Source organism: Grus americana, chromosome 22, assembly GCF_028858705.1.
Source record: "Grus americana isolate bGruAme1 chromosome 22, bGruAme1.mat, whole genome shotgun sequence".
Taxonomy (NCBI): domain Eukaryota; kingdom Metazoa; phylum Chordata; class Aves; order Gruiformes; family Gruidae; genus Grus; species Grus americana.
Window position 1 is genome coordinate 2,315,887 of NC_072873.1, and position 115,679 is coordinate 2,431,565.

The window sequence follows — 115,679 nt, forward strand, 5'->3', positions numbered from 1 at the left end:
GTAGTGACAGCATTTTCAGTCCTTCCTTCCCTGTTCCTGGCTGGAGAGGCACAGGCTGGGCTTGGGGAGGGAAAGCAGCTGACCTGGAGAGCAGACCAGGGAAAACTGGTGCTGGCCGGGCACTGGGCATCGGAGCAGAGCCTGTCCTGCTGACACTGGGCTTGCCCGGGGTGAAAACGCACAACCCTGCTCCACGGTGGGTCAGGAGAACCGTCCTGCACCGCTCCATCCCCTGCCCTCCGGGGAGCTCCCCGTGTACCCCCCGAGCTCCCCGGGAGGCTGATGGGGGACGCTCTGTGTTGAAGGAGCAGCCAGACTTTAGGGCTAATACTTGAATCACGTGTATCTGGTCGGCTGTCGCTGTCCTTGGGAGCGCTTCTCCCAACAGCCTGCCGGTGCTTCTGCTGTTACTTGAACCTGGTGCACGGTGGGCGCAGCCCTCCCCACCCTGAGGCCAGCAGCAAGGCTGGGGGGCTCTGTCTGCAGCAGCCGAAACGATGAGGAAACGTTCTCTGGGGTGTTGGATAGGGGATGGTGGGACACCGACGTGTCACGTTGATGTGCTTGGTGCCAGCTGTAGCTGCACAAGACACCCCCCCCATCAATCCGCACCCGCAGGAGCGGTGGGGTTGGTGCTGCCATGAAGGTGGCAGATGCTCTTCAGCCTTCCCGGGGCCCTGCTCCACCTCTCCTTGCTCCGAGCCAGGCAGGGGAGCTGGAGCGTGGGCAGTGCCAGCCCGTGGCTGACCGTGCCGGATAGGATCCCGAGGTTAACTGTAGTTAACAGCCTTCTCTTGAAATCCATTGAAAATAAAGCTGTTCCTAGAGTTCCTTCGCATCTAGGTGTGAGGGGAAGGAGGGATTTGATCTGCTTTTGGGCCTGGAAAAGGGCCAGAGCTTTTGTTTTCACCAAGGCTGGAGGTGAACGGAGCAGCGCGGTCTCTGCCAAGGGGGTGGTGGGGTTCGTGGACACGGGTGACATCCCAGAGGTGGCTCGGTCTGTTCTTGCCAATGAATCCCATCCCTCTTGGGGCAGGAACGCCTAATGTTTATATCCCGCCGGGAATGGTTTTGTAGGTTGGTTCTGGAGGGTGCTGCCATCCAGCTGATGTGGAAAAAAATTTTATAGCCTCCTTTGGCCAACCTTGAATTCTGCAGCGGTTATTGCTGTCCTCCTCCCTCTATCAGGGACCGGAGGCAGGTGAACAACGAAATGGACCATAAAAACCTACCAAAGCGCAGCAAGTACCCCTGGAAAAGCTCCTTTTTCAGCTGGATGGGTGCAGCCTTCAGCCCTGTGTGGTACCTGGTTATCAGGTTGGCAAGATCCCCTGGCACGGTTTGCTCGAGCCAGGCCCCCGCTCCTCTCCCTGCAGCCTGTTTAAAGGTGGGGAATGACCTGGCTCGCTCCTGCAGCTTGAAATTCAGATAAGCCAGAACAGTTTTCTGGCCTGGAACTTTTCAGCTCAGCATCGACCTCCCTGGGGCCAAAAGAAGGGGGGGGGGGGGGAAATAAATTCATTCCTTAGCTTGGTTTGGGTGGGACCTGCTGCGGGCAGGGTGGGAACCACCTGAGCCGCTCATGCGAGAGGGAAGCGATGGTTTTGAAAGCACCAGGCACGTGGTGTTTACATATCTGGCCAGTTTTTAAATGCTAAAAGTGTTTTCAATAGGGACCTGCGTTACCGTGCGTGTGCCGTGGGCACGGGGAGATGCGTGGGGCTGTGCCCCAGCCGGGCAGGCTCTGCTGCGGGTGAGGGTTGGGGCTGAAGTCTTGTCCGGGAGCATTTTTGGGGAGGAAACTGCTGGAAAGCAGGGTTTGCAAAAGGAAGGATCTTCCAGGAGGGGACCTGGCCGTTGTCCTTTGCTCTCGGCAGTGAAGATCTGCCCTTGGGATGATTTTGTTACCCTTAACGTTGACCGTCAGGTCTGAGCCTGCTCGTGGGGGGCCCAGCCACCCACCCAAGCCCCCTCATCTTTCGGGGATGGGGGGATTTATGGGCCCCCGCAGCGCTCCCCTTGCTCCTCATCCAGTGTCTTCCAGGTGAGATGGGGCAGGTGGGACCCCCCCCCCCCCCCCGACATCCCCCCGGGATTAACGGGGTCCCAGCAGCGCTGCCTCCGACCGTGCCTCCAGCTGAAAAAAGCACAACCGGTGCCCAGAAACACAGCGGCCTCCCCGGGACGAGTTCCCCGTGCCCCCCCCCCCACCCTGGGGTGCTCCCCCACCCACCCACCCAGGGCTTTACCCCGAAAATCGCTGGTGGGCAGCGAGTAACACTGGCTCCAGACTTGCCTTTAGAGAAGGAACGAGCAGATAGCGGCAGCTCCGAGTGCAGGACCTCGCGCTGCTCATGGCCAGGACTGCTGAACCACCCCTTGGTAGAAATGCAGCTTTGCTTAATTTTATCTTTTTTTTTTTTTTTTTGGTGTGCTTAATTTATTAAAATAGTTGCTGTATAATTTATTTTCATAAACTATATTAAAAAGTTACTAAATGGTAAAAACAGACTTGCAGGCCAATCTTTCAGAAGAAAAAAAAAAATGGTTTTGATATAAACGTAACAAATGCACTTTTGGGTGTGTTTGGTTATTTTTGGGGGTGGGGAGGGGGAGCCTGGCTGTACCTGTGGGTTTGTCTGTATATATTGTATTAATAGGCATGTTTGGCCTCTCGTGTGGAGACGTTAGTAACTGCTGCAGGTCCTGTGGGGAAGCTGGCGTGAAGTTCCCAGGTTTTTTTGGTTTATTCTGGGTTTTTTTGGTTTTGTTTTGTTTTGTTTTTTTTTTAAAGTCATCAGTGAGGGAGAGCTGACTTCTGTGTTTGTAACTCATTTCTATCGTCGTTTTGACTGATGGGTTTGGTTGGGTTTTGGTTTTGGGGTTTTTTTTGTTGGGGGGGTGGGAAGGGAAGAGAGCGGGGGTTTGAAATAAAATCATTGGAAATTGTTTTATGCGGTGTGTGGTGTCTTGAGTTTGGAGGTGCTGGACCCCCCCAGGCCCTCAGGGTGCTTTGCCCCCCCCCCCCTCCACTTGCAGCATCCCCGTAAGGAGATGGGGACCGAAGGGATGGGGGGGGCTCAAGGGATGGAGACCCCGGGTCCAGCTCCTGCCCCCCGACTTCACTTTGTCCCCTTCCCCGGCTGCGGGAGCCGCGTGCCGTGCTCCCCCCCGGCCCTGCGCTGAGGCGCTTTGAACACCCCCGAGTTTGGCAGATCAAAGACTGCGGAGCGACAGAATGGGGCTGAGGCGGGGGTTGTACGTGGTTCCCCCCCGGCTGCTGTGTGCGTGGGGGGGCTCGCAGCCCTGGGAGGGGGGGGCTGTATCCATCCTCCTCCTCCATCACCGGGTGTGGGGCAGCGAGGGGGTGTTGGGGTGCAGCGGGGCTGGGGACCCCCATTCCTCCCGCCGTGATCCTGGCCCCAGGGTTGGTGAGGAGCCTGCGCCGCGCTCTGCCCCAGTGCCCTGGCTGTGGGCACGGTCCCGGGGGGGGGGGGGGTGTGTGCTCTGCGTGGGGACAAAGGCCCCATTGACGGGGCCAGACGGCCTCTCCAGGCAGGATCCGACATCTGGGGCCTCCTCGTGAATTTTTTTCTCGGCTGGTCCGAGCCGAGATGCCGAGGGCCCCCTCCATCGGAGCCCCGCGGGCAGGATGCTCCCGGCAGAGGAGGGGAGCGGGGAGGTTTTGGGGTTCACCCAGCCCTGAGGAGGGTTATGCTGGGAGGTGCCACGGGCAGGGACGGCTGCACCCCGGGACTCGCCCTCGACAGGGAGGGTGCCCCAGGGCTGCGGGGAGCCACGTGCCCGGGGCAGGGATGGGGCACCCCCTTGGTGCCCCCCGCAGCCCCATAAAGCCCCTTTGTCCGGCCGCCTCCGAGCTGCCCTGGAAAAGCCCCAACATGGCTGCGCTGCGCAGAGCTTATTTTTAACATCTCATTAGCATCAGAAAGCAGCAAATTTCCCCCGGTCCCCGGCGAGGTTCGGAGCCCCCAGACAAAAGCCGCTTTCTTCCCACCCGCGCTCCCTGCTCGCCTCCCCCCCCGGCCCCTGGGGTGCTGCTGCAGTATGGGGGCCCCCGGGACCCCCGTGCACCCCCCAGCCTGGCAGGGTCCCCAGCTGACAGAAGCCCGTTGGGGTGTCACTGCGCGGCTCCCCCACCCCTGCCCCCCCTGCTCGGCCAGCCCTGCCCGAACCATGAGGTTGGACTGACCTGGAAGTGGGGTACGGGGCATCCTGTCACCCCCCAGTGTGGCACCAGCTCTGGGCTGGACCATGTCGAGGGGATGGGGTGGGTGCTGTGCCCATCCTCATCCTCGCTCACCCCGATGCGCTGGGGCAGGCGTGGGAACATGCGAGGGAAACTGAGGCACGGCCTGGGGCCATGTCAGGGAAACTGAGGCACAGAGCAGGGCCATGCAAAGTGAGTCGAGGCAGAGCGTGGGGCCGTGCCCGGGGAGCCGAGGCCGGGCATGGGGCCGGGTGCTCCTGGCCGAAGCACGCAGGGTGCTGGCAGTGCCCCAGCGGGTCACCGGGCCGCGCTGGGCCTGGCACCGGCGCTGCCTCCGAGCTAATATTTACCCAGGCTGGAGGGCTTGGCCGCCGTGCTGGGAAATGCCGCAGCTGGGCCAGGGGCCACGAACCCGCCGCTCACAGGGGGGGTCAGCCAGTGCCACCCACCGGTGCCACCCCACCCTGGGCACAGCCACCAGCCCCGGCACCCGTGGGAACTCTGCAGCCCCCGGGAGGAAGGAGGTGGGTGATGAAGAGGGGGTGGGATGGGGGGGAGGGAGGGTGGACAGACAGGTGGATGGGTAAAGGTTGGGGGGACAGGGGATGGAGGGACGGAGGGACGGAGGGAGGGAGGGATGATATGTGGATGGGCTGGAGAAAGGAAGGATGAATGGGGATGGATGGAAAGATGGAGGGAGGGAGGATGGATGGAGGAGAGGAGAGGAGAGGAGAGGATGCTTGGGGGCTGGATGGAAGGATGAAGGGCCGAGGAGGGGTGGAGGGATGGATGGAGGGAAGGGAGGAGGATGATGTGTGGAAGGGGTGTGAGGGAAAGGTGGGCGGCAGGATGCAGGGGTGTGGTGGAAGGATGGAGGGAGGGAGGGAGGGAGGGGGGATGGAGGGGGATTGGGGTGGAGGGGGAGGCCGGGGGGGGCCGGGCGAAGGGGAGGGCGGCGGGGGGGTCCCGGGTGGGGCCGGGTGCGGCCCCCTCCCGCCGCCGCTCACATGACGCCGCTCCCGGGATGCGCCGGGCGGCGCCGGGCGTGGGCGGCGGCGGCGAGAGGCGGCAGCAGCAGCGGCGGCGGCGGCGGCGGCAGCGGGGCCGCACCGGGGCGCGCCGGGACCGGCACCGGCACCGGGACCGGCACCGGGACCGGCCCATGGCCCGCGGCCCGCCCGCCGCGCCGGCGCCCTGAGCGGCCCCATGGAGCAGGTAGGAGCGGGCGGGACCGGGACCGGGACCGGGGCCGGGGCCGGCACCCACGGGCGCGGCGCCGTTCGGGGACCCGAGGCTGGGGAAAGCCTCTTACCAGGACCCCCGGCCACCCCCCCCCCGGGGGTCGTGCCTGCTGCCGAGGGGACCCATCCTGCCACCCCTGTGCTCCCCACCTGCTGCTCGGGGACCCCTTTTTGCCTTCCCGGGTCCCCACCCACCTTCCCCAGGCCCCCCCGGCTGCTGCCCTGGCATCCCCCCCCCCGGCACCTCCGCATCTCCCACCTGCTTCCCGGGATCGCCTGCGCCCCACCCCAGCATCACCCACCAGCTGCCCTCAGATCACCAACCTGGGACCCCCAGCAGCACCCCAGCTTCAACCAGGACACCCCCCCCCGACACCTGCCCGCTGCTGGGATGCGCAGCCCTGGGGCTGAGCCCCTGCCCGCCCTGGTCCCCTGTGTCCCATCCCTGCCCCACCGACACCAGCGCTCCTACCGGCTGTGGCACGTGTGTGAGCTCCCTGTGTGAGCACCCATGGGTGCTCCCAGGTGCCTGCTACAGGGGTGGTTTCTGGCCCCTCACCCAACACGGAGGGGACGGGTGGCCAGGAGGGGACGGTCCCCGCTCTGCCACAGGTTTCCATCGCAGCCCAAGGTGTGTCTCGCCCCGCTTGCTGCGAGCAGCGTGATTTGGGGAAGGGATTTCTGCTCGGGGAAGGGGCTGAGCAGCTGCAGGGTGTCTGCTGTGGGGTGTGGAAAAAGCTCGGGGGGGAGCCCGTGTCTGTTGGTCTTTCCTCCTTCTCCCCGTCCTGTTATTCACCCACCAACGCTTCCAGAAGCCGTCCTGGCCGCCGTGCCCAGGCTGTCCTGTTCCCACCACCAGCTCCATCCTTCTGGCTCAGCCCAGATCCGAGCATGGGATTTAATGCCTCGTGTGTGCCCCCCCCGGAAGGGGGGTCAGGGTCTGCACCAGGGCCCAGGGCAGAGCCGCTGCTTCGGGCGTGACACGTCCCCAGCACGCGGAGGGGTTTCGCCGCACGTTGGGGGCCGCGTGCTTGCAAAGCCCCCCCCCCCCACCAGCTCGGGGAAGGGCCATGGCTGTGGCAGGGAAGCGTGCGGGCGTGCGCGCAGCGTGGGTGAGCGCACGCCGGTGCCTTCGCCAGCCCCGCCGGACCCCTGGGAGCTCGTGTGCATCCGCCCCGCTGGAGTGGCGAAAGCCAGAGTGGGGGCTGCACGTGACGTGCTGATATCCCCGACCGTGGGCTGCAACCCGGGTACAGCATCCTCCCTGGGGCACCATCCCCTCTGCACCCAAAGCCCCCCTGCCTGCCCGCTGCCTGCTGCTGCCTGGCGTGTCTCGAGGCTTGCTTTCCCACGGGGAAAAATCCCTCCTCGTGCACATCCAGCTGCAATGCAGAGGAGCTCCGGAGCAGCCCGCGCGCCTTCCCCGCCGCCCTGATTGGCGGCGACGCCTTTGGAGGAGCCGTGGTAATTTTAGGCCGTGAGCGGCAGCAGGTTGGCATGTGCCTGCCGGCACCCGGGCAGGGCAGGCAGGATCCGGCAGCGGGGGCAACCCTGGCCAGCCGCCTTCCCGTCTCCCGCTGCTGGCTGCGAAGGGCCACGGCAGCCGGGGATGCACAGAGCGAGCGGTCCCCGGGGTACCCCAATTCCCAGCAGGATTTCAGCCCCTCCCTGATGTGGGATGAGCACGTAAGTCTGCGCCGGCCCCCCGCGCCCCCCCGCCGTGCTGCCCTGCTTTGCTCTGCCTCGCTGCTGGGTTTCCTCGCCGATCCCATCCCGGATCTCCCTGGCCTTGCTCTTGTTTATCCCCAGACCCACTGGCAGGCAGGGGAAGGAGGGGTTGGGGCCGTAACCCTTTCGTCACTCCGCCGCCGGCTCAAAATGGCTTCGCGCCGCGGTGGCTGCCGAGAGGGGAGAGGAGCTCTTGGCTGAAAGGCGTCTGCCTGGGGCTGGGAGGGTGCTGAGCGCCGGGGCACGCACCCGGCTTTGCCACCCGTGCTGCGGGGAGCCGGGTCTGCGTGAGCCCCCACCCCGATGGGGCACCCAACCCCGGCGTCCCTGTCCCCGGCCCCGCTGCCATGGGCAGGGCACGGTCCCGCTCCGGCCTCGGGGAAGGTGCTGCCGCCGTGCCCTGCCCCGATGCCGCTGCCTCTCTGGCCGCGCCAACCCCGCTCCGGTGCCCTGCTTTTGCTTTTCTTAATTTTAATTTGCAGGATTAGGTTAAAACCCATCGCCAGGCGGGATTCCCCTCTCCTTCCCTTTGTCTGCAGCACGGAAGCAGCTCCGCAGGGAGCGGCAGCCCAGGCGGGCGGGGGGCTCGCGCTCCCCCAGCTCCTCTTCTCCGGTGGCTGGGATTTGGGCTGGGGTGGAGGCCGGGGGGGTTGAGCCGTGATGGATCTGCTCTGCTAAACCGGGCAGGGCAGGCAGCGAGGGGGGGCGGCTGCCTTGGCAGCGGGAGCCAGGATGGTGATTTTCGGCTGGATGGTTACGGAATGGGGTGTGGGGTGAGCGGCGATGGCAGCTCCGGGCTCGGGGACGCCCTGCCAGGGCGGTGTGTGCCGCCGTCCCATCCCTGCACGTGGGGACGGAGGAGCTGGGTGTCCCCAGGGGGCTGCAAATGGGGTCTTGGTGCTGGGGTGGGGCCAGGGCAGACAAAGAGGGCTGGGAGGAGGGAGGGAGCATCAGCAGGCTGGGTGCGTGGCAGCACCCTGCTCCTTGGGGACCCCCGTGGAAGAGCTGCCCCAGGCTGGGGCTGGGGTTTGGGGGCTCTCCTTGAGCTCTTCCCCCCAGACCGTGCACCCCAGACTGGGGGTCACCCCTAGCTGAGGGTGGCTGCGTCTCCCTGACCTCGCTCGAGGGTCCATGCCTGTCTCTGTACCTTGCACAGAGCAGGGGTCAGGGCCACCGCGGCCACCTCGGGTCACGTCACCTCCTCCAAGAGGGTGGCACTGGGGAGACCATGGGGGGACCCAGGAGTCCTGGGGTCCGTGACCGCGTCCTGCCGCAGTGACTCTTCTGCACCAGGCTCCTGCCTGGCCCACGGGGGCTGCTGGGGGGGTTGCAGGCAGGACGTGACCGTGCGTCCCTTTGCGAGGGGACGTCACAAGAAGGACACCCAGGAGCGATGCTGCCGGGTGGAGAACGGGAGAAGGTCTCCGCTCCTTCCCGTTGACCGGCCGCCGGGAAAGGCTGGATGTTGGTCGGGTCAGCCCTCGGTGCCAGACCTGGCCAGAGGGGACGTTTCCTGGAAAGTCTCTCTGGAGGGAGGCTGCAGTGGAGCCAGCTGGGCTGGCAGGTCCTGCTGCGGCCAGGCAGGGCGCAGGCAGCCGGGCAGGCAGAGGGCAGCTGTCCAGTGCGTCCCGGCGGGACCTGGAGCTGCTCCGCTCCACCGCAGACGGGAGGTGGCCAATGCAGGGGGGCTGGGGATGGAGGGACCCGCCGGGGGGTGATGAGTGTGGGCGGAGGGCGGCTGGAGACGGGGTGCGGGCGTCCGGCTGCGCCCTCGCAGGGAGGAAATGTCCCGTCACTCACATCCGATTGTTTGTTCCCTCCAGCTGCTGGGACGGTTCCCGGGGCAGGGGACAGCGGTGGTGGCAGCGCTCCCGCGGGTCCCCCTTGGACGTTGGCACCCACATGTTTCCAGAGCACGGGATCCCCCATCCCACCACCCACCCTGTTGCTGTGGGTGCTGTACCCCAGGGTGGTGGGTGCTGTACCCCAGGGCATCCTGGGGTGGCCAACTGTACCACACCTGTGGTTGCGTGTCTGCGGCTGCGTGTGAGGTGTGCGGTGGTGAGCAGCGCTGCGGGAGCTGGCAGCCAGGACATGCCCATAAGCAGGATCAGGCCCCACGGCTTCTCTCCAGCCCCAAGTTCTCGGCGCTTCCGCAGCGGCAGCCGACGGCTGGGTCATTTATTTTTTCTGGTGGTGCTGAGGTTTCTCCAGGCGCCCGGAGGAAGTCGTTGTTGACACAGACTTTCTTAATTGTGTTATGGAAAACTTGTGCTCGGCGGCTGGGTCTGCGTGGCACGGTGCAGGCTGGCATCCCCGGGGTGTGCGGGGCAGCACGGGCAAACCTTGGGTGCGGGCAGGGAAACGGCGGCTCAGGAGGGGCTCGGCGAGCGGGTGGGGGCCAGCACCATCCTGGGCGCAGGGTCGTCGTGTGGATGTGTCGAAGCCCTTGGCACAAGCCCGGGCTGCACCTTTTGTTTGGCGTTGGCCTGGCACGAGCGGGAGGTTGTGTGTCCCCAGCATCCTCCCAGCGCCCCGGGGTGCTCTGCGGATTTACGCCTGCAAGCGGCCAGCCCCCACAGCTCACCCCGCTGCCCGGCCCATGGAGCCCTGTCCCTGCTGGGGACCGGGGCGAGGATGGTGATGCCCACTGGCAGTGGAGGAGCCACCTCAGGGTGCCACAGTGGGAGACTGGGAGACCATCCTGCTGTGCCCCCGGCTCCAGCCCTGGTGCTGCCGCGGCCGTCCATCCTCCCCACCCTGCGTCCCCGTGGGCCGTGGCCGTCATTCCTCCCTGGTTTCCTGCGCCTCCTCCCACTTTCGTGTCGCATGTGGCTCCATTTCCCCTCCAGCGTTGCCCCCCACTGCCCCAGGGCCAGCACTGGGTCCCGGCCGTGCCCGCCCCATGCCGTGTCCCTCGGCCGAGCCCGCGGTGACTCAAGGCTTGTGCCACGGCGTCGTGGCCACCTGCCGCCACCGAAGTGCCTTTGAGGTGCTGTTTTGCACCTCGAGACTTGGGTATGGGAGTTAATTTACTCGGCGGCTGCTTAATGACGCCTTCGGGATGCTCTTCTGTGGTCCAAGAGGTCTGAGCCGGGCCAGGCCCTGTCCGGCTGTCCCCGTCCCTCTGTCCGCCAGGCCAGGCTCCGTCCGGCTGTCCTGCTGTTTCCCGTCTTCGCTGTTTCCTTTCCCCGTGGGTCTGTGTCAGCCTTTGTCCCTCCGTCAGCCCCAACCCGGGTGTTTCCGTCCCCGTGTCTGCCTGTGCCAGTCTCCGTCAGTCCTGTCCCCCCGTCCTGGCGTTTCCTGTCCGTGTGTCCTTCCGTGCTCCTCCTCCCGCATCGCCTGGCCTCAGCCTCGCCCTGTGGGTCCCCGTCCCGCTGTCCCCGTCCCGCTGTCCCTGCGATCCCTCTGCCCACTCCCTCTGTGCCCATCCTGGTCGGTTCTGCTCGTGGCCCGTGTCCTTCTGTCCTGCCTTATCCTGTCCTGGGTGTCCCCTGTCCATCCCTGTCCTGGTCCCTGGCTGTCCCTTGCCTGGTCCTGGCCCCCAGCTGTCCCCTACCATCCCCGGGTGTCCCTTGCCTGGTCCCGGTCCCTGGGTGTCCCCTGCCCATCCCGCTCCCCGGGTGTCCCCCGGTCTGTGCCCGCTCTGGTCCCCGTCCCGCTGCTCCATCGGTGCCAGCTCCAGTCCCGCTGTCCCGGTGCCCGCCCCGCTCCGGTGGCCGCGGTCCCTCCCGCCGTGCCGTGCCGTGCCGTGCCGTGCCGTGCCGTGCCGTGCCGTGCCCCGCCCGCTCCCGCCCGCCGCCGCGGGCGCCCGGAGGAGGCGGAGCCGTAACCGGGGCCGGCCCAGCCCGAACCGAGCCGTGCCGTGCTGAGCCCAGCCGGACGGGATCGTGCCTTACTGAGCTGAGCCAGGCTGGTCCGGGCTAAGCTGAGCCGTGCCGTGCTGAGCTGAGCTTTGCTAAGCCGGGCCGGACCGAGCCGAGCCCGGCCGCCGCGCCCCGATGAATGGGATCGCCTTCTGCCTGGTCGGGATCCCGCCGCCCGCCCCCGCGGTGAGCGGCACTGGGTGGACTGGGGAGGCTGTGGGTGCGGGGACTGGGGGAACTGGGAGATACCCGGGGCGCTGGCAGCGTGGGGCTGTGCGTGGTGCTGGGGTCTGGCAGCGGGGCTGGGTGCTGGGCGATGCCCGGGCTCCTCGGGGCCCATGGGCACCCCTGGGACGGGACCGGGGCAGAGCCGGTGCCCAGGGGTTGGGGGCAGCAGAGCTGGAGGGGTCTGGCCGCCTAGGCAGGGCTGCGTGCCGCGGGCAATGCCGGCTGCGGTGGCTCGTCACCGGTGCCCAGCCAGGGTGACGTCGTGGCAGGGCGGTGGGGTGAAGCGCCTGGATCTGTGGGGTGGAGACCCTGGGGCTGCTGTTCCCCTTCTCCGGGACGAGACCTGCAAACGCCCACGCGTGTTTCCTCCGAAACTCTCGGCTGGGCTGTCTCCTTGTGGGTCCGGCTGCTCCATCCCTGCCAGCTCCATCCCTGCCAGCTCCCGGCACTGTGCAGGCAGCAAACTCCCCCCCCTCAATGTGCCCATAGCCCCTCAAGGTCGTGTCGTGCCCCTACGTCTTGCTCCCCCGGCTCCGAGCAGCCCCCCGGCCTCGAAGCAGCGCGGGTGTTTGCAGCACCGCTGACCCGTGCTGCGGATGCTCCTCCCGTGGCGTGGGCACCGGCAGCGCCGGACTGGAGGGTGCTGGGGCGATTCCTGTCTCCCCTGGGAGCAGCGTGGTGCCAAGGACGGCCAGCCTGGCCGCCAGCTAAACCCCTATTTCCTGCCCATTTTGTGCCAAATCCCAGCGAAGGCTTTGGGTGGGGATGAGGATGGCACTGGGGGACCTGGGGCCGGTTGCGGGGGGCACGCTGGGGTTGTGCCCAGGCAGGGATGCGGGCCACGGTGTCGGACTGGCACAACGCCTGCTAATTTGAGCCGAGGTTGCACGTCCTCACCCCAGAGCTGAATTTGGCCTCTGTTCCTCAGTTCCTGGTTATTTGAACTCGGCTTCCCTGGCCCGGCAATGGGGCTAATAACCAGCCTCAAAGGATTAATTGGGGTGTGCGAAATGGTTCAGATATGAGGAGTGCTGCTCGTTGCAGCGGCTGAGCATTAATCATGGTTTCTCTTAAGATTCCTCCCTGCTTACTCCGTACCGCTGAGTGCTGGCGTTTGGATTTTCGGGGGGGGGGGGGGGGTTCAAGTCTCAAAATCTGCTCCTCTGCTGCATTTTGGAGTGAAATGTGCCCTCCTGGGAGGCAGCACCTGGAGCGTGGGGGCTTTGCTCAGTGCCCACCTCTGCCCCCCGCTCGCTGGGTGACTTGGGGGGGGGGGGGTGGTATTTAACCGCCGCTGCCTCCCCCTGCGCATCCGGGGAGGATGGTGGTGAGGAAGGCGCTTTGCAATCCTCCGGCGAGGATTTTGTGCTGCGTAAGCAGAAATCCCGCCCGACGGCCGCCCCCGGGGCTGCGTGGCAGGGGCTGTGCCCCACCGTCCCCAGGCCTTCGGCCAGCGGCTGCTGCCCTTTGTCCCTGCGTGCCTCTGCCTCCGTCCCTATTTACAGTCGCTGTTCGGCAAATTGAGTTTCTTAATGCCTTTTTTTTTTTTTTTTTCTCCTTTCTTTCTGAACCATGAACTTGAAAGACAGGAAAAGCCTGTGCTCGGGGCTGCTGCCGCAATCCCGCCTTGCAAGCGCGAAACCTGGCACCGGCGCCAGGTCGGGGCACACGGCGTGATGTCGTGCCGGGGTCCGGCTGGTGGCATCAGGGTTTTTGGAGCCGCGGGTCCCTGGCCGCGTGGAGGGCTCTGACCTCACTGCCGCTGTGGTTTTAACCTTGACGTGTATCACGCGCTGTGCCCGGCCGGGAGCTCTGGCACCCGTCTTTCGCGCCGCTGGGGGACTGCTGGGTGATGTGTAGTGTCCTAAACCCCCCCCGGGGCTGGCAGCGCTACCCGGGTGCCGTCACCAGCAGCGTCAAATGCCAAGGAACCACCGCCGGGCATTATTTCAGGCTCGGGGACCGTGGGCTTCAGGGGTTTGATGTTGCAAATCTGGCAGGGGTGACGTGGGGTGACAGCTCTGGGTTTAGGGTCAGAGCGTGGGGGTTGGCTCGCGTGCCCCCCGTGGGGTGTGGGTGCTGTATGACCGGCTCCCGGGAACGCTCGGAGCCGGCGGCCGCGACCTCTCCCCAGTTTGTGCGGAGCTGCTCGCTGGGAGAAAACACGGAGGGATGGGGGTTGTGCTGGGAAGCCACCGAGCCCCAGGGATGGCCCTTTATTCTCATTAAAGGGAAAAAAAAAGATTAGGTTTCAAGTTGGTGCCGTCCCATTAATAAACCAAGTTTGTCTTCAGCAGGCAGCAAGACCTGATTTAAAAAGGAATGGAGATAGATGACCTATTTTAAGCTCTCAAGTTGGAAAATATCGACCTGGCTGCCTCTAGGCCGCGAGCGGCGGGGCCGGCTGTGCGAGCTGTGCCGTGCCGCGCCGCCTGCTCCCAAAACCCGTCCGGCTTTCCAGGAGCCGGCCTGGCTTGGGATGCCGCAGGTTGCAAACCACGGTGGCTGCTTTAAACCTGCCGCCGACCTCCTGGCCACGTCCCAAACGTCTCCGGCACTGGCTCAGAGCACCCGAAGCGGCTGACTCCTTTTCCGCGGCTGCTTATCCCCAGGATTTCATTAAGTCTTCCCTAATTGACTTCTCGGGCCGCGCCGCAGCGTGCACACCTCCGCCGACGCGGCTGCGTGTTGCAAGACCCGCGGCGTCGCGGTCCGGCTGGTCGGTGCCACCGCCTTGGTGGGAATCGGCCGGGTGCCCGGCGGGTTTGGTCTGTGCCGTGCGAAGCCACGGGGTCCCGTGGAGCTGATTTCCCAGGGTGGGAGGATGCCAGGGTGGGGGGTCGGTCCCACTCCCCAGCCACGCTGGGAAAATGGGAGCTAGAGGGCGAAGCTGGAGCTGGGCTCTCCCCGGGGAAAGGAGGTGGAAACCCGGGTCGAGAGTCACTGCAAAGCGGCCGAAAGGAAACGCCGGTGACTGTGAGGACTGATCCTGCTCTTGCCCTGGGACCCAGCGGGGTCCCCTGCCCTGCACCTGCAAGCGCTGCGCTTGCTTGAGACCCCGTTGCAGCAGGAGGGAGCCGGGGCTGCAGGGAGCCGTGCCGGAGCCGGGGTACGGTGTAGGTTCCTGCCCCAACCCCCGAGCCCAGCCGCTGGCGCATCCCGGGGCGGGGGGCCGGGTCTCCCCCAGGATGGGCAGCCAGGCAGGTCCCGGGGCTCTGGGGCTCCCCCCCCACCCTGCCACCCACGGGGCAGAACCGGCTCTGCCTTCAAACATCCACCATCGGTGGCACCCCCAGGGCAGCACCCGCAGACCTGCACCGCACACCCTGGGGTGCCCGCAGCCCCCCCACCCACCCCCCCCAACCGCTCCGATGGCAACAGTGGGTCCCTTGATGGGGCCGAGCACGTGGGGCGGCCCCGGGGCGGGTGGGACGGAGCCCGGTGGCTCCAGGGGACAATCGCGCTATTGTGGCACATAGTGGGCTCTTTTTCTGCCGTGCGAGGCGGGGGGCCGGCCTGCGGTGCCAGCGCTTTCGGGGGGAAGCGTGGTCCCCGCCGGGGCTGGCGGTGACTGGTGTGGCACCGGCAGCGGGACGCTGATGTCCCCGGGTGGGGGACAGCGGTGGGGTGGGGAGGCAATGGAAGGGGAGACGGGCTGGCCGTTTGGCTTACGGGTGCCTGTGGGCTGCGGGAAAAATGTTGTGAAAAGCCATCGGGCGTTGGGGCTGTCCCCAAAGCCGTGTCCCCAAAGCCGCCTCCTGTCCTCGCTGCGGCCAGAGGGAGGCTCAGGACCTTGCTCAGCTTTCTATTTTTACCATCCAGCGAGGGATGCAGGATTTGGCACCTCTGTGCATCCCCTCCCATCCGAGCATCGCCCACCTCTGCACTCCCTCCCGGCCCTCAGGCTGGCCCTTGTCCGTGGGCAGCACCCCATGCAGGTTCCCGGGGGTCCCCGACATGTGCCAGGGGGTCCCCCACGTGCGCGAGGGGTGCACGGCTACGGCCCCCACCCCGGGCCCCCAGCCCTGAGCAGAGCAGGGGCTGGAAGGAGCAGGCAGCCTTCCCCTGACCTCCCCGGGTAGGATTTTCCGCCGTGGAGAAGCGGGAGCAGAGCGCAAGGTGCCTCTCGGAGCCACCGGAGGAAATGGCTCATTGTTAGTCCTGCTGAAAAAAAAGACACCCAAAAAATTGCAATAATGAGGCCAGCTTCTATTTGAGGGTTTCCATGGGAAAAACAGGAAACGGAATCCTGTTACTTTTCTAGGGCTTGCTGCCGATAACGCTGTTTTTAGGACAGGGCAGAGAATGAGGAGGAGGAGCTGGGGATGAAGGCAGCCCCGTCAGCAAGCCCTCATCCCCCCTGCTCGGAGGCTGGATCTCACTTCCTCGTGGGCTGGGAGATAAAACCCCTCCTCGGCGTGTCTCCGCGTTGGTGTTTCCCAGCCTCTCCGGTGCCAGGCACATCCCCACTGAGCGCACTCCTGGTGTGGCTCCGACGTGCGTCCCCAGCCCTTGCGTCCTCCTCGGAGCCACCTTCCCCACCAGCACCGTGTGTTAAGGACCAGCTGCGTGGGCGACCCGCAGCCCCCGGCACGGAGGGGGCTGGCGCGGGGGATGCCCCGGAGGAAGAGGCCACGGGGCTTTGCTGCAGGACGGTGGCACCGTCAGCACCATAGGGAGCCAGAGTTAACGGGGGACGCAGCATCCCCAAAACTGCCTCCGGCTGGCAGAGCTGCCCCGGGATGCGGTCCTGGGAAGCCACGAGCATCCCCTGACCCTGCAGGTCCATCCCCTGCGGGTGCCTCTGCTCCGGGGCCGGAGGTGCTCGGTGGGCTCTCGCAGGCAGACCGTGGCACTGGACGTTCGGGAGGGCCGAGCAAGAGCCGCATCCTGCCCTGGTGTCGTGACGTGGGGCTGTGAGCGGAGGTGGCACGTGAGCCGGCGGCGTGGGCAGGCTCCACGCGTACACGCTCGCATCGTTGCAGTGGCGTCAACCTGCGTCGCGGCTGTGAGTGGGGACGATCCAGCCCCAGGAACTCGACCGGGGATGCCGGCAGCAGTGGGGACCAGCAGAGCCACACAGCCGGAGAGCCACGGTGGGCACTGGGGCTGGCAGGAGGGGTCAGGAAAGGGGACGAGGCTCTCTGGCTGCATTCCCAAATTTCTCTCAATGTGGCATCAGGGACCCCACGGCCGGGCAAGCCAGAGCCCTCCAGAGCTGCCGCTTTGAGACAGGGCAGGAACGAGAGCCCTGCGGAGCCGGGGCTGCCATCCTCGGTGCGGAGGGAGCTCGGTTTGGTCACGGTGCACCCGGGAGGGGATGGAGCCAAGCAGGGACGTGGCACGGGCTGGCGACGAGGCTGCGACGGAGACGCTGTCAAGATAAAAGTTTGCATTGGGAAGGAACAAGGCGATTTCCTTCCCTGCGTTAACACCCAAACTGGAGCGGGAGGAATGTCAGAGAGCCAGTTTGCGGCTCCTCTGGCCTTCTTGCCAGGCCGCTTCTCTTTGGCACTTGGCTTGGTGTCACCTGGGCAGCGTCACCCCCCCGCCCGGCTGCTTCGGGTGATGGGGATGTGGGTGGGGGTCCCTGGCCAGGCAGGTGGCTCCGATGCGGGGTGGGATTTGGCTGCGGGTCAAGCTGTGGCAGTGATGGGTGCAGCCAGCCCAGCTTCTCCCGCAGGACCCCTGTCCTGTGCCGTCCCTGCAACCCCACCCCTGTGCTCAGGCTGTGGGTCCCGGCGGCCGTCTCCGGTTCCCCCTTGAGGTCCGTGGGGTTTGCCTGGGTGCAGCGGTGCTGTGAGCGGCTCGGTGGGTGCTTGGGTGCTGCTGACAGCCGGGCGGTGGGAAGAGAGGAGACTGTTGGGCATCTTAACGGATGCTCAGAGCAAACCCTCCTGTCCTGACAGCCAAAAGCTGTCCCCAGGATTCCCACCCTGCCTACGGATGGTGCATCCATCCCGGTAAGTCCCTGCTGGGGCCGGGACGTGGCACGGGGGCTGCCGGCAGCCCGGGGAGTTACTGGGAGCTGCCTGGGAGGTTTCTCTCCATCACCGAGGTGTTGCTGCCTCCTGTTCCCAGTGCTGGTGCTCCTACGTGGGATGTGTATCCGCTCCCCAGTGGCTCCCAGCCCGCCTCCCTCCCGCTCCGTGGGGGATGCAGCCGTGCCATCATGGGTTAGGGGCATCCCGGGGGCTGGGGGGGCGCGTGCCGGCTGTGTGCCGGTAAGCAAGCACGCCCCCAAATCCCCACTGAGCTGCAAAGCTCCTCAGCCCTGGTTTGGGTTAAAGAGAATTAAAATGCTTTCTCCTGCGGGGCGGTAATCCCGGAGGCTGGGGCATGGCCAGGCGGGCTGCTCCTGGCGTGGTCCCCTGGGTGCTGCCCCCCGTTCTCCTGCCACCGTGTCCCCTGGGCAAGGTCCCGCTGCCGGAGCATCCCCGCTCTGCCTGGGGTGTGCGGGTGGGTGCAGGCAGCCCCTGCCCGCAGGGAGTGTCGGTCTGGGCTCCCTTCGGGGGTGCTGCCTCCCCAAATGCTGCCTGAGCTGACCTGGATCGAGGGGCACGGGTGGGATCCCCGTCACCCCGGTGGGATCCCTGTCACCCCTTCCCTGCTGGGACCCGCCGCAGGTGGGAGCAGGCAGCGGCTTTGCCATATAAGGGCTGGAAATCGGTTATTGTCTCAACATGGCTTTCTCCTCCCCGAAAATCCTATTAAAACCTCATTTTTCTGACCCTAATCTCAGCTCGCTGTTCAGGAGGGATTAGTTTTTGCCCCCCCCGCCCCAGCCCTGCACACTGCCGGCTCCGTGCAGGACAAACCTTCCCGCACAGAAAGTGGTGCCGGAGGAGGGAGGTCGGGGCCGAGCCCAGCACGCCGTGGTGGCGGCAGGACTGGCAGCTGCCTGTCCCTCTGTCCTCTGTTCCTGCCCGAAGCATGACGTGATCCTCGCTGCATGCCAGGGGTTGCAATGGCCCCGCTGGCAGGGACCCACGGCCGCAGCTGGCGGGGTCAGGACATGGCGGGGGGGGTGGGGGGGGTGGCGTGTGTGTCACCCCCCCGACCAGCTGGGACCACCGGGTCCATCCTGGGGGTGTCACCAGGGTGGGAGAGCGCTGGGAGCGGCAGCCATGGGGCAGGTGGGGGGCATCGGTGCAAAACGCAGGCAGCCCCCTGGTAAAGGCAGCGGGGTGCTCCCTGCCGCAAGGGAGGGCAGAGGCAGGCAGGGAGCGGGCAGCGTTGCCTTTGCACGGCTCCTCCGTGCCTCAGTTTCCCAGCAGGTTTGGCTGGGGGTGCAGGCAGGAGGGCGATGCCGGTAGATGGCCCTGCAACCCGCCGGCAGCGTGGGTGCGTGCACGCGTGGGCGCACATCCCCACGCCTGCGCGCCTGCCCCGGCGTGCCGGCAGCGGTGCATGCCGGGAGCGCGCTGCCTTCCCCCTTGCTCCTGTTTGGCCGCGTATTTAGGACACTCCTGTGCAAAACACAAGTATTTTGGAAGGCGTCCAGGCGCGCTCGCATTCCTCGGGGTGGAATCTGCCCCCGCGAACGCCGCCTGACCTTTCCCACTTTGGGCTGCGGGAACAATCCTGGGGCCCGTCCTCCCCTTGATCTCCCTCCCTGGGGGGCCGGAGACCCCTTCCCCAGCCGGCCCCTGCACCCCCAGGCTGCTGGGGCAGCTCCTGCCTGCTGGGACACGCCGGCAGCTCTGCAGGGTGCCTGTCCCCGGGCGCGGGTGCAGGGCTGTCCCCGGGGCAGCTCCCATGGGACACCCCCGGGGAGACGTGGCGCGTGATGTCAGGGTGGCCCGGGGAGGAAGGCGATGACGGGGGTTTGGGTCCCACGTTTCCCCGTCCCAATTTCTCCCTGGGCTGTTGGTGCAGAGGCACTGGGACGGTGTCGTGGGGTGTGCTCGGGGTGTGCAGTCGGGTCCCTGGGGACACAGCTGCCACCAAGTCACTCGAGCCAGCCGCCCGGCAGCGCTCGGGACAGGCGCTGGGGCTGTTACGGGGCAGAGCCGTGGCACCTTGGCCAGGGTAGACACTGGGGCCGTGCTGAACGCCGAAGCACTGCCAGCATGCAGGGGTCCGTGGGGCATGGCATCCCAGGGACCGTCCCTGCACTGTGTCCGGTGCCAGCCCGGCTGATGGCTGGCGGGAAGCGGGTGCATGGCATCGTACCGGCGGGCTGGTCCTGCTGGTGGGGTGCAGGGGGGGCAGAGGAGAGGAGGGGGCTGCAGTGAGCGGGGCAGCCGGCCCCGAGGCTGCGGGCTGCAATCCCAGCAATGCCCGGCATTTCCCCGGCGCGGCCGCACGTGCCTCTCCTCGGCCTCCGGCACGGCAGGAATGCGGTGCGGGACCCCCTCGTGTAGGGATGGGGACAGGCAGCGTGGGGGGAGGCAGGGCAGGGGGACGCTGCCCACCCACAGCCCCTGCCTGGGTCCGGTCTCTGCAGGCACCGGGCTTACCAAGGTGCTGCTGTTTTCCTTAGTCCTCCCATGTTTTGGCCGCCACGGTGGAGGGCGGCTCAGGGGGCACGAAGGGGGTGCGGGGTGGGCTGGGGAAGGGTGATTTGTCCCCCTGGAGCAGCGGAAGCCCCCGGGTACCAGTGAAAAGGGCAGTTTGCCATCCCTGCCTGTGGCCTCGACGCTGGGGAGCTGGGATTAAGCTATGGGGGGCTGGTGGCTCTGTACCTGGGGGACAACAGGGACCCGCCGTGCCTGCAGCCCAGGGCATCCCCCGAAATGGGAGATGGGGCTCGGGGGGGGGCTTTTGGTTTTGCTTCTGGTGGGAAGTGTCCTTGAAGCCACCGCCCTTTGCCACAGGCACTGAGCAGGGGGGTCGGGGGGCTGTGTCGGTCCCTGGGGGGCTGTGCTAGCAGAGCCTGGGGCTGGCTACGTGTCCCCGCTGCGTGGGCTCTGCTGGGCAAGGGGGACAGAGAGGGGACCGCGGGGGTCTCAGAGCCCCCACTGGCTCCCCCCTTGCAGAGCCCCACAGTGGCTCGTCTCCTGGCTGAGCAGGGGTGACACTTGCTGCACCCCCAGGCTGTCCCCCTCCCTGTCCCCGGCATCGCCTGATGCCCTGCGGAGAGCAAGCGGAGGAAGGAAGGAAGGAAGGGGCCGGGAGGAGGGAAAGGAGGAAGCGGGGAGGGTGGGATACTGCCCGGGGTGATGGAGGAAGAAGGGGGCGGATTAAAAAAAAAAAAAGAAAGAAAGAAAGAAAGAAAGAAAGAAAGAAAGAAAGAAAAAAGGGAAAGTCCAGGCAAAGTGACACTGCAGGCAGCGGGGGCTGGCTCGACGCAGGGGACGGTGGGCTGGGCACGCTGATCCCTGCCAGCAGCTGGAGCCCCAGCCTGCCAGCCCAGCCGGGGCGTGTGGCCGCCCGCCCTCCGTCCATCCCACCCGCCCTCCGTCCATCCATCCACCCATCCATCCATCCACCCATCCCACCCTCCGTCCATCCCCGCGCAGCGCGGGTGCCTGGGTGGGGGCCAGCTGCTGCCCGTCACGCCGGGGCTGTGTTGCTCACAGGGGGTGTGAGCGAGCGAGCAAGCGAGCGTGCGAGTGTGTGTGTGTGTGCAGCATCACCGGGCTGGGAGCACCGCACGTTGCCCGAGCCATGCGAGACGTTGCAGCCGGCCCCGCGCCGCCCCCGGCAGCCGCCCCCCACCGCCGTGCTGCCCAGCTCGGGGGCTGCAGCCAGTGACGGAGGCGGTGAGCCCATGGCTGTGCCGGCAGCCAGCTGAGAGCCCGCGCCGCCGCGCCTCGCCTGCCGAAGCCGGGCCTGGACTGCGGCCGCATGGTGGAGGAGAGCGCGGGCAGAGGAGAGCGGGGGTCCCAGTGGGTGCTGCGGGGTCCCCCCCGGCCCCCGCCAGCCCCCAGCCCCGTGACGGTGGTGAGCAAGGGGCTGTGGAGCGTGGAACGAGCCGGCAAGGGCTGGCGTTTGGAGCGCGCCGTCGGGGTGGACTGCAGCTCGCCTGAGCCCCGCTGCATCTGGCTGAGCAGCCTGCGCCGGCACGCTGCCGCCCTGGACCACCGCTGGCCCCCGGCCCCCCGGCACGGCCACACACCCCCCTGCACCGACAAGTGCCACCGGGTGAGAACCGCGTGCCGGAGATGCCGGGTGTCGCTCCTCGTTTGGAGGGTGGGATGTTGTGTGGGGGATGGCAGGGGATGGGGGGCTTCCCCCGGTGCGGGGCGGGGGGGGTGGTCTGGGGCAGTGCTGGGGCTGTCACAGCTCCCGGGCAGCAGTGCGTCCCCTTCGTCCCCTGCCCTGCTCGCCGTGCCCGGGAGGGGGGACGGATCCTGCCCCCCCAGGAGGGCTCTGCGGGATGCAGGGAAAACACTCCTTCGTTCTGCAGGAGTGGGACAGCGGCGGGGGACACTGTCCCATCATGTGCCATCGTGTCCCCATGGGGGGGGGGGCGAGGTGGCACGGTGACATGGGGTACAGGGACCCGGTGACACCTGTGCTGGGGGGCAAGGGACCATCCTCGCTGCCCGCAGCCCCTGTGGGACGGGAGTTTGGGGGAGCCGCGCTAACGAGCAGGATGCAGCTGGTGGGAGCACAGCAGAAACCGCCGGGCTGGGGGTAAAATAAAGCCAAAAAGCCGGGAGGTAACTGACCCCCTGTGGGGAGGGGGGACGGGGAGCTGAGGACAAATGGCTGAGGTGACAAATCAGGTGTCAACCCCACTGCTGGGGGAGCTGGAGCATCTGTGGGGCCGTGAGCCAGCGTGGGGGATGGCCAAGCCCAAAGCTGGGCGCTTTGCAGCCCAAAAAAACTCCAAGCCAGGGTGGGTGAAGAGGGAAACTGAGGCACGGCGGTCCGGGATGGTTTGCTCTGCCCACCCCCCCTTGCAGGGCGCTTTGCAGGGTCTCTGCAGCCGGTGACTTCCCTCCCATCAGGCTTTTGCTCGGCCGAAAGGCCGAATTCAGGTCCGGGGGACCAGCGATGCTGTAATGGGTACACGGCAGCTGGGGACGCGGCCACGGCTCCGGCACACCCGTGACAGGGACACGTCCCCATCCCTGCGGGTCGGTGCTGCCATGGGTGTCTCCAACCGATCCGACCCTCTCCGAGGCTTGTCTGTGCCGGTTAAAATCAGCAGGGCACATTCAGCTGTCAGCTTAAAAATAATCCGGCGAGCCAGCGGCCGACACAATGGAGGGCGCAGATGGGGACAGGCGCCGGGCTGGGATGTTCGTGCCCCTGGGGCGAAGGGATGGGGATCCCCATGGGAGCGTGGGGTGCCCGTTGCCATCTGGTTTTGGGTCACTAGTTGGGGCGCGTGAGGTGCTGGGAGGGCTTGGGGGCTCGTGGGGAGCTTTGGTGCTGGTAATGGGGTTTTCTGGCTCTCCCGTGCCGGGGTTTGGAGTGCCGCAGCTCTCTTTATTTTTTGGGGTATCTGTGGTGTCCGCAAGCACCCGAAGCCCTTGTACCCCCTCCCCGGGTTTGCTCCGGTGGTGACGGAGTGGGTCCGTGGGTGCTGTGCCAGAGCCGGAGCTGTGCCCTCAGCCTGGGGACCCTGTTCCCAGGGGGACGGGACCCCCAGCCCCAGCTGCAGCCAGGCCCCGTGCGGGACGTGCCGGCACAGGGAGCGCAGCCCGGCTCCGCTGAGCTGCCGTCACGTTTCCCCACCGGCAGCGAAAAGGCCCACTCAGCACAGGCACAGACAAAGGCTTTTTGTGCCTCGTCCCTTTGTGTGTCCCTCTCCCTCCCCGCTCCCCGTCCATCGCTTCAACCGAAACGGCGCCTGAATTTTAACACCCTCGCCCCGGGATGGGCTGGCTCCGGCTGCTGCAGCGGGGAAGCAAACGGCACCCGGGCAGGACCCCGGCAGATTCCCACCCCCCCCCGAACCCGGCTGCCGCTGCCCTGCCTGGCCCTACCCACTCCCAGATTACAAATTTCTCCGGTTTTTAGCAGAGCTCAGTGCTGCTGGGGCGTTGGGCAGGGTCCTCTGCTCCCTTTGGCTGCGGGGCTGCTCCCACCTCAGCAGGGCTGGTGGATGCAGCAGATGCCAAATGCGCAGCCAGATGTGCAGCCAGATGTGCAGCCACGGAAAGCAGCAACATCCCTCGGCCGGGGCTGTGCTAAACCCTCCCAAACCCCGCCAAGGTGTCAGGACTCCTGCTGCCCCTCCGAGCTCCCTGCCCGCGTGCCAGGATAGACGCCTGCTCTGGCTCTGCCGCAGCCCCGTTCCCCCTCCTGACACCGGCACCGGGGGCTGCGGGCTGGACCCGCGTTCCTCTTGGCCCGATCTGCTGCTCCAGGCAGCGTCCCCTGCCAGAGCCCAACATGGTGCCGGGTCCCTGCTCTGTCTCGGGAAGCGTCACTCATCCAGCCACCTCCCGGGCAGCTCTTTCCGGCTTGCCCGAGGTTATTACTGCAGCGTCATCGGAAGGGGACCTTTTGTCCCTGACCCCCCCCCAACCCACCCCATCTCTCCTCCTGCTGCGCTGGCTCCTGGGTCCCATCCAGACCCCCAGGCACAGCTCATTTCCACCCACCCCCCCCCGCCCTTTTGGTTTTTTTTTAATCCCTTTCCATGTACTTTCCCCAGAAAAGGTCCCATGCGAGGAGTCTTGGGGGATGCTGGCGGGGTGGTCTGTGGGGGCTGGAATTTCTGCCGTGAGGCCGGGAGTAGGGAGGGGGTTCCTAGGAATGGAGCAGCTTTTTGGGTAGATCTCAGCTCCCCAGTGCAGGGCTTTGGGGGGGCTTTGGGGGGGCTGACTGCCTGTACCACCCCCCCCCCAGAAAGTGACATCTTCCTCCTCGTCCCCAGCAGCCGACGGCGGGCCGGAGAGATGGGGCGTCCCCGAACGCCAATGTGCCCCTGGAGGGGCCCTTCCCCTGGGTGGGCCCGAAGACGGTGGTGCTGCGGAAGAGCTCGCAGGGGGGATTCGGCTTCACCCTCCGGCACTTCATCGTCTACCCCCCGGAGTCGGCGGTGCACTCCACCGCCAAGGTAGGGCTGGGACCTGGGAGGGGGGGGCTGTGCGGACCCCCAGGGCTGCTGAGCGGGGTCCGAGGTGCCGTGGTTGGGTGCAGGGTGCTTGTATATGGGCTGGGGGGTGGGCAGGGGTGTCTGGGGAACCGTGGAGTGAACCATCCGTTGCCTGCCTCGTTGGGGTGCCTGGGCACGTCCCCACCCATGGGCGGCCCTGGGATGGAGGAGCCCACGGAGCTGCTGGGAGACGTGCTCTGAGCCTCCGGAGCTGTCCCCGAGCCTCTCGGTGCGGGACACGGCTGTCTGCAGGAATGGAGAGAATCCCTCGGCTCCGAACGATGGCTCTGGCATTCCCGGGAATGGCAGGAAAAGGCACTTCAGAGCCCCCGAGGCTTGGCACGACGGGACATCGCTCGAGCCAAAGTGAACCGCACACGGCCACTGTGAAGCTGAGCCTGGGAGCGGGCGATTCCAAGGACGCCGTTCAAGCCCTTCATTGCAACCCTCCTCCTCCTCCTCCTCTGACCAGCATCATCAGCTCGTCCCCTCGAAGCGCTGGCAGGTCCTCGCCCAGGGAGGGGCACATGCCCGGCCCCACCAGTGCACCTCCAGTGCAGCAGCTTTACAGCTCCCAGTTGGGCTGTCAGCGGGAGGCTTCGGGCTGGATCTGCCCCGGGACCCAGCAACCGCGATCGCGTCTTGGCTCGGCTGCAGCCCGGACCCTTCCCCCCCGCGCTGCTTTTTGGGGGGGAACCAACCCCCAGGTTGGCCATTGCTTCCTGCACCCTCAGCCATCGAGAAGCCCCGATCTGGGCAGCACTTCCTCCCCTCCGGGATGGAGGGACCCTGCGAAACCACCCGGCAGCTTCCAGCGTGGCCCGTGTCGTCTGCGCCCGAAGGCGATGAGCCAGCTCTCCTGCCGTGCCAGCTCCAAGCCCCCGGGGTTTGAAATCCCCCTCTCGCCCTGTTTTCTGCAGCGGCAGCTTCATGCAGATGAAGGGAGAAGCGTCTGGGAGCTGCACGGTCTGTCGCAGCCCTTTCCCTGCTCCGGGGTGGGCAGACTTGGGTGCTCCCATCACCTCCAGAGCTTTTTAGCTGCCCACAGTCCCACGGCTCTGGCTGCCTCACGGCTCCGGCTGCCCCACGGCTCCGGCTGCCCCACAGCCCGGCGCTCGCTGCCTCCTCCCCACGGGCAGGGAACTGCAGTGGGAAATGAGTCACAGGGTGGGGAGAAGCAACTCACTGGAGTCCCGGCTCAGCATCCTCCGTCACAGCGCTTTTCCCAGGCTCCTTATTCTGCTTCCCCAAATCCTTCCTGCCTGCACTTTCCTGCCTGCACCAGGAACACCGACCTGACCCGTCTCCGCAGCGTGACTCTGCAAAGGAGCTTTCGTCGTGGGGATGATCCGAACCGACCTGCTCGCTTCCACCTCTCCATCCTCCTCCTAAGGCAGCCTCCAAAAGCGAGGGACTGATCCTGCCCCGTGGCACTGGGGACCAGGGCTGAGCCCCGTCAGGGCGGGAGCACACGGTGCCGCGTGGGAAGGAGCCAGATCAGCGCCGGAAGGCGGAGATGTTCTTGGAAAGGGGCTGGGAATAGCTCCCGGCACCCGTCTGAGCCGAAGCCGGCGTTCCTGGGCCGGTGGGGCAGGGTGCAGTGCGGCTGGCTCAGCACCCGTGGGTGCCGGCAGGCAGCCAGGTCCGGGGGCTGAGTTTCGGTGGGGTTGACTCAGCAGGGAGGGTGACGGCAGAGCTGCCTTCACCGCACCGTGCTTTGGCATCGCCGCGCCCAGCCTTGGCCCCAGCCCTGGGAGCGGGGCCGCCGGGCTGCCCTCGGGGCTGGGAAGGGCTCCGGGGTGCTGCAGGGCGAGGAGGGGCAGGGAGACGGGTGAGTCCCTGCCTCCAGGGGCCCTCGGTGGCCCCACGCTCCTGCCGTGGCACCGCGGCGGTCGCTCGGTGCGTGGGCAATGGTGCCGGATGTGTGCCGAGGCCGCGGGACGTGGCTATTCCTTCCCACCGTGCAATGGACGCCATGGAGACATGCCTCCAGCCCCCTCCTCCTCCTCACTGGGAACGTCCCTCCGTCACACTGGGATGGAGACCGGTCCCTTCCCAGCACCCCGGAGGGACCTGCCCACCCTGGGGACGTTGGGGCTGTGTCCCCGCTGCCCTGCACGGGCTGGGGGCTGGGGAGGGAGCTGTGGCTGCTGAAGCCTCTTGGCCGGAGCCGAGCTCGTGCGTCCCCGGGAGACGACAGGATGCGGCACTTGCGGAGTGAGAAATCCCCTTCCAGGTGCCTGGGTCCCTCCACGGGACCCACGTGTGGGGCTGAGCACCCCAGGGTGCCAGGGGATCGGCAGCGTGGGTACCAGCACCCCGTGCCCTGCCGCAGCCTCCCAGGGCTGTCCCCTGCCCGTGGCAGCCCTGGCAACCCGTCCCGTGCAGGAGGCTGCGGAGATGACCCACCCCCGGGGGACACGCTCCCCCCGCCGAATAATTGCAGGGCTAAATATAGCCCCGCTGGCGGCTGGTGCCCCTCTGAGGACGTCTCCGCAAAGCCTTCCCCTTCCCGGGGGTCCCTGCAGTGGGACCTGGGTGCTGCGGTGGCATGGGTGCCAGTGGGCACCTTTGTCTCTCCCCTGGGACCCCACTGCGGGGGCTCGGGCTCTCCCCGGCCAGGCTCGGTGGCCCAGGAGAAGGGTGAGATGCCGCCATGGGGCTGGCTGGGCCCCTTCCCGCTCCCCGGCCCCAAAACCGGCCCCTTCCCCGGCAGCTGGGTACGGGGGGCTGCGGCGGGTCCCGCTCCCTGCCCGCCGGTGGGGCTGCGCGGGCAGCCCGGCCGGATCCGGTGTCAGGAGGTAATTTTAGCCGGGGGTGGCACAGGGCAGAGGGACGCGCAGGTCCTGCGAGGGGCTTCATGGGGCTGGCACCCCTCCGGTCCGCTCCCGGTCCCCCCGCCACCGCGGCTGCCCTGTCCCGGCCACCAAATAAGTGTTTTTCTCTTCTCTCGACAGGAGGAGGAGAACGGGAACCGAGCAGGTGAGCACCGGCGCTGTGCCGCCACGGGGACCCCGGGGATCCCCCGCTCAGGGGGACGTCGCAACCCGGATCGGTGGGCACAGGGGTGCGGGGGGCAGGCGGCTGTCACTGTCACAGTGGGTGTTGCGGCTGGGGGACACAGCCGTCTCCGCTGGCTGGCACCGTGACCCGAAATACCGGCTGGCGGTGAAGCGGCGCGGTGCTTCAGTGGCAGCTCGGTGGCACTCGGTGCGGCAGATGGGCTCGGTGTCCCCAAAGCCTTTGGGAGGTTCACTGGACCTCGTGCCCAGGGGGGTCTGTCTCAAAGCCGGAGGGGCTGCGGTGTGGCCAGCACCGGTCCCTGCAGTGGGTTGCTTGGCCGAGCACGGGGTGTTTGGGGACAGGGACACGGCCCCGCTCTCCTCCCCGAGGCTGACGGTGACGTGAGCGAATGTGAAGGCGTCGGAACGGATCGGCACGCCGGCAGCGTGACGAGGCGCTGGGGCTGCGATCCCCGGGGGCTGGGATGGATGCGGGCGGCAGCAGCCAGACCCGGCACCCAGCGCCAGTCGGGGCTGGGGGGACGCTGGCCTCGCTGCAGGAGGTCCCCGGGGGATTCAGCGTCCCTTGTCGTCACCATCCCTCTGCCATCCTTCCGCCGCCCCCCCCGGCCCACCCGCCCTCTGGTTTCTTGCAGCACCCAACGGCTTTTGCTCTTGCAAAGGACTGTGGCTGCAGCCACACCGGGGAACAGCCGCGGCTGGGGGAGACGGGTGTCAGGGGGTGGGGGGGGGCTGCCCCGAGAGGGGGGGTTTGCCCAGGGCAGGACCTTTGCTCCGCAGGTCCTGGCTACAGGCAGGGCTGGCACGCGTGGGCTGGGGGAGGCGAGGAGGGTACCGCGAGGGGCCAAGCGTGCTTCTTGCCGTGGGACGGGCCCGGCCGTGCCGGCGGCTCCCTGACGCTGTGTCCCTGGGGAGCAGGTCCCCCCCGGAGCCGCCTGGAGCCCATGGACACCATCTTCGTGAAGAACGTGCGGGAGGATGGGCCGGCGCACCAGGCTGGGCTGCGCACCGGTGAGCGGGGGCATGTGGGGCGGACGGGCTGGCGGGGTTCGGAGCCGGAGATGGCTCCAGGCTGCTCGCAGGATGTGTGCGACGCCCTGCCCCCTCTGCTGCGGGCTTTATTACTTGTTTTGCTCTTTTTCTTTCATTCTCTCTTTTTCCCCCCCCTTCTCTCTGCTCCCTGGTGCTGCGGGGGCTCTGCTCTCTCATCCCTGGCCTGGGGTGCTCACAGCAGCATTGGGTTAGGCTGGTTTTGGGGTCCTCACAGCTCCCCTCGCCGCACGGGACCTGGCTCTGCCCCTGGCAGAAGCCGTGGCCATGTTCAAACCTTGCTGTGAGCGACTGTGGGGACAGCCAAGTGCCACCACCGCCGCGCTGACCTGTGGTGACACTGTCTTCTTCCCCTGCTCTGCAGGGGACCGGCTGGTCAAGGTGAACGGGGAGAGCATCATCGGGAAAACCTACTCGCAGGTCATCGCCCTGATCCAGAACAGGTCAGTCCCCTTCCCTGGGGGGGGGACGGGCAGAGCTGGGGGGTGACGGGTAGGGGACACATCGCAGCAGGCACCGTGGGGCTGGCAGGAGCCGTGAGTCACTCGGGCGCCCGCAGGCAGCGATGCTGCAGGGGACCAGGGACAGGCAGCGGCGTGCTGTGACCATCACGTGGGGATGGGGACATTCGTCCTCTCGTGGGGGATTCGGCTGAGCATGAGATTGGTCTCCCTGGGGGCAGGCAGGGACCGATCCTGGCCACCCTGACCCCTCCGTGTCCTGTCCCCGCAGTGACGATGTGCTGGAGCTCTCCATCATGCCCAAGGACGAGGACATCCTCCAGCTGGTGAGTTTGCCGGGCGGGTGCCGGGGACCGGGCTCAGGTTCCCCAGCGTGGCTTTCCCGGGCTGTGCCAGCGTTCCCACCCCACCAAACCTGAGGGGCTGCTCTGTCCCTGCCCACGCTCCTCCTGCATCTTGGGCGGGGGTGGCCAAGTGCCCCTACCTTGCTGGGGACCCTTGGGGACATCCCTGGAGCAGCAGTGGGTGCAGAAACAGAGGTGCCAGGGGGGCCGGGGCAGGAAGGATGGGGGATGTGGCCCCTGGGGGTTTTTTTGGGGGGGGAATCCTCAGGCATAGGTGGAAGGCGAGTTCCTCTGGGTCCTGGGGTCTGGCTTATCCTCGGAGCACCCCAAGTGTCCCTGCTGTTGGTGAGCTGGGGGTCCGGGGGCAGCGGTGGCCCCAGAAGGGTGGCCCAAGCCAACGGGTGTGCGTGGGGCTTTGCCCGGTGCTCCTCTGGTGCCGGCTGCCTCGCGGGGCTCTCCCGGCAGTGCCGCTGGCACCAGCCCCCGGTGTGGCTCTTAGGTGACACCGCAGCTTGGCCCCAGCCTGGGGGATCTGCTCCCATTGGGCTGGGGGGGGGGGTGTCTTACAGCCCTGGCAAGGGGGGGGGATCTCACGTCTGCGCCTGCCCCGGGGCTCCGAGGATCCCCCGGGCGTGAAGTTGGAGGTGCCTGTGAAAAGTGAGAAGGGAGAGCCGGGCCCCGCCAGCCGTGCCGGGGTATTTTGGGAAGGAGGGAAGGGGAAGGGAGGGCGGCCGGGCGGCGGGGGGGGAGCGGAAGGGCTGGTGGTGGTGGCAGCCCCGCTCAGCGCCAGAGGGGCCCCGTGGCAAAGAGGGGCCGGGGGGGGCTGCCCAGCTCGCCCCGACAGGGAGGTTTGCTTGCAGGTTGGGGAGGAGCAGAGAGCACCCCCGAGGCACCCTGCCCGTGGTGGGAGCGGGGTGTTGCAGCCCCCCACCCTGACCCCCCCGTCCCCCCGCAGGCGTATTCGCAGGATGCCTACCTGAAGGGCAACGAGCCGTACTCTGGTGGGGCGCAGAGCATCCCCGAGCCCCCCCCCATCTGTTACCCGCGGAAGACGTACCCCTTCCAGGCGCGGGGTGCCGAGCCCCCCCCTGGCCAGCCGCCGGATGCCCGTGCCCACCACCCCGCCGCCGCGGGCCCCTCGTCCCCGCTCGGCACAACCACGCTCGCCAGCACCTGGAGAGAGGCGGGTGGCAGCCCCGTGCACCGCCCCGACGAGCTGCAGCCTGGGGGTCCCCCCCCACGCCCCACCGCACCCCACGGACACCCCAGCTCCTTCTCCCGCACCGGCTGCCCCAGCAACGTCGCATCCTCTCTGCCTGACCGCTACGGGATGCCCCCCCCCACCCCCTCCTGCTACGGGGTCCCCAAGCACGTCGCGGAGCACCAGACTCACTGCGGCTTCAAGGAGGGCGTCGGGGGGCTGTCGGGGGCCGGGCGGCCCCCCCGGGAGGCAGCGGGCAGCCAGCGTGTCCCCGGCCGGCAGGAGTGCCAGCAGGCTCTGTCCCGCTGGTTTTGCAGCCAGGAGCCACGGCGGAGTGCCTCGGAGGAGCGGCGGCACGCCATGCCGCCCCGCTACCGTAGCGTGTCCCAGGACCGGTTGGGGGGCTCGGCGGCGAACCCCCGGGGCTGGCCGCACAGCGCCTCGCACGACACCCTGCTGCAGCCCTCCCGCGAAGGCTGGGCGCCCCGCGCCCGCTCCGACCACTACCTGGGCAGGTACGGGCGCTCCATGGAGGCGCTGGAGCCCGGCGCCCTGCTCTCCCCTCGCCTCGACCGCTCCGCGTGGCCACCCCAGAGGGTCTGCCGGGCCACCGTCACCACTGCCGCGCAGATCATCCCGCACAGCTCCTTCACGCCTTCCTCCTCCTCCTCCTCCTCACGGGAGCCGGCGCCTGTGCAGAAGCACCCGTCGCAGCCCAACCTGCAGAGCGTGGATGATTCGGGCTACATCGGCTACCGGAGCTACAGCCCATCCTTCCAGCGCCGCACCGGGCTGCTGCACGCTCTCTCCTTCCGCGATCCGGCTTTCGGTGGCCTGCCCACCTTCAGCATCTCGCAGCGGCCGGCCGCCCCGCTCCCGGAGAGGGTGATCCCCGCCATCCCACCGCCCACCGGCCCCCCCCCGATGCCTACCGCACCCAGGGAGCAGCGGCCGGAGAGCAGCCGGGTGCCCGAGCAGCCGGAGGAGCGGAGGGAAGAGGTGGTTTTGCGGCAGAAGCCGCCCACGGGCCGCAAGATGCCACCCCCCCTGCGGCAGATGAACTTTGTCTTCCCCGAGGGGGTGAAGGAGACGGACATTTGTGACCCCCCGCCGGCTGGCAGCAAAGGGGAGAGGCCGGCGGCCGAGCGGCAAGGCCGGCGTGTGGCTCCCTTGGCAGCCCCCGAGGACTCGCTGGCGTCCATCCCCTTCATCGGTGGGTTGGGGCGGCGCGGCGGGGGGGGGGGTGGCTGCCTCCAGGAGGGGGGCGGTTAGCAAGTCCCGTGCTGGGGAGGGCACGTTTTGCTGGGACAGGGCACGGTTTCAGAGCACCCATCCGTGGCTGGTGTGGGGATGGGGGGTTGGGGGTCCGCGGGGTTGCTCTGTGCAAAGCTCTGGGTGCGCCGGTGGCTCCTGGTTTTGCAGGGGGTGGGAGCGTGTCCCCCAGCCCAGCCCGGGCCCCTGCAAACCCACGACCTACCAGAAGCGCCGGGTGGTCCCAGCACGGACTTGCCCACCCCAGTCCTGCCCCGACCCCTCTTGCAATGCCGCCCACCCCTCTCGCAGACGAACCCACCAGCCCCAGCATTGACCTGAAGGCCAAGCACATCCCCGCCTCCTCGGTGGTCTCCAGCGCCATGAACTCCGCACCCGCCGTCGCCACCAGCCCCTCCTCGCCCACCTTCGCCTTTGCGCTGAGCCGGCACTACTCCCAGGACTGCAGTAAGTGCTGCGGGGGCTCTGACCGGGGTCCGGGGTGGGGGTAGGATGGGGAGGAGCAGCCCCCAGCCCCGGAGCTCTGCCCCGCGCCCGCTGGGCTGAGCAGCGTGGGCTTTGTCCTTCTCCCCCGCGCAGGCAGCATCAAGGCCGGCCGCCGCTCGTCCTACCTCCTGGCCATCACCACCGAGCGCTCAAAGTCCTGCGACGATGGTCTGAACGCATTTCGGGACGAGGGGAAGATCCTAAGGTAGGGCTGGATCCCCCCTCCCAATCCCACCACTGCACGGCTCCCGTCCCCTCCCCACCGTCCCGCTCACGGGGGCTGCTCTCCCCCCGCAGGAGGATGCCCAGCCGGGTCCCCAGCCTCCGCATGCTGAGGAGCTTCTTCACCGATGGGGTGAGTGTCGGGTGGTGGCGAGGGCTGGGGGTCCTGGGGATGCCCCCCCGCCCGGGTACCCCTACAGGAGGGTAGCCCGGGGTCGCTCTGCCTGGCTGGCGGAGCAGGAGGTGCCCATGGCATCACCCCAACGGTGCCCGCTGGTCCCCCCCGCAGTCTCTGGACAGCCTTGGCACGTCCGAAGACGCCCGCTCCAAAAGACACTCAACCTCCGACCTCTCGGACGTCCCGTTCAGCGCCGTGAGGAAGGAGGGCTGGCTCCACTGCAAGCAGATCCTCACCAAAAAGGGGAAGGTAGGCGGGTGCCTCCCCGAGCCCAGCCGTCGATGCGGGGGGGACCTACCCCGCCGCGAGCATCCCTGAGGTCCGTGCCCCATCCCTTCTCCCCGCAGAAGGTCGGTGGAGGCATCCGGCAGTGGAAGCGCGTCTTCGCCGTGCTGCGCACCCACTCGCTGTACCTGTGCAAGGACAGGCGGGAGGCGGTGACCTGCGCCCCGGCCCCAGGTGAGGAGGAGCCGCCGATCAGCATCCGAGCGTGCCTGGTGGACATCTCCTACAGCGAGACCAAGAGGAAGCACGTCTTCCGGCTGACGACCGCTGACTTCTGTGAATATCTCTTTCAGGCAGAGGATCGGGAAGACATGCTGGCCTGGATCAAAGTCATCAGGGAGAACAGCAAGGCTGAGGGCGAGGTGAGAGCCACATGGGGCTCCCGGCTGCCTCTGGCTCTCCCGGCACTAACCGCCTCGGCTCTCTCCGGCTCTTTGCCTTGTGCTGCTTCCCCAGGCCACGGCCAGCCCCTGCGGCGTGGGGCTCGCCCGGCCCGCGCCGTGCTCCCAGGGGTGCACGGGGGCTCGCGGGTGCCGCGGCGTCCAAGAAGACCTCGGCCAGGGCAGGGTGCGCCGGGGCGCTCGGCAGAGGCGGCGTGGCTTTCCGCGTGCCGCAGCGGCGCTTCCAGGCAGGGTCGGCGCCGGATCTGCCGGCGGCATTTGGTCGTGCGGTGGGAGAGGAGCGTGCATGGCTCTGCCGTGGTGTGGTGTGTCTCCTTTGGTGGAGAGAGATCTGGCAGGGAGCTCCCTGCCGGCGCTGGGCACGGTGCCCGTGTGGTGCTGCCGACTGCCGGGGCTGGCGCCGGGGTCGGGGCTGTGAGCCCGTTCTGGGCAGCCGTGGTCTGTGCAGCGGGTCGCTCGGGTCTGAGATGGGGAGAGCTGCTCCCCGGGGCCGCGGGCTCCAGTGGAAGATCCGCGGGGCTGGATGTGCCAGCGCTGGGCTGGCTGCGCGCCGTCTCCCCGTGGTGCCGGGATGGCCTCATTTGGTTGCAGCGTTTGTGCCGGGGTCATGGCAGGCTCCGGCCCTCGAGGGTGCGTTGAGCTCGGAGCGGTCTCTGGTTCTCTGCGGCACAGCCCCGTTCCGGAGGGTGCAGGGGGCTCGGCGGCGCCGGCAGTGCCAGCATAGGGAAGGTCCTGCCGGATCGGAGCGTGCAGAGCCGTCTGGGCACCTGCCAGGGCTGTGGTGCTGCCGGGCGGGCGGCATCCCGCAGGGATGGGCGCGCGTCTTTGGATGCCGCGTGGTGCAGCGGGTGCGCCTGGTGCGGGCAGACGGAGGTGTGCGTGCTGCCGAGGGACGCGCCTGTCCCTGAGCCTCTGCGGCAGGCTCGGAGTCCGCGTGCCGCCCCGCGCCGTGGCAAGGAGCGCCGCAGACCTCAGCGGGGCAGCGAGCGCTGGCGGGCACCGGCTGTTTCGGGGCAGCGGGGACCCGGTCCTGCCCTCGCCTGGTCCTGCCTGGCCCCGTGCAGCACCCGGCAGAGCGTGGGCTTGCCTGGGGCCTCCGTCGGCCGCGCTGCTCAAGCTCTCCCTTCCCCTCTTCTCTCTGCCTCTCCAGGACCCCGGTTTTGCCAGCCAAGCGCTTATCAACAAGAAGTTAAACGACTACCGGAAAGTGAGGTACGGACCCGGGAGCGGTGGGCACCGAGACCCCCGAGCGCTTTATTCACCTCAATTTTAAAGTGGTGGAGCAAAGCCAGTGCCTCCCTTGATAGGGCAGCACCAGAGGTGCTGGCTGCACCCCTCTTCTCTCGGGGTGCCGGCGGGGTCCGGTTCAGCCGAACTGGCACCAAGCAAAGGGTTAAAGCGGTTCAGCGCTCCCAGGGGTGCCCGTTACCTCGTGTGGGGTGCAGCCGGGTAGGATGCTGGGCAGCCCGGGAGAGATGCCAGCGTTTGCCAGGAGTGTGCCCCGCCTGAGCCCCCCGCTCTCCCCGCAGCCCCGCAGGTGCCAAGCCCGATTCCTCACCCAAGGGCTCTCGTGGGCTGGGGATCCGAGCCGAGTTCCTGAAGCAGACGGGAACCAGCACGCCCCGGTCCCCCAGGCAGGATGCGGCCGTCACAAAAGGTAGGTCCCACCCCTGCGGCGTGGGGCATCCCGGTACAGCAAACCTGGGGGCTTTGCAAGGACCCGAGCCTGCCGTCATGCTCATCCCCGTGGGGCAGCAGGGATGCTCTTCCCATTTGTCCCGACCCATCAGCAAACAATCCTGTGGGTTTTTCTCCCCAGATGAGAGCGGCTCCCAAAAAGCCCCATGGGGCATCAACATCATGAAGAAGAACAAGAAATCTGTCCCCCGGGCCTTTGGCGTGAGGCTGGAGGACTGCCAGCCTGCCCCGGACAACAAGGTATGGCCGTGCCAGCGGTGCCAGCCCTCGGGGAGCCCGCAGAGCCCTGGCACCTCCATCACCCCCTCCTTGTCCCTGCAGAACGTCCCCCTGATCGTCGAAGCTTGCTGCAAGGTGGTGGAGGACCGAGGGCTGGAGTACATGGGCATCTACCGCGTGCCCGGGAACAACGCGGTGGTGTCCAGCCTGCAGGAACAGCTCAACAAGGGAGCCACCGAGATCAACCTGCAGGACGAGGTGAGGGCAGGGCGGGCTGCGTGTCCCTGTCCCCGTCCTTATCACCGTCCCTGTCCCCGTCCTTATCACCATCCCTGTCCCCATGCCTCTGGGATGCTCTCGGGACTGTTGTCCTGGTCCGTGGCTGTGTCACCATCCCCGTCTCCATCACCATCCCCGTCGTCTCCATCGCCGTGACTGTCCCTGGAGTGGCAGGGCCGCCTGGCGGTTGGTGGCAGCAGTGTCGGTGGCAGCTTGGGGACACGTTTGTCCCCTTGCATCTCATCCCGGCACTGCAGTAGCACAGGGCTTTCCTTGCCAGACGCAGGGTAGGGACAGCCATCCTGCCTTCCTCACAGCCATGGTGGTCCTGGCTCGTGTCCCCCTCGGTGTCGGTGGCCTGGGACTCCCACAGCTTGGGGACTGTGTCCCGCTTGTGCCTGGGTTTGCCCAGCACGGTCCCTCTTCTCTCCCCCGCAGCGGTGGCAGGATCTGAACGTCATTAGCAGTTTGTTGAAATCCTTCTTCCGAAAGCTGCCGGAGCCCCTCTTCACTGACGGTGAGTCGCTGCGCCCCGGCCGTGCGCCTCCCCCGGGGCCATCGGGACCCCCAAAGCGGCCGCAGTGTTGATGGCCGCGTGTCGATGGCCGCGTGTCGATGGCCGATACCGGGCTGACTGGCAGCCCCAGAGCCCGTCCCACCCGTCCCTGTGTTGGGGACAGGTCCCCAGACCCTGGGAGAGCCAGCGCTCACCCAAGGTGGGGGGCTCACCCCCTCCTCACTGAGTCCCCTGGGCCAGCCCTTATCCCTGTCCCTCCCTCCCCCTCTGTGCCCCGTCCCAGCGGGACCCGAGCAGCACCCCCAGCCCCCTCCCCAGCATCTCTAGCCGGCGCATCCAGGGGTCCCTGGCCCTGGGGTGTTCCCTTTCCCCTCCACCCAGCTCTGACCCCCCCACGTCTCGCTTTCAGATAAGTACAACGACTTCATCGAGGCCAACCGGATAGAGGACGCCAGCGAGAGGATGAGGACGCTGCGGAAGCTGGTAGGGAGATGGGGCAGGGGCTGGGGCGAGGGGCACAGCCTGGAGCCCCCCCCGGGGGGGCTGGTGCGGGCAGGAGGGGCAGGGGTGGTGAGCCCAGAGGTCACCCGGTGCCTCCCCGCAGATCCGGGACCTGCCAGGTCACTACTACGAGACACTCAAGTTCCTGGTGGGTCACCTGAAGACCATCGCTGACCACTCGGAGAAGAACAAGGTACCGTCCACCCACCCCGGGCACCGTCCCAGGGCCGGGCAGGCTCTCCCGGACCCCTGTCCCACCTCAAGCCCCCCCCCAGCTTGGGCTGAGCCACGGCTTGTGGCAGGGTGGGAAGGGAGACGGTGCCTGATGGAGCGGCGAACACCGAGGGGCGGCCGCGGGCACGCACTAACCCCGGCTCCGGTTACAGATGGAGCCCCGAAACCTGGCCCTGGTGTTCGGCCCCACGCTGGTGCGGACGTCCGAGGACAACATGACCGACATGGTGACGCACATGCCCGACCGCTACAAAATTGTGGAGACCCTCATCCAGCACGTAAGCGGCGTCGGTGGGCGGGCGGGCGGGCACTGGCGTGGCTGGAGGAGGGGGCTGATCCGCACCCCGGGCATGGGGGAAAGGGCTCCCCGGCTGAACCTAGCTCCCACCGCTCCTCGCCGGTCTGTAACGCCTCTCCCCTCTCCCCCCGCAGTCAGACTGGTTCTTCAGCGACAAGGAGGACAAGGGCGAGAAGGTGAGTCCCACCCCCCGCCTCGGGGGTCTCGCTGGGGGGCAGGAGGGGTGCAGAGCCCCGGTTGGGAACCAGGGTGCTGTCGGCAGCCGCCCGACCGCCGTACCCCCTCCTCTTGCAGACCCCCGTGGATGAGAAGGAGGCTCAGTCCGTGCCCAACATCGAGTACCTGCTCCCCAACATCGGCAGGACCGCGGCGCCCGGCGATGCCGCAGGTGAGGAGCAGTGCCCGCGGCACCGGCCCCTCCAGTCCTGGCACCGAGGCACCCCGGGGCGCCTCTCCAGCTGCTCCCTCCCCCCACGCTCACACCGCCATGGACAGCCAGTCCGGCTCGCCGTGGCCACGGCAAACCCGTGCGTGCCGGAGCGGGACGTCCCGGCACCCTCCTCACCGGCAAGCGGGGACATCTCCCCTGGGGGTGCCGGCAGAGCCCCCTCCCCACCCTCTCCCGTCGCCCTTCTCTCCGGTGGCTGCTCCTCGTCCCTCTGCAAACCCGGCCGGCCACGGCGCCCTGGCAGCCTGCGGGACCCCTGCCCGCGCCCGCTCCCCCACGCCAGCCCACGCTGCCAACACAGAGACCGGGAGACTTTGATGTCCGACTGATTTCTTACATTCTTTCCTTGAACTTCTCTGTGCTGTCCTCTTCCTCCTCCTCCTCCTCTTCCTCCTCCAGCGGACCTCCTCGAGAGCTAGAGCGGGTACAGTGTTGATCCTGGGTGCATTGCTCACGCACTAACTCCTCCGCGTGACCACGAGAGAGTGGGAGCGGGGGGGGGGGCAGTGGGAGGGGAGGGGGCCCTATCCTGCCCAGCCACTGTCCCCAGGGTCCTCAGCATCGCGGGGGGGTGGCCGAGCCCCTGGGGAGCCCCAAATCCTTTAACCCTGCTTCTCCCCCGTCATTGGCCGGTGCCTGCAGTGGCGCGGGGGCTGCGGTTGGCATGCCGTGGCAGGGATGGTGCTGGGTGTCCCGGGACCGGCACACTCAAATGCTGGGGTACGGGGGTCCCGATGCCCCGGGGAGGGTCAGCACCCCCTTTCTGCCTCCCCCTCTCTCGTCGTCAGCAGCTGCTAACCCCATCCCAGGGCGTGCGGGGTGGGGAGAGGGTGTCTGTCGTCTTGTCCTCGTCCTTCACACCGCGGCAGTGGGGCCAGGGCTGCCTGTCACCCCTGTGTCCCCGCCTGTCCCCTACCCCCCCGGGGAGCCAGGACTGACCCATGGCCTGGCACAGCCCCCTCTGGCACAGCCCGTCCCAGACCCCGCTCCAAGGCTGGACGTGGTATCGTGCCCTGTCCTGGTGACGTGGCGATGGCAGCACCGTGCCCAGTCCCGGTCTCCTCTGAGCCCCGTGGCCGTGGGAGGGTTGGGGTCCTGCTGCTGGGGTCCTGGCTGTGTGTCCCGGCTGTGTGTGCCTGTGTGTGTGTGTCCCCCCTTATCCCCACTCCTCACCTTGGGGTTCTGCAGTGGGCGAGCAGTGCCGGGGACCCCTGTGCACCACCGGAGCCCCCCCCAAGCCTCCTGGCATCTTCTGCACCTCCCAACACACAAAACCGCTCGGCGCTGGCATCCCTGCCAGAGGCCAGCTGGTCCGGTGGCCCTGGCATGTCCCCATCCCAGTTTGGGGGGGGGGAAACGGAGCAGCATCCCCCAGCTCTACCCACCGCACCCCCTCCCCAGGACGTGCCCGTTCCCTCGGCACCCGCCTAACCCCCCCCTCTCTGCTCTGCTTTACAGGCTCGACCCGCAGCGGCTCCGCCAAACCGAAGGTAAGAGGGTCCCGGGCTGGGGGCTGGCAGGGAGGGACGCGATGGCTGGGGCACAGAGCCCGTCCCTGACCCCGGCACCACCATCCCTAACCCCGGCGTCACCGTTTTCCCAGGGCACGTGGCCGTCGCGGAAGGCGCCGCCGCACCGGGAGCTCCTCGCCATCCCCTTCGTCTCGGCCGCTGCCCGCAAGAGGAGGAAGAAGAGAGAGGCCGAGGGCGTCGGGAGCAGCACTGACGATGACATGGAGCGCAGGGACACCCCGGGCCGGGAGCGGGAGGTCGAGGGGACCGCGGCCACCCTGCCAGCACCCGGCAAAGCCCCCTGCAGCACCGGCGCCGAGGCGGCGGCCCCCAGCCCGGCCGGGATGGAGCAGGAGAGCTCCCTGGAGCCTGGGGGTGCCGGGTCCGATCTGGCGCCGGACGCCCGCTCCATCGTGTCAGGCTACTCCACCCTGTCCACCATGGACCGCAGCCTGTGCTCCGAGGTGCAGTCGGTGGCCGGGAGCCGCGGGGAGGAGGCGGATGACGAGCGCAGCGAGCTCAGCCACATGGAGACGGACACGGAGAGCCGGGAGGGCGCCCGGCCCCGGCCGGGGCAGGCAGACGGGGGGACCGGGGACGAGGACAAGGAGCCCCCCGGCCGCCCCTCCTTCAACTCCCACCGCCTGATCCAGTGCGACACGCTGGCCCGCAGGAAGCTGGGGCGGCCCCGGCCGGTCGGCGAGACCCCGGCACCCACCACGGAGGACCAAGGCTGGATCCCCCCAGGACGACCCTCGCTGCGGGAGCAGCTCCGGCAGCGCCTGCGAGCCTCGGCTGACGACATGGGGGTCCGCCTGCGCCGAGCCCACTCCCCTGAGACACGCCGCAAGAAGAGCAGCTGGCGTCGGCACACCGTGGTGGTGCCCGGCGGCATCAAGGACCTCAACTTCAACGAGTGGAAGGAGCCGCGGGGGCTGGAGGTGGCCCCGGGACCCTGCCACGACAAGGACTCGGGGCTCAGCAGCCTGGAGTCCACCAAAGCCCGGCCCCCGGCCCCCGCCCCGGCACAGCCCGGCACTGCCGGCGAGGTGCCGGGCACCAAGAGCCCCCCGGGCAGCCCCGGCCCCCCGGCCCCCCTGCGCTTCCCCCAGTGTCTCTGACCTCCCGAGATGCCCCCGCCGTGGCTCCCCCCGCCCCCCAGCCAGCGTTTAATTTAAGGACTCGCCTTTGTTCGTGTATTTAATTGTGCTCTGGACAAGCTGCTGTTATTTAATGAGTCTCCGTGGTCCCCGTGCCACGGGTGGGACAAAGCCAACTTGTCCCCCTCGCCTCGGGGACCGGCGGGGTCCCACGGTGGTCCCGTGCCGCAGCCTGGTGCCCCGGCCCCCGGGCAGTGCCAGGAGGGTTGGAGGGGGCTCATGGGGACTGTCCCCCCTCCCAGGGTGGTGGTGGCCCTGCTGACCCCGGCTGCAGCGGTGTGAAGTGCGGGCGCTTCCCTGGGTGCTGCGGCCACCCACGCCGGACACCACCCTGGGGATCCCTGACCGGGGCCCTTTGCCGGGGTGCGGCTGAGCCGGGGTGGCCCTTGGGGTGACGGACGGGGTCCCCGTGGGCTGGGTGTTCGCGTGGGAGCGGGGGGGGGGGGCTGGCACAGAGGGGCACCCTGCGGGGGGGGGGACGCTGCACCCCCACGAGCCACAGCCACGATCCGGCAGCAGCTTGGGACCCCGGCGTGCGGCGCGGCACGGCACGGCACGGCACGGGACAGCCCCCTGCCCAGCCCCGCTCCCCTTCCTACCCCCCCCAGGCCAGAAGCACTTTAGGAAGGGGGTGCAGTGCGGCCGCCCCGGGGGGGGGACACGTGGCTGGCGGGGGCGCAGGGACCCCCAGCCTCGCCATGCGGGCACACGCGTGCCACGGGCTCGGGCGGCCGCTGCCAGGGCCATGGGGGGGGGGGGATGTCAAGTCACGTCACTGTTTCTCCGTGTCGTTCTCATACGTTATGCAAATATTTGCTGTAAAGTTGTTTTTTTTTTCTTTTTTTTTTTTTTGTGTAAATATTGTCTCTGACTGTGTAACATATTACAAAGGATTTATAAGGATTTTTTTAAGAAGTTTTGCTCAGCTGAAAGGCCACCCCCGACCAGGGGACGTGCTGGACCAGTGTTGACTTTTTAAACCCTCCTGCATGTACCCCCCCCCCCCCCCCACCGGCGTGTTGTACGAGTCGGCTGCTGAGCCGCTATATGCAAAACTGCAAAAAAAACCCAACCAAAAAAAAAAAAACCAAACCCAAAACCAACCAAACCCACCCCGCTTCGGACGCTGCCCCCCCCCCAGTCCCGGTCTATATATTGGAAATAAACTGGTTATTCGAGGAGGTGGTTTCTTGCCGTTATTGCTTCCCCTGCTTGGGGGGGGGGGTCAGTACATGGACCCCCCCCCCGTTTCCCTGTGCCGCAGGTCCTGGAGCACCGGCAGCATCTGGGGAAGGATTTATCCTGGTTTTTCTATCAGCCTGGGGGGAAGGAGATGGAACCCCCCCCACCACCACCCACCCACCGACCCGTCCCCAGGGGACGCAGGACCAGGGCCGGGGATGTCGCAACCCATCAACGCCACAGCGACACAACAAGAGACCAAACCTGGGGGGGAAAAAAGTGCCAGAGAGAAAAAAAAAAAAGTAATTTTATTAAAGCCAGACACTCTGATAGAAAAGAAAAGTAATAAAGGGAAAAGAAAAAAAAAAAAATAAAAAGCAACCCTTTGTCATCGGAGTTTGCAAGTTACAATGGTCACGTTGCGCACAGAACTACCCATGGCATCCACAGCGACACGGGGACAGCGACGGGCACAGGGCGGGGGCGGCGGGGGGCCAGCCCCCCCCCGGCCCCCGCCTCCGCCCTGTGCAAGGCCTTTTTTTTTTTTTTTTTTAAATTATTTTTTTCTTTTAAAACAGTTCACAAGAAAATTCATGCTAAGAGACACACGACGTTGTAGAAATCCCAAAACAGCCTCTAAAGAGTATTAGGAAGTTTTTTTTTCCGTGGGTTTTTTTTTTTTTTTTGCTTTTTGTCCTTTTAAAAGTCGTAGCTTTTTTTAAACAACATCCAGACGAGTAAAGCAGGGTGCGCATGCAGCGGGCGCCTCCGACACATGCACGATGCAGGCAGCGCTTTTTTTTTTTTTTGGGTTGTTTTTGCAACATTTTCCTTTTTTTTGTCCTTTTTTTTTTTTTTCCCGGTTTAAAACCAGAATTAAGGTGGTTTTTTTTGGTTTTTTTTTGTTTTTTTTTTTTCCTCTTGATTCAGTGAAGGCACCAGGGTCGGTGCTCACGGACAGTTTGCATGATGCCATGAAAGGACGGACGCACACGCACGCAGAGACACACGCTCACGGAGAAACCAGCCTGAGGGGTAGGGGGAGGGGGGGTGTGGGGGGGTGTGGGGGGGGTAAGAAATGGGTGCAAGCCAGCACCGTGCACCCCCTCGCCCAGCGCTGTGCACCCCATCGCCCATCACCACCCTCCTGGTCTGGAGGTGGGGGGTGGTCCCACAGTGGCACCCACCAGCGGCGATGCCGGGAGGGGGCTCCCAGGACAAAGCTGGGGTGCAGCAAAGGGAATGGGACCCCCCCCCCCCACCACCACCAGCGACAGCCGGAGCTTGCTTCCAGCGGGATGGGTGTCCCGGCACACCCATGGGTGCCACCAGGATGGGGCTGCACTAACTACAGCCCCCCCCCCGACCCCTTTGCACCCGCGTGTCCGTGTCCCCGGGGGCTGGTGGCACTTGGCCCTGTCAGACCCCCCCAGACAGCAAGGTCGGGTGGGGGGGGGGGGTCTGCGGGTCCCCTCCGTGGGTGCTGGCGGGACGGAGGGTGGCGTGTCCAGCCCCACGGGAGCACCGGGTCAGGTGTGGGTCTGGGGGGAGCTGCGGAGGGGGGGGACGGGGCTGGGGGAGAGGGGAGGACACCCCCCAACCCCCCCATCCCGGCCATACGAAGCTGCGGCTTTGCTACAGTGTTTTACTTTGGTACCAAGAAAAATAATTAAAAATTAACTAAAAACGCATCAAGTGAGTGCTATTGCTGCCGGGAAGTGGGTGCTGTCCCGGCCCCGGGGCCGTCACCCATGGGCGTCAGCGTCCCCGGGGGGGGGGGGGGGGGGGGCACCCGGCCCCTTCTACCCCCTGCTCCGGCGAGGGACGGGAACGGGGCCGGGACAAGCCAGGTGCTGGGCGGAGGATGCGAACTCAGCACGAGGGCTAAGAAGCCGCTAGGAACCGACCCTCTCAAAAATCACAGGGAGCTGTAGTCTAACCAGGGAAGAAAATCCACCCCCTAATATACCAGACGTGAAGAGATTTATTTCTTTTCTTTTCTTTTTAAATATTTATATATATATTTATATTACGTATATTATATATATATAATATGTAAATATATTTTTTAAAACAATATAAAATGTTAAGACACTTCACTTAAATGTAAAGAGTTGCTTTTTGCAATCCAAAGAAATTGCATCATGATTTTTTTTTTTGATTTTTTTTTTTTCTCTTTGTTATTCAAAAAAGGCTCGTTCTTCTGTACAAAAATGATTGATATACAAAAAAAGAGAGGGGGGGAAAAGAAGAAAAATAATTAAAAAAAAAAAAACCCAACCCAAGGACGAACTAGCCAACGAAAGGAGTGATTCGATCTCGGCTGCGCTGGCGGCAGCGTTGGGTACAGGCGCACGCAGCGCACACGCATGCACACACACACGCACACCCTGTGCACACCCGGTGCGCACCCGGCTCGGCCGTCACCTGGCCGCGCGCCCCGGGGATCCCCCCGCCCCAGATCCCCCCCTGGCTTGGTGGGGCTGGGGCTGCTCCCCCAGGCAAGGACGGACCGCGGGGTCACCAGCTGCGGCATGGGGTCCCCAGCCGGCACCTCAGCCGCGGTGGGGGGGGGGGGGCTCAAGGGACCCCTCCAGCCTGCTTGTCCCCAAGGGCGTCTGGCGCTCGGGAAGGGGACAGAGGTCCAGCGGGGTGTCCCCGTGCGGTCGGAGCCCCCCCAGAGCATCACAGCATCCCCCCGCCCCGGCCGCCGCGCCCACCCAGGAGACCTTTAAAGTGCTACGTTAGGAATGGAGGGAGACGGGCAGCCCGACCCGACCCGTTTCCACCCCCCCATGTTACAACCTCAGCCTTCTGCCCGTCCGGCACATCCGGGCACCCCGAGGTGCCGGCTCCCGGCTCCCTCCTCCCCAGCCCTCCCACCGCCCCCCGTCCCCGGGGACAGCCGGGGCTGGCGGCTGGTGGGCAGCCGGTGACGGTGACACCCCCCCCTCGGGACGGCACCGACCCCTCGGCCGGCGAAGGACGCGACCCGGCCGCGGCGCTGCCCGTCACCCACCGCCGAGACCTGGCCGGAGAGCCGAGCATCCTCTCCGGGATCCTGTCCGGGATGCTCGGCGGCAGCGGGGGGGTGAGCGGTGGGGTCGGGGGGTGTACGGGGCGTCTTCGGCAGCCGCTGTTTCCCACCTTTCCGCGGTGGGACGGGTGCCACCCGGGTGGGCAGCGGGGTCGGGGGCTGCCCGGCGTCCTCCTTGCTTGAAGCTGGTGAAACTGGTGGAGCGAAGCTCTGAGAGCTCTTAAATAAACAGAAAACGGCAGGGTGGGGAGAGGGAGGGAGAAAAAAACCAAACCAACAGCAACCCAAAGGAAAAGGAAAAAGAAAAGAAAAAGGGAGGAGAAAGAGAGAAACAGAAAGTGGCTGGTTGGCCATTGCGGAGCGAGATGGGAGACAGAAGTCGGGCCGTGGCGGAGCAGAGGCGAGACACAAGTCGGGCCGTGGCGGAGCAGAGGCGAGACACGAGGTCGGCCACATTGGAGCAAGACATTGAAAAAAAAAAAAAAAAACAAACCAAAAAACCAGAAAGAGAGGGACGGGTGGCGATCCCTCCAGGTGCCTCAGGAAGACAAGTCCCAGGGAGGAGGAGCCCAAGGAAGAGAGAAGCCCGGCCCCAGGAGCAGGAGAGCGGTTGGGTGGAGCTGGCAAGGATGCTCAGAATGAGATGGAGGAGTTCCTTGCCCCAAAGGAAGTCAATACGGGGATGGATGTTCTGCCAGATGCGGGTTTTTCTGAGACCGCGGGGGAAGTCTCACTAGCCTCTTTAGATGGTCTAGCGGCCTAGAAAGAAAAGCAAGATTCAAGGAGGAGGAGGAGAAGGAGGAGAAAAGGGAGGAAAGTCAAACAGTTTCTTAAAAAAAAAGACAAAAGAAAGGCAAAAAGAAAAAAGAAAGAAAAAAAAAAAGGAAAGGGGGGAAAAAAAAAAACCAAAACAACCGAGAACCAAAGAGGACTTTGTTCAGAAGCAGCATTGAGTTAGGCCTGAGGTCAAGCAGCTGGAAAAGGTCCACCACAAACAGAGCACGAGATGAGCCGGTCCCACGCGTTACTGGATGGGAAGGGGACGTCCCCGCGAGGAGGAGGAGGAGGAGAGAGACGAGCGAGAGGCAGACGGACAGACGGACACGTGGACAGACAAGGCACAGACAGAGGCGGGCGGGTGGAGGGGAGAAAGGCGGGAGGGGGGACAAGAAGGGCAGCGTTAGACCGGGCGTGCACGCCGCGCGGCACAGCGCCCAGCTCCGTTGGCCGGCGCCGGGGCTGCCGCGGAGATGTTGTTCAGCCACGCAGGACAGAGCCGCGACAGCCCCACGTCAGCCCCGGCTCCTCCGGGAGGGGACGGTGCCCACCCCAGCCCCCTGCGCTCGCCGCGCTGGTGTGATCACCACCGGCAGCGGCGTGACCCAACCCTGCTCGTGCAAAAGCTGGTCCAAAGGCAGACGGGGCACCAGGGAGGAAGGATGCTCGTAAACCCTCCCGGAATGGGGGGGGGGGGGGGCTCCTCCAGTCCAGCCCCTCCTCGCCCCCGCTGCTGGGTAAGGGGGGGGATGGCCAAATCCTGCACAGGGAGGGCAGCAAGGACAAAAGTGCTGCTGGTCCGGCCACCCCAAGCAGTGACACACCGATGGGTGCCATGGGGTGCCCCGAGGTGGGGGCGAGGAGGAGCACGGTGACAGCCGGGACTGTGCTGGCGTGTGGCCCCCAGGGAAGGGGACGTGGTGGCCTCCCCGGGGTGCCTGGGGCCAGGAGATTCTTCCCGGCCCCTCGGGGCTCCCGGCACAGCCCCTTTGGCCAGCATTTCTCTGCTCCCCAGCCCATGGGGCAGCCCTGGATTGGGGGGGGGCAGAGGGAACCCCCCAGTCTCTCCCCAATTCTGCGGGGGGGTGGGGGGTGAAAACCCACATGCAACTGCATATGCTGGGGGTGGCTGGCACAGAGATCCCGACCTCGAGGACGGATCCTGCCCGGGGACGTCTCGCCACTGCCCTGGGACCGTCGCGGTTGCGGTCACGACAAACAGCACCTGCGCAGCCCCAACCCAGCGACGGAGCAGCGGGGGGGGGGGGCTGGGGAGGGGGGGTTGACCCCTCTTGCCGAAGCTGGGGGGGGGGGAGCAAAGTGCCCGTTTTGCTCATGCGACATTTGCCCAAATTGCATGAACCCCCACACACCCCCAAACCCAGCTCCAGGCAGCTGGGAAAAAACCTTCGGTTTATCCGACAGGGTTTATGGATCCAACAGAATGAGCAAAATCGGGTTTATTGGGTGGTTCGTTAAGGCCGGGCCCAGGGAAGGGGACTGAGACACAGAGCAGGGAGGGGAGCAGGGGGTGAACCCGCTCGTGGTGCTGCTGCCCCCCGCCGCGGGGGCAGGAGGCGGGAGGGGAGGGCTGGGAAGGGGGAGAGGAGAGGCGAGGGAGGGGGAGGGCAGAGAACTGGCTGTGGTTTCCTTGCCCCTGGCCTGAGCAAGCTGGAGAGCCACTGCCAGCACGGGGTGTCAGCAAAAACAGGGCAGTGAGCCCCGCTGCCCGCGGCAGGAACGGTCCCCAGGGATGGGAGAGGGGTGGGTGCCGGGCCGGGGGGGGACACAACACACCATCCCATCCCAAAGCGCTCCTCTTCCAGCTGCTGTGGCCCCCCCCGCACCCTCTCCCCAAGCTGCGGGGTGCCCTGGTACCATCACACTGCCCGCGACACCCCCCCCCCTCCCGGGACGAGCTGCTTCTGTGGACGCGGCGTTGTGGTGCACGGAGGCTCCTGGCTCTCCAAAAGCTCCGGGGATGGGTTCGGTGGCCCCAGCCCTGGGTAAGGGAAGCCCCTCGGAGCCCCTGTGCCGAGCACACGGCTCTGCAGCGCTCATCACCGTGCCCGGGATGCTCTGCGAGGAGGTCTTGGGGTCCCTCAGGGCGAGGGGACCAAGGCTGGGGCTCAGCCCTGTCCGTCAGGGCAGCGGTGGCACACAGGGCTGGGGGACAAGTGACTCCGGCTTCAGCCTCACACCACACTGGTGATGAGTTTGCTGCTCTCAGCAGAAAGTCACGTCCCCGTCCCCAGCAGCCAGCTATGGAAACCACCATGCCAAGCACAGACCGGTGCGAGAACCCCTCCTGCACCCCGACAGCCGGGTCCCTGCACCCCCAGCCCCACCGGGCTGAGCCAAGGCGAAGGGAGGCGCCGAGAGAGCCCAATCCCCAAAAGCAGCACCCGCAGGGTCTCCCCCGTTCCCCTTGCCCACCACCCACACCCTTGCCCTGTACGAGGCAGCGAGGGAGATGCCGGGGCCGTGGGCAGCCTGCGGCTCACCCTGCTGCCAGGAGAGCCGGCCGGGACGGCGCTAGAGATAGACTACCTGCTGCTGGCCCTGGATCCGCATGTACTCCATCCGCTGCTTTATGTGCTTGCTTTTGTCAGGGCTGCCCTGCTGGCTCTGCTTCAGCCGGGACGCCGGGTTCACCACCTTCATGGCCGGGATGGACACGCCACCGCTCTGTCGGGACAGAGAATTTAGGGAAGGGGGTTAAAACCGGCAGGTGAAAGCCCACACCGGCACCGTTGGCAGCCGGGCACTGCCAGAGTCGGGTGTCAGATGCCCGGAGCTGTGCCGAGCCCCCGCGGCACCGCCGTGCCGTCCCTGCCCGGACAGCCTGTGGTGGCAAACCCAGGCAAGGACGAGGTCACCGGCTCCACGGGCCAAAGGAGCCCCTCACCGGGCAGCGCTTTGGCGAGCTCAGGAACCAGCCGGGACTCACCGACAGCCACGGCTGCAATGCAAAACGGGGAGTCGGGGGCAGACACGGCAAACACCGGGAGACCGAGGGCAGGAGGAGAGCATCCCCGCCGGGGCAGGGGTGCATGGCCAAGAGAAAGGAAAAGAGGCGACGGCAGGCAGAAGCAGATTCCAGGTGGAAACGGCGGCAGTGGGAACACAGAGGATTTTGTTAACTAGCTGTGCACAGACGGCGATACAAAGACTTGCAAGAGCAGCAGCGAGGGAAGCGGTACCTGTACGCACGTGCCCTGGCACTGCAGGTCCCTACAGCGGTGCCCGCACGGGAGCCCGGGCAATGCCACACGCCGCAGGCTCGCCACGCGTCCCCCCCACTGCCTGGGGCACCCCAGATCCTCTCCTTGCCATCGCTGCTGCCTCCTGCCTGCCCCACACCAAGTCTGGACCAGCTGCTGCAGGCAGCAACGCTGGCAGCGCCGATGCTGCCCCCGAGACGTGCAATTGCTGCCCGGATGGCATCTCTGACGGGAGAGGGCCAACAGGCTGTCGCAGCGAGGCCAGGTTACTAAATCACCGCGGGCACGGCTCTCTGCGCTGCCTGCCCTGCTCTGTGACCCCCAGCGGTCCCCCGGACGGGACTCGGGGACTCCTGCACCCCACAGCACACGGAAATCCAGTTCCTGCCTGCACCGCACCTTCCCCGGTGCCCCAGCATCCCGGGCACGAGCAGGCACCGGCTCTTCGTGTTCACAACCAACTCGCAGCGTCCTTGAAAGGCGGCACAAGACCTGCCCTCTCCCGCTCCGCTTTCGGGACCGACCGAGCCAGCCCCGGCCGTGCGGCCTCTCCTCTCCTGCCGAACCCTGAGCTGAGCTTTGCTTTGCGCGTACCCGTGCACGTGCCAGCCAGAGCGTAAAACCATCCCGCAGCTCCATCTCTAGTTTGCCAGGCTCCAGCGGTGCAGCAGGAGCCGACAACAGGAGAAACTGCAGCTACACCCACTTGATGGCCCATTCGCCCAGCGAGAGCACCGCGACGGGGCCGCGGCGTCACTGAGAACCGGGGCTGAGATAATTGCTGCAAATGAAAAAGGAGATTTATTCCCCAGCGCTGACTGTTAATAAAGGAGCAGGCTGACGTCAGAGCGGCTGAGGGCGTTTTCTCTCCTCTTTTCCCAGCTATTCAGCTGCCGCGGATTCCAGCAGAAACCAATTTGGATGGCTTCGGGGAGCCCGCACCGTGATTTAATTAGGAGAAACAGCTGCTGCTTTGCAGCCACGCTCAAACTGCCGTTCGGTAGAAAAGCGCTTACGCCAAATGGCAAAATGAGGAGCGCTGCTTCCTCGCCCAGCGCGCCCAGCCCTCGCCAGCTCCGCGGGATGCTCGTCACCGGCCCCCGCGACCCACCCAGCAGCGCGCTCAGCCCCAAAACCTGCCAGGGCAGAGGATACCAGCTTAGCCAGGGTCTAATTCGGTGCCAGTGCACAACGAGGGACGGGCACCAGGCGGCACCGGCACCAGCGAGGGGCAGCCGGCGGCACCGCCTGGCACCATCTGCTGCCGTCCCTGCTGCCTGCAGTCTCGCTCCTGCTTGCCTGCGCTTCCCAAACCCGTTCAAGTGACAGGGAGAAAAGGAGGTTGGTTTTCCACCTTGGCTCTGCCTGGAGGTAGAGTCACAGAGAGGGAGCAGGTAGAGGTGGAGGAAGAGAAACATCAGAGTGAGTCCGGGGCAGAGCACAGCAAGAGGGATAACAGAAAATAAACCTGCGGAGTGTTGAGGGGGAGCTGCGGCTTGGGTAGCAGAGGTGGCTTGGTCTTGCTTGGAGATGGACTCTTGGGAGCATCATCTTTGGCCTGACTGAGGTCCAGGACAGTCCCATCGTCGCAGCTACTCTGTCTGAGATCCCCCAGACCTTCCCCGGTCTCCTCGCCGGCATCCTTGGATCCCTCTTGTCCCGGCCATTCTTTAGGGAATACAAATTCAACCGAGGGATGGCTGCTGATCTCACTGATGGTTATTTCCAGCTCACGGATAGTTTCTTCCAGGCTGTCCAGTCTCTGGTATGTGCCTTCATAAATCTCCTTGCTGCGCAGAGTCATGGAGCAGCGAGGGGACGACTGCCCTGCGCAGAGCCCCGCTGCCTTCCCCCCTGCCCTGGCATCCTCCTGCCCTTTGTCCCCGGCAGCTGGAGCCCCGCCGCCCCGTCCCGGCGATGCTGTGCGATGGCTTGGCCTTGAGAAAGCGGCGACCCGCTCCTGGGGATGCTCAGCCCGGGACTGTTCGCTTCCCCGCAGGGCCGGATCCCTGCCTGGGAAAGCTCCGGGATTTGGCACTGGGCAGGCTGGGGCTGGCGAGCCGTCCTCCCTCCGTGCTGGTTTGCAAGCCCCAGCAGAGTCTCCAGGAGGGAGCGATGCCTCCCACACACTCTGCCCAGCTCCTCCTTGGGGGTCCCCGTCACCAGGAAGCCGGGGGACAGTGCCAGAGGAGGGGAGCACCGCCTCGCCAGCTCCAGGAGCCGTGGCTTCCCCCCGGGGACGAGGAGCCTGTGCAGCCAAGGGACCTCCATGAGAAATCTTGCTGCTGCCTTCTCGCCTGCCGGCAGCGTTCAGAGCAGCGTCCCCTCCTTTTTCCCCCGTGGGACAGCTCGTTTTATGCTTTGAGAGAGACGGGACCTTGCTGGCTGCTAGAGGGAACCTCCAGGTCTCTCCTGCTGCATGAGCACGGCCCCGGGACGGGCTGCTCGGGGGCTGCGGGGCTGAGGCTGGAGGGTACCCACGTGTGGACAGAGACTTTTTGGAGATGCCAGGAGACACACGGCATTTCCTTCCCCCCTCAGGTGTAAGCTCCCCTCCTGCTCCTCCGCTGCCGGCTGGGTCCCCGTGCTCCGAGCAGCCCGTTTCCACCCACGCCTCCGGTTCGGCTTCGGGGGATGGCGGTTCAGACACCCACTCGGTGAGCACAATCTGCGGGAGGGAGAAAGCCCTGCTCCCCGGGGCTGCCAGGGCCAACGGCTCCTAGGTAGAGAATTCAGACAGATTAAGAGCCGGGGGAGAGCGGTGGGAGGAAGCGGGGAGCTGCCGGGGAGGGCTACGTGTCCGCACACACCACTTGGGTCGCCCCTCACCGGTGCCTCTGGGCATCGTAGCGCTGCAGGGAGGTGTTTGGCCAGGAAGGGAGATGCTCGGATCTCTCCCGCCCAGCCCTGAGGTCCCATCGGTACCCACGGCAGGGACTGGCTTTCTACTCTGCTTAAGGCAACCTGGGTCTGCGATTTTGGCAATAACTTGCCTGGAGTTTTACAGCAAAGAGGAGTAGGTGCTGCTGCACCTCTCGAATACCTCTGGAAACCTGACTGCCGCAGTTCGGCTCGGGTAACTCCCATGCTGGTATAAACTGGCACGGCACTGGTGCAAGAGCGCAGCCCCGCAGGACACCGCTGCTCCCAGCGGAGCTGAAGGCAGGGCACCAGCCGTTGCAAATGAGCTGCAAGGGGCAGCAGACCTTTAAAACCCTGAGCAGCGAGAAGTCACCTAGAAAACGCCGTCCTTCCTCCCCCACCTCTCTGCTCCTGGCCCAAGGGAGTTGCAACGAGCCCTGCAATGCCCGGGGGACTACAGCCGGCCGTGCCCCGTGCCCTCCACGGAGGCAAGGGAAGGTGAGCTGGAGAGATGCTCTGGCAGAAGAGGTGCCCGCTGCAGCCACCCCCGCACCCTGCCCTGGCCGAGGGGGGGGGGGGGGCTGCTGCCTCCGCAGGGGCTCTGCGTGCAACCGGCACCGTGGCCTGAGGGCAGAGCAGGGCAATACAGCGGTTACGCCATGCAGCCGGGTGGCACAGGACGGGCAGCGGGGACGCGTGCCCTGGCACGACATGTGTCACTCGTGCCCTGGCCCTGGGGGGTCTGAGTAGCGCCCGGGGCCGAGAGGGAAGGCGACACGAGAGCTGGGATGGCTACGGAACTCGGGGTCTGGAGCTGGACCCGTCCGAGCTCTGGGGAGAGGGGTCCTTGCCCCCAGGGACAGGAGATGCTGCTGGGTGTCCCAGGGATGGGGGGGCCCAGCGGGACCCCTGCAACGTACCCAGACCCCCACCAGCAGCTGAGCCGCCCTGGATGAGGCAGAGCTCTGCTCACTAGGTGCTTTCCAGTGAGGGGTTCAGCAGCCCCTCTGTCCTGCTCTCTGTCCTCCTGTTCTCCATCTTCATCCCCTGCTCCATCCCATCTGCTCTCGGGGCACCTTGCTTTCCTCCCACTCTCCCCACCCTGGAGCCCCGGGCAGGACGGAAGGCGGGTGGGCCGGGAGGGAGCCGGGCTGATCCTGCCCGCTCAGCAGCCCAGCAGCCGGGAGGGGCGATGGGGCCAAGCCCAAGCGGGTCCAGCCTTCGGTCCAGCCCTTCCCCTTCTGCCCAGTATCACCGTGCACGTGGAGCGGGATCCCTAGGCAGGGCACGACATGCACCGCCCGCCACAGCCCCCCTCCAGTGACACCCTCCCTGGGTGGTGGCAAGGCACCCAGGCACCAAATGCGAGCCCTCCCCGTGCCCTCCCCGGTGCGGTGCTGGGGTGGTCCCTTCCTTCCTCCCATCCACGTGGCTGCAGGATCGGGCCCTCACGGGAGCTGCAGCAGCCCCGTGCTGCCGTTGCATGGGTTAGTGCTCGGTCCTGTGCCGTGTCAGTGCCGTACCCGCGGTGGCGGTGAGCGAGGGAGTGGAGAGAAGCCATTAGTTTGTTAAATCAAGGGAAAGAAGCAGAAGTGAGTTAAAAAGAGGCGGGAGAGGAGGTGGTTAAAGTGCAGCCCGTCAGCAGGAGAAGGGATCGTCGCTCGGAGCGAGCTGTTACCTTCCATCCTTCGGCTGCAACGGAGGCTCCGTTGGGCCACATGTCTGCGTGCCCAGGGGAGACGGCAGCCGCGAGCGGATCGTAACGGAGCTTGGGGAGGAAAGGGGAGGCAGAGCTTCTCTGAAACACCTGGGGAGTCAAACACGGGCGGGTTGGAGGAGGGAGGCTTGAGGATAACGACGACACAGCCCGTGCTCGCAGGGATGCTTGCCAGGGTCACGCCAGGACCGGGGCTCGGCAGCCATCGGCAGCGAGCGAAACATCGGCTGTTCTCATCAGCCGCCAGCAGCATCGCCCGCGCCCCCGCCCCCGGGGGCAAACCAGCCAGGGAAAACCATCCACGAGCCGCTTGGGCACCTCGACTGCAGCAAACGGGGGGAGGACATGGGGCACAGCCAGCCTGGGGGGGGTCAGAGCCTCAGGGCGGCGTCTCGGGTGGGATCTCTGCAGGGTGCCCTGTGCACAAACCCCGCTGAACCTCCAGCTGAAGCTGCGGAGTGTTAAAAAACGCGCGTGACCGAAGAGACAGCGAACCAGGCACGCAGCACTGGGACCCAGCGAGGGGTCCGGCAGGGTGCAACTGCTCCGTGCTGCCCATCCCCGCGGCACCGCGCTCCTGCTGGGAGACAGGCGAGGAGGGGGAAGCCCACCGCTGTGCCAGTGCTTGGGATGTCATTCCCCGGACCCGATCCCAAGGTGTTCCCCCGCAGGTGCCCGGAGCCGGGCGCAGCCACGCGTGAGCGGACGGGGCAGGGTGGGCATCGCCTCCGGTGCGGGTAAGCTGGGGCATCCCGCAGCCCCTCCCGCGCTCACCTCCAGCTCCGCAATGATGCGGTCCTCGTCGTCGTCGTCTTTGATGGCAGAGGCGATGATGGGAGGGGTGGATGCCGGCCTGACCACCTCCGACACCGTCCGTCTCAGCTTCACCTGGGGCTTCTGGGTCTCCAGCTCCTCCGACTCGGCCTTCTGCAAGGGGGGAGCGGGGCGGTGAGGGGTGGGGGGCACCGGGAGCCAGGGCTGGTCTTGCCGATGGTGACCCACTCAGCCCAGCCCAGCAGCCACCCCACGGCCCCGCTCCCTACCTTCATAAAACTGGGCTCCTTCTTGCTGGTGACGATGACTTCGCCGCTGCGGGTTGTGGTCAATCCGTGAGACGAGGGGAAGCTCCGGCGCGGAGGAGGTGGTGGCGGCGATTTGGAGGGTTTCTCGGTCCGGTACCGCGGCACCGTTAGTTCGTCTGGGCACAAACGATGCTGTGAGGGCACGAGACCTTTCCCTGCCCCTCTAATACAGCACCCGAGGCTCTCCCGCTGCCTCCCCGGGCACAAACCTCCGGTCGGGGCAGCACGGCTCAGCCCAGGGAGACCCAGTGGTGCTGGCGCGGCCAGGGCACACGCAGGATCGGGGACCCCCAGCCCCGGGATCCGGAGGTGGACCCCTGTCCTCCCCACGCCGTACCTGAGCCCCTGCGGCCGTTGGGGTCCCCCTTGCCCCCCGACTTGGGTGCGTGCTGCGGCTTGGAGGGTTTGTGCTCAGGCGTGGAGGTGGTGCTGCCGCTGCCCATGGCTTGCTTGTGCTTGGCGGCGAACTCCAGGTCGGGGATGGCCTTCATCAGCTCGGCTTGCGTCTCCTCGAGGAGGCGGTTGATGTCCTTGGCGCTGTACTGGGTCAGCGCCGCCCGCTTCTCCTCCCAGTCCCGCTCGGCAGCCTGCGGACGGCAGGCAGAGCCTGCTGCAGCCCCCACCCTCGTGGCAGCTTCTCCTGCCCTTGGCAGGCAGGATGTGACCCACGGCCCTGCTGCTGCCCCCCCCAACCTGCTGCTGAGCCCGGGAGGAATTGGGGGGCAGTGCTGTCCCCTTCCTTAAGCTGCACACCCCCCCGATGTGCAATTGGGGGTGCCCCCAAGGCTGCCAGCATCACCGCGGGCTCCCCACCCTCCAGCCACCCCATCGGCTACAAACCCAGCAAGGAGGAGGATGCACCCAGTTCCTGTTCCCAGTTTCAACTGGGAGACATAGGGATAGACCCTCTAGAAGAGCCCCAACCCCCCCAAGCTGAGGAACCCATCCCAGGCTCTCACCTCCACGGATACGGCTTTGTCCGCACTCTTCTTGCTGGGGGTCTCCGGGCCCGTCTGGGTCTTGGCGGGTACCATCTCTGGAGCTCGGGAAGGGTTATTGCTCTTGGAGGGGTGGGTCTGGGTCTGGGGGGGGCTGTGCCCAAAGCTGGGCATGCCCAGGGTCTCGGTGGCGGCCGTCAGGTGGTGGAGGCTCACTGGGGGGCTGGTGGGCATCTCCAAATCCAGCCCTTTGCTGAAGTCTGTCTCGGGGGCCACCTTCTTGGGGGACTGGCTGAGGTTGCTGGGGGAGGTCCACACCCCCTCGTCCACTTGCCTGCCAGGGACAGAGCGAAGGCGCTGGGTGGCTGCGTGGCACGGGGGGGGGTGTTACTGCACCCTCTCCAAGCCACACCACAAAAAAACTCGCTCTCCTGCAACTCTGCATCATGGGGCTGAAAGGTTTAGGTTCTCTGACGTCTAGGAAGGGGTTGGAACTGATGTACAGCCTCTCCTGGGGGAGCACACGAACGAGCTCCTCTACCTGGATGTCCATTTTCATGAACCTTGTAGGAAACTGGATCTCTCCAAATCCTGCCCCTCTGTCAGATCTGCTTGAAATTGCCTTTGGAGTCAGGAGTTATTAGGGCTGGGGAATGACAGGTAGGCAGATTCAGACACTGCGGGATCATACAAGCTCATTTCCGCAGAAAACCAGGCTAGCAATGAGCCCGAGGCGAGCCCGGCGCCGCGGCTCTGCTCCTGCAGCGCGGCCGAGCCGTGAGCCATCCCGAAAGGTCTCGTAATGGGAAGAGGCAGGGGGGCTCGGCCACGGTGCACGGCCCAGCCTGCCACCACTGTTACATCTGCAGGACGATTCGTCTCCAGCAGAACGTTTTTCTGCTCCTCGGGAAAGAGATTTCCGATCACGCCGAGGGCTGCCTTTCTATCTGGATATACGACCGCGCTTTTTTTCAAGGTGATAAGGGAAAGTCGGTTTAGAAAGAGGGGTTCCCACAGACACACTGGAAAGGACCAAGGGTGTTTTTAAGTTCCTTAGCAGAAGAACGGGCATTTTTTTCCAACAGCCCATGGGATTTGCATCTGTAATGCAGAGAGGACACCGACGTACACGTGGGGGGCACAGGGACAACTGAAGGGACCGGCTGTGTCCTCCAAAGTGCTCAAGGGCTTGGTGCTCACCTGCGGATCTGGGCGAGCGTGTCCGTCACCGTCTTGCAGCGCTTGAGCAGACCATCGAGGCGGTTCGGCTCCTCCTTGAGGAACTTGACGGCTTCCACCTCCACCCGCAGCACCACCCGCATCTTGCTCTGCAGGCTGGGGAACTGGGCTGGGGTGGGAGAGCGGGGGGTCACCAGGGCACCCCACACCCACCAAAACCACCATGGCCATCATACCCACGATGGTACGGTGCAGGATGAATCCTGAGGAGTCTGGGCTGGTGTCTCTCCTGCTCCCCGTGCCCACCGTCCCTCCTCCATCCTCCCGCAGGCACCGATCTTTGCCCCGACGGTGCCCCCTCCCCATCCATCGGCACCAAACACCTCCCCGGAACCGGGGGCTTGGTAGCCAAGACCCTGGGACTTGGTGGCGGGGGCTGACACGGAGCAGGTTGCTCCTGGCTCCCTGCCTGGTCCTCTGCTCGCCATCCCGGCTGCTCAGCATCAGCCTGACCTTACAGAAAGGCTGCAGGAAAGCGGAGCGGCTCCTACCTCTGCCCTGTGGCCCCCAGCCCTCCTCACGGCCACCCGTGGTCCCCCTTCTCACAATCTCAGTGGCTGCTGCGAAAGCATCGTTTATTGTCTGCCTTGGCTCTGGCAGGCAGGAGCTCTGCCACTTTGAATCGAGGCGCTGGGCGCCTGTTTGCGAAAGGCAGGATGGGGACAGCCCAGGGATGAGGATGGGGACAGCCCGGGAATGAGGATGGCCCGGGGATGAGGATGGCCCGGGGATGGGAGGCTGCAGGAGCAGGAAAATCAAGGGCAGCATGCACGGGGGGTGGGCAAGCACAAGGTCCTGCGGGACAGGGGCAGGCAGCAGCTCTGAGCAACCCTGAGCTGTTGGGGGAACTCAGGCAGAGCCCTCAGGACACACTTGGACAGCTAGCAGAGCAAAGAGGGGCGCGCAGCAGCAGCAGCAGCAGCAGCAGCGTGGGGTGCAGCCCTCATCCCTGCAGCACCCCAAAGCCTGCAGCACCCACGCGACGCCGATGGGCACCGGGGTACCTGCCCTGGGGACGCAGGCAAACGCACGGCAGCTGCAAACGCGCAAACCCAGAGGCAACAGGCAACGTGGAGCATCCCGTGCATGAGGACGGAGCAGGGAGGTGCAGGCGAGGCTCCACTCGCCACCCAGCCCTGGACCCAGCCACGTCCTCACCCTTGAGGTCTGTCAGCGTCTCCCCCAGCTGCTTGAGCACCACCGCCTTCTCCTCCAGCTCCTGCACGGGGATGAGCCGGTGGTTGTGGGCCAAATCCTTCTGGATCTTCTCCACCGACTTCTCCAGGTCACTGTGAGCACGGAGGCAGGGCAGGGGTGTCAGGGACGATGGAGACCCCCGGGGGGGCGGCCAGCCTGGCACGTCCCCGCGCGGCAGAGGGGATCTGGGGTGGGGACCCCTCCGTGCCGGACATGCGGTCAGGGATGTAGCCTGGCACCGTGCAGAGCTGCTGATTTACACCCACGGAGGGTCTGGCCCATCGAGGTCAGCGTGCGGGGACCCCCCTCCCCACGCGCACGTCCAGCCCTGCCGCCAGCCCTGGCTCACTTGAGCTGCTGGGTGATCAGCTCCTCCTCGTTGAGGTAGCGGAGCCGCTCCTCTTCCACCAAGCTGCGCTGGCGCTGCAGGGGGTCCTCGTGCTTGCGCATGGTGTCCGTCACCCGCACGCTGATCTCCGTCTCCGTCCGCCGCAGCATCGTCTTCACCGTCTCCTGGTTCTGCAGCTGCGGGGATGAGGAGGGTGGGGGGGGATTCAGGCTGGGCAAGATCCTCCCCCCCTGATGGGGACCGCTGTGTGCGCAGGGTCGGCCACCTCGCTCTCCCACACCCAGCCCCAGGCAGAGGCACCAGGAAAGGGGGATTTTCCTGCTCCGCAGCTGGATCCACCCCAGTAAGAGCTGGGCCGGGTTGGGGTTCCCCCCCGCTACCCCGGTACCCACCTGCAGCTTCTTGAGCTGCTGCAGCTGGTTGCGGAGGTCGCTGGCGTTCTGCTGCAGGTCGTGGAGGTGCAGCTGCATGTGCAAGCGGGTGATGGCAGTGGGCTGCCCCGCCGGCGTGCTGGTGACGGAGGGCGGCGGGGGCGCAGGCACCGGTGTCCCCATGCCGCTGCGGCTGGTCGCTGTGGGGAGGGAGCAGAGGCTGCTGAGGGAAGGCTGCAGACCACTCCTCTGCTTTCCTGGGAAAACCCTCCGCTTCCCCACCCTCTGCTTCGGTCCAGCAGTTCTGGGTGGTCTGCCTGCCACCCCCCCCACCCCGCTGGCTCCAAGGAGGGGCCGTCCTGGAGCAGCCCCTCAGAGGGATGGGGGGGTCCCGCTGGTTGCCAGCATGCGGTGGGGGCTGCAGAGCCCCCCCGCTCCCGCCCCCACCCTGGGACTCCCAGCAGATGCGGGCAGAGGGAGGGGGTGCTGCAGGGTGAGGGGCTGGCTCTCCAGTCACTTACACGCTGACGGGGGGGTCCCGCCGTTGGTGGCTTCCGTCTTCTCGCTGCAATGGAAGAGAGGAGAGGAACGAGCGTGGACCAGGCACCTCCGTCCTCACCGGCACAGGGGGCCGCGGGGGCACGGCGGGGGCTGGCATGCCCCGGGATGGGGGGACAGGAGCCCCCAGCCTCAGCAGCAAACGGCCCAGCCGGAGGCGTCCCCCCTCCCCGCAGCAGACCCCGGGGTCCCACGCCTGCCCTCCCGCTCCTTACCTGGGGGTCTCGGCCTCGGAGCCACGGAGCAGCGCGCTCTGCACCAGCCCCGTCAGGCTGGCGATCTGCTTCTCCATCGCCTCCATCCGCTCCCTGCCAGCGGGAAGGGAGAGGGGCCGGGTGAGGGGCCGGCTCTGCACCGCGGACACCCTCCGGCTTGTCCTGGCCTCACCCGCACCCACCCAGGGTGGACCCGCACCCACCCAGGAGGGACGTCGGGGAGGCGGCGGCGCTGCTGTCACCAGCACCCTCATTCCCTCTCTCTTCTTGCTTCCAGCTACCCCCAGTCGCTCCCCTCAGCCCGGCACAATTTGGTGCTTCGTTACCCATCCCGGCACCTCTGCTGCGGTGGCGACGGGGCAAAGCCTTCCTCCCCTCTTCCTCTACCTCCCCAGCTGCACTGATGGAAACCACCCGAGCAAAGCTTGTATCTGCAGGAGGGGGGTTCTCCCGCACCCCGTCTCACCTCGTTTCCGTGTCCTTGGCTGGTCCCGGGGAGCCGAACCCCGAGAGCGGGCGATCGCCGGGGCCGGGAAACAGCTCCGGAGGGCCGGAGGAGCTGGCGTTGCGCGGTTTGTTGACCGGGCTTTCCATGAAGACGGAGGAGCAGGAGTCCTTGCGGAAGGACTGACGGACGGGCGAGGAGCGGCTGGGGGGTCCCGAGTAGGGGCTGTGCGGGCTCTGCCCCGGCTCCACCAGCCGGCCATCAGCCATCTTCTGTGGGGAGGAGGGGGGCATGCGGAAACCCAAGCCGGGTCCGTACGTGTCGCTGTAAATGGGCGCGTTGGGCTTGTACAGGCTGTCCTCCAGCTCCGTCTGCAAGGCGGCCGCCGAGTAGGTGCTGAGAGAGCGAACGGAGCCCCGCTTGTACAGCCCCCCCGAGTAGCCGAAAGGGTCTCCCATGCCAGCCAGGGACTGGGTGGAGGTGATGCTGAGCCGGCCCTCGTGCACCATGCCGTAGGGATCGGCGTAAAGCCCCTCGTTCTTCACCAGCACCACGTTCTTCCCGGCCAGGTCCTCGTCCGGCTTCACGTCCCGGCGCTCCAGGATGGCGCTGGGGCTGGGCGAGACCCCCTGGGCAGGCGGCAGGTTGGAGAGACGCTCGCTGTGATGGACGGGGCTGCCAGCGTAGGAGGGCGGGCGGCCCCCGCTGTAGGACATGCGGGAGCGGGACGGGGAGGAGGACTGGAGCACCGGCGGAGGGGAGCCGGAGGTGAGGTGGGAAGCTGGGGACATGTTGTTCAGCCGGCGGGTGGGAGACGACTCCCTGGAGGTGTACACCATCTCCCTCTGCGGAAAGGGGCAGGGCTCATCAGCACCGCGTCCCTGGGGGCTTGGACCCCCGCCCTTGCTCTGCCTGCCTGGGACCCTGCCTCGCTGCACCCCTCCTCCACGGACCGAGATCTGCAGCTCCTGCGTCTTCACCTGGCAGCTCCCTCATCCCCATCCAGAAGCGGGATGATTTATTCTGATGAATCCCCTAATTATTATGTTTATTACCCTGCTGTCAGACCCCAAACATCCATTCTCTTAAAGTAACACTTAACGACGCTGGAACCGGGCAAGACGAATCGCAGTCATTACTCCTTCCGCAAACGCACGTGATTACCATCCCATCTCCATCGCTTTCTCTCTTTACCGGTCCCGGCCCCTCGGGTGCACCCACACCGCAGGCTCTCCCCATGACACCCCGTCCCCTCTTACCCTCAGGTCGCCGTTGGTGATGTGCGAGGCTGGGAACGAGGCGTAGAGTGGCTCTTTCCGGTAGATTTTAATGATACTTCTGTCCTGGATGTCGCTGAAAGGAGAGGCGGAACAGTGAGCATCCCCGACCCGACAGGCAGCCGCCGAGCCCCCAGCAAGTCCCAGCCGCAGGATTGCACCCACCCCCCCCACCCCCGCCTTCTGCTTTCATCCCGCTAATTTCCTCATTTGTGATGCCCTTAAAGAGAGGAAAAATCAATCTGTGGTGGATTTCTGAGCCCCCCCAGCCTCACCGGACATCCTCCAGCTCGTAGAAGACATTGCGCGACTCATCCTTGATGAGGATGGCGGTGTTGGGAGACTTCAGCATCCCCATGGTGAGCTTCTGGGGGAACATGTGGACAATGAGGGCGTGCAGGGTGTCCATGCTGCTGATCTCGTGGGTGATGTGGACGCGCCTCGTCTCATCCCCAAACTGCAGGAAAAGGACCCCTGGAAGCAGAGGGAGCAGAGAGCAGTGAGGTGTGCCCGCACCCCTTCTCCACGCGACACCGAAGACGTGCCAAGGCCGGCGATGCAGGTTTGCCCACCCGCTTGGAGATCTCTGTGCATGCCCAAACGAAGGCTCGGGGTCCTCCGTGCCACCCAACCTCACCCTGGAGCACTGAGGCCAAAGGCAGCTAGTCCACCTCGGCCACCCCACGCAGCGTGCAGTGGTCCCCGCTCCTCCTGGGGTTATTTGGGCAGACACAAACCAACCTCACGCCCGTAGAGGCGGGCAGAGATGTTTTTGGCGGCGGTCAGGCAGGGGGATGCTGCCCATCCCGGGGGATGCTGAGCCCCGAGGGTACCTGGCGATCGCAGCTTCGTCTGGCTGGTGGACCGGGACAAGGGCAAGCTCTGCCGGAACCGGTTCATCCTGTTGAACCCCAGGGGCAGCTCCGCTTCCGACATGGTTTCCAGGGATTCGGCCGAGGCGAAGGAGAGTTTGGCTTGATCAGCCAAGCCGGGCTGGGAGCCCTGGGAGTGTCGGGAGCTCCTCGTCTGGAAGGGGAGAGGGGAGAGGTGAGAGGAGAGCTGCGCTGGGTACCCCGGTCTGCTCCCCTGCACGCAGCGGGGTGCTGCTCCCGCCTTTCCTCTAGAGCCCGGTGCCAGGACGGAGCAGCTCGGGTGAGGCTGAGCTGCATCCAGGGGTGCTCAGCGCCGGCTCCCCAGCTGAGTCAGCACGCCGATGTGGTCTGGACACAGTGCCAGCTCGAGACCTCCTCCATCTCCTGCTCTGAGCATCTACAACCAGTTACCGTCCCCTTGTCTCCTGCAATTGCTCGCTCGCGTTTTCCGCTTCAGGCTCGCAGCACTCTGCGTTTCAAAGCCTCCCAGTGCCGTTCCAGGCGCCTTTGAGTTCCCCCACCAGCAACCCCCTCGAAATAAAACCAGCGCTAGCTCGCTGGTGACAGAGCCAGGGCTCGCACGCAAGCGCTGGAATAACCTTAGCAATTACGGGAGGTTACACATCCATTACGCCAATGAACCAGCTCCCGGGAAACATAAATGCCCGGCTTATTCTGGAAGCAAAGCAGCGGCGAGGTTTATGGCTGCCTGAGCCGGGGGAAAGTAATGGGTTTGGGTTTATAGCAGTAAAAATTTAATATGCCAGGAGTCCAATTTCACGTGGCCAAGCGTATATTCACCGCATAAAAGTTCAGGCTTACAGACACGGGCTTTCTGCACAAACATCTCCAAACACGCAGCCGGGTTCTCGTGCCACAGGTACCCGCCCGGCAGCAGAGCGAACGCTGCCTGTCAATACCCCGAAATACAAGGCTTGATTTTCCAGACACATGTTTAACGTTGGCAAATCAAACAGAGAGAACAAACAGCTCCTGGGGTGTGGAAAAGGCGGAATGGAAGGGACAACAGCTCTATTTTAAGACCGAAAAGAAAAATCAATATGAAATGATAACAGCCATCATCATCATTTAAATTAGACATTAATTGGAGGATTTAATTAATCTGGCGGGGCGGGGTTTTCTAGGACTTGAAATGTTCTCTCTGTAGCTAATTGCTGGAAAATTGACTGCTTAGTTTTGTTGTTGTTTTAGCACAAAGCACGCTGGCAGCGCAGATGCTTTAAGTCTTACATCAAGAAAGGGAAGCGGGGCTGGACCGAACCTGGGCCAGCGCATCCGCCAGCCCCATCCCTGGGGGCCGTGGGGGGCTTTGCAGCGGGTAAGGAAGCTGTGGTGAGCAGGAGGTGATGGAGGGACCCGGGCTCCTCCTCCCCACATTCATGGCATGCAGGTCTTTGGGCTGTAGCGGCTGGGTTTTGGGGCTCCCTGCCCTCGTACAGCCCCGGGAAACCTTGAGGGCTTGTGGTCCCCCATCTCCGGCTGTCTTGCTCTGGGTTTGCGGTGCTGTCCCCCAGCTCCCGACCCAGGACGGGTCCTTGGCCGGGGGGAAGCGCAGGGATGGGGCAGGCAGCACGTGGCCAGGATGTGACCCATGGTGCCTGGCTGTGCCCTCCTGGCAGCCCCAGCCCCTCTGCTCCTTCCCCTGCTTCGTGCCCGCGGGGTCTCACCCTGCCCGTCTCCATCCATCCCCCCATCCATCCATCCCTCCCTCCCTGCTTCCCCCGCCCGAACCCGAGCCCACAGCTGAGCTGGACTTTAGAAGCTGTCGAGCTTTCACTCGAGATGACAAAAGGCCGTTGGCTCACACCCCCCTCCCCAGGACATGTTTTGTCTGGAGAAAATAATCGTAAGAAAGAATTGATTTAGCCGAGGGGGGGGATCGCTGCCTCCCCTTCCCCGTGGCACGACAGGACGGCAGAGACCGCGTTGCCACGTGGCATCCTTGTTGCTAAGGGCTGTCGCGGTGTGCGCGCCTCAGCACAGCACCCTACCGTGGTCCCTATAGCCCCTATAGCCCAACACCCCAACGCACAGCAGTCCCTATAGCCCAACACCCCAATGCACCGCAGTCCCTATAGCCCCTATAGCCCCTATAGCCCCATGCACCGCGGTCCCTATAGCCCCTATAGCCCAACACCCCAATGCACCGCGGTCCCTATAGTCCCTATAGCCCCTATAGCCCCTATAGCCCCATGCACCGCGGTCCCTATAGCCCCTATAACCCCTATAGCCCAACACCCCAATGCACCGCAGTCCCTATAGCCCCTATAGCCCCTATAGCCCCATGCACCGCGGTCCCTATAGCCCCTATAGCCCCTATAGCCCAACACCCCAATGCACCGCGGTCCCTATAGTCCCTATAGCCCCTATAGCCCCTATAGCCCCATGCACCGCGGTCCCTATAGCCCCTATAACCCCTATAGCCCAACACCCCAATGCACCGCGGTCCCTATAGCCCCTATAGCCCCTATAGCCCCATGCACCGCGGTCCCTATAGCCCCTATAGCCCAACACCCCAATGCACCACGGTCCCTATAGCCCCTATAGCCCCTATAGCCCAATGCACCGCGGTCCCTATAGCCCCTATAGCCCCTATAGCCCCTATAGCCCCACACCCCATGGCCCCCGCAGCCCCTGTAGCACAACAAGTGGGGAGGTGAGGAGAACTGCCCTGCTCCAGGTGATCCTGGACCCCTTCTGCCTCTGCCCTGGGGTTGCAGCTGACCTCAAGTAATTAAGCTCATCTGATGGAGCTAATTATGGCATCAGTCAAAAAAAAAAAAAAAAAAAAAGGAAAAAAAGAGCAAGATGGAAATTAATGGATTTTTAGCCCAGAAGGGACCGTTCTGGCCTGATGCTCAGCGCAATGTGCTCAGGGAACGGCTCTCCTGGCCGAGCAGGGACCCTGCGGCCCCCCAGAGCCCTCACTGGCACAAGGGCGAGAGCCGCACGCACACCCCCCCCCCCCAGCACCCCTCACCGTTGGGCACCTCCGCGGGCACGGGCCCCCCCGCTGCTGGGTGCAGGGCACCCCCCTACCCCGGGCCAACGTGGGATGTTGGCGAAACAGAAAGGGCAGACCCTGCGGTGTGAGGGGGGGGACCCCAAGTACTATGGGGGGGGGTGTCTCTGCCATTTCAGCCGCACCGGCTTTGCTGGGGGGGTGTAGGCGCGGGAGCCGTGCGGAGCCTCGCAGCCACAGCGGGGAGCCGAGATGCCCAGCGAGGGGGGAGCAAGGGGGGAGCACGGTGGCTGCTCCGTCCTTGGCCTCCAGCAGACCATTAATGAGCCAACTCCGAGGGAATTGGGTTTTATTGCTCTGCTTCACTAATGACTTATCCTGCTATAAGATAATACGTTCACTGACAACTCAGCCCCCACACATCCTGCCTCCCGCCCCTGCCACCGGCTGGTGCCGACATGGCCCGGCAGCCCCCCCCCAGCCCCATCCACAACCCTCGCAGCCCTCCCGGAATAGGTGGGACCCGACTGCAGTCACTGAGGCTCACCCCGAGCGTGCCAGGACCTGACACACTCACGCAGCTTCGTCCATCAGTAAAACGGGTGCCCAGATCCCTGCATCTGCTGGAGATGCTTTGGGGGGCCCGATCCTGCCCTGCAGGGACGAGCAGTGCCCGAGACCTGTCTGTACCATCCTGCATCGACAGGATGGATGTCCCCTGCTGTCACGGGGAACGTGTCACCCCACCGAGCGCTGCCCCGCTGCCTGTCCGGAGCAGGGGGGAGATGTGGGGCTGCGGGTGCTGCCCCTGTCCTGGGGACACACAAGTCTCCGGCTCCCTGGGCTCCTGCCCCGTGCTTGGGGTGCGTGGGCTGAGCTTTCAGTCCAATGCAGGGTGAGCATAAACATCAAACCCTTGCTTCTGTCTCCGGAAGGGAAAAGGTATTCTCCGTCTGGCCCAGACCGTATGCCACACCGCAGCCGAGGAGGAGATCTCAAAGGCTGCAGCAGTCACTACTGAGCACACAATAACGATCCTAATCTCCTCCTGCATCCTAATCTCCTCCTGCATCCTAATCTCCTCCTGCATCCGGAGCACCTTCCATCCCAAAGGCCTCACCTTCCCGCCTGCCTGCTGCGTGTCAGACCGTGGCGAGGATCGGTGCTGGCACCCACCCCCCCACCCAGGACCCTGCTCTGCACGCTGCCGGCTGCGGCCGCGCAGGATCCCACCCCACACAGCTCCCAGCTAGGCAAGGCTCTAGGGGTGCAGGATGAATCCCAGCTGCTGCAGCAGCACTTTGCAAGGAGGTGACCAAAACCCACCCTGGACTTCCAGCAAGGGCGTTTTGCCCAAAGGGCTCGATCTCCTGCAGCTTCAGAAGAGCCCAACGTCCCCCACGGGCACCAAGATCTTTCCCCGCGGCGTCTGAAACCCACCCATGGCGGCAGCGAGGGGCTGGACGGGAGGGGACACAGCTCTGCCGCTTGCTGTCCCTGCGCCGCAGTGATGCCACGCTGGGAGATGACCCATTTCTTGCTGAACCAGCGTCGCAGCACAGGGTTAATACAGTGCCGGCCTGATTTCTGCCACGGCATCGTGTGCTGGGAGCCATCGGGCTCGGCCCCCAGCTCAGCGGAAGCAGCAGCAGCAGCATCTCCCCCGAACCCAGGGTCCCGGTCCCCGCCCCGCACCGTGGCTCGGAGCGTGGGAAGCAGCAGGCAGAGCGTGAAGGGAAGGCGAAGGAGCGCAGCTGCCCAAAAACAAAACAAAAGCCGCCCAAGGCCGTGGGGCAGCGGTTCGGGAGCTCCGGCTGGCACTGCGGGCAGAGAAAAGCGTCGGGCAGCTCGCTTTTGGGAAGGCAGAGCTGCGACGGCCGGGGTGATGGGCACCAAGGTCAGGGCGACCGCAGCCCGCTCCGGGGAAGAAACCTGCTTGCTGGTTAAAGCTCCCGGGAGCCTCCTGCGTGCTAGAGCAGAGGAAATCTCGCTGGCGCGGAAGCGTCAGCAAAGCCTTTGCACCCTGGGAGTGCACCACGGGTGCTATTTTGGTGGTTCTCCCAGTGAAAACCCACTCGCAAAGCAGCCGGCTCCCCCGCGGGCCCCTCCGGGGGAAGGCAGCAGGAGCACCCCCCACGCTGGCGGGGACAGGAGCATCCCCAGCCCCTCCGCACCTCCCTGCGAGTCTTATATAAAAGAGGTGGGATGGGGAACAGGGGGAGACTTGGGGGGCTTTTGTCTTTTATCTCCCCAGAGCTAAAAAAAGATACAATTAGCAATTCTTTTAGCTCCTAAAACTCCCTTTACTGTCAGCGTAGAAGCTGCTTCATTATATCTGCCTGGCTAGATAAGGACGCTTCTCTCCTCCTTCTCTCCCCTGCCTTCTTCTTGTCCCCATCCCTCCTTCCCTTCTTCCACACTCCTCTCCAAAAAAAAAAAAAAAAAAAAAAAACCCACCAAGAAAAAAAAATGTACGAGGAAAGGATCCTGCCCTGGGACGGAGCAGGGCGCTCTGCAGCTGTTCCCATGCAAAACTCAAAGCCACCGGAGCTGGTCGCGCACATTAATATTCCCCCTCGCTTCCTAAGGCAGGCAGCAAGCCTGACCTGCAAAGGGACCCTCGGAGACGGAGCAAAGGGACCCTCGGAGACGGAGCAGAGGGTTTGTCACAGCGGAGACGGTCGAGCCTCCACCAGCACCTCGCTGCTGCCCACGGCGGGCTCCGAGGGCAGTGTCGGACTCGACCCGAGAAGCAAGCAGCCTTTTCAGGCCCCGTTTCTGCCCGACCCCTGTGTACATCACACACCAGTGCTCAGCAACCTGCGGCGCTCGGGGGCGTTTCAGCCGTGGTAAAAATATGATTTGCAACAAGGAGAGCGGGCAGTAGAACGGGGGGGTCCCTGAGCACCCCGCTGAGACGTGCCCAGGGCTCACAGCTCCTCTTCCCTCGATCTAGCCCCCAGCTCGGCTCTGCAGCCTGTCCTGGCAGAGAGGCAACCCCCTTCCCCCCCCCCCCCAAAAAAAAACCAGCTGGGACAGCCAGAACGCAGCCCGCAAGCACCGATACAGACCTGTACTCGCAGCTGGGAAGGATAAGCCCTCGCCGCGCTAATGCCACAGACAGCGCCGGACCCCGAGCTCAGCCTCTCCCCAGGACCCCGCCGTCACCAGGAGAAGCAGCCCGGGCTGCGCTGGGCAGCTGCTGCGGGGCTGGGTCCGGCGGCAGCCCCCGGCCCCCCCCAGCTCACGCTCCATCCTGCCCCGCGGGCAGGGACGATGCACCGCAGCGGGGCCGGGCCGGGCGGGCATCGCCCTTGCACGGGTGGATGGAGCTCCTTGCAAAGGTCCCGGGCAGCCGTACTGCTCTGCCACGCTGCCGCCTTCCCGGCTCCCGGCTGTTTGCCGCTCCTCTGCCGCACCGCATGATGGGGATAAATGCGAGGGGCCCCTAAAATCCACTCCGGCCAGCTTGGGAAACAGCTGGCACGGAGCTGGCAAGCCCAGCCCTGGGCAAAGCAACGCGACCGGTTATTTACCAAGTACATAAACCCCCGGCTCCAGCCCCTGGTTGGACACTGATCTGGATTAATTCCTCCTAATCCCCCTCTCATCATTTAATCCAGCATCCGACTGCAGGTCCCATCTGGTGATGTGCTGAGCTCTCGGGATGGGCACCGGGTCTCAGCACCAGAGATGCTAAAGACGAGGAGACCCCACCAGCCTCCAGCTGCAATGCTGGGAGCGAGGAAGGACGTTTCGGCAACGCTGCTGTGCGGATGCTCGAGCCATCGCGGAGCTGTGCTGGCAGTCACCCTGGGCTCTCGCTGTGGGACCCGGGCGAGCCACTGCACCTTTCTGTGCCGCCTCCTGGCACAGCATCCCTTGGAGCCGGCACCGGGAGGACCCATGGGACCCCCTGGAGGGGTAATGGGACCCCCTGACGTGGGGCTCCTGCCTGATGCTTCTTGGACCCTTGCTCTCCATCCCTCTTCTCCATCCCTTCCTGTCTATCTATAAAAAAAAAATAAACATTAAAATAGCTATTAAAAAAAAAAAATTATCTATTTCTCTGAGGCATTAGCTGCATCCCGACCCCCGCCTGTGTGCACATCCCCTCGGGCTGGTGCTCGAGGCCTCCTGCCCTGAATTCCCAGACTTTGGCTCACTCCAGCTAGACGGGACCACCCCTCCGGGCAGCGTGGGGACCGTGACACCGCAGGACACCCTCCACGGGGCAGGGCCATTGTGCCAGCAGCTGGACCGGACAGTCAGTATTGACAAGCCAGAGCATCTCTGAAAGCCTGGCCCAGACCACTGCTCCCAGCCTGCACCATCCCCTGGGGAAATGGATCTCAAAACCAAAGGGATGGGGTAAAAAAACCAGCGAACGTGGTCCCTCCGCCCTCCCCACACCTGGAAAAGCCTTTCCGTGGGCATTGCGGGTGTAACGCCCATCCCCAAACACACGGGCTCAGCGCTGCTTCACTCTTCCATCTCATCCTTTAGAAGAATGCGTCTGCACGAGGGGAGCTCGATGGGGAAAGCCTCTCCCTGCGGCGTGGGGAGATGCTCTCGATGCCCAGGGGTGGGGGCTGGGGACCCTGGCCCCGCTGGGACCCCACCTGGGTGAGCGGTCCCTTAGGGTGCGCAGGGGAGCGGGGTCGGAGCCTCGGCCAGTCACCTCTGCGCCGCCAGCGAGGGTCAGCAGCGAATAAAGCTGTTAGCAAAGCTGGGAGAAAAACAACATCTGTCCCTCCCGCAGCTCTGCTTCTGTCAACATTTCCAAGGAAAATTTTAATTGAAGTTTGAAACTCTGAGAGCTGTTAAAGAAACAGAGGCAGGGGAGGGAGGGGGGGATTTCCAGATACGTGTCCTGCAATGTTCCCCCCCCCATTTCTCTGCCTGCCTGACCCCATCACAACATCACTGGGGGGGTTCAGCCCAGGTCTCAGCAAGGTGGTACCGGCCCTTCCCTCCCTCCAAGATGCCGGGATGAAAGCCCAACGCCTCGGTCCCCCCCTGGGCCCTGGTAATGGCTGGAGGGGCTCCCGGGTGGGAGGAGGGCTGTGCCGTTACCGCCCCAGGGTGTGGGGCAGCGGAGCCTTGCAAAATGAACTCCAGCTGGTGCCTGAAGGACTCCTTTGGGACTCCCCAGCCTGCCCAGCTCACCCTGCCAGGAGCCTTGTCACCACCCGGAGCGGCTCTGACCCCTCTGCAAACAAACCGACGCCAGCGCATCACAAACCGCTCCGTCCATTCATTCATTCATTCCTAACGAACTCCGCTCATCCTTAATTATTGATGCTCCCGGAGAGCGAGTCAGCGAAGAGCTGCCGTCTGTTTGGTAAGAGGAGCAGAGCCCAGGTAACGGGACACTTCCCTGGCAGACGCTTCCTCACCTCGAGTTTGGCTGCAAACCCCTCCCAGGGAGCATCCCCGACCGGGACGCAGCATCCCCGGCACCTGGGCATCCCCTTGCCGCTCCCCCCAGCCTGGGCACCAACTCTCGAGTTTCAAACCAGTTTCAGACAGGGCAGCCCAGCCATCCCAGTACCGCACGCGCGGAGCTGTGGTGTCACACACTTCCTCCCGTACGTCCCAGCTCGGGTGCTTGCTCCCAGCGAGCGAGGACCGAGTGGATGCTACTGAACCCCCCCCCCCACGTCCTTGTGCAGCGTTTCACAGCAGCTTCACCAGGCAGGAGCGCTGAACGCCAGCAAAGCCGCTGCGCAGGGAGGGATTTCAGCAGCCCGGCTCCTGCCTCCAGAGACGGAGGAGCCAGGAGGTGCCCAGCGTTGGGAGAAAAGGAGCAAGAGCTGGAGGTAACCGCGGCTGCAGCAGCAAAGGTGGAAGAAGTAAGAAGCCCAGGGCGGTCTGACCATCATACAAAGGGATATACCACGAGTGTGTCCCCGTCCAAGGGGGTTGTGGACCCTCCATCCCTCTCCACCGGCCCCCACCCCTCTCACCCCGCCTGGGTCTCGCCACCAAATTAAAAGCGTACCGCTCACGGCAGCAATAATTCATCCAACGTCTAATGCTCAACATTTTGTCAGGATTATCCCGATTAACCCAGAATTAATCCTGATCTCAATGTTAACAGGATTAGCGTTAAAATCGGATTAGTTTTTTTAAACCGGACCCCTTGACTAAAGAAAGGGGCCTTCCCCACCAGATGTGCACAGCCTGCTGCAGGCAGCCAGATGTGAGCGGGAGGCGGGCAGGAGCTCGCTACCCTGCGATGGGCCCCACGCACGGGTGAAACGGGGTACCCCTACAGCACGCAGCTCCGTGACGCCAGCATCCATCGCGCCTGCCCTGCACGGCACACGAGCTGCCCGGCCCTCTGAAGGTGAGGAGCAGGAGCCTGACGCTTGGATGTCGTGTTTCCAAGCTGAAAACACCCTTTTGCCCTTGGACACGGCCCGGCCAGCTCCATGGGGGACATGGGTGGCTGCTTCCCCACCCCCCACCCCGACCTCTGCATTTTTTTCCCCTTCCTGCTGGCACCAACAGCCTCCCTCCTTCATCTGCCTGATGAATATTTAAAAGCCTGGATCTTCTGCAGCCTCATGAATATTGACGGCGGCTGGTTGCCCGCCATGGTGGCGGTCCCTCTCGGTCCCTCTCTGGGCACGGGCAGCGAGGTTGGCAGCGGCAGGGTGGGTGGCAGCACCGGCCCGGCGGAGGGAAGCAGGATGCTTGCACAAGGGCTGGCTGTCCCCGCTGCACCACGCCATCCAGCCGCGCTGAGGGCTCTGCGTTCAGCCCCCAAAACACTCGCTTTCTTCCCAAAAGCACAGGGGTGGAACAGTCTCGGGGCAGCGGTGGGGCAGCAGAAGGTCCTGGTGCCCAGGGCAGGGCTGGCAGGAGGCTGGAGCTGGGACCAGCCCTGGGTGAGGGGACACGCCGTGCCCGCTCGTCCTCATCTCCCGGTGCTGGGTGCGACCTTGGCTCCCGCAGGTAATCATTAACCTCCCAGCAAAGGCAGCCACCCTTTTGTTCCTGGAGTTGTTTTCCCAGTGCCTCGACCAGGCACGGCCAGCCTGGCATCCGTGGGGAGAGGAGCATCCCTGCCACGAGACCCCGGACAAATGGGTGGGGGGGGGGGAACAGAAACGGGCCTGATCCAGCACCTCCCCTGAGGCTGAGGTGCTCCCAGGGGATGGATTAGGGAGAGGAACGTGGCAGGAGGTAATTTTGGGGGTGAGGGTGCCTGTTCTGCCTCCATCCCTGCTACCTCGACCCTGCGTGGATGTTCAACCCAGCCATCCCCTTCCTCGCTGGGGCTGAGCAGCGGCCGCGTTCAGTCCCCGCTCTCTGGCGATGCTGCCTTGTGTGACAGCATCTTCCAAAAATAAGCAAATTACTGCATCCTTCGGGGAGGCTGGCGGATGGGAAGCAAAGCCAAGTGCGAGAAAGCAGCAGAAAGGGGATGGGGGAAGAAGGGACAAGCCCTTGCCGGGGATCGCGGGGCTGCAGCCACCGAGGGAGAGGAGCCGGTACAGGCTGCAAACCAGCGGGGACACTCGGGTTAGCAGCATTAGTGACGGGGACTTCACAGTGACAGGTGACAAGGCTCAGCTCTGTGGCATCTGAGCCGTGATTTGCTTTAACAGCTGTATACAGAGAGGCCGGGCTCTGGTTAACATGTGCGGGTGCCTCTTGGGAAAAAGGCTGAGGGGCTGGTTTGAAGTGCAAAAAAAAAAAAAAAAAAACAAAACCAAAAAAAACCCCCAAAAATAAAAACCAACTTCAGCAGCAACAGCTGGAGGTAAACAGAGCCCCAGATGTGGGACACCGGCCCAGACACTGCTGCAGGTCGTGCTGATGCATCCCCCCTCGGTACTCTCAGGCAAGTCACCCAGTCCCACCGTGCCTCAGTTTCCCCATTCCTACACTCAGGACGCTACTCTCATCCCTGCTGCGACAATAAACAGTGACAACACCCAGGATCAACAGATAACCGAGCGCCGGAGAGCGGCTCCCGTGGACAGGTCAGAAAACCAGCGATTGCCTCAAAATTCGGAGAACGAGGAGGAGGTGGGAGCTCAGCAGCTGCTCTCCCCTCCTGGGTACACCCCAACACTCTCCTCCTGCAGGCAATAAAACATTACGCAGTAAATGCCGGTCCCTGCGGAGCGCGGCGGACGCCAAGGCCACCGGGAGGGCGCGGGGAGGAGGGCTGGTGCGGGAGCGGCGGGATTACAGGAGCTAAGCCTGCCTGGTGCTTGCTCATCTCCTGCAAGTAAATACTGCTGCCTGCCTCTAATACCGGCTCGGTAAACACCTCGAGTGCCCGGCCTGCCGGTGAGATGGAAATGGCTTCCCGCTAACGAGACGAGGCGTTCCCCGTAAGCCCCGTGCCCTGGCCATGCTGCCACAGCCCGAAGCCCCGATCGAGCCATTGCCTGCTGCTGGAGCAGGAGCTGTGTGGTCGCAGCACAACGCGGGTGACGCAGCCCCAGACACTTGTTTTAAAGAGAAACGTGTCCTGTGTGTCCCCCCCCCCCCGCTTTCTCCCTTCCACATCCTAGCCCTTTTTTCCCCCCACTAGCTTTTGCTTTAGTCCCTTTGATGTTCTTTTAAAGCCCTGGCACCAAAGGAGCTCTTCCGAGGATCTGCCTTTGGTTCTTCCCGTTCCTTCTCCAGCCCATAATGACAGCAAGGAGCCAGCCCACCCCCTGCGTTAGCACAGCGGGAGCCCCCAGCCCTCGGTACTGCCTCGCAGCTCTCTGCGGCAGAGCCCCCTCCCCGCCGCATCCCTGCGGAGCGATTTGCTCCCCCCCCCCCTCCTCCCCGACCAGATCCAGGGATTTGTCCCCGGAGCCCCCTGCAAACCACAGGGCTGAGATGCTCCTGCCCAGGAGAGGCTGCCACCCAGAACAGGGGTAGGAACCCCAAAACGGCAGGGACGGAGGCTGCGAGCTGGGATGCAGGGTTAGGTGATGGAAAGGGGGGTGGGTACCAGCCTGCCCGGCCGAGGGACTCGGTCACCTGCCTGGGGACTCGGGGACTGGCAGCAGCGTGACAATGGCCACCACCCCGCAGCTGGATCGATGGCTCCGTGCGAGCACACGGCCCGACCCAGCTGGCAGGAAGGGACGTTCGTGAGACAAGCGGGGCCGGCTCAGTCTAGAAGCGAGTGCAGAAATCCCGGGGACGCGCTGGGGCAGGAGGACGGGGCAGGGCAGAGGCTGCAAAACCCGCAGACACGAGGAGATGCGGAGGATGGAACGGCTGGGGACAGCACGATCCCCTGGACCCCTCTCTGCAATGACGGCACCGCCGTCCACGTACAAGAGCATCTGCTCATCTCCAGCACCGCGGCCGACAAACACAGCAATGCGGGGCCCCCCTTCCCCCAAAGCCCGTGCCCGGAGAGCCCCAAATCGCAGCCAGCACCTGCCACCGCCTGTCCCCAGGCAGATGGGGAGCAGCTCCTGCCCTGGGCGCCCGTCAGCAGCAGCGTGCCGCGTCCCTGGGAATTCGGCACGGCCCTTCCCACCATCCGATCCCTTCCGTCCCCCATCGGCTGGGGCTCTGGCCACAGCCCCCCCTCTTTGGCCGAGGGACAGAGAAGAGCTGGCTCCGCACCCCCGGCAGCGGAGGGTGGCAGCTAGACGCAGCCAGGGAACCTAAAGGGTCATGAAAGTTTTATTTTGGGGAGAGAGCAGGGGTGGGAAAGGCAGCTTTCCCAGCTGAAGGCCAAGCCTGCAGCTACAGAAGACCCCAGGGGACACAGGTGGCCGCGGTGGCCTCGAGGAAGCCCCCCGGCACCTGCTTGCCGGGATCAGCCCCCCCGCAGGGCTCCCCCCCCCCGTGACAAGCCGTCCCCAGCTGCCTCTGGCTCGTGCCCTGCTTGGTAGCGGGATCAGGCAGCTGGGGACCTCCCTGGGCCGGGAGGGTGATTTAACCCCTTAACACATTTCCACCACGGATACAGCTGGGGAAGATGCTCCGATAGCAACGTAAAGTACTTCCAGGCTTGGGTGGAAAAATAGGGAGTTATTGAAAACGCACCCTCTGTGGCCGCAAACCCCCAGGCGCTGCCGAGGAGGACCCCTCTGCGGGGGTGGACCCCTAAAGTTTATCCCCATTTTAATTTTTGCTCACAAAAAAAATGAGAAAAAAAATAAATGAGGCTTTTGTGCCTCCCCCTCCCAGTCCCAGGAATGTCCCCAAGAGCATGTGGCTGAAACCGGCCGGTGAGAACTCAGACAGCTGAATATTCGGGGAGCTGCTGCTCACACGCGTTTTACGCTACAAGTACTTCAAGAATGAAAACTCGGAACAAGTCCACATATTATGCATTTTACGACTCCTCCGCTCTCCGCTGCCAACCAAGGAAAGCGCCTGTTTTTTCCACAGGAAGAGCAAATCCACCAGGGACAACACGCCAAGGTCATCCGGCAACACGCCTGACCTTGAAGCGTTGCCACCGCATCCCTGGGCGAGGAGGAGGGAGGAAGGGGAGTTGTGATGACATGCGTACTTCACCCTGCCAGACAATAGGGCAACTGTTTGCAAGGTGCTGGCAGGAATCGCCGGGCGGGCACAGACCCTCGGCGCTGCCAGGAGACTCCCTTCAGGGTCTCTTTTGCGCAGCCTGGAAAAGGTGGGTTTAGGCACGAAGATCCCGGTGCAATAAAGCAAACACTAACGCTTCGGCCATTCTGCCGCTCCTGCGGCGGCCTCCTGACGAACAGGCTGGTACCGTAACGCCCAAGCGACAGAGCAGAGGATGGAGACAGAGATGCAATGGCCAACGCAGGACAGAGCTGCCCCTTCCCCTCCCGCAGGGTCCAACACCGTCAGCCGAACAAATAACTTGGCTGTCTGCTCTAGAAGCCTCTCGACACGCCAAACACAAGCCGGTCTCTGGGCTCTGGCACGGCATTTGCTTTGGAAAGTCCGTTCTTCCTCCCTCTCCGCCAACCCCACCTCCTGCAAGGTGCAGGCACAGCTTTAGGGAGCAGCACGCCAGCACCCCCCCCCCCCGTCCCGAGACCCCCCCCCCCCAAGCTTGTCTCCTGCCCATCAGCACGGGATCAGCCTGGGGGGATCTCTCCGGGGTTACGAGGGGCTCGGGAGAGGGAGATGAGGAGCCCAAAGGGGGATGCGGTGTTGGGCAAACGGTCAAGCGCAGGGGAGCGACCGACACGCCGTGCGATGGGAAGCGCGGCAGGTCCCAGCGCTCGGCAGGGCCACCGACGGGAGGGACAGGCTCTGCTCGGCAGCTCTCCTCCTCTGACAACGAGGAGGCTGGAAATCAGAGGAACCCTCGTATCTCTGCCTGGGAGCAGGCACCAGGACGGAGCTCCGCGGGTGGATCACTAAGCTCATCCAGAACAGGCTCTTTTCCGTCCTTTTCCATGGAATTAAGGTCTCTGCTGCTGCAATGAAATAACTCCAAAGCAGCAGGATTTGACTATGGGGTGATAATGGTCTAAACAAGGGCAGGACACAGATTCATCCCTCTCAGAGAACGGGTTTGTCTCTGCACAACTCAACCCAAAAGCATAAGATCCTTCTCACGAGCTTAAACTGCTGCTGAGCTGAGAACAAAACTACTTTGGCACAGGAATCCTCAACAAAAAACCCGAGTTCCCACCCCCCCTACACAGACACAGAGATGAGGCAAGGGTGGAAGGGTGCATGCATTTCAAACAGAAGCATGAAAAATCAGAAATACTGACCTTAAAGCTCCAGTAGTTGGGTTGCTAACAAAAAATAAAAACAACAAAACAAAAGAAAACAAAAAATACCATTAAGATTCTGGTTTGACGTTTGTTTTCCTTTTGAGAATTGTTGACTTTTAACTGCAACATTAAACCTGCTCTCCTTTCTGCTTAAAATCCCCCCCCAATGGGTTGCTTAAAGTTTCATGCTGCTAAGGGCTGGCGAGGGGGAAGCGGGATCATGCGGGCGGGCGGGACGGACGGCGATGGATACCGAGTGCAGACCGACCGGCGTGCGAGGTAACCGAAGCAGAGCAAAGCGGGGAGCGGGACGGCAGCCCAGCATCGCTGCTGGAGTCACCGGCATGCCCACACCGTCCTGGCACGTGCTGGTCAGGCTGCTGCCCTGGGAGTCAGTGCTGGAAGCCAGAATAATTTTCATTTTTAAAGGGATCTTCCAATCCCCCCCCTCTTTGCCCCTGCTACCCCCCTCTGTAGCTTCTTCACAGCATTTCCACCGGTGTCAAGCCAATGTGCCACAGCAAATGACAGGAGCTGGCATCGTTTACAGCCCAGCAAGCTGGAGAGCTTGGGAGCTTTCATCTCCCAAGCCACCCACCGATAATCACCAGCGGGAGATGGCACCAAAAGTCCCGAGGATGCTCGGAGCTGCGGCTCACTGCAACTCCCACCGTCGGGCAGCGGAGCGGCGTGTGGGTTAGACACTCGGGACCCCCTTCCACAGCAGCACCGGGCTCGCACGGGGCTGCAGGAGCCCCGCAAGTCCTCGGAGGACAACGTGGGGACCGAGAGCATCCCCAGCACACCGTGCCACCGGACGGGGACAGGCGAGCTCCCCGCTGCTGCGGACGAAGCGAAGCGCTTCAGAGCGGGACATGCACTTGGCACAGCAGCATCATCCCACCCCGGGGCTGGTCCCCGCACGCCCACACAGCCCAGCCCAGCCCGGCTCCAGCGATACCCCGAGACCGTGCTCGAGGCGGCAGCGTACGCGGCAGGAGGGAAGTTAGATCTGGTGACAAGAGGCGTGACCACCTTGCTGGAAGGGGAAGCATTTGATATCACCGAGATGTGCAGCTGATGGGTGGGGTGGGCGGAATGGGTCCCAACAATCTTTTTATTGGGATCAAAGTTCTTGACTTCTCTTTTCTCCCCTCTCGCACCCACCTATCGCCTTGGGGTTTTTTACAGCATTTATTTCCCCATCACAATCACGGTGGCTGCAAACCTAGTTTGTTACTTAGAGAATAATTATTTTATCATCATCGTTATTATTTTAAACAGAAAGCCAGCTCCTGCACCAAGCTCCCAGTCCCCATCAGTGCCTGCAGTGCCCGGTGGCTGCCAAGGAGTCCTCTATCGCAAAGCTCTGGGAGCAGAGAAAAAAGTTGCAGTAACGTTAAACCATCACGGAGCGTTTATCCAAGGACTTTAACAATCCACTAGCAGATTTGCTGCTAGGGTATTAACCCTTCTGCTGACAAGGTAAATAGAGGTCTGGTCTACGTGTGTAAACACAAATTCACTTGTTAGACTCATCTCAAGCAGCGGCGGGATACTCTTATTCCAATTCAAGACGCAGTTCACGTTAATATTCCATAAGACATCAGTAGACCCAAACCAACTTCTGCCTCAACCAAACCAAAACTGGTTTAAAAGTGATTTAAGCCAAACGAGCGCAGTGTTTTCATGCAGACAAGCCTCAAGGCACAAAGGTCTTTTCCAAGGGCACACCGTGACTCAGAAGCAGAACCAGAAATAGAAGTCCAGAGCTGTGATTACCAGGCACTATTAGATAACAACCAGCAGGATCCAAGCCTATCCCAGGCACATAAAGCTTTTCCAAAACACCAGGAGCTTGAAATCGAGAAACTGCCTCAGAACGCCTTGCGGTACTAAACGAAGCCATCCATCGTATCTAGCAATTAACACGCCAGCTGCATCAGCAGCTCTTTGCAGCCTGAGCTCCCGGTACAAGATGCCGGGCTCAAGGCAAGGCTGGCAGCGCTGGTACCTGCCCAGCCGTGCGCGGGGGCAAAGCCCAAACCGCAGCCATGCCGAGCGCCAAGCCAAAGCATCCGACCCCGGGGAGGGGGGGGGGGAGAAGCTCAGGCTGCTGCGGCCGCACACTGGGCAGCGTGCTCCTCCTGGGCTGGAGGAGCCGCAGGAACCAACAGCCCATCTCGCTGTCTCCGAGAGGTGAGCAGGATTGCATCAGCTGCTGAAGGATCTGACACGCCGTGCCTTGATTCGGAAACGTCTCGAGTTAAGCTGCGCAGGGCAGCAGTTTTGTAACTGCCTCTGCTTGGCAGCGCTCACCCCGGCTCCCCAAGGCCAGATTCGGATGCCGCCTCCCAGGAAAGTCTGCGCGAGAGATCCTTAATACATCACAGCCGATTTCAGACGGACCAGGAGTAAATCCTTCATCCCCTTCCCCTGCCAGACTCGCCCCCTCTAGCAGGTGGTTCTCCCCACCAGCACACCCAGGCAAAGGAAAGGGGTGAGAGCCCCCCAACCCCGGGAGGGCAGCTCCCTGGAGGCATGGATATTCAATGAGGGGATGGATGCTCACCCCCCTCTTCACTCCTTTGTGCCTCGAATGGCTGCAATGGGCCTCCACAATGGGATCGGATATTTTGGCCAAATGCTCCAAGCACTGCCCGGAAAAGCTGTGGCCAAACCAGTCTGTCCCAGTCCCTGAAGGGGCCGGACCCAGTCTGTGGTGGGAGAGGATGCTCCTGACTTCTTCCTTCTGCGACTCTTTTTTCCCCCCCTCCACGCTCTCTCTTTTGCTGTTGAAGAGTCTCGGTAATTTTCCTCAGACCCTGATATTACTGATCCTATCTCATGCCAGCCCTTGGTATGTATTTTATTTATTATTTTAGGATGACTGGACAGGCTTATCACAAAGTCCATAAATTACATCCCCACCGCACACAGCCACTCCACATCAAACCGGCGATGAGCTTGTCTGAACCCCAAGTGCCGTGGGAGGGAGTCAGGAATATTCTGGAAGAGATTTGGGCTGGTTGGCGTGACCCGGAGCACACGCCAGGACAGCACGGCACCCACCCTCTCCCAGCTCCCTGGATCCGACCCCAGAAAAGCCCCTTTGCCGGCAGCCCCCCGAGCACGCGGGACCCCCGAGAGCAGAGCTCTGCCTGCAGCGGGGCCGCTGCCGCCAGCCAGGCTACGGGCTGGATGGGGGATAGGGGATGTGCTGCCTGCCCTGCCCGTACCCTGCCGAGAGGCAGGACTGTCCAGAGCCCACAATCTGGTGCTGTCTGCCAGGGCCAAGAGGGCGATGGACACGGCCACGCAGACCTTTCGGGGGCTCCATCTGTCCTTGCAGGCGCTGCTGCAGCACTGGGCTCGGCAGGAGCAAGGCTCAGCGCCGGCGCTTTGCCCAGCCCGTCCTGCCGTTAGCTCATCTTCCGCCCACCCCGACTCTCCCAAAGCAAAGAGGATGCGTTCCCCCGGCACAGGTACCCCGCTCCGGGCACAGGCTGTGCCCAAGGGGATGGCAGTGACCAGGGCAGCACAAGCAGCCACAGCCACCTCCCACCAGCTCCCCCAAAGCCGGGGGACGGAGCAGGGACAGCCCGAGCTCCCCTGCGAGCATCGCGGCAGCCGGCCAGGCTGGCAAGGGTGGATTTGTACAAAGAGAAGGGAAGAGGAGAGGGCCAAGGTAGAATTAACATATCGCTGGCTCTTCAAAAGCATCAAAGGGAGATAATGGTCTGAGAGAGGATTTGAAGCGACAGCCTTGTTACAACCAATAAAACAGGCAGCTCGCTTGCAGCAGAGCTGTGCAGAAGGTATGAAGAATTACAAAGGCTGAGATTATAATTACAATGAAAGTCATGTCCATGATGCTGCAAAATGATGGACTAACTGGGACCGGGCCCCCCCCCCCCAAAGCAGGGATATGCGCACGTGTGCGCTTAGGAGCTAGAGCACGTGTGCAAGTGCAAAATGGGGGTTGAGATGCTCCTGTGAGCCCACGGCCACGAGGGAACCCATGCACACACAAATGCTCAAAGAGATGCACCCGCGTACACACACATGCACGCTGCAGAAGAGAGGAAAAGCAGAGCTGGGGGAACGAATGTGGCTAAGAACATTTTGTAGTTAAGTTTTTTTTTTTAAAAAAATAGTCTTTGTGATTGTCCCAGGAGAAGACCAGGAGGTAAATGAAATCCAAGTGAGTCACTGCCTTGACCAAGGCAGACTTCCCCTGGTTAGCAATTATAACACAAATCTGTTGGTGATTAACAAGGCAGGACCCAATGCGTCCCTCCAAAACGGACAGCAGCAGCATCCCCAGCACGCTCCACCAAAGGGAGGGACAGAGGCAGTTTCATCGGCTTTTTAATTAACTCATTTTCAGGAGTTCCAGTTTCTGATAGAGTCCCCCTCAGGCACAATGTCTTGACAAACAAAAAGTCTCCTTGAAAAATCACATTAAAGTGAATTTAATCTGTTTCTCCTTAAAGTTTTTCTAATGCTTTTTAGCACAAGAGAAACTGAATTAAAGTGGAAATAGCAAAATGACAAGATAGAGTCTCGAATGCGAACAGTAACCAGACAGAGCGAAGAGCAGCACCGACGCCGGGCGTTGCAGATACTGTCATCTGAGGTCTCGCAATTATTGCGAAAGGGACCTCTCAAACCTGAGCATCCCAGCACGCGGGAGAGGGGCCAGCGCGAGACAGGACGAGATGCAGGAGCTCTGGGTCTACGTCCCATCAGACCTGGGCTCCTAAGGGGCCTCGGCGAGTCACCCAACCCGGACCCCACCAGGAAAAGGGGCACCGAGGCGCTGGCTTTGCCGCTTCTCTTTCGGGTGCGGGCATCTTTAGGCAGGGGCTTGGCTTTTCCTACGCCTCTCTCCGGTCTCTAGCCCAAAGAGGCTCTGATGGCCGTCAGGAGACGTCACCGGAGATGCCATAGCAGGTTGTCACAGCGACCCGGTGGGAGGTATCACCAACAGCCCCCCCGGCCCGGCTGCACTGCCCAGTTTGCCTGCAGGACCGCACCGTCCCTCCGTCCGCCCACGCACCAGCCTCCTCTCCCAGAGAGGTCCGTCAGCTCTCCAGCAGCCGTTAGAGCCCTGACCTGCAGGGCAGCATCTGAGGCAGCCCAGGTGCTTTCAGAGCACAAATGCCCTTGGGCACCAGTGGATTTGCACTCCCGACCCTTCCTCAAGCCCGCTCTTTCCCTGATGCCAGCACCAACGGCTGTTTACAGCAACGCACCCCAGAGCGGTGATGCATCAGGACGAACGCCCTGCCAGGGATCAGCCGTGCAACCGCCTGCTTGGGCTTGAAAATCTCCCTTCTGTGGCCTCCGCGTCCGAGGTCAGGGACCCCTCTTGTGCTGCAGGTTCCCTGGGGTCCGGGCTTGGTGCTCAGCACATCCTCACCCTGCTCATGGCAGGGAGTGGGGGGGTCTCTGCCCCATCACTGCCTGTCCCCCACGCCGGCAGAAGCAGGCAGCGGCTGTGCACCCCAGCACAGGGGCCAAGGTCTCCTCCACCCTCCATCCTGCTCCCGGGGCGTGGGGAACGCAGCCAGGGAGCAGGGCCAAAGGTTTTTGGGGGGAAGGCAGGAAAAACAGGCAGAAGTCGGGCAGATCAGATTGCAGAGTCACTATGGCAACAGCAAGGCGTAGGTGGACCAACACAATAGGGAGGTGCAAGGTAAACCTGGCAGCGAGCAGGCAGCAAGCAGGCAGCAAGCATCCACCCACTCACGGCTGCACACCTCTGGGGACAGCATCACCCCTGGCAGTTTTGGGGTGACCTCCGCCCTCCGTCAGGTGCCCCCAAACCCAGGGAAGCGCATCCCTGCGGACAAATCCCTGGGAAACCCCTGGCCAAGAGTGAGCAGGGGTTCACTCACAGGGCTGGATCCTCACAGGGTCCCCTGCCCCCCCCAGGACCTGCAGATCTGTCAGCACGGCAAACCTCTCCCCGTGGGGCTATGGCAGCCGCACCCCCCCGTGCCACGAGCCCTGCTTCCCACCGCAGGGTCCATGGGGGGTACCAGCACCATGGGGTGCAGCAGAGGGTGCTGCCCCCACCACACGGCTGCTGATGGAGAGCAACCCGTCCTTCTCCGCTCCCTGCCTAGCGCTGCCGGAGCCAGCTCTGCATTAGCAGCAGGGACGGAAGAGCTGCCTTTCTGGCTGCTGCAGCTTTTTGGCGTTCTCTCTCCTAATCCTGCCCAGCGCCGTGACACCGGGGGAGGCAGCAGCCCGAGGCCATCATGCAAGGACCCCCGAGGCCGCCGGCAGAAGGAGCCAAATTTGGGTTAGGAATAGCAGGAAACTTTCGGTGGCGGCAGGGCAGGGATGGATGTACGTGTTCACGTCGTCGCATTTGTGTGTGCCGGAGAGACGGGAATACGCACGCCCCTTCCAGGCTGGCAGCCCCGGCATCGCACCCCCCGAACCGCGGTGAGGAACAGGGCAGTGCTGGGAGCCCGCAAACACCGAGGGGAGCGTGCCAGGCGCATCCCGCCTGCCGCTGGGACAGAGTGGGATCTGGTTCCTGATGGGCAGCCACTGGGCATCTCCCTGCTACCGTGGGCTCGTTAATGCCCTCCCCAGGGCTGCCATCGATGTCACCAACGCGGCCGTATTTATTACCTACTTCTCGGGGACTTCAAGACCCGCTTCCTCCCTGCTCTGTGCATAAAGCCCAAGAAGTGGGGTGACCCACAGACTCTTCCATGACTCCTGGGGACTTCATTCCCAGCCAAACCGTGGGCCAGGTTTCTTTTAATCAGCCAGAAATTGCTCCCAGTAGGGGAAAAATAAGAAAATCAATAGAGACAGCTCTGGCTGCAGTCACAGGGACAGACACACACACACACACACGCTCGTTCATGTTAGTCCCAACAGCCAGGCACGCTCTGCTCCACCATTACAGCAGTTTGCAACGGTTCACAACACGCTCCACCTCTGGAGACCAAGATCAGACCCCAGGAAGAGCAACGAAGGGCCCCGCTTCTCGCTCCCAATGCCCCAGCGAGCTCCTGCCATCCAGCTCACTGCGGGCAGCGGTCGCAAGCCACCGTCACCACCGGTTTTGCAAAAGCAGCGTGTCCAGGTACCCCCACGCCCTGCTTCTGCGGGGGCACCCCCAGCCCGGCCAGGCACCCCACGAGGACAAGACGATGCCAACCTCACGCCAAGGCCACGGGCACCTCTCCGTGTGCCCAGCTCCACCGCCTCTCAGGGGGGTTGGAGCGAGATGCTGTCAAGCCGCTCCTCCCGTCACGGAGGTCCTGCTCCCCGGCCGGGGTGGGTACGTGCCTGGGGGGGTCTTCGCGGTGCCGACAGGTCCCCCGCGGGAAGGATGCTCGGCCAAGCGAGTTGGAGGAGACACAAGCCCCCGCGTGGCGCAGGGATGCTGCATGCCCAGACCACCATCTGCCCCTCTCCGGCTGCCCCCACCGCAGCTCCAGAAGGGCAGAGGGGAGCAGAGTCCCCTGCAGAGGGACAGGGACACGGGTGACAACGCAGGGCTGCCCCAGGGAAGATGGGGGCTGCACAATGGGGCCGGCACAGGCACCACCGGGGGCTTTGCACGGCCCCATGTGCACCCGGGGGGAGCCCCCCCCCCCAAGCTGCTGCACCAAAGGGCAACGCAGGGACGATGGTCGCCCCCTCCCCGGGGAGGGCCTGGGGGGCACCTCCAGGAAAGGGGAACGTAGGGGGGCTGGAGGGAAAGGGGGGGCTGCCCCCACCCTGGGGCTGAGCCCCGCGGCCAGGGGAAGGGCACGATCGGATCGGGGCCATCGGTTGGTGAGGGGGGTGGGAGAGGGGGACCGGGACGTTTGGGGAGGGGGATGCGGGGGTGGGAGGAACACCAGGAGATCTGGGGAAGGGGAGGTCGGGCGACTGCGGTAGGGGGGAGGCGGACACCGGGATACAGGAGGGAACCGCGACACCGGAACCGCGACACCGGACCCGCACCCCCCCCGCCCAGACTCCCCTCGCCCCGGTACCTGCGGCAGGTGAGACCAGCCTGGGATCCGCAGCGCCGACGATCCCCGCTCTGGCTCGGCTCGGCAACGGGGGCCGGGGGGGGCCGGGGGGCGGGCGGGGCCGGGGCCGCTGCGCGCGGAGCGGAGCCGCCACCTCCCGCCGCTGCGGCCGCCGCCGGCCCCGCGCGCCCGCCCTTATAGGGGCGCGGTCGCTATGGCAACCGCGACTCCACCTGCCGCCGCACCGGGCCGGGCCGCCAGGCGGGGGCGCGCGCTCCCGGAGGGGGCGGGGCGAAGGAGGAGTACAGGGTGCTGGGGGGGAATTGGGGTGCAATGGGCCAGGGGGGGTGCTGGGGGGGAATTGGGGTGCAATGGGGCGGGGGGGTGCTGGGGGTGCAATGGGGCGGGGGTGGGTGCTGGGGGGGGAATTGGGGTGCAATGGGGCGGGTGGGTGCTGGGGGTGCAATGAGGCAAGGAGGGTGCTGGGGGGGGAATTGGGGTGCAATGGGGCGGGGGAGTGCTGGGGGGGAATTGGGGTGCAATGGGGCGGGGGGTGCTGGGGGTGCAATGAGGCAAGGAGGGTGCTGGGGGGGAATTGGGGTGCAATGGGGCGGGGGGGTGCTGGGGGTGCAATGGGGTGGGGGTGGGTGCTGGGGGGGAATTGGGGTGCAATGGGCCAGGGGGGGTGCTGGGGGGGAATTGGGGTGCAATGGGGCGGGGGGGTGCTGGGGGTGCAATGGGGCGGGGGTGGGTGCTGGGGGGGAATTGGGGTGCAATGGGGCGGGTGGGTGCTGGGGGTGCAATGAGGCAAGGAGGGTGCTGGGGGGGGAATTGGGGTGCAATGGGGCGGGGGAGTGCTGGGGGGGAATTGGGGTGCAATGGGGCGGGGGGTGCTGGGGGTGCAATGGGCCAGGGGTGGGTGCTGGGGGAATTGGGGTGCAATGGGGCAGTTGGAGCAGGGGTGGGTGCTGGAGGCCAGGGGGTGCAGGGGTGGGACAGGCCACCCAGCCCTCCAGACCCAGCAGCTTTGCAGCGTTGCCCCCCCCGTGCACCCTGTCAGAGCCAGAGCAGGGGGCTCAGGCTGTGGGCACAGGCAGCACGGTGCACACACGCAGGCATGCCCACACCCACACCCCCCCCCCCCATAAAACACTGCTGCAGCACAGGGTGCTGCCGGGCTCCCCCCACCCCACCCCAGCACCCTCGGGGGTTTTGCAGCCCGTGCAGGAGCTGCGTGAACCCCAGGGCCACCCTGCACCCAGCGCCCAGGCTGCCCACCCGCGGGGGCTTGGCACGGCCTCCGTCACACACCCCCCCCCCGGCTCCCGGGGACCCCGAGTTCCCCAGGAGTTTTTCCTTCCTACAGTTACGCAGAAACGCATCAGCACGTGCTCCCCAAAAAGGCTGGAAAACTTCAAGGCCAATAAAAATAACTGGGATTTTAAAATAGTTTTTTTTAATCAGAGGGAGCTGGGGCTGAGCATCTGCGGGGGGCAGCGGGGGGCTGCAGCAGCCCCCGTCATGCCAGACCCAGGCGTCCTGCCTGTCCCCCTGGCCCCCGCTGCTCCCCCTGCCCTGCCCGCACACCCAGCCACGTGCCCCCCCAGCCCCGAATTTCAGCCCCCCCAGCTCCCCGATGCGGCAGCGCACCTTGCTGCAGAGTGGGGAAGCAGCCAAGACCCCCACTTTATTCAGGGAAACTGAGGCACGAAGCCAGCTGCAGCAAACCAGCAGCTCCCCGGCCTGCCTGCACCCCTGCCTGCACCCCTGCCTGCACCCCTGCCTGCAGGATTGCTCCTGCCCTACACGACACCAACGCACCCCACGGCGCGGCAGACGCCGGCGATGCGGGGGGGACCCTTGGGGAGGCAGGAAAGAGCGAGGGCCTGGCTTCATGGGTACGTACATCTGCGCTGGCTGTTATTTATTTATTCCAAAGTCGGATTTATTCTGGGCAGCTGCAAATCTGCTGCTGTCAGGCAGCCACCGACACGTTAACACTCAGCTCGAGCCTTTTCCTTTTTTTTTTTTCCCCCTTTTTTCCTTTTTTTCTTTTTTTTCCTTTTTTTTCCCTTTTTTTCTCCTTTTTTTTCCTCCTTTTTTTTTTTCCCTTTTTTTTTTTTTTTCCCTCCTGCAGCAGAACTGGACGAGCTTAAACCCAAGCTTTTATACACTTTTATTTAGACCTGAAAGAGGCATGTTTCTGCTCCAGCTCCGCTGCGGTATTTAACCCCGTGCTGCAGCTTACGAGCGGAGGGGGCTGAGCTGCGATACGGCTGGCGTGCACGCGTTTAGCCGCTTACGGGCAAGGGAGGGTTTGTAATCCCTTCTTTTCTGGGGTTTATAATTTGGGTAAAAACGCGCGCTCCTCGTTGGTTCGCGCCCTCTGACCCCGTGCAGAAAAGCGCATCCAAAAGCAACGCTAGAAACAGGGAGGGGCGAGGGGGTGACCCCCCCCAACCCCAAACTATCGTATTGTTATTTTTCTAAACGTTCCTCACTTTCTATACGTTCGACGTCGGCCGCCACGGGGGTGGCCCCAGCCGAACCGCGCGTCCCAGAGCACCGATGCACAGGGAGACAAGAAACCCGGCTCCGCCATCGCCGCCCTGCCGGCTTTACCCGCCGCGGGGCAGGATTTACCCCAAATGCAGCCCCAAAGCCCAGCACCCATCTCGTCCCGACGCACTGTTAACGTGCCCGTTTAACGTGTTCTCCCATCTGGGTTTTAAATTAGCTAGCTGCCGCCTCGGACTTCTCTGCAGATTTGCTAGCAGTCTGTTGGGTGTTGCTACAATTATTTGCCTGGTTTTGTTTTCTTTTTTCTTCTCTGTTATATATACATATGATTAAAATTAATATTGCACTCGCTTTCCAATTCCTATGCATGAGTACGATGGCGTTTTGCTGCAGGCTTTGCCACGCTGAAAGGGATGTTGACATTTATGAAATGTTTCTATTCACCTCTGATTTTTGTAAACTCTCTCATATATAATTTTTTTTTTTTAAAAAAAAACAAAATAGCAAAGCCTGTGATCTGAAATACCTGCCAGGCTCCCTTAGAATAGCAAAGCAAGTTTCAAACATTTCAGGCAGGCCCGGAGTGTTGGATCCCAATGTCATTTAAAGGTTGGCACCAGGGGTTTCCAGTGTTTCTGGTTTTATTTTCTGCCCGTTATTATTTCCCACCTCCAGGGAAAATGAAGAAAAAAAGAAAAAATAAAAGAAAAAGACAAAAAAACCAGGATTTGAGTGGTTGGTTTTTTTCTTTCCCCACCAGTTGCAAACGGGTGATGCTTGCGGCTGGGCTGATGGATGGAGCTGTGCCCCTGACCAGCACCCTGCCCGAGGTGGGGAGGGACGGAGCCAGCCCAGGGCCATGGCCCTGCACGGCCGCGTTGGGGAGCCCTCACCCCTCTGCAACCCAGCCCCAAAAAGCCAGGCTGGGTTTAACTGGTGCCAATAGACTCCCAGACACCCCCCCGCCCCGGTCCCACTGGGCACCCACGGCCCTGAGTGAGGGGGTGCAGAAATAAAGAAGATAATTCCAGAATCCAGATCATCTTTCTTTCACCTTATAAAAATCCTCCTGTTGACCCTGAGTCAACATGAGCCGGATTTTTTTATAGCCACTGCTTAAAAAAAAAAAAAAAAAAAAAGAAGTCTTTAAATCATTGCAATAATAACGGAAAGGTTCCTAATTATTTACTGAGAAATATCACTCTGCGGCTAGAAATGTCACCGCTCCGTCTCGCAAGCGGCGGCACAGATACTGGACCGTGCACCACGTGCGGCACCTGGCCCCGCTCACACCGATGATGGCGAAGCCACCAACGATAATTAGCCCTTAGCCAAAATCTGGATGCTCGCCTGGTGCAAATCACCACAGCCGTGCAGGATCTGGCCGCTCTCCTTTGCATCCAGCCACGAGCTTTTTGCAAAGAGAGGGGCTGCAGAGCGGGGACCCCCCCTCCCCGGTGCTCCCCAAAGCAGCCCCCCCAGGCGAGGGAGGATGCAAGACGGCTCAGAGGAGGCAGCGATGCACGGGCGGCACGCCGGGGCCCCGCCGGTTTTCCTTACAAAGCTGGATTTCCTTCCGCTGTGCTAGCTCTGGGAACCGTCACCCCCGTCCCTCGGGGAGGCGTCTAGTTGGAGATGATATAAGATTTCTTTCCAGGCACTTCCTCGCCCTCCCCTGCGCCTTTCTATAAAAGTGCCGCTTTAGGTGGGGATTTACTGCCGCCCCGACAGCATCGCTGGGGCACCGCTTACCCAGACAAGGAGTGGTCTGGGTTCCCCAGCACCCTGGGGTGCTGTCTGGCCCGGGGGGCACCCCTAGGCGTGAGGGATGGGTGCTGTCCCCAAGGGTACCCAGACGTGTCACCCGCTGTCCTGCTCCAAGGAGGACGGAGTCCCCGGGGAACAGGCAACCAAGGGGCATCCCCGCGCGGACGTGGGTACCGAACCCCCGGTGCCCCTTGCCCGTCCGCATCCCCTCCCGCACAGCACAGCGGCACGTGCCGGGACAGAGCTGCTGCCCCCCCCGCCTCCACTCGTCCTGCCCCGCAGCCCCCCCGAGCTCCCCAGCCCCCCTGGCAGCCTGCGGGGCAAGCGGGGCGAGATGTCTGCCCCAGGAGCTGCACCGAACCGCCCTGGCGCAGAGAGCATCCCCGTCCCAGCACTCGTGCTGCTCGGGTCAGGGCTGGCCACGGTTTTGCACCAACATCTTTAACCGGGGGGGTCCGTAACACAGAGGAGCACTGGGGCTCGGCAGCCGGGCTCGGATTTAAGCTGGGCTCGGATTTAAGCCGATGCTCAGAGCAACAGCCTGCCCAAAGAACAATTAACGCTAAATCCTCGCCCCCAGCACTACTCTTTAGACATTTTGTACCATGCGAGCTGAGGCAAGGAGTAACTGCTTCAGGGCTGGGGGGCTGCAGGGGCACGGGGAGCCCGGAGGAGGCTTGCGGGGCCGTGCAGCACCAGGGTCGCAGCAGGGTTTGCAGACACCAGCCTGCGGATCAGGCTGCCCCTTCCCCGGCAAGGTTGGGGTTTGCAGCCCAGCCGAAACCCACAGAGACCTGGGCTGGGTGTCACCCCTCTGCAGGGCAAATCCTCGCGGCCATCGCACCCACCCTGCACGTCCTCTGCACGGAGAAACGTCCCTCTCCTCCCCATGGCTGCTGACAGCCAGCAGGATCGAATCCACCCATAGGGCAGGGTAAATCCACCCGGGACCCCCCCTCAGTCCCAGGGACCCCCAGGGCTGGGGGATGCTTTTCCCCCGGGGCTGCTGCAAGCAGCCCCCCATTTTGTGCACCATCCAAGCCCCCCAGTGAACCTCTTCTCCTCTGGACAGCCCCAAAAGGCAAGATGTGGTCCCCGTCCCCCCCCTCACCCCGAGAAGACGCCCCTTACCTGGTCCCGCATGCGTTCCTGCTGCCCCCGGAGCGCCAGCGCGTGCTGCGGGTACTTGTTCTTCAGGTGGTCCATGAAGGCGTCCCGCTTGCGCTCCATCTCCGACTTCTGGAGGCCGGTGAGAGCCTCCAGGCTCTGGGCGGCGATGACGGTGTGCCGGCGCTCCGAGGTGTGCACCAGCCCTACGTTGGAGAAGCGCCGGGTGCCGTTGCCCAAGGTCCGGTATTCCCGCGGGTACTCGGCATCGTCCGCCGAGATCATGTGGGTGCTCGTCCTCTCGGGATCTGCACGGGGCGGGGGGAGAGCAGAGCGGGGTCAGGGCCAGCCCCGGGGTGGCCCCGCTGCTACGGGGAAGATGTGGGGTGCTAAGATTTGGGGATGGGGAGAGGGTTTTAAGCTAGAAGTGACAGCTGAGCTGGGAGCGGGGTCATCCCTTCAAGGGATACAGCCGTCGGGCCGGTGGGTGCAGGGTTTGTCCCCCCTGTGATGGCAGCGGTGTCCCCGCACCCGGGCAGGGGTCTGGTGGGGGCAGGAGATGGATGGGGCAGGGGGCAGCAGGAGGGATGGAGGGGCTGGGATGCCACCGACACCACGATGTTCAGACCGAAACATGAATAAAACAGCGTTGGGTCATTAAAATGGCACAGACAAGACACAGGAGCCGGGTACCGCTCCAGAGCACAGACAGACAGAGGGACACGGACACACAGACAAACCAAAAAGAAAATTAAACGTGGGCCGGGGCAGGGGGAGGCTCGTGTCTGCCCGTCAGCGCCTGCACTGTGCTGCTGCCCGTGGGGGCGGGCAGGACCCCCCATGCCCTGCCTGAGACCCCCCATGCCCTGCCTGAGACCCCCGCCGGGGGTCACATCCTGCAGTCGCTGCTCCCCGGGGCCAGCCCAGCCCCTGGGCACCAAACCCAGCATCCCCACGGGGCATCGCAGGGATGCTCCGCCGGCCGGTGTGGGCAGGGGGTCGGGCAGGCGGTCACCCGTGCAGCAAGGCGAAAGGGACTCATCCCTTCGCTAATAATTCATTAGCTGCACGTTGTGAGTTTAATTTCCAGGGAAGTTGTGCCGAGCACATACAATGCGAGCGGTAACGAATGCCTGGAAGTCCCCGCACGCTGCCAGCGCTTGGCACCTCCTCGCTGGCTGCAGGATGAGGCCGCTCTGCAGCCCCCAGCCCCTGCCCGGCCCCATGCCCGCTGCAGAACGGCCCCGGGGACACATGCCCCCACCCCAAAAAGCCACTTTTGAGGGTCTCGTGCTGTCTGAGCCAGTGTCACGCAGCCCCGGGCTCGTCCTGGCCACCACCGCCGTGCCCGTGCCGAGGCCACAAGCTGTCTTTGCCACCACTAACTACTTTGGCAACCTGCAGCATGTGTGTTGCAGGGACTCGCCACGTTAAGGCTTTCCTTTTTCGCTCACCATTTAACCTTGATCCATTATTCATCTCCCTCCTTGTCCTTTTTTTCCCCCTCCCTTCCTTCCCAAGCTCCTGTTAAGCAAATCATAGAGGGCATAGAGGATTTTTTTTCCCCCTTAATTATTTATCAGACCAACATATTAGCTTTATATCAACTGATTGTGTTATTAATGTAGGACAGCGCTCCAGCGTGTGCTAGAGACGTAACTCCTCTGCTCAAGGTCATACGAGGCGGGAACATCAGCGCTCTCAGCAACCGCACGGAGACATCCTCACTCCCCAAAGCTTGATCCTCCCGTTCCTCCTCCAAAAAAACAACCGGTCCAGCTCCCTTCCCCCACGGCTCCATCACCAAGCGTGACCTCGGCCAGGGGACCGTCACCCCCGTACGCAGAAGGCAGCAGCAGAATTTGAGCGAGAGCTGAAGCTCCCGGTCCCTCCCCATCTCGCCGCTTTGCTCAGCCGGGTCCCCGCGTCACTGCTGCGCAGGGGAGGTCGCGGTGATGCATCCGTCGCGTGCAAAACACCCCGAGATGCCCCAGGGAAAGCGGCACGGGAGAGGGGTCGGAGGGGACGCCTCGGTCCTTCTGCTGGCAGAGGAGAAGGCAGCGCGGTGCGGGGCTGAGAGCATCGTCCCAGGGTCCCCGGGCACCGGCGCCTGCGGAGCCTCTGCTAAACCCCCGCACTGGTGGGCAACGCAGCCGGAGCCATTTCTCCCGCACCACCCTGCTGAGCCCCAGGAGCCGCCCTCCCGCCTCTCCTTTCGCGTGACAGCCCCCCGCAACACACGCTTCTCTGTGCTGCCGGGCACAAAACTCCTTCCTGCCCCCGGCCGCTTGCTCTGTGATGGCAAAGCAATGAAGACGTGCTGGGGGGCCGCATCCAGCACCCAGCACCCATCCCAGCCCCAGCACTGGGTGCCCGTTGGCAGTGCCTGGACACATCCTTGGAGCTCTCAGCTTTAGGGTGGAGGAGAGGGGGAGCGGGACCTCGGCATCCCCCCGGCGCGGGCAGGGTGCCCGGCGTGGCCCGTTCCCACCAAACCAGCCCCTCTGTAGTGCTGGAGCCTGAGTGCCACCAGGACCCCAGCCTCATTGCATCCCGTGGGAATGACGAAGCCAGGAAAGCTGCAAAAGAGGGGTGACGGGGCATCCTGAAAGCCCCCAGCCAGAGCAGTGACAGGGCTGGGAGGAAGGAGCTGCAGCTCCTCTCCCTCACCGGGAAAAGCGGCAGCACGGCAGCGAGGAGGCCTGAGCCGAAGGACGGCGCAGGGACGGGGGCTCGGGGGGGGGGGGGTGCGAGAGGGGCTGGTTCCCTGCAGCCGCCTCCCCGGTGCCTCCACCAGCCCCAGGGTTTAGCAGCCCTGGCTGCTTCCCACCCTCCTCCTCCTCCTCTCGCTGCCGAGCCGTGTATCAGCATGCAGCTCCCCGCTCCCTAATTACATGCTCTGAGAGTGGAACGTGCCAGCTCGCTGTGGCTCTGCCGACTACTAAAAAGGATGATTTGAAAAGCCCTGCACAATCTGCACAGGGGTCAGAGCAAAGCTGGATGCTGTCGGGGGCTCTTCCACCCCCCCTGCTACGCCACATCCGCTCCCGCATCCCTCGCCCGGGCTCCAGAGCCAGCGGCGTGGAGGGAGCCTCAGCACCACGAACCCTGTGATCCATGAACCCCACTCAGGTGGGAGGAGGAAAAGCCACCACAGACGCAGCGTACCTGTCCCCACATCGGCCACCTTCCCCTCCAGATCCCAGCCTGGAGCGGGCAGAGACCATTTGATAAGGGAACGGCCAAAAACTGGGGGATGGGGGCTCCCTCAGCAAGGGACTTTAAACCACCCGCTCTCTTTCACGCTTCCCTGACACTACGTGTGGAAAGAGGGTGTTAATCCTTCCCTCCTGGCCTCACCCCAAGGGGATAATTACATCCTGCCGCCCAAAATCCCCCCGCCAAGTTGTTTCTCTTCCTCCCGCGCAGGGACCGTGCACGGATGCTGGAGCAGCGCTCCCCACGCACGGGCTGCCCCGCTGCCAGTGACGGCACCCCCAGATCCCTGGAAAGTGCTTCCCGGGGCTGCTTCCAGCCAGGTCACTGCGGTGGGAGAGCCGCTGGCCGGAGCCTGCCCAGGGTCCCCATCTCGCCGCTGCCCCAGCCCAGCCAAGCAGGGTACCCCCCCCCGGGACGCGTCCCCCAAACAGGGACCATCCCATCGCTTACCCAGGGGCGCAGGACAGCTTCCACGCCGGCCGGCAAACTGCTTCTGCGGGACGGGGGAGGCAGCCCCCGGGTCTCCAGGGGCTGAAGGCGGCTCCTTGGCCAGGCGCAGGGCTCCCACGAGAGCCAAAATCCCACGGTAAATCCTGGCAAGCCCCTCTCCGAGCAGCGGAGGGTTAAGGGAGCGTGGCTCTCTTTGCCGATTCATCCATCCATCTTCCTTACCTGCCTGCAGAGGTGTCACCTGTGCCGGGGCCACAGCCCAGGCTCCTAGCAGGATGCGGCCATCGCCTCCTTCCCAGGCGATTGGCAGCACCAGAGGCACCGGAGCCCAACTGTGCTTTGGGTGATGCTCTTCAGGACCGGTGCTTTGCAGCCCAAGCAGCAGCTCTCCACCAGCTCCCTGTTCCCTCGCTGGGAAACCGGGTGGGGAGAGGCCCCCAAAATCCTGCCCTGTGCTGCGGGTACCGTCCCGCGGGAGCTGCGCCGGGCCAGAGTGGCTGCAGGGTCGGCAGCGCGGTCGGCTCGGATCCCCCCGCCAGCAGCTTGGCAGGGGTTTATCATAAAGAGGATCTTTCAAACACAGTTTATTACTGCAGTTTCATAAATCTTCATGAGGCAGCAAGGCTCACGCGGGCCGTGAAAGCAATGGCAGTTAGCGGAGCATGAAAAATAGTCCAAGAAAGCAATTGTACAAAAAGACGAGAGGGGAGGGGAAGGAGAGAGTACATTTGGGGAGAAAGGGAGGCAAAAGAATAGAAGCCCCTCGGAGCGATGCGGCTCCCCCGCACCCGGCCATTAAGGCAGCGGGAAGAGTGGGATGCACTCACCTTCCTCCCAAAGGCTGCGGCTGCCGCGCTGCCAGCCGGCTGCCTGCGCAGCACCCGAGGAGACTGCCCAGCACCCAGAGCCCCGCTCGGCGCTAACCCCTTCCCCGCCGCGCTGCTGCCAGGCCCCCGGGAGAGGAGCGATGGCGGGAAGGACAGGGAGAGCCTGCGCAGCTCCTGCTCCGGCTGCGCTTAACTCCTGTTGTGCTGCGCAGCCCACCTCGAGGGGGGACCCCAGAAATACCCCCCTGCCCAAGGCAGCACCCGCTGGGGTAAAGAGATGGGCAGAGGCGTTGCTGCCTGGAGGGGGGTTCCCTGTCCCTGGCTCAGCCGAGCTCTGTTTGAACTCATTTCAGGATGGGGGCACGGTGGTCCAGTGCCGTCCAGGACCTGCCCCAGGTTCCCATCTCACCCCCACGACGGGGCCAGCAAACACAGCCAAAAAGTGCCGGGAGCTGCACAGCCACCCGCCTTCTCCCACCAAAGCCGTGCCCAGGAGCAGTGACAAGTCCGCTGACACGCCGGGGGGGACACACAAGCACCCTTCACCCACGCCACCACCGCATCCCAAACGGGTCCGGCCATCACCAGTGCTTTTCACAGCCAGATTTGTTCGTTTAAAATCAATCTGCAAAGAAATGCACCCCCATTTCGGGCCAAGCCCCTGGGCTGGGGATGCCCTTGTCCCATGGGGATGCCGGGAGCGGGACAGACCCGGTGTCCACCCCAGCACCCAGCGTTGAGGTGAGCGTCTGCACGCCCTCCGCGTGCCTCACGCAGCACAGGGCGAGCAATACGGGGAGCAAAAGCTGGCAGGCGGCTGGGCTGAAGCGTCCCTGCCATCCTCTTGCTCCCAGGCTGACGGAGACCCAGCACCCAACTGCCTGGGAAAAGCCGGGCGATGCCGAGGCCGCCCACGAGGGACCATTAACATCCGTCCCGGCACAACCCCCCCCTCCCCGTGCCCAGCAGCCCCCCGAGAGGTGGGGGATGCGGCTTTCCCATCTCCTCTCCCCATCCCTCGGGGTCCCTCCCCGCAAGACCGAGCTGCGGCTTAGCCCAGGCTCAGCACCAGGCAGCGGGCTCCCCGCCGTGCCTTTCACTCCCAAATTCAAGTGGAACCAAGGAAAATAAAACGCCACCCGCCGACCGTTTCATCGGGAACTTCCCAGCCGGGTTAGTGCAGACCCCACGGCCCCACTCCACTGGCACCGCGGCCAGGACATCGCTTGGCTCCCCGAAGGCACGCAGGGGCACAGTGCCCATGCACAGTGGCAGTCCGGATGCGACCCTGCAGATCCGGCCCTGCCTGTTCCCAACCACTACGTGCCCTGGATGCTGCCTGCACCCTGCCTGCACCCTGCTAGTGCCAGCCCTGCTGACGTTGCTGCGAGGAGGAGCCGGTCCGAAGCCGTGCACTGCGTTGGTGCGCAGTGGTTGCTGCCCAGCTGGAGCTCGGGGCAGTCCAGCAGACATCTCTCTGTGACGCTGCCCTGACAAGCAGCTCCTTTACTTCAGAAGCAGAGAAACCACCGGATAAATTCCCATGTCATTGTCAAAACCCAAACTGAAGGAGAAATCCCATCTGGCCAGCCCTGTAAAAAGCGGCAGCTACTTCCCACCTCGCCGGGTGTTATCACACCCACGTGCGCGCGTGGAAATGGGAGATGAGTTCACCTCCTGACTCGCATGGACGCGGCGCCAAGCACAGGGTCAGCGCGCCTGGCTGCTCACTTTGCGCTCAGGATCAGGTCCAGCACCCGCCTGCCCGGAGCCCGTCCCCACGTCCCTCCTTCGAGCTGGGGTAGATGAGCCAGGCTGGCCCCCGTGCTACCACCCAGGGAAGGGGGACCCGACCCCCGAGGAGCCCTCCAGCCTTGCCCACCTCAGCCTGCAGCTCCCCGGGGGCTGCTTTTGCAGGAAGGACCCCCCTGCCATCCCCTCGCGGCACGGGCATCCCTCTGCAGCAGCAGCAGCTGAAAAGCACGAGCCGGGTCCTGTCCTTCCTCACCTCCTTCCTCCTCCTCGCACTGTCTCCTCAGCTCAGCATCTCCCCGGGATCCCCTGCCAGCTCCAAGCTGGAGGCCATTCCCACCCTCGCCTGAGCGGGCTGTGCGGGTCAGGAGGTGTCTGCGATGCTGAAAAGCAGGAGCCCGGTGGGGTGGGCTCTGCTGACGAGGCGATCGGGGGGTCTGTACGTGGATAAGCCCTGTGTGACCGGGCATACGGTGGCTGAGTGGCTCCACTCTCACCTTGCAGCACCGAGCTCAGCAGCTGGTAGAGCTGCAAATGCCGGGCTGAGCTCCGGGGGGTCCCAGCCGGAGCAGCCGTCCCTTCTCCGGTGGCAGGGGCCAGGTCGCTCCGGATGCCTGCGGCAGCACAGACGTGACCCGACCTGTGCCACGGGCCCGGTAAGCAGAACCCGGTAGAATTGGGGGACGCCCCCGTTGCCCTGCAGGAAGGGCAGCATCCGAGCGAGGGTTTGTCCCCACCTGTGCCGGCCCCCCGTGGGCACCCCGGCGGTGGGAAGCATCGATCCGCACTGCAGCGGGAGGCAGACAGGAGCTGCTCTGCTTAGGCAAAGGAGAACAAGATGGATGGAGGGCGAGCCTGTGGAATGCAAGGCGGCGCAGGAGGGATGGCTCACTGCTGGGAGAGCCGGGGCAAATCTTTCTCCTGCCGTCAGCTTCCTCCCCGACGTTGGCAGGAGGTCGAAGCTGGTGGCATCCTCTGTGCATGGAGAGCGTCCCTGCCCGGGGCAGAGCCTTCCCCACCAGGGACCGGAGGAGAAAGGAGCCCTGCGTGCCCTGGCAAGAGGCCGCGTCCTCAGCTGGCGGGGATGGCACAGTGGCTGGGGAGATGCCAGCAGCTCGTGGAAGACGGATAAAAATAAAGGAGAGGAGAGGATGGAAGGGGCCAGGCTCTTCACAGCAGAAACACAAGCCACATTGTGGTCTCATCTCCCACAATTCGAGGATGCGCAGCCGGCGGCCCGGCAACTGGGATGGGAACGGCCCGGCAACTGGGATGGGAACAGCCCGGGTGGCGCCAGCCGGGTCCGAGCCTGGGGATCCCCCCTGGCCCCAGATGGGAGAGGGAAACTGAGGCACGGGGCTGGAGGAGTACAGGGTCTGCTCCTGAGTGCGTGATGGGGATGCTGAGATGTGAGGGGGTGGAAACCAGTGTTGGAGCAGGGGGAAAGCACAGGCAGAGCCACGTGCCATCTTCGTGCCCTGGCTGGATCAGTATTTAGCATCTCCCAAAAGGACCCGGAGTTTTCCCAGCATCTTGGCAGCGCCCACGGACTCCCACCACCACGCTGAGACAGGCGAGCGCAGCGTCTGCCTCCATGCGGGGTGTGCATGGACGCGGGGCAGTGACTCACCCGCAGTCGTGCAGCAAAGCGGAGCCAAGTCTCCCTGCGAAGCCGGATCCCCCCTTGTGCTCGGTCCGGGGGGGCAGAAGCCTTCGGGATGAGCCTGGGATGGCAACGGGACCTGGGCCCCCGGAGCCCCCCATCACCTGCAGAGCTGCCTTCTCCATCACCCCTTCCCCTGTGGGCAGGTGAATTCGTGCTGCTCTGAGAAGCCACCCTGCCCTGCGCGTCTCCCGTCCCAACGGAGGGTTTCCAGCGCCGACCAGTGCCACAATTCAGGAGAAGAGCCCCAGAAATGCAGCCACCCCCACCGCGCTCCCGCAAAGCCGAGTCACAGTACGGGTCCTGGGCGCTGCCGCCCTGAGCTGCTCAAGCAAATTGCTCTGGAAATCAATTCCAATCTATCGGGCATCAGGAAAGTGATAAACTGCCCCTCAAGACACCAAATCGATGGTTCCTCTTAGCCCAGAGCAGAGGGAGGGAGGTGGGGAAAGGGGCCGTGTGGGAGGACAGGGAGCATGGGGGGGTGATGGCAGGGGGCTGGGGTCCGGCTGGAAGGAAACAGCCCCAAAACCAGCTCTCAGTGTGGTGGAGGGCAGGGAAGATGCGTGTCCGCATGCTGTGTATAACCACTCCGGGGATGGATGGATGGATGGATGGATGGATGGATGGATGGGAAAGCTTGGGAGAGAGGCTGCCAGCCCCTGGGAGCGGGAGGCTCGGGCTCCAGCCTTCCCCGATAACCTGCGGCCGCATGTATTTTCTCGGTTGGAGGTAGGACCTCATCTGAGCCAGCAATCAGGGCTTTGGATTCGTTTCTTATTCTCATCTCTCTGCAAGCCAAGCAGGAGGGCAGAGGTGTGGGGATGCCAGCAGAGAGGAGGAGGAGGAGGGTGGGCTGGAGGGGACACACAGAGATCAAAACTCGATTCCCGGCAGGACCGTTTCTTCCCCAAATGAGACACTGAGGGAAGTCACTAAACAGAGCAAGGCCACCGCGATCCCTTCCGTGACGGGAGAAATGCGAAGGAGCAGCGCGCTCCGGCAGTGGGAGGGGGGTTTTGTCGGCCGGACCCTCCAGCCCATGGCCACAGCAACCGCGAGGCCATCGCAGGCTGCGTCCTGCTCTTGGGGACGACCACGAAGGATGCGCGCCGGCAACCCCGGCATTGCCACACCAGCCTGGAAACACAGGCGAGCTTTGCTTCGGAGAGCTTGCAATCCAAGGCAGAGACAAAAACGCAACAAGTCGAGGAGAGGAAGGCGAAAGGATGAAACAAAAAGCTCCCGTGCAGGGGAAAGCGTGTGGGCAGAGCGGGCGATGGCCCTGCCTGGCACGCAGCGATGCACCGCGCCAGCGCTGTGGTTCTGCTCAATGCGCCGGGTGCAATTTTTCAAGCAAGCTAATCACTTCCTCTCATCTCCTGCCATTAGTGCCGTCATGCTAACCGCTCGCTCGCCGGTGGGAGGCCGAAGCCGCCTGACAGAAGCTTCCACCGCGCGCTGCACCTCATCAAAAGCGAATTCATCTGAAAGAGCACGGCAGGGCTGAGGGGGGGGACACCTCCCCTTCGGCATCCCTGTGGGGAGGGGGGCTCGCAAGAAAGCCGCTCAGGGAAGGAGTCAAGCCAAACCCGTGGCTTCTCCAGCCCTTGCCCTGCAGCCTGGGATTACAGCCTCCGGCTGGAGTCACCAAAGAGCTCAGCTCCATCAGAAAGCACCCGGGAGGGGGATTTTTACCCGGCTCAGCATGTCAGGGACCGCGGCGACGCAGGGAGAGCCGCGCCGTGCTCAGCCCAGCACAACACTTGGCCCGTCTCTGCCTTGGCACAGGGCGATCCAACTCTTTCGAAGACTTGGCTCCCGCCGCCGTCGCGATGTGCTTGGACGTGCAGCCCAGAGCTCGGCAGGTCCGGCGGTCACAGCACCAAGCCCTGCTCCCGCAGCCTCCGGGCAGGAACTGGGGGGGGACACTGTCTGTTTGGGTGGCTCCTGCCAGGAGATGGGGCGATGCTACACTCTGACGGCTGCGGGGGAGAGGTTGGAAGAAGCTGTTTTGGTGTTACAGAAGGGCTCGGGAGCCCAGGAACACTCCAAACGGGGTGTGATCAGACCCTATTTATAAGCGCACAGGTAGCACGTAGGTGGTTGGTCACAGCCTGCTGTGCCAGCCTGGTTAGTCACAGCTAGTTAAAAAAATCACAAATGCTGAAAAAAATTGCTCAGATCCACGTCTAAAGCCTCTTAGATGCAGGAAAGCACACTCACAATTTGAAAACGTGGGGTAAGATCTGAGGGGGCTTCGCTGTCAGCCTGATCAGAGACCCCGCACGCAGACCACGGCACAGGGACGCTGCTGGGACATGTGTGTCCCCCCCATCTGCAGGGCACAAGGACTCCAAGGTGCCCAGACCCCACGGGGCTCCCTGCCTGGCACCGCATCCCCCAATACATCCCACCTCAGCGCGGGATGCTGCGGGTGACACCAGGACAAGGGCACCGCGTCGTTCCCGAAGGCAGACGCCATCCCTCCCATCCCTGCCGGCGCTGAGCAAACCCCGGTGCTGCCTCCTGCCCTTCCTAACCCCCGCCGGGGCCCGTCGCAGGGAGAGCTGGAGCCCTTCCACCCCGCAGCCCTTCCACCAGCGCCAGTCAGAAGCCGTCCAGGCAGCGAGGTTTAGTCAAGCAAAAGGAGGGCAGCAGCAGCTGCCTGCAGCCCTGCCTGCATCCTCCCACCAGTGCCGGGCATCCAGCCCAGCCCGCGCCATCGCCTCCCGGGGCAGAGCCCACCTGCGTGGGGCTGGGACCGTCCCCGCGGGGCCAGCATCGCCCGGTGCCTCCGCAACCAGCGTCCCCCACGGGTGTCCTTCCACCCACCCCCCCAAGTCCATACCCACGAGCAACGGAGTCAGCCTGTAGTCCCCGGGCTCGGCGGGTCTCTCCTGCTCCCGCAGCCTCGGCGCAGCTCTGGGGGAAGCGCCAAAGGGATGCTTTGCCCAGCGAGGAAGCATGGTCGCACCCAGGCAGCCGAGAGGAACCAGGAGACTGCTCGGAGCACGGCTCCAAAATCTGTGCGACAAACACATGCATCTTATCGCATATGTTTAAACCCAATGAAATATGGTTTTACTAATCGCTTGGTATTTAAAGCAACACGCCGTCTCTGTCAAGTTAAATCTAAGGAGACGTATCGAGTTGCATTAGCTGTTTATGTTAATTAAATACAGAATCGGTTCATTATTAAACATGTATGCAGCGAAAGCGAGCAGCTGGGTGGATTGTTACCGACCTTATTACACGACGCTGACCTCGAGGAAGCCTGCGCGCAGCAATCGGTCGGCGCTCGACCGTGCGGTAACTGTCGCCTTACATCCAGAGCCGAATCCTCCGCACGGGGAAAGGAAGCCGGAGCGGTGCCGGTGCACGGGGCGGATGGATGCAGGAGCTCCCGAGCCTGCGGTCTGCTGTCACCCGGCTCCCGTCGGTTCCCCCCTCCTGTCCCCAAGCTAGCGAGGGGCACGCGGCCGGCAGGCGGGCGGTGGGGCTGTCTCCATGGCTGACAGTCGCTGCCCCAGTTTCTCTGCCAGCGGCCATCGCATCCTCCCGGCTCCAAGCCAGCACTGTTGCTCACATCCCTTCCCTACCCCGGCAACTTTTCCCCCCCTGCCCGGTTTTATTCCTCCGCTCCGTGCGGATGTCTGTCTCTCTTGCTCTCTTTTCTGGCTCAAGCGTTTCAGAGCTCCCCGTGGGTCTCTGGGTATTTTTTTTTTTTTTTTCCTTCCTCTTGAAATGTCAGTGTGCCCCCTCAAACACATCACATGGGCCGGGCGCCAGGAGCCAGCGCACAGCCGTGCACAGCCATCAGCGCCTGCAGATTGCCGCGCTGCCCCCTCCCCGCCCTGCCAAAGCAAGGGTCCGTCGGCAGCGTGCCGCGGGCTGCCAGCGTGCCGCGGGGTGCCGGCGCTGCTCACGGAGCCCCTCTCACGCTGCCACCCACCCTGCTGGCCCCGGGTGCAAGCCTGGAGGGTGCACGTGTACAGGGGACGAGGCTGCTCGGTGCTGGGGACTCAAGAGCCCGTTTGTCTCCCCGATGGTGCCGAGCTGCTCACCAAGCTTCTGCAAAGGTCTTGTCCCTGGGACATGATGCTGGATTTGGCCCTTGAGCCAAGTCAGGTCACAACCTGCTGCTGGATGGGTTTGGTACTGGTTAGAGTGACCCTTCCCAAAGCTGCCCAGAAACGTCCCTGCCCGGCCATGGGGTTGATGAGGTTACCCCGAAGGAAGGGGGGACAGGCAGCAAAGACCTGAGAGACGCTGGAGGCACAAGCCAGCTCCTCCTGGTCCAGCCAAGCTAAGCCAGACCATCTTTGCGCCCATATTTCAGGGGGGGGTTGCATGCCTCTTTCCCCAAGGTTCTGGGGGAGATGCTGACCCAGCCACAGGTACCCCAAAACTCAGTCTTACCCCAATCCAAAGCAGTTCTGCAGGACCACAACCCCCCCAGCAGAGCCCTGACCTGTCCTACAAGGATCCCCTCCAGCAGCACCCCAAAACCACCTACACACGTACTTACAGGGATGCTTGCACCCTGGCCCCCGGTTACAGTTACGGGAGAGCCCAGAGCTGCATTTCTACCTGCCAGAAGTATTAAATGCTCAGCTGAAAGCACCGTGGCCTCAGCATTGCTTTGAGAAACCCAATTTGCTTAGATTTAAAAACCCACCAAAGGACACTTTGCTGATCAACTAGATGGAAGCCAATTAAACCACCTTGCTTCGAGAAAAACAGCTCACCTGCTCAGGAGACAGCTCTCTGCTGCCTGTACGCTGCCTGCACTCTACCTGCCTGCATAGGGAGTTTCTCCCGACATCTGTGGCAGAGCAATCCCAGCTAACGGCAGCGTGTGCTCTGCCCAGCTCCGGTCTCTCGTGCCGTAGAGCCCCACCTGCCTCAGTCCTTCCCACCTTTCCAGGTCTCTCCTCTCTTTTCCAGTGCTGGGAAGAGGATTTGCAAACTCATGGAAATTTTCTTCCATCCCCCATTCCTGGTGCTTCTCCCCAGCCAGCCTGCCCCGCTGCACCAGCTCGTTTTCGTATCCTAAAGGTTATCTCATGGACCGGTCGAGTCTTGAAACCGCCACCCAGACACCCGGGGTGGGAAGGGCTGTAAAGCCCAGGAAACCTCACCCCAAAGACCCACAGGTAGGCTTTAGGCCCATTTTGCAGATGGGGAAACTGAGGCATAGATGGGGGGGGCGGATAGGGTGGGGACAGGAGTGCTCCTGGCTGAGAGCCCAGGGAGAAACTCGGGAGCGCTGAGCTCCTGGCTGAAGCCCTTCCAGGTTCTCAAACAGCCGCAGCCGTGAGTCACGGCTGGCACAGGCAAGCAGGATTCACTGCGGGCTCTGCCATGACGACCCCCCGAAAAAATCCTGCTCCTCTTTGCTGAGCGAGGAGGCTGGGCTGGTTCCCACACTCCACATGCACAGGGTGGGCTTCTTCCCCCCGCCTTAGCCTGGGGCCAAGGACATCTCTCCCTTCGCATTTATACCATGACTACATCATCTGTAGCTGTGCGTTATTTGTACTGGTGCACCAGCCGTGCTTCCTGCGCTGGGCCAGTGCCCTGGGGAAGAGGCAGGACTGGCTCCAAAGAGCTTTGAGTCAATACGGGCAATGCAGATGTGAGGTGAGAGGCGAGGAGACATGACCAAGGGCAAACGGTAGGTCAGTGGCAGGGCTAGGACGCTTGCCCAGCCCCGCTGCGTGCCAGAACCCAGAGCGGCAGGGAATATGCACTGTGCCCCCTGCCACAGGGACAGCACGGGGATGCTAGAGCCGAAGCTGGAGGTTTGGGGGCGTGAGGAGCGCGTAGCGATGGGAGGATGCTATGCTGGAAAAGCAAACACGATTACTGCTGGCAGCAAGGATTAATTGTCCTTCCTGCTGATCCCTGAAACCTGGCTCGCTCCCGCAGTCCCGCTGCAGGGAGGGCCAGAGGATAGGGTGACCTTTTAATTCTGATTGCTCTGCCGATGAGGAGTAAATAAGCATTATTGCAGTTTGAGAGCTGCTTCCGAAGGGCCTGCCTCACATCTATTGCTGTCTCACATCCACCGCACCGGTGGTCCCCACGCTCCCGGGCAGTAGAGCAGCACCCGGCCCCCATTTCACAGGGACTGAGCTGCCACGGGGAGGGGGGGGGCAGGAGCAGAGGGCAGCACCAAGCACTCAGATTTACCCCAGGACCCTTCCACCACCTCCCTCGCCACAGGGTCGGTGGGTTCCAGGCACCATCCCAGGTCCCACCAGCATCACCGGTGCCTGGCACTGCTGCACCAACACCAAGGGGACGGTCCCCAGGAGGGTCCTGCCGTCACCGTGGGAAGGGACACCACTACCCGCACCCTGAAAGCCCAGCTAGACTTGCTGAGCAATGGGGGCAGATGCCTGTTCTTAAATCCAAAGGTAGATCTTCCCACTTTGGGGCTTTCAAAGGCTGTGACTTCTCCTGCAGCGTAAACCCGAGCCGGCAGCACGGTGACAAGAGCCACTCGTGGGCGCAAAAAGCCCATTGCGAGGTGACACCTCACCCTCACCAGGGCTGGGATCGGCCGGGCAGAGCAACTGTGTGTCGGCAAGGCAATTCCCAGCGAGAAGCTGTAAGAGCAGCTAACGCGTCGGGGTAAGACATCTGCATTTACACCTGCAATGCCAGACACGGTTTTGCTCTCAGCAGCTACCCGAGGAGCCATTTCCAGACAGCACCAGCACCTAATGCGCCCGCGAGGGAGAGGGACGCCCGATGCCCCGCTCCGTGCCCCCTCCCCAGTTCCCGTGCTGGGTCCGGGCGGGAGCGTTGGTGTCTGCACCGAGCAGCGCTCTCCCCTCCACACACCAGCCGATCCCTCCGCGCTGCCTCTCCGTGCTCCTAGTTAATCTGTAAGCTCTTCAGAAACGCGATTGCTTCTCACAATGCCTGTGTACAGCCCCGAGCACAATGAAGCCGCTCTCTGCCCCGGCGCCGCTCGTTGCGGTTGCGATCCGAACAGTAAGACAAGTCATCGGGCGGGAGTACGGCCGCCTTCCCCCCCCCCGAGCCGAGACAGACAGCGCGGCTTTGTGTCTGCTCACAACGGGGCTCAGCACACGCAGTCTATACAGCAATATTCACGCATGCGGTGCCCTAACACGCCGCGCACAGTAGGTCTATTGTACATCATTCCAACGACAAGATATCGGGGACTAACGGAGCACTCTGCTCCCGGGGCGGGCGATGCTGCTTGGTAGCGATGCTGAGCTCCGGCGCTGGAGGAGGAGCGGGGACCTGCCACGCCAAGCAGCCAAGGATGCTCGGAGAGGCAGAGAGGAGTTCATCAGGAGTGGAGCGACACCGGAGGTCTTGCAAAAAAACCCCAAGCGTGCCACGGGCAGTTAGGTCTGCCTGCGCGGCCGAGGCTCAGCATCGTCTGCGTGCTCTGGGCTGGGGTCCTGGACCCAGGCCCACCCCGTGTGAATGGATGTGCCCCATTCCCGGTGGCTGGGGAGAACGAGATGCTGGATCGGAGCTTTTCCTGCAGCAACCGGTCTGCCCGGCCTCACGAGCCGGGGCGCAGCCAGCCAGCCTTTCCATGCTCGGATCGAGGTGTTGGAAGCATCAGGTGGCCGGAGAAGGAGCAGCCGCTAACAGCACCCACCCAAGCACAACACTGAGCTTCTGATGGGAAATCAGTGTCTCGTTGGGAAACAATTTCCCAGGCCCCTGAATGCCCATTACGGGGCCAGAAAAGGCCAGATCAGGACGGGAGCTCTGCCTCGAACCAGACGGGGCGGATGGCCGGTGGCTGCGGGGACTGTGGCTGCAGGTCAGGCTGTTTGGTCCAGACCTTGTCCCAGTCCTCAGGATGTCACAACCAGGAAAAAGACCCTCGCCCAGGCACGATGGAGCATTGGCCTTGGGACAGCTTAGAGCTCAGTAAACAGAAATGCCTTTTCCATTGCAGAGGCTGGTGATTGCACCGTACCAGCAGATGTATCCTATCTGCTACTATCAGAGACGGGGAGGAAGCCAGATTAAGGAAAAAAAAAAGGAAAAAAAAAAAAATCCATTGGAGACCTTTTGACATCACAGGGCTAAATGCATTTCACAGCTGAAGGGCCAGGGAGCGTAATTTCTTATTAAACTCAGACAACTGATGGCTGATAAGTTCTCGAGCAATAAAAACTCCTTAAACCCCGGCAAGAACCAGGAGGTGTCAAGGCAGCTCTGAAAATGGCTCAGCCTCCTCGGAGGAGCGAAGGGAACAGATCTGCGGGAGAGAAACCAGGGCCACGTGGCTGCTTCGCCTGCCGAGGCTGCAGGCAACATCTGCCGAGGCTGGCATCTCCCGGGAGCGCTGGCAGGACCCGTCGCAGATCCGAGCTGGGACCTGCCAAGTGGTGGCAGGTGGAGCCGAGGGGAGGTCTTGGCATCGGGAGGGCCCCGCCGCACGCTCCCCTCCCACGGGGACCGGTGCCGCCGTGCATCGGGGCTCGGCTCCGTTCGCAGCCCAAGCTGTTCCCGCGGCCGCCCCGGCACCCACTCGGCGAGTCCATGGGGCTGGGGCTTTGCTCCCCAGCTGGCGAGGGAGCCGAAACCCACCTGGAGAAGCGGCAAGCGAGAATTTGTTCCCCAAACGGCACAACCCGAACGATGCCTGGCAGCGCAGCCCGGTCCCGAGCTGCCACAGCAACACCTCCCGGGCCAGGCTGGCACCCGCAGCACCCAGCTCCCACCCGGCGCCGTGGCACAGCACCAAATCCTTCTGCGCTCGCAGTACTTCAGCACCCTTCTCCCTTTGCTCACTTGCTGAGCGCAGATGCGGCAAATCCTGCTCCCTGAGACCGGATTCAGAGCTGAGCCTTGTCCCACCCCAGGCGGGGGGGGTTTACAGGAGATGTGCCCTGTTCCGCATTAAAATAGCCTCCGACCTGAGCCATGAAATATGAAGGAACATACGTCAGGACCAGCTGCGGCAGCAGTTTATGCAGGTCCAGATCCTGGTCCAGGTCCCTGGAATGAGCTTTTGCTTTTAGCTCTGCAGAGAGAAAGCAATCGCCCGCGTGCTGAAAGCCTCGGCAAGGGCAGCGCCGGGTTTTGTGGGGGGCCACAAGCTCCCTCCTCCCCGGTGCTTTAGCGGGGGGACAGATTTCCTAAGTGCCACGGATGCGGTTCACGACTCCCAAAATCTTTTGGATTGATGAGCTGTGTCACTGCCAAACCATTCGTGTTTGTGCTTTGGGTGCCGGGGGGGGGCAAATCTGCAGGACGGGGTGAATCAGGGTGGTCACACCAACGCCTGGGATCTGCACCCAGCCGGAGCAGCCGACGCTGCTGCTGCTGCTGCTTACCCTGGAGAGCCAGACCTCCCCAGGACAGCCGCACCGGAGGGGAACCAGTGACCTGGCTTAAACCCAGAGGAAAGATATAGGTTGTTTTTTTTTTTTAACAATTACTTTGCCCAGTATAGAAAAAAATGCAACTGAGCATCCCCATCACAGGGGGTCAGCGATCCTGGGGCTGCCCAGGCATTTTGGCAGCCCTGGGCTCCTCGTCCCGTGGCAGCATCACGTCCTCACCGCCCCCCGCACAGGGTCCCCCATCACCTGGGGACCGCTGCCCCCCGGTCAATCTTTGCTTTAAAGGCGGCCCTGGTTTACTCTGATTTAAATCAAAGCGCTGTTAGCTACAGTGCTATTACCACTGCCGAAAACGGTAACTAAATGGCATTTCCCCACCGCTCCATTTATATTTCTGTGCTCTTTACCCATTTGTAAACTGCAGGAGGGAACAATTTAAGGCATCTGAGTGAAATGCTTAAATTAACAATTTACAAATAGCTTAATTGAGGTCCTGGTCTCTCTCTTCCTGAGCAGAAGCTGCTAAATGATTCTGAATCATTCCCATTTATTGGTTCTTGCGCTGTGAATTACACACCCTGGACTACGATAAAGGCTTTAATACCTTGGCACAGGCTGGGGGTACCCGTCGCTTATGCCGAGCGTGGCTGGCGACAGACGGCCAGAGCCACGGACGGGAGCTGAGAAACCAGAAACCGCGGCGAGAAACAGGCGAGCGATGCAGGAGCCGAGGGCGGTCGATCGAGCTGCCTGGAGCTGAGGGATGCTACAGGGCGTGCGGCCGGCCCGGGGCGGGGGGCTTTACGTGGCTCTGAACACGGGGCTGAGGCTCAGCCAGCACCCAGCACGGTGGGGAGCCGGGGTTACACACCACCCCCTGCAACAGCCGGTCGAATGCAACAGCCTCAAGCTGTCCCACCACCACCGCAAACCCTGGCCGGGGGGGCTGCGCCCCACTCCTCGCCCATCCCTCCCAAAAACTGGCTCCCGGCAGGGGAGGAGAGCAGCCGGGGACGGGTGGAAGCGATCTGCTCTGCCCGCAGCCTCGCACTTGTTAAACCTCTCGCTGGCAGCCAAGGACACTCACGTCTGCATCAAACTACTCAGCTCCCAGTCTAATTCCGGCACATCAGACAGTAATTATAGGTACATCACCGGCGCTGACAAGTCTGGAGCTCGTCAGCCCGGCACCTGTCAGTGCGACGCTGCAGACACCCCGCAGGGAGCCCAGGGGGGCCGCGTCCTCTCCCACCCGCTCCCAGCTCTATTTTGGGGATCACTCTGCACTGCCCGGCCCCCAGGCACCCCCGCGTTACACCAGGGCTCATCCTGCTGCCACCAGCCCCATCCCTCTCTGGGTGCTGTTTGGAACCCCATCGCCCGTGGGTTTCCACAGCCCCAGACCGTGCTCGGGAGGCTGCTCCTGCCTCTGCCGGGTTTGACACCGGGATTTCACTGGCGCTGGGTGAAGAACAGGCATCCGCTACCTGTCCCCAGCGTCTCGGAAAATGCTGCCCGTGGTCCACGCACTGATCCTGGCAATGCCACCCAACCACGGGTGCAACAAGCCAGACCTCTGCCCGGTGTAAATCACCACGGCTCTGTGTACCGTAGTAGATCAGCCCTGATTTACACCAGTGAAGGGTATTGGTGCATCTATTTCCATTGCCCTTTTTTTTTTTTTTTTTTTTAAAAATAAAGCAGGCAGGAAAACAGAGGCAAGAACATCCCTGACGTTTGCCCCTTGTTGCCGTGCGGCAAAGCCGATAAGGCTCCAGCCCAGGAGCAGCCTGTGGTTGGGAAGCTCAGACAGCACCAGTGAGGAGGAGGAAGGGGAGGCAGGCTGGCTGTTTGCTGATTTTAAGAGAGGGGAGGAAGATGCATGCGGGGTGAGAAGCCATAATTTTAATTAAAAGGCAAACGACTGCACTGAAAATTGACTTAAAGCACAGAGATATTAAAAAGCCGTTGACTCGGTGAATTATTCCTCCCTGGATTGCTTGACAGGGAAAAGCATTTAGACAGCGTGGGCTGGTTCAGCATCCTGACCTGGGGAGCCCCGGCAAGGGCAGAGGCGAGCGGGAACCGCGGGGCAGCAGACGGGGACAGCCCCTTCCCCCATCCCAGGGGGACACCGTGGCAGCTGGGAGCCGCTGCCCTCTGGTCTGCACGAGCCAGCATCCTTCCTGCCCGTAGCATCCCCCCCCCCCGATCCGGGCTGCACGGACCTTCCCGGCTCAGCCCCACCACAGATGAGCCCTTACTTCCCCCTCACTCGGTCCCAGGGCTCGGCTCCATCTGACGAGTCCCCGTTGCAACGAGACTCGGGAAACAGAAGCCAAGCTTCCACGTCGCCGAGACACCTCGAAACCCTCGCTGGCTGCCTCCAGGGTTACGCCGAGCCACGTCGCTGCCGGAACCCGGGATGGCATAAAAGAGCGGTGCTGATTTCTGTCGCCGAGCTGCGGGTCTGTCACTCTAAGCAGGTGCTAGCAACCTTTCAGAAGAGGTCAAAAACACCTTTTTTCCACAGGAGACAAGCTCATTAACTGGCACCGTTACACGGCTGCCGGATGACCTTATAACTGTCTATATGTTCACCTCCGCAAGGATGCGGCTTCTGAGAGCGGGGGCTCTTTAATCTTGTTCAGACAAAGGCAGAACAAGATCTGATAGCTGGAAGCTGAAGCATCAGAAACGCAGACGAGAGAGAAGGTAGATGCGCTGAACGGGGCCGGGGAGAGCCTGCGCCGAGCAGGGTGGCTTCTCCATCATTTCCCACCTTTGAGACGGCAGCGTGTCCTTCTGAAAGACAAACGCCCGCTCAGCCAGAAGTTGTGGTCTTGATGCAGGACGTACTGCCGAGACTTCACGGCCTCTGTCATGCGGCGGGGGTCAAAGGGGGTGATCAGAAGGGCCCTTTCTGGATTTGAAAAGCCCCCACAAACCCAACAAATCCCACAAACCCTGCCCATTACCCTCGCCCCCTCCCCTCAGCCTTGCTGAGCTGGTTTTAACACCTCCGGGCACTGCTCAACCCATTCAAGAACTTGAATCCCAACAGAGCATCGCTGTTACCTACTTCCCCCCCTCAATACACTGAGGTTCAGCATCACCAGGACCTGCAGCCTTCCCAAGTGGGAGACCACAAACACCAGCGACGAAACTACCAGGGCTGGCTGCGCCTCCGGTCCGGAGAGCCAACTCCCAGCTCCTGCGACGGGCGACAGAAGCCATGGCCACGAGCACAGCCTCCAAGCCTTCCTTCCCGCACGGCCCCAAGGAAGCAGCCGTGCAATCTGCGCTCCAGCTGAGGGGCAAGCATGCACGCCGTTTGGAGCCAGGAACTTAATTGCATGTGCAATTCTGGGATGGCAAACGAGCTAGAACAGCCTCCGGCGCCCAGGGCAGATCCCCATACGGATGCACGGCCCGGCCGCGAGCTGCTGTCTTCATCCTACTTCCCCACTCCCATTTCGGGATAATGTGTTCATTACAACTCAACAAGGCGTTTGCAGGAAACGCAATTAAATTACAGCGCGCTGTTCCAGCGCCTTGGTTTTACACCGAGAAGGCTCTCGTGTCGGGAGGCCTGGCACACCCCACGTATTACAAGCTTGATTTCCTCCACCTCCAGGCTGTCGTCCCCGGCACAGCCCTGCCCGTGCTGGGACTCCAGCTGCCTGACAGCCACGCACATCCCCTAAGACAGACAGACATGTCGGCGCAGCTCCCCTTACCTTCAAGCTGGCACCGGCACAGAAAAGCCACCTGCTCCAGGGCAGGAGGCCGCCAAAGTCCCAGATAAATAAGCCTAAAGCAGAAGGAAATGGGGATGCCGTGGGCTGGTGGCCCCCCCCCGGGATGCCACGTGATGCCCACAGCTCTCAGCGCAGGGGAATGGCTACGGGACGGGCTCGCAGAGAGCTCAGATGTTGTTGGATGGAAAGGAGGTTTTTTTTCTGAAGGCAGGTGTTTTCCTGATCACCTGGATCAGGACTGACTGGTGCTGGTGCTCGGGGGTTAGTTTAGCTGGGAGCTGCTGCCCTGACTGACAGGGCTCTGGTGCGCTTCTCAGCCTCCCCAAAAAGAAACGCCGCAATCTATGCCGAGACGCTGGAACCGTCTCTGGCAACACGAACATCCAGCCTATTAGAGGCCGACAGATGCCACAGAAATAAAATCTATTATTATGACAGACCCAGCAGGGGTTGCTACTGAACAGATTCCACCACATTTCCCCTCTTACAGCTTTGCTAAACCAGCCACGCTTCCACAGCTAGCTCCTAGACAGGGCACCCGCCTCTCCACCTAACCCAGAGCGCCAGCATCTTCCTCGCATTCTCCTTTGAAAGCTTTCCCCTCCCATTCCCAACAAGGAAAACTCCAAACCTTGCAAGCCTTAGCGGAGAGAGAGCTGGGCAACAGTGATGCCTCCAGCTGCAAACACCATCCCCAGCTTCAAAAAAAAAAAATCCACCCCCCCTTCCCCTGCAAAGAGGGTGAGAACCGATGCCTTAATCATCGATGCAAACCAGAAACCAGGCAGCACCCTCCTATAAACACCCAAAAAAATGAGCTACAGGTGCTGCCCTCACCCACCACGGTCCCTGCACCCGGGAGAGGGTTGGGGAAGGAGCGAACATCAAACATGAAACAAGCAGGGTGGGGAGGAGCACGCTGCTGGCCCCCGACCCCGGTACTAACCTGGAGACTTTAAACAAAGGGAACAGAGTCCTGGCTTCTTCCCTCCTGCAATTCGATCGAGCCCTGGTTAGGGACAGGAAAGGAGGAGATTCATGAATGAACGCGATCCAGGCGGGAAAGTTCGCCGGGGGATGGAGGGGAATAAACAAATAAATCAGAGCAAGCAAACACATAATAAATCTGAAACAAAAGAGCAGCAGCAGAAAAGCATCTGAGAATGCAACACAGCACGGAGAGCGATGGGGAGCCAGGCTGCGCCCCGCCGGGGGGACCGAGAGCGGCAGACCCCCTCTGCCCCACGTCCACGGTGCCAGACACAGCCCCCCCCGCGCACGGGGGGGTTTGCTCCCACACACACACGGGCTGCCAGCAGACCCTGAGACGCCCCGCTCTGCCGGGGTCTCGCCCTGCCCGGCTCAGCCTCCCAGCCCAAGCGCTGGACGCTTGTTGGGAAGAGGAGTTAAGGGCATGGAAGAGCAAGGGAGACTCCGAGTAGATGGGCTTATTGTGGGGGTTTTTCCCGGCAAATGCTCAGGTTGGACCTTTCTATTGTAAGTGAAGCTGTACAGCATCGTCGTGCCCCAATGTGGGGAGCAGCACAGCCTCTCCTGGGGACCTGCCAGCTCCCCGCCTGGGCAACGTCGGCTCCGAAATCCCAGCACCCAAAAGCACCTTACGGCCCTGGCTCGAACCTGCTGGTGGGTACAGGCTGGCGTCACGCTGACGTGCTCCCTACAAGCGAGCACGATGCAGGTAACTGAGATGGATGAGTACGGGGAGGGGAAAGGCGCTGAGCAGGGTTCCCCCACCCTCCACCCCATGGGTCCGGACCCCTGGAGCATCCTGCCCGCAGGCGGCTGAGCCTGGGCAGCGCCTGGCTCCCGGCAAAACAGCCCAGAGCTGCTTTGAGCCTTTGTTTTTAGGGACATGGGGTGGCTTTTCTCCTCCCCCCCCGCTGCAAGCCCCTGTGCCTGGAGGAGCGGGGTGACAAGGGCAGGGGCGGGCAGGGGACAGCCGAGCTGGCGAGACCTCGGCGCCCACAAGGACCTCTTTCTTTGCCGGCGAGCGGGCAAAGCTGCACCCGGCGCCGAGAGGCAACTCGGCTCATCCATCACGCCCACGGCCGCGGGACATCTGTCCCCTCGCCCAAGCCTGGCTCCGCTCCGCGCGTCCTCGCTCGGGTGTCAGTGCTTCCATCGCTGCCCTCTGGGTTCAGCTGCGGGGTGAGACCAGGCGGCTCGGGGGCTCTGTGGGCTCCCCCCTTGCCCAGCGAGGAGGAGGAGGAGGAGGGTAGCAGGGTGATGAATGCTGTTCCTACCCCCTCAATGGCTGCAACCCCAATAAAAGGCACTGAAGGACTCAGCAACCCCGTGAACGCTGCTGAAGCCCTGCCGCGCCGGGCTCGGGATGCTCCCAGGGCAGGCTGGGGCTCAGGCAAGCCCCGGGGTCCCTGGCTTTGCGGTGGGTTTTCACCCTCAGACCCGAGCGGGGGGATTTCGGTTGTGATAACGCAGCTCCCCACTGCCGGGACTGGCCGGGGCCGCACGCATCCCTGTGGATCAGGGTGCGGATTCAAAGGCTCGTGGTTCGGGAATGGATTTCATGCCCAGAGTGAGTAAATAATCTTAAAGGCATAATGGGAGAGAAACAAGAAGAATGAAATAAAAGTGGAAAATCCTTCCTAAATGCGCTTTATTCATTTGTTTTGATAATTGCAGTTCAGGTTTAATTATTTATGCCATGTTTTGTAATATGCCAGGAAACACTCCGGAGTGAATTTGCTGCTGGTGGTGGCTGCAGTAGCCGGCAGCCCTCAGCGAGGGCAGGGTGCTCAGCCATGGGTGCTCGGCCATGGGTGCCCGGAGGGACCCGGGGACCCCATCCAGCCCCGCCAGCCTGCCCAGACACGGGTAGCAGAGCCTGGAGGCAGGAGGTGACCTGCCTAACCTGGTGCGAGGGGCGATGCTTCCGCTCCCAAAGGTAGGTCTTACCTGCAAGAACATCCTTCCTCTCCCCAGCTTGCAACGAGACCTGGGTGACAAAATACAGCTTTTCCAGTGGAAATCAGAAAAAGGACAAACGTGGCTCCTCTTATCTGTTTTCCAGGGAGAAATACTGAGCTCTCCAATCCCATCCTCAGGATTTTCTTGGTGTTTGGGGGAGGAAAAGGCTGGGGGTGTTTCCAGCGGGCAGCTGAGAACTCCCAAGCTGAGACCCCGGCAGCAGGTCCCAGCTCCCGGTTTCGGTCTCCGCTTCCCCCTACGTGACCTTGGGCCAAGGACTCGCCCTAGGAGCACCTTGGCTTCCGCACGTGTGGAAGGGAGATAACAGACTTGTTCTCATGACAGCTGAAAAGAGCTAATTATTATCTGTGGAGCACCACAACCTCCCCAGAGTTATTTTGGCTGAGGTACCGAGCCACAGGGCGGCCGAGCAATTCGCTCAAGGTCCTGCCGCATCCTGGGGACGGGCACCCTGGCAGTTCCCAGACCGAAGCCATCCTGTCCCGAGCCGCCCGTGTGTGCTGGTTCCCCGGGGCTCGGCAGGAGCAGGGGCCCTTATTTGTTTTTGCACCCTCGTGCAAGCCTCGCGGGAGCAGCGCAGGTCCCTGGCCAAGAGCTCTAGTGGCCACCTGGCCCTGAGGGACCTCACGCACGGAGAAGATGCTGCTTCGCACTGCTCAGCCCGGGCAGCTCGCACAGGGGGAACAAAACGGAGGCACGGATGGAGCCAGGAGCCGCGGCAGAGCAGCCCGGCCAAGCCCCGGCCGTGCCGCGGGTCGTTCCCTGGGGCAGGTTCGTCAGGGCAGGAGCAGGGCATTGCTTTCTGCAGGGGAGGAAGAGGAGGAGGGCAGGGAGAGGAGTAAGGAAGGCACCATCATAGTGTCCTTGAGTGTCCTTTAGAGGCTTTGCTTTTCACGCAGTGCAGCGGATGAGGAAGGACTAAAAAATCCCAAACTGCTCTCCTCTTTGATTCCCCCCACCACAGAGAGAGTTGAAAGGAAGCAGCGAAGGCGAGAGAAAGGAGGAGGCGTGTGGGAAGGGAGGAGGGAGGAATGGAGTGGGTATGGGGGAAAGGAGACGCTGCTGGTCCCCTTCGCCCTGCCGAGCCCCAGAAACCAGGTCCCCTTCGAGGGAATAAGGGCTCCCGGGAACCTTCCGCACTCGCCCAAGGCTTGGCAGCTCCACGAGCCATGGAGAAGAGGTGAGGGCAGAGGATGCTCCAAACAGCCGCGCACCGATGTCTTTTCCCCAAAGCACACCCACACCTCAGCATCGCCAAAAAATCCCAAGGGGACACCATGCCCGAGCTGGCTGGCTGCCCCCGAGTGCTCCCAGAAGCAGCTGGAGGAAGAAGGAAAGGCAGACAGCCACCCCACACGCGCTCGGCCAGGTAAACTCTGCATGTGGCCAGCACAGCCTTCGGCCTCGCCATCATCCCCTGCAGCCTCGCGGGCAGAGGGTGATGCCACAGGCTGGCACGGGGAGGTGAGCTGGCAGGGCTGGAAACACGCAACTACTCTGTGTTTGGTCTGGGCAATGTGTTTTTAATGAGCCATATAATGTTTTTCAAATTATGCTGGAATCATTAATCCTCCTGAAATGAGACAGATTCTGCAGCCCGCAGGCAGCGCCGGAGCTGCCTGTTGCACGGCCGAGCAGGCAGGCGCTGCCTCTGCTCCGCTGCTTGCTGGTGACATCGGGGCCGTTGAGATGGGACCCCCATCGCCCTGTGCCCCACTGCTACAAGGGACCCTGGCCAGACCCCTGTGCTGCGGGCGCTCGGCTGCGGCAGGCGTGCACGGCGCGGTCGACCGGAGGGGGACCACAGCTCTGCAGCTCTCACTCCACGCTCCTGGGCGATACCCACTGAGCCGAGCTGGATCCGGCCAGCACCAGGCTCGTGCTCCTCCTCGCCCCCCCACGCACCCACCGTCCCTCGCAGATGTGGGCTGCTCTCCCTACTGGAGATGCTCCACGGGGGCAAAAATTATCTGGGAAGCAAAAAATGAACAAAAACGGCCCCACAGCACCTGGGAGGAGGTTGGGTCATGCAAAATCACCCTGCCCTCCTCTCTCCTGAAAGTATCACGGTATCCCGTGGTCGGGAGCTGCCACGATCCAGCGCTGCCCTTTCAGCCCTCCGGAGAGGCAGAGCAGTTTGGGATGGCCTCATCCAGGTGGTGCGGGAAGAAGAACAAACGTGGG

The 115,679-nt window shown here is 63.7% G+C and overlaps 2 protein-coding genes across 12 annotated transcripts; one reads left to right on the plus strand and one right to left on the minus strand.

Annotated features, from left to right (window-relative positions):
* Positions 1 to 5,348: 5,348 nt before the first annotated feature.
* Positions 5,349 to 41,255, plus strand: ARHGAP23 (Rho GTPase activating protein 23). 9 transcript variants are annotated; one of them, XM_054801827.1, is made up of 24 exons: positions 5,349 to 5,443; positions 24,073 to 24,255; positions 27,252 to 27,276; positions 28,236 to 28,328; positions 28,732 to 28,810; positions 29,100 to 29,154; positions 30,128 to 31,586; positions 31,937 to 32,092; positions 32,225 to 32,336; positions 32,429 to 32,486; positions 32,643 to 32,780; positions 32,879 to 33,178; positions 34,368 to 34,429; positions 34,747 to 34,874; positions 35,037 to 35,155; positions 35,237 to 35,392; positions 35,852 to 35,930; positions 36,340 to 36,413; positions 36,535 to 36,624; positions 36,818 to 36,943; positions 37,098 to 37,139; positions 37,258 to 37,351; positions 38,870 to 38,901; positions 39,015 to 41,255. In XM_054801827.1, exons 1-24 carry the CDS (start codon positions 5,435 to 5,437, stop codon positions 40,041 to 40,043), a joined length of 4,698 nt encoding a protein of 1,565 aa, XP_054657802.1. In that variant the 5' UTR covers positions 5,349 to 5,434; the 3' UTR covers positions 40,044 to 41,255. The 9 variants fall into 9 exon arrangements, with proteins under 9 accessions (XP_054657802.1, XP_054657803.1, XP_054657800.1 ...); XM_054801828.1 differs by having other exon boundaries at positions 24,076 to 24,255; XM_054801825.1 differs by lacking the exon at positions 5,349 to 5,443 and adding an exon at positions 7,009 to 7,155.
* Positions 41,256 to 41,553: 298 nt separating this feature from the next.
* On the minus strand, positions 41,554 to 101,016 carry SRCIN1 (SRC kinase signaling inhibitor 1). Of its 3 annotated transcripts, XM_054801901.1 has the most exons (21): positions 93,167 to 93,371; positions 89,522 to 89,805; positions 76,107 to 76,130; positions 61,386 to 61,578; positions 60,828 to 61,026; positions 60,535 to 60,628; positions 59,297 to 60,120; positions 58,831 to 58,923; positions 58,579 to 58,622; positions 58,079 to 58,257; positions 57,687 to 57,862; positions 57,299 to 57,429; positions 56,102 to 56,249; positions 54,923 to 55,235; positions 54,301 to 54,550; positions 53,925 to 54,079; positions 53,656 to 53,808; positions 52,843 to 52,971; positions 49,771 to 51,021; positions 47,629 to 47,766; positions 44,028 to 45,060 (listed from the first exon to the last, which is right to left on the minus strand). In XM_054801901.1, exons 1-21 carry the CDS (start codon positions 93,369 to 93,371, stop codon positions 44,935 to 44,937), a joined length of 5,109 nt encoding a protein of 1,702 aa, XP_054657876.1. In that variant the 3' UTR covers positions 44,028 to 44,934. The 3 variants fall into 3 exon arrangements, with proteins under 3 accessions (XP_054657878.1, XP_054657876.1, XP_054657877.1); XM_054801903.1 differs by lacking the exons at positions 49,771 to 51,021; positions 52,843 to 52,971; positions 93,167 to 93,371 and adding exons at positions 100,260 to 100,435; positions 100,656 to 101,016 and having other exon boundaries at positions 41,554 to 45,328; XM_054801902.1 differs by lacking the exons at positions 49,771 to 51,021; positions 52,843 to 52,971; positions 93,167 to 93,371 and adding exons at positions 100,260 to 100,435; positions 100,656 to 101,010 and having other exon boundaries at positions 44,034 to 45,060.
* Between the last annotated feature and the right edge of the window lie 14,663 nt (positions 101,017 to 115,679).

Excerpts from the sequence above, each read along its gene's own strand:
- ARHGAP23 (XM_054801819.1), top strand. The coding sequence starts at position 21,084 with ATGGTGGAGGAGAGCGCGGGCAGAGGAGAGCGGGGGTCCCAGTGGGTG. Across the intron at positions 32,781-32,878 it reads TCCTCACCAAAAAGGGGAAG|AAGGTCGGTGGAGGCATCCG; the intron begins GTAGGCGGGTGC and ends TTCTCCCCGCAG. Across the intron at positions 34,430-34,746 it reads AACGACTACCGGAAAGTGAG|CCCCGCAGGTGCCAAGCCCG; the intron begins GTACGGACCCGG and ends CTCTCCCCGCAG.
- SRCIN1 (XM_054801901.1), bottom strand. The coding sequence starts at position 93,371 with ATGAATCGGCAAAGAGAGCCACGCTCCCTTAACCCTCCGCTGCTCGGA. Across the intron at positions 58,258-58,578 it reads CGGGACCCCCCCGTCAGCGT|CGACCAGCCGCAGCGGCATG; the intron begins GTAAGTGACTGG and ends CCCTCCCCACAG. Across the intron at positions 56,250-57,298 it reads GACGCTGACAGACCTCAAGG|CCCAGTTCCCCAGCCTGCAG; the intron begins GTGAGGACGTGG and ends CTCCCACCCCAG.